Source organism: Aphis gossypii, chromosome 2, assembly GCF_020184175.1.
Source record: "Aphis gossypii isolate Hap1 chromosome 2, ASM2018417v2, whole genome shotgun sequence".
Taxonomy (NCBI): domain Eukaryota; kingdom Metazoa; phylum Arthropoda; class Insecta; order Hemiptera; family Aphididae; genus Aphis; species Aphis gossypii.
The window spans coordinates 74191315-74335493 of record NC_065531.1 but is presented as its reverse complement, the minus strand read 5'-3'; the positions used below and the strand labels follow the sequence as shown (position 1 = coordinate 74335493).

The 144179-nt window shown below is 26.5% G+C and overlaps 14 protein-coding genes, 1 long non-coding RNA gene and 1 other non-coding gene across 34 annotated transcripts in view; 8 read left to right on the top strand and 8 right to left on the bottom strand.

The window, feature by feature from the left end:
- Positions 1-376, top strand: part of LOC114121530 (probable peptidyl-tRNA hydrolase 2) — a 2539-nt gene extending 2163 nt beyond the window's left edge. For both annotated transcript variants that reach the window (XM_027983927.2, XM_050201931.1), the window contains one exon: positions 6-376. In XM_027983927.2, coding sequence (XP_027839728.1) covers positions 6-210 — 205 coding nt within the window. In that variant the 3' untranslated portion in view covers positions 211-376. The remainder of the gene's footprint in view (positions 1-5) is intronic.
- A 269-nt stretch (positions 377-645) lies between these two features.
- LOC114121517 (large proline-rich protein bag6-B) lies at positions 646-16484 on the bottom strand. 2 transcript variants are annotated; one of them, XM_027983906.2, is made up of 20 exons: positions 16278-16484; positions 14891-14987; positions 14696-14813; positions 12687-12890; positions 11645-11927; positions 11418-11572; positions 10093-10219; positions 9858-10023; positions 9438-9726; positions 9111-9356; positions 8851-9051; positions 7710-8102; positions 6995-7089; positions 4148-4504; positions 3980-4079; positions 3024-3148; positions 2799-2960; positions 2612-2719; positions 2392-2548; positions 646-1146 (listed from the first exon to the last, which is right to left on the bottom strand). In XM_027983906.2, exons 1-20 carry the CDS (start codon positions 16328-16330, stop codon positions 938-940), a joined length of 3645 nt encoding a protein of 1214 aa, XP_027839707.1. In that variant the 5' UTR covers positions 16331-16484; the 3' UTR covers positions 646-937. The 2 variants fall into 2 exon arrangements, with proteins under 2 accessions (XP_027839707.1, XP_027839715.1); XM_027983914.2 differs by lacking the exon at positions 16278-16484 and adding an exon at positions 15124-15434.
- A 357-nt stretch (positions 16485-16841) lies between these two features.
- LOC114121340 (putative uncharacterized protein DDB_G0282133) lies at positions 16842-23070 on the top strand. Of its 4 annotated transcripts, none has more exons than XM_027983621.2 (8): positions 16844-17033; positions 17167-17296; positions 18783-20103; positions 20170-20340; positions 20409-20531; positions 20603-20798; positions 20912-21162; positions 22249-23070. In XM_027983621.2, exons 2-8 carry the CDS (start codon positions 17212-17214, stop codon positions 22250-22252), a joined length of 2151 nt encoding a protein of 716 aa, XP_027839422.1. In that variant the 5' UTR covers positions 16844-17033; positions 17167-17211; the 3' UTR covers positions 22253-23070. The 4 variants fall into 4 exon arrangements, with proteins under 4 accessions (XP_050057885.1, XP_027839422.1, XP_050057887.1 ...); XM_050201930.1 differs by having other exon boundaries at positions 16844-17038; XM_050201929.1 differs by having other exon boundaries at positions 16845-17296.
- On the bottom strand, positions 22701-29722 carry LOC114121400 (alpha-tocopherol transfer protein-like). 2 transcript variants are annotated; one of them, XM_027983720.2, is made up of 8 exons: positions 29627-29722; positions 27751-27949; positions 26658-26820; positions 26500-26561; positions 23848-23939; positions 23259-23375; positions 23097-23190; positions 22701-23030 (listed from the first exon to the last, which is right to left on the bottom strand). In XM_027983720.2, the coding sequence occupies exons 2-8, from the start codon at positions 27887-27889 to the stop codon at positions 22858-22860; spliced, it is 840 nt and encodes a 279-aa protein (XP_027839521.1). In that variant the 5' UTR covers positions 27890-27949; positions 29627-29722; the 3' UTR covers positions 22701-22857. The 2 variants fall into 2 exon arrangements, with proteins under 2 accessions (XP_027839521.1, XP_027839512.1); XM_027983711.2 differs by having other exon boundaries at positions 23746-23939; positions 29627-29721.
- A 4707-nt stretch (positions 29723-34429) lies between these two features.
- Positions 34430-37834, bottom strand: LOC114121454 (uncharacterized). 2 transcript variants are annotated; one of them, XR_007603761.1, is made up of 3 exons: positions 37612-37767; positions 34681-36576; positions 34430-34444 (listed from the first exon to the last, which is right to left on the bottom strand). It is a non-coding gene; the product is annotated as an uncharacterized LOC114121454 (long non-coding RNA). The 2 variants fall into 2 exon arrangements; XR_003592198.2 differs by lacking the exon at positions 34430-34444 and having other exon boundaries at positions 35733-36576; positions 37612-37834.
- A 3232-nt stretch (positions 37835-41066) lies between these two features.
- Positions 41067-46246, bottom strand: LOC114121443 (actin, muscle-like). Of its 2 annotated transcripts, none has more exons than XM_027983789.2 (4): positions 46085-46246; positions 45316-45464; positions 41740-42226; positions 41067-41660 (listed from the first exon to the last, which is right to left on the bottom strand). In XM_027983789.2, the coding sequence occupies exons 2-4, from the start codon at positions 45439-45441 to the stop codon at positions 41143-41145; spliced, it is 1131 nt and encodes a 376-aa protein (XP_027839590.2). In that variant the 5' UTR covers positions 45442-45464; positions 46085-46246; the 3' UTR covers positions 41067-41142. The 2 variants fall into 2 exon arrangements, with proteins under 2 accessions (XP_027839590.2, XP_027839597.2); XM_027983796.2 differs by having other exon boundaries at positions 46045-46144.
- Positions 46247-51507: 5261 nt separating this feature from the next.
- LOC114121279 (uncharacterized) lies at positions 51508-53206 on the top strand. Of its 3 annotated transcripts, none has more exons than XR_007604239.1 (4): positions 51508-51522; positions 51840-51958; positions 52864-52968; positions 53064-53206. It is a non-coding gene; the product is annotated as an uncharacterized LOC114121279 (transcript). The 3 variants fall into 3 exon arrangements; XR_007604240.1 differs by lacking the exon at positions 51508-51522 and adding an exon at positions 51751-51765; XR_007604241.1 differs by lacking the exons at positions 51508-51522; positions 51840-51958 and adding an exon at positions 52505-52523.
- A 3386-nt stretch (positions 53207-56592) lies between these two features.
- On the top strand, positions 56593-64024 carry LOC114121380 (UDP-glycosyltransferase UGT5-like). Its single transcript, XM_027983690.2, has 4 exons — positions 56593-58203; positions 60728-60947; positions 61141-61360; positions 63494-64024. Exons 1-4 carry the CDS (start codon positions 57376-57378, stop codon positions 63771-63773), a joined length of 1548 nt encoding a protein of 515 aa, XP_027839491.1. The 5' UTR covers positions 56593-57375; the 3' UTR covers positions 63774-64024.
- Positions 64025-66914: 2890 nt separating this feature from the next.
- LOC114121498 (mediator of RNA polymerase II transcription subunit 27) lies at positions 66915-70798 on the top strand. Its single transcript, XM_027983882.2, has 6 exons — positions 66915-68120; positions 68202-68346; positions 68448-68572; positions 68651-68744; positions 69673-69900; positions 69977-70798. The coding sequence occupies exons 1-6, from the start codon at positions 67939-67941 to the stop codon at positions 70109-70111; spliced, it is 909 nt and encodes a 302-aa protein (XP_027839683.1). The 5' UTR covers positions 66915-67938; the 3' UTR covers positions 70112-70798.
- A 1421-nt stretch (positions 70799-72219) lies between these two features.
- LOC114121435 (tumor susceptibility gene 101 protein) lies at positions 72220-78610 on the top strand. Its single transcript, XM_027983776.2, has 10 exons — positions 72220-72408; positions 72812-72877; positions 74645-74729; positions 74838-74903; positions 74989-75152; positions 75224-75347; positions 75993-76312; positions 76912-77112; positions 77195-77328; positions 77385-78610. Exons 2-10 carry the CDS (start codon positions 72833-72835, stop codon positions 77569-77571), a joined length of 1326 nt encoding a protein of 441 aa, XP_027839577.2. The 5' UTR covers positions 72220-72408; positions 72812-72832; the 3' UTR covers positions 77572-78610.
- A 2633-nt stretch (positions 78611-81243) lies between these two features.
- Positions 81244-84281, bottom strand: LOC114121365 (transmembrane protein 258). 2 transcript variants are annotated; one of them, XM_027983675.2, is made up of 2 exons: positions 83833-84012; positions 81244-81783 (listed from the first exon to the last, which is right to left on the bottom strand). In XM_027983675.2, exon 2 carries the CDS (start codon positions 81777-81779, stop codon positions 81546-81548), a length of 234 nt encoding a protein of 77 aa, XP_027839476.1. In that variant the 5' UTR covers positions 81780-81783; positions 83833-84012; the 3' UTR covers positions 81244-81545. The 2 variants fall into 2 exon arrangements, with proteins under 2 accessions (XP_027839476.1, XP_027839468.1); XM_027983667.2 differs by lacking the exon at positions 81244-81783 and adding an exon at positions 82180-83729 and having other exon boundaries at positions 83833-84281.
- Positions 84282-84456: 175 nt separating this feature from the next.
- LOC114121345 (USP6 N-terminal-like protein) lies at positions 84457-90789 on the top strand. Its single transcript, XM_027983636.2, has 9 exons — positions 84457-84783; positions 84866-85101; positions 85168-85387; positions 85605-85884; positions 86114-86274; positions 86361-86507; positions 86855-87028; positions 87095-87182; positions 88511-90789. Exons 2-9 carry the CDS (start codon positions 84944-84946, stop codon positions 88843-88845), a joined length of 1563 nt encoding a protein of 520 aa, XP_027839437.1. The 5' UTR covers positions 84457-84783; positions 84866-84943; the 3' UTR covers positions 88846-90789.
- A 1658-nt stretch (positions 90790-92447) lies between these two features.
- On the bottom strand, positions 92448-98311 carry LOC114121255 (cleavage and polyadenylation specificity factor subunit 5). 3 transcript variants are annotated; one of them, XM_027983507.2, is made up of 6 exons: positions 97842-98308; positions 96775-96975; positions 96579-96642; positions 96357-96522; positions 93950-94064; positions 92448-93870 (listed from the first exon to the last, which is right to left on the bottom strand). In XM_027983507.2, the coding sequence occupies exons 1-6, from the start codon at positions 97970-97972 to the stop codon at positions 93849-93851; spliced, it is 699 nt and encodes a 232-aa protein (XP_027839308.1). In that variant the 5' UTR covers positions 97973-98308; the 3' UTR covers positions 92448-93848. The 3 variants fall into 3 exon arrangements, with proteins under 3 accessions (XP_027839308.1, XP_050057235.1, XP_027839317.1); XM_050201278.1 differs by lacking the exon at positions 92448-93870 and adding an exon at positions 96005-96079 and having other exon boundaries at positions 97842-98311; XM_027983516.2 differs by lacking the exons at positions 92448-93870; positions 93950-94064 and adding an exon at positions 94182-96079 and having other exon boundaries at positions 97842-98311.
- Positions 98312-102040: 3729 nt separating this feature from the next.
- Positions 102041-114355, bottom strand: LOC114121544 (uncharacterized). 5 transcript variants are annotated; one of them, XM_027983960.2, is made up of 11 exons: positions 113744-114355; positions 113468-113616; positions 113010-113166; positions 107672-107746; positions 105384-107479; positions 105025-105298; positions 104681-104769; positions 103792-104210; positions 103441-103699; positions 103218-103355; positions 102041-102367 (listed from the first exon to the last, which is right to left on the bottom strand). In XM_027983960.2, the coding sequence occupies exons 4-11, from the start codon at positions 107712-107714 to the stop codon at positions 102362-102364; spliced, it is 3324 nt and encodes a 1107-aa protein (XP_027839761.1). In that variant the 5' UTR covers positions 107715-107746; positions 113010-113166; positions 113468-113616; positions 113744-114355; the 3' UTR covers positions 102041-102361. The 5 variants fall into 5 exon arrangements, with proteins under 5 accessions (XP_027839761.1, XP_027839769.1, XP_027839784.1 ...); XM_027983968.2 differs by having other exon boundaries at positions 113010-113163; XM_027983983.2 differs by lacking the exons at positions 113010-113166; positions 113468-113616; positions 113744-114355 and adding an exon at positions 109172-110728 and having other exon boundaries at positions 102041-102328.
- Positions 114356-124731: 10376 nt separating this feature from the next.
- On the bottom strand, positions 124732-128595 carry LOC126550500 (E3 SUMO-protein ligase KIAA1586-like). 2 transcript variants are annotated; one of them, XM_050202255.1, is made up of 3 exons: positions 127832-128595; positions 127601-127717; positions 124732-127172 (listed from the first exon to the last, which is right to left on the bottom strand). In XM_050202255.1, exons 1-3 carry the CDS (start codon positions 127910-127912, stop codon positions 125169-125171), a joined length of 2202 nt encoding a protein of 733 aa, XP_050058212.1. In that variant the 5' UTR covers positions 127913-128595; the 3' UTR covers positions 124732-125168. The 2 variants fall into 2 exon arrangements, with proteins under 2 accessions (XP_050058212.1, XP_050058213.1); XM_050202256.1 differs by having other exon boundaries at positions 124733-127172; positions 127885-128595.
- Positions 128596-128943: 348 nt separating this feature from the next.
- LOC114121294 (catalase) lies at positions 128944-141032 on the top strand. Its single transcript, XM_027983556.2, has 9 exons — positions 128944-129553; positions 137698-137869; positions 137928-138069; positions 139245-139395; positions 139455-139634; positions 139728-140072; positions 140152-140384; positions 140477-140609; positions 140694-141032. The coding sequence occupies exons 1-9, from the start codon at positions 129494-129496 to the stop codon at positions 140790-140792; spliced, it is 1515 nt and encodes a 504-aa protein (XP_027839357.1). The 5' UTR covers positions 128944-129493; the 3' UTR covers positions 140793-141032.
- Positions 141033-144179: the final 3147 nt, after the last annotated feature.

The window sequence follows — 144179 nt, the reverse complement described above, 5'->3', positions numbered from 1 at the left end:
TTCAGAAGTCGTAAAATTGTTGTTGAAGCAAACAACACTAAGCAACTTATTGGAGTGTGTTCGGTGGGTAAAATACACAAGATTCCATTTTTCTGTGTACATGACGCAGGTCTGACTGAAGTGGAACCTAACTCATTCACTGCATTAGCTTTTTTTGGATCTGATCAAGAACTCAAGCCTGTAACCGGAAAACTTAGATTACTAAAATGAATAACTTTTATTTGTTTTAGAGAACATTTAAATCGTTTATTGGTTATATATATTTTATGACTTACAACTAACATTATTAGTTATACAACTATGAATGTGCTACATGAAAATATAATATTGTATTCTGTTAAAAGTGAATAAAATTGAAAGTTATCTGCTGATATAATAGTTGATTTAAAAAGTACATTATTAATTAATAATATTTAAAAACCAAAATAATTTACCTATTATCATTTAATCTAGGTAATTGGAAACTGTAAGGTTTCCTTTTTTAAATGAATAATTGAATATGTGATCTAACCTTAAAGTATTATATTATCTAGACAAATAATTAACTAGACAATAATCCAAACAAAATAGTAATATATAGCTTTATAATAGGTACATAATATTATATTATGTATATATACAGTGTTGTAAAAAGCATTAAAAATATCCATTGAATGACGTTATATTAATTGCCAACACCTTACAATACAATCTAACCAAACAAATTACATGCCATGGTCAGCCTAAAAGGGATATTTATTCGATTAAAATAAAGAGTACAAATTGCGTTCACACAGAACCTGAGAAATGAATAAATTTCAACATATAATAAAAACAGTAGCATCAGATTTTTTTTTTTTTTTTTTAACATGTCAGTCTATTATAGGGTTTTAAGAAAATATAAATAAATTAAAACAAAAATGTATTTGTAAATTATTTTTTGTTTGCATGAACTTGTTTAATTTGGATGATTATGATCATAAAAGAATTTTGAAGCATTTGGATAACGAGTTGGACAAAAATCAGGATGTGTATCTAATCCGGATCTTCCAAATGTCCTAATGCGTTCAGTGTACGCATTCTGCACAGCGGTGTCAGCTCCAGCACTTGTTATCACTTCTGTATTGATGGCTACGCCTGCTGCACCCATGGCAACTTCCAAATTTTCTAAATAATTTTAATAACAATAAAATCAGTATAATTTCAAATACTATGTTTTTAAGGTTGATTTTATTATATTTTTTTTATATAATTAACAATTATAATGATCAAATTACATAATGTAGACATGAGTTAAAACAGTAATCATACTTTTAATACTAAATATTTTTGTTAATTCCACGCCCAGTATTATTAGAAAACAAATAATTGACATCATTACTGGTCAGTTAGATTATGATTTTTATAATATATCATATTTTTGTTTTTAAGTTAACTAATGTTAATTTAACTTAATTCAAATTTTATGATTATAATTTATAAGTTTGTAATAAAGGTTCTAAAGTTATAAGAGCTAAAGAAAACAAAATATACAAAAACCAGAAAAAAATGTAGGCAATTATTAAAATATTATAATAGAAAATTGATAAGCATTCTGACGAAAAACATGATAGACGTCAACTACATACAACAAATTTATAAATTGTTAGTATTTCAGCATAATTGCACAATAGTGACTAAATAAATATTGTATCATTATTGTAAAATTAATATGAGATTACAATGATGGCAATAAATACCTGTTAAATATTGAGTTATTTAGGGATTTCAATATTTATTTAAATACAAAGGTTAAGAATAATAATTACACATGAAAAATTAATGATGTATTAAAATAGATTGGTATTTTAATACTTTTCATCTAAAGTTGAAGAAATGTGTAAAATATACATTTAAAATTCATTATCATACAGCTCAGTTTTACAAGGTAGGTTATTGTTTAATTTCTATCCCGCCTCTACCAAAAATATTTGTATGATTACGATAATGTTTCATATTTCTTTAAATGATACTACACCAGAATAACACAACAACCTTTTAAATCAAATATAAATTAATAAATAATAATATGTAAAATATTATTATAATATATTAATTTATTCTATACAAGTTAAGTTTACCACCCACATTTATACTGAGCTATAATATAAGTTGGAACTCCCTTATAAGAGCTGAGGCTCTGATTGATCGACACACTTTGAGTATTCTTAATAAGGTATGATAATACAGATTACTAAGTATATTATACATCAAGTGCTGTCAATAAGTCACAAAGTTTGATACTAGGGTTTGTAATCGATAACATTACAGGAGATGATGCTTAAATGCAAACAAGTTTTTTATGATTGAGTGGATACATTTAACTTGTATACAGTATATATTCATAATAAATGTGTAATATAATTAACTCACTAGCTATGATTTGGGATAAAGACCCTTGTGGTTTAGAACTCGTCACTATCTTCCTGCGTTTATTAGGCATACCAGACAAATAAGCATCGCTATAAGGTGGCTGTGTTCCTTGACGTCTTTGACGTTGTGAATCTCTTGTTATAACTGGTACCCACTCCTGTAAATCAAGAGTCGCTTTATATTTATTGTTTAGTACTTAAATATTTTTAATTTATCTCACTGAAGGAACATTGTGATGCCAGTCTTGAGATCCAATCACAACTTCGGGTAATGGTTCATTTATAATTTCAGAAGGTATAGAAGGATTGGAAGATTGTTCTCCATTACCCTACCAAATAAAAATTAAAAATGTATACTATTTCTATTTCCAAAATTGGTCAAATATACAAATAAAAATCAATACTGACCTCTCTTAATATTGGTGCATTTTCATCAAATGGTACAACATAGTCAACAACAGATAAACTCATCATATCAAAAGTGGTCATTCTTTCCCAGTAACGGTCAATATTTGCACGTATTTCATCCATTATCAAATGATGTAAATTAGGAGGAAGAGGCAAGTATTGCTAAAAGATTATTTTGAACATGATTGTATAGTATACTTTAAAATTAGAATATTTATTAATTACCACTACTGCTGAAACACATAGTCGAAATATTGGGCGGCTGTCACAGCAATAAACTATCAATGATAAGAATCCTTCAGCAAATATTGACAGTGTAGGTACAATATCATTAATGGCTCCAGATCGATCTGAAACATGTAAAATATTGAAACAACTAGATACAAAAGATTTGGAAACAATAGTGTATATTATATTTTATCTTTATTTCATATTAAGTAAAACCTTTTCTCCTATATTAATGTACAACATAGTAAATCATTTAAATTTTGTATTATAAGTTTTAACATTATATTCAGTACATTTTATCAAATATCAAGATAAAAACATCATATCATAGGTTTTTTCTATAATATTTAAATTTTTAAGCAAGTCACGACAAAGCAAAATATTACAATTTAAAAATTTAAAAATAGTAAAAACAAAATGGAAAATACATTTGATAATAAAATTAATACTCTTACCATTAAATTTTTAAATAGATCAATAATTTATTGCAAAAGTAATAACTTCACAAAATTCTTTGTTGTACATTAGTAAAATAAAAAAAAAATTGACAATTAGTCAACATTATTATTTTGATGTGTATATTACCAAAAATATAGATATTTAGAAAATATTTTAAATATTTAGTAATAAAGACATTAAATATTATTTTTTTTAAATATTTTAATTTAGTTTGTTTACTTCCTAGTGTTGTGTATAAGAAAATTCAGTGTTGAAATGAATTATTTATACTGTTTAGTTCAAAGATAAAGTTATATAAAATACATAGTTATATAATTGTATATCTAGTTGTTAAGTAATAATTAACTTAATCCTACATTTTGAAATAACCATGATTGAGGAACATTATAAACACTATTTAGTAATCATTAGTAAGCATTAACAAGAAAAAACAAATATTTACATAATTGAATTACAAAATAAATTATGAAGACTAAAATATCAAAAAATCTTACTTTCAGAACAATAGATAACAATTCCACGTAGGTTTTGAAGAATACATCGACGGAAAGATGCATTCACATTAATATTTGCACGTGTTGGCACAGTACAATGCTAATGAATTCATAAATAAAAATTAGTTATTAAATTAGTTTTAAAATTAATTTATACAATTTACTTACAACAATATTTATGTATGGCATCATTTCTAAATATATGCGATGTGCAGCATCCTCAATGTTTTGATTGTTGGGTGGTTGATTAAGCATAATTCTATTCAATATAAAATCTACTATCTGTTCAGAATGATTAGTAACAGGATTGTTTCTAAGAGTTGAATTTCTTGACACATGATTCACACTTAACATGTCACGTAGGGTCCAGTTACGAGCAACCATCAAAAATAAATCTACCAATACAGATTGACCCTCTAAACTGCTAAAGTATGGTATGTCGCCGATAGGGGTTAGAAGCAATTGATTTGGTAGACGTGCAGTTGATTGGGAAGTGGTAGATGTACTTACTGGATTCTCAAACCCCTATTCAAAATAAAATGTAGAGTCAACATTAAACATATAGTTTTAATCAAAAACAAAAAAAATTTATATTATTAAATGCTAAATAAAAAAAAATATTTTTTAAAAATAATATTATTTGAAATAAAACAAGAGATTAAAATTTTTATCTTTAAAAGTACTTTCAAATATTATGTACAATGGGATACTAAAAAAAAATTTGAAAATATATCTTATTATTTTTGTAGTAAACAAATAATAAATCAGTAAAGTTATAAAAATAATTCAGAAAATATGTAGCTTTTGTAGAAAAGGCATTTGGAAATATTTTTGGTCAGTAATATTTAGGATGCTATTTATCAAACTATATCAAAATAAAACAGTCGTTATATGAGAACAATCCAAAAATCAACTTCCGATGTATCACAATTTACTAGATACAAACATTTTTTTAATATGTTATATATCACAACATGTAAATTAAACTACCCATAATTAATTTACCTACTTTATAAGTATTTAGTAGGCAATTAAACCTAATAATAACGAAAATTGAAATCTAGTTATTTAAATATAAAAAAAAATTCTTATATTTATCTGTCTCTAACCACAGTAATTATATCTACAACCCCCCAAGACTCATCCTAGATATTTTATATTTAAATGATCAACCCCCTTGCATACAGTACATACTGGTTTGCTTATAATATAGCATAATTAGCAGCTGAAATGAAGAAGATAAAAAAGATTAAATTATAGAAGAAATTAATAAACTGAATGTGAATACAAGACTAAAATAATTAAGAGCAGTAGAAACACACTAGGACAAGAAAGTAATCTACAAGTAAATTTTAAAAGAATATACATACTTATTTTAAATTCAAATGGAAGAAGGAATGGTGCTGGTTCGGTATGTGCTCTACAAATTTTACTGTTCTATACTCGATCTACGTTTGGTACGGAAATATTGGACAACGGTAATCTGTCTCGTTTTTATGTATGATATGTTGGGTTTTTCTTTAGACTTTATTATCTTATCTTTGATCGTCTTTACCTTAAATTATATTACTTACTATAAGTTTTATTAGTCGTTTTCTAGTGTTCACGAGTATAATATTTTATTTTTATATAATTTATAATTTTATATTAATTGTTAATTGTGGTGACGTTTCGTGAGTTTTATACTACAATAGTGCCAAATAAGATGAATGTCATTGGTTTCTAGTAGAGAAAGAATTGTTGAAAAGTGCCGAAGACAACGACCCTTGTCATAATGCGACACAGAAATGCAAATAAAACAACGGAAATGCCGAAATGGGGAGTGGATGGCTATTTTTCGATGTCCAAAACGAGGCTGTCAGACAACAAGATCAGCAAGAGCTGGCAGCAGATTTTTTCATTTCACTGACTTAAACCAACGTTAGAATAGTGGGGTAACACTTTGTCAAATTATTGAACTTGTATTTATGTTTGTATTGGAATTGCCCACACAAATGGTAATAGATTGGACAGGAAGAAGTAAGGAGTGTGTTAAAGATTGATTTAATATGTGCCAAGAAGTATGCACAGCTGTTTTGAAGACTAAAAACAAATTGGTTGGAAATGCACAAAATCCAATTCAAATTGACGAAGCTCGTTTCACTGGCCGAAGGAAGTACATTAGGGGTAGATTATTAGCTGGAAATGCTCTTCCCACAACAGATATAAATGCTGAGGTTATTAATAACCGAAATTATGGTGCACGAATAGATGGCCCCTGGGTATTTGGTTTAAAAAATGGAAACGATTTCCATTATTTTTATGTTCATCGACGCGATCGACAAACACTTTTAACGATAATAAAATGTGAATGCGAAGCAGGATCAGGAATTCATTCTGATGAATGGGCTGAATATAGGTGTCTCACAAGCCGTGGATTAGTACACAAGACGGTAAATCACCAAACGTCTTATGTCGATGCAAATACAGGAGCTCACACTCAAAACATTGAGAGGTCATGGTTGGACACAAAAATTAAATTATTGTAGAAAATGAAGGGTGTTCCCTTACAACATTTGCAGTCCCATCTTGATCACTATTGCTGGCTTTACCGTTAAGACAGGCCGGATCTTTTTCTCGCCATGCTAGAAGACATCCTTAACGTGGATAAAAGCCAATAATAAAAAAAAAATAATAATGACGTATGTAGAGCGGAAAATAACTAATTTTTATATACCTATTTATATTTTATATTACTTTTATAATTATTTAACTAATTTGTATGTATTTATATTCTATAATACTTTTAGTATGACGTTTTTGAAAATTATAAAAATAAAATAATAACTAATTAAAAAATGACATGTAGAGCGCATACCAAACCAGCACCGAAGGAATAAGAAAATAATAAACTAAATAAAATGCTTAGACTATGCAAATAATATTCTATTTCAAATTATATGTAATTTTTTTGATCTCTAATAAAATGTTTAATGTATACCTTAACATTAAAACACATTATAAATGTTTACTTACTAGCACTGAACTGCTTGCAGGTGGTACATTTACTCTGGTTCTATCTAAATCTACTTCTCTTTCCAATGTGTCAAAAACATTTTCCATTCCAGCTCCTGAAATAATTCAAACTTGTAAAGGATAAATTGCATAGTTAAAACTACTAAGAAAAACTAACTTAAATTTAAATTGTTTACTTTTTTATAACACCAGTGATGGGAAAGTTCTTTATAAAAATGAACTTGTTCAAGTTTAAGACATTAAATATGAACTAATTATATATTATATATAAAACTGTTTATGTATGGTTTGTCGATAGTCGTTATAATAAGTAAAAAGTCTATGGGTTGCTTATGTTTGTGTGTTATTTATAGGCGACTGTAGGCTATAGTCATGATAATGATAAGAAGTACCTATTAAATATAATAAATATAAGTTTATAACTATGTTTCATGAAAATTAAATTGTCAATGAGCAAACCCAAAACTTTCAAGATCATAATAAATAAGAACTTAATTCATGTTCAAATTTATTTCTTGAAAATTGAACTCGTGCATGTGAAGTCCACACAATATGAACAAAATTCTTTCCCATCATTGTAAAACACAATACTTTAGTTTAAAACTATCACAAAAATAATTAATCCATGGAGAGTCCAAATTTATTTTTAATTGGTTTAATTAAATGCTTAGAAAAATATAATATATTTTATTTTAGTTCATTGATTAAAAATTACTTATTTGTCCTGCCAATGCATCAGTCAAACTACTACCCTGTGTAGTAGCCTGAGAATTATTGCTTGCAGATGTTGTAGCTGTGTTGTTACGATGTCTTCCCCAAGTCAGAATTGGATGTATACCAGATATAATTGCTTCAGGATCTGGCAGATAACGAGTTCTCGATCGACCTGGACGTCTACTGGGAAAAGATCTTCCTTCATTAGGAGAAGTTGGAGAAGAAGTATCTGTAGTTGAGTTCCCACTGGTGGCAGAAGATGTTGACCTATCAGTACCTTGAGTAGAACGCCTAGCTAAAACCATTGGTCTAAAATTTGATTCAAAATGATGTGAACTACATGGTAAAAATGGATCCATTCGAGGGGTAACATCCCAACGTCCACGTGATAAACCTATAACAAAATATGATATAATATTATAAAAATAATAATAAAAGGTTTTTATTTATTTTTCAACAGGTACTATATAATAAAGATAACAATTAAAAGTTTAAGTAAATAAAAATAAAGTTTGTTTTTTAAGTAATAATAATATTATAAATGTGTAAGTTATAACTTATAATATATACTAAAGCGTTAATTATTCACACTACAACATTTTTTAAATTAGTTATACTACTTAGTACTTAGTGGCAGTTTGACAATTTTATTTTACCAAGGCAAGCCTAAAATATAGCACCCACCCACTCACCACTGCACAAATTAGATACTTTACTAAATAAAAAATCAATTTGACTGAGTTATTAATACTTATACTTTAATAATAAAATATTTCAGGATAAATAATAAGTTAGGTTTAGCTATTTAAAACAATTTCATTATTATTAATGATAACCACCTGATCACCCACCCTAAATTTTGACCGGTTCTTATACAATATGTTCAAGCCGTCTCTGCTTATGTTTAACAATACAGACACACATATATACACTATCATATTATACTAATATATTTCATACTGTATGTACATTTGTCTTATTTTTAATAATTGTTTGATTATTCGTACTCCCTTTGGTCCCAATTAGTGTGAATAAAGGACGCTTCATTGTAATTACATATTTGGTCTTTTTAATTTTTTTTACTAAAAATAAATGTTTTTAACTAAATTACCTATTTAAAACAACTTAATTAAATGTACTACCTTGTGATGGAGAATTTGTTGTCGATGACGAATCAGTTGTTCTAGGAGTTACACGAGGAGTTCGTGTGGAAGTAGTAGGTATACTATTCCAGTCCAAAGATTGTTCAGACATAAAAGGACGTCGCACTCCACTAGAAATAACATCAATCATCTGATCCATCCAGTCAATAGGCATTGCAGGATTGGCAGATAGTATCGGTTCTAAAAAAATATATTTTATTATTATTCTTATAATGTAAATTAACAAACTGTATACGAACGAGAAACAGCTACAGGTGTGCCACCAGTTTCTGCAGGGGCAGTTGGGTTAATAAATGCAGCTTCTACAGAATCTATACGAATGGAACCTGGTGCAAGGTCAAACATAAGTTCTACTCCCTGAGGAGGAGCCTCAGACGGAAACTCTGATGTTGTATTATTACTTTCAGTACTAGGATCAACTGACATGTTTGTATTTGTTTCAGTAGGTTGTGGAATGGTTATATGAGTTCCTCTTCCAGTAGCATCTAAATTCAGAGCAATAGCTATAATACTTGACAAGTTGTCACATAGAATTACAACAAAATTTAAAATGAAATGTAACTTACAATCAACTCTATAAGCTTGTACACTAGGTATAGATTGACTTGTGGTGGTTGTTTGTGTAGAAGTAGGTTGCTGAGTAGATGGAGGCGCTGCTGTAGTAGTAGTAACTGAATGAGCAGCATGTAAAATAGTACCTTGTACCAAACACGGACGAGTTTGAAGAGCACGTGGTGGTGGTCTGTTAAATGCAACTCTTAAATCACTAATTGCATGATAAACATGTGATATTAAGTGTAACACTTCAGATACACCGTTGAAAATATGTTGTGCTCTAAGCATTCCATGTTCACCCTATAAATTAAACAAAAATCATATTTAAATAATTATAAAAGAAAATATTTTACTTTTTTAAAATGATTTTTAATATTAAAAACAAATAAAATATTAAATCTATAATAATTTAAAAATATTAATTATCATACTTCAGTAGTTTCAAATTGAGGATCATCATTAATATATTCACAATACATAGCATAAAATGGTTTAAGTCTTTCATTTAATTTATTCAATTGTTCAATAAGATCTTTCATACGTCGTCTGTCATTTGTAATAGTTGAAGGTCTCTGTTCCCAGGACTCGGTATTATTCCTTTTGATTTTTAATTAAAAACTTATATTAATTTCATTATTATACATCAGCATATTTAAATTGCCTAACCTTGAATTCTGTTCAGATGATGCAGAAGATGGTAATGTTCCAGTAGCCTGTTCAGATGAAGATTGGTTAGTTGATAATCCAACTGGAGTAGTGACAGGTGTAACATTTACAATGTCATCCTCCCCAGCTAAAAACATATTATAAAGATAAGGAAATACAATAATCTAACTTAAATAACCAAAATGTCAACTATTGTGTACATTTAGTTCAATCAATACAGAAAGAATACCTAAAATTTAATCTTCACAATTGAACAGTAATAAATAAATATATATATATATTTTTACTGTTAATAAGCACAAATAAATCTCGAATGAAACCAAACAATTTAGATAAAGCTTTAGGAAAAAAGCTGCTATCAAACTACTCTCACAAAAATCAAATCAAATGTATTCACTTATTAAATAAAAAACAATGCATTCTCAAAAAAAGGGGGCTTAGTAGATAACCACTCTACTGAACAATAGTGAAGTGTACTTTGTCATCAACAAAGTTTACTAGGTAAGTTAAATTTTAATTCAATGTTTATCATTGCACACTAAGAAACAATTCTGAACGGATAGTCTATGAGCCTATTATCAGTATTATCATATAAATATACTATTATTAATTTATTTTACTAATAATAATAAGGTGGTAGGCACCACTAATAAACAATAGTATAAAATTAGTCTAAATATTTAGAAAATGCCATTATATAAATAAAATATAGTTATTTACATGAGTTTCAAGTTTCAACTTCTCAAACAAAATATTTTTAAATTACAACAAAAAACTAAAATCATAATTCTGTTTACATATTTTTCAGTGTTAGTATCAACTACAAAATATGAGAAACCTTGTATTATATGTTAAAACTCTTGGATTATTCAAATTTTGTTTCAAGTTTTATAATGCATAAAACATTTTTTTTCCCACTAACCACTACTAATATTTAGTTAGATTTTTTTTAGGAATTTTTTTAAAATTAGTTAATGCACTTAATTTTTGTGGAAACCCAGGGGGGTTCTCCAAAATACAGTTTGAGAAACGTTGTTTTAGAGGAAAAAAATTAAACAAATTCAAGTTCGTCAAAAACTGATATTGCATATTCACATTTTTTAAATAATTTTCCAATGTAAAATACAAGGAATCTTCAAAGTAAAAAATTAAAGCATTTTTTCTATTACTTATCATGTAAACAGAAAAAAAAATCATAAGAGAATCGTTACATTCATTGCTTAACTCAGAATCTAAGATATATAAACAATATTTATTGCATTTTATATGGGAAAAAGTGTAATGGAAACCAAAATAAATAAAATACTATTTATAAGGTGTCTTACATAGCTCAGGAGCATTTTGAGAAGGTGGAAATAGATTGTTTGCCTGCATATGATTATGCACTTGACGCATTAATCCTGGAGGCATTCTCATGTGATGTGTGGCATCAATAGTAACAACAACAGTATTTGGGAATGTTTCATCTACTTCATAGCTCCTATCAAAATTATGTCTTATTATAGTAAATAAATGAAAGTATTATCAAATTTTTAAATAAATTATAACATACACATTCACAGAATCAGAATCTGTTTGTGATTGTGGTGCAGATGATTCTGCCTGGGATGATTCTGGTGTTCCTGCTGCTTCAGGTGGTACACTGGTAGAAGTAGTTTCTGCTTGTTGTGAACCTTCTGGAAATTGTCTTGCATTAGAAGAAGAGGATTGTCTATTACTTCTTGGATTTTCAAGTCTATTTAATACTTCGTTGCCTCTACGTATCATATCCAAAGCCAATTGCAATCTATTACCAGTTCCATGATATCTATTATGTATAACACCACGTGGGAATTCTAAAAGAAATTATAAATACAACAATAAGATCACCAAGATAAAATCATTTTTAACATCAGCTCAATACAATTTTTCAAAAATCATTCAATAAGATTTTAATAGTATTTTAAAATTTAACCTACAAAATCTAAAAAATTTATTTTTATTTTATATTTTTGTTAGTTAAGGAAACGCAAGCCCAAAAATCACATTAACTTGTTATTATAATAATAATTTTTGTAAAATTGTTAATAAATGTAATTTTAACTTAAACTTGAACAATAATAAACATTACTATATTCCATCTATAAGGAATTTCATTGTATTTATTTATTTTATTTATCTAAATTCTGAAATTTGTGAAAAAAATGATTCTTGATTATGAGAAAAATTAAGGTCTAAAATTATTGGTCATATTGAAAGTTCTCTTAGTGGTTCATAGTGTAAAAAAGGTTGGGAACCACTGATTTACACAAACATATTAAGAATTTCATAAATAAACATTAAAATATAAATATGTTTTTTGTAGCTTATTGGTTTATGCTTGACAAATAAATATACAAAACTACAAAAATTTGATAAGTAGTACATCTGTAAGACAACACATACAAGTATTCATCATTTATAATGAAATTGATACTATGAAACAAAATGACTACTAATTTATTGACTAGTATTCAAAATAATGTTGACTCAAAAATTATGAATAATTTTTAAGGAAAAAAATATAAAATCAAGTATTAGTATTAAAGTACTAGTAGATAAATATGTATTTATACCTCCATTATTCATCAACTCTGTAGGAATACCAATGGCACCAAATAGAACAGTGGGATCATGTGCATGCCATCCTCTAAATCCAGGTCCTGTATTTTGTCCTGAACGACTATTAGTACTTGTTGTTGTAGATGATGATGATCCAGATGTAGTAGTGGATAAACGAGGAACTTTCTGCACAAGATGCATAACTTTTCCATCAATACCTAATGGAAAATGATTTGTTATATATATCACAATAAAATAAAAACTAATATACTTATAATATAATCAAATTCGTGAACAAGAAAAACTTATAATATAATACATTAAAAATATATTAAATAACTTAATTCTTAAGTGATAAAAATAAATAATGTTTATTCTACAATAATATTAATTATCTGGTTTCTCTTAATAATTTTAAATTCTAACCAATTAATATCATACCCATCTCTAATTATTAATGAAATAATAAAATGGGAAATATAAACATACATCAACATTTTATCTAAATAATAATTTTAAATAGATTAGTTGTATTAAGAAGAAATAGGAGAAATATGACTTCCATTGTTTTGACAATGGAATACAAAAACTATTAAAGCAAATTATAATTTATGAATAAGAATATTCAAATAAATTATGATTATTAAATACCTATATGAAACCTTTATATTTCAATAAGATAAATGTATTTTAACTTATTTACTACCTATTTTCTGATTGTGCATTAACAAAAAAAAAATAATAAATAATAAACTGTGTACCTATAGGTACCTAATGAAATTTTTTTTCTAATAACGTGGTTTTTATTTTTGATATTTTTTCCATAAACAAGCAATTATCTGTTCTAAAATGATATTACTACAATGTTATGTTCTACAATAGTTGTTTTTGTAAATATTAAATAATATTCTCACAGAAATATACTAATATTAGGTAATCAATACACCAGTTTTTATAATCATAGATACGATTTAGCAAACCTAATAAGTGGAGTATATACACACAATATATAAAAGACGAGTTTTAAATGAGATAAGAAACAAAAAAAAAAAAGGAAGAATTTCCTCAATTCATATTTGGCAGAATTTAAATGTGAAAATAAACTAAATGGAAACAATTTATATACAATACTAAAACAACTACTAACCAACTAAAATACGATATCAACATTTTGGTAACGTACATGGTTTAATCTGTTTTATACCTGACAAAATACATTGTATATTTAAAGTTGTATTATTTTATATTTTAGGTAGGTACATTGCTTTACTTTTTCATATTTGTTTATTTATTAACTACGTAGTACATTGGAAATATAGTAAAATTAAATGGTAGGCATTAATTTAATATGAATTGTATGAAAATGCTTTTCCAGGCCAGTTTAATTTATTTGTAATTTAGCCAAATAATAATAATTCAGTCTGATTATAAAATATCAACATAATATTAATAATAGTTGCATAAGTGATATGATATAAATAATTGACATGACTAATAAAGATCTGGAATATATATTACTTTCTCAAGGGGATGAATAATATAGATTTATCAAAAGCTTAATTTTGTACAAGCATTAAGTGTCTTATTTATCAAGCCATTTTTTAGTAAGTATAATCAATGTAAGGTATACTCTTAGGGAGATTCTTATAATGTCTGATTAAATGCCGATTAAGACTAACTGGTAGAATTCTATCATATTTGTATTAACACAAAAAAAATTTTAACGGTTAGCGTGATTAGATACTAACCAGACATTGTAGTAATAGTCCTAAATAGAAGAATGTAATCAAATGTTTTTATAAAAAATAGTATTTCAGAATATAAACTTATATTACAATTTGAAAATTTAAATATTTGTATAGTTTATCTAAAGCTTATCAAATTCCTATAAAATCTTAAAAACATAAATAAATAACTTATTATACCTATAATGTCAGTTAACCATTTAATAATTATAATTTATAACTTAATAAGACAAAATATACCTTACAAAATCAATAATCAAAATAGATAGATATCTTACCGATATCAGCAAGTTTGGTTTCATTGCTCAAGACACGGCCACAAAATATCAATCGTTGTTGAACAACTGCAACATTCACTTGTGCCGCAATATACTCTTTGAGTTCTAGTATGGTGAACTATGAACAATAAAAGAATATTATAGAATGTCTAAAAAATAAAAATAAAAATAATTTCTTAGGGAGAAACAACTTACAGTGTCCGGAACGCGGAATTTATGATTCTGCGAATCTAACGTCTTGATTGTTAAATCAATCATTTTGTCGTTCGCTGGTGTACTACACTCGGTGGTCCTAAAATACGTAAAAGTTTTTATAAACCATTAATCGTGGAAAAACGTAAACGAGACGATGGCACAATATAATGAATAAGTAACATAAACCAATAGAGCACGGATCTCAGTAATTGTAAGGCGCACGGCGTAATCACCTAGATAGTAATAATATGTTTCGACGGTGTTTAATCAATACGATGATAATGCGCCTGCACAATGAAATCAAAGCAAGCAAATACTGCTCGCGATTTTTAGTGTCGTCTGTATGGCGGACGGTTGGTTCTGCGCTATTATCGTTGATTGATCATCATTCCGAAGAAGTTTTGTGAAACACACGGCTTGAAGACATCGATCATTCGAGAAACGAATTCATACGGACTCAGCAAAAATGTAAAGAAAAAAGGAGAAACAGAGCAAACCGTAGTGAAGTCACAGTAGTGAGTGTGGCACTATGATGATCTGGCGAGTGGAGGGGAGAGAGAAATAAAAAAGAGAATAATATAAAGAGAATACGAAATGACGAAATATATCCGTGATAAACCATGGAATAACAACGAACAGCACCATAGGAGAGAAACACTGTTACCAACCATCGAGAAAAATGTGGACTTTGGATGAGTATAACGCCGCGCAATATTATAATACAAATTACAAATTTAAACACACAATTCTATGTATAGACTATAATAGACTACCACCACGCATTGTACCCGGTTTTTGTATTAAAGCATGACTATTAAATTTGAAGCCAAAGCCAAATTATTAATAGATTGTAAATTATAGTTTATAGGTGCAAAAATTACACAATCAATTATTGTATAGAATCAATATAATATTAACCCTTTATAGCATAAACCACAGCTATAGATAATTTTTAATCGTGGTATGAACTAAAAATGTCATCGACATGGAATTTTGAATACGGCATTGTATAAACAATTAACATCTTTAAACAAACATAACTGACAAAACTGATACCATTTTAAACCACTACATAATTACATAATAATATAATCTAAGACCAACGAAACTGTTAGTTTAATATTAATTTCATTAAAATATAATACAATTGTCAATTACTAAACAGGTACGTTTTATCGTCTCGACAGTAAGTTCTCACACTTAAATTAAAAATTATTTTTATCATTCAGTTTCTATGCGAGGTAAAACTTTTGTCTCTTGACAAATCAATGACATGATTAGCCTAAAAGTATAAATTTACTATTTATTGAAGATAAAAATTAAGAATGCCATATCCTAACATTTAATATTTAGGTACAGTAAGAATGAGTAAGTGATAGTTACTTACGAATTATCTTCTGACTGACCCGAATGATCTGAACAAGTAGATGACAAACCCATTAATGTATTGCTACAATACTACAGTACAATAATTTGGATTTGTCGATACAATTTTAAATAGTTATTAGTTAATATCATTCACAAAGTGATCGCATATACAAACTACAAGGCACAAGGAGCAAAACTCCTAACTTATCACATAGTACGGCACCCAGCACAACTTTACTGACTCTCATAGTCCGTAGAGTAATAGGTAATAGGTATCAAGCAATAAGGTAGAACGTCAAAAATGCAGTGAGGCACTGAGGCCGTCTAGAATGAATCACGATCACGATTAAAAATATTATACTATTAATTGTCTATTATATTATGTAGCTGTATCGGAACAGGTTGCACATTGGAATATGATAAAGAAATAATAATCTTAGATTTCGAGATTATGACTAAATAATGTGCAAATTATATTTTATAATATTATATAATATAATATTTAACATTAGTATTAAAAAATATGTTTGTTCTAAATTTTAATGTTCAAATCACGAAGTACATCATCAGCAGCTCTACATCGTGTTTCATATACTTGATTCTATGTATTGGTAACAATACATCATATCATAGAATATGTAACAACATAAATGATAAAACTGCTGACAACAAATGACAAAACTCTTAACTCTAAATTCTTGTCTCCAACGAAGAATGATAAACCTTGAACGAAAAGTAGATTTCGTTTTATGATACGGCCCACGGGCCCACGGCTGTAAAGTATACTTCAAGTTTTGTAGTAGTAGTATTAGTTTTGATTTATTCAAATGTGAAATTAAAGTTTATTATGACTAATTAAAATCATTGCTCATTAGTCATTAATGATTAATATTTCTCTTTCTCTACAGTTGTGTTTTAATCCGATATTGTTCTGTTTACTATATTTATGATCAATGGAGTTGAATGATTTCTGCAGTACTCATAAAAGTAGTTCTAATGAAGAAGAAGCATTACTAAAGCGTTTAATTGCTCTAAAAAGTGAGTATTGAGTATTTGAACATAGGTTTTTTTCTTCTGTTATCTTATACTTTTTAAAATGTAGGTATTCACTTTCAATCATACATGTTATACTTATTGGGTACATATCAGTATGATACATGACAAATCAGCGTTATTGATTGGATTACACATTAAATTAATCAGAAATAACAGATTTTAAAATCATTAAATTGTATTAAAAACCCATTTATATCCATATTTTTTAATAAAATAGGTAGCTAATGTTTTAGAATTGGGTCGAGGACAATATTTTACCTAACTTTCAAAAAGTGCTCAATACTCTATTTTTTTTTTAGACAATATTGTTAAAATATATTGTATTAACGTCATAATCTCTCCATAACAAAAAAAAAGAAGTTTATCATTAATTTAATTTTCCAAAAAAAAAAAAAAGTTAAATTTAATCAATGTTGTTGTTTGTTAGGTTATTTTTGTTAAAAATATCAAAATTTCTAATATTTATTTAACCTTTAGTAACCTTACATAGTCATAGACCACATAGTTGTGTGCTGGCTAATTTTTTCTGTTCAAATAATATTTTTGAAAAAACATTTTATTCATTACCAACCATTTATTATTATTTTAGAAATTTTAAAACATTTTTTTTTACGCTACCCTGAAGTTGTTACATACAAATCAGTTAGTTTTTAATTTGTGTGTGTTTAACTAATATTTTTTGACATTTTTAAAAATGTATTAATTAAGTAATACATTATTTAAAATGGACTGGTATAATTAATTATCTCACTCATGTCATAAAAGGTTATGACAAAATTAGTCATAGTAGATACTCAATGAAATATTATCTTTATCAGTTCATATTATTGTATAACCCAGGGATCTCCAAACTACGGCCCGCGGGCCGGATACGGCCCTCAAACACATTTTAACCGGCCCGCGGCCCTCATAGGATAATAAATATACAAGATAATATATCTAGCATTTAAAAATTAAAAATGTATATGTTAATGTAGTATAATGTATGTGTAGGTATAAACTTTTGGCCCGCTAAGAGATGATGATATTTTTTGTGGCCCTTGAATAAAAACGTTTGGAGACCCCTGGTATAACCTGTTAAAATAGGTAATTACTATTAGATACCAATAGAAAAAGTTTATATTGTTTATTTTGTTCATTTTTCTGGGAATATCATCAACAAATTTGTTTAGTATTTTAGTATATTTTGTTTAGAGATTTAAATTTGAAAACTAAAAAAAAGCTTATCTATCGATTTTAAAATGTATATTATGTTCCTAATGAAAGAAATTGGTACGCTTTATGTTTTAATACTTAAATTTAGTTTTATGGGACTGAATATATGTTATTGTCTTTAAATTTTTACGATTTTTAACCTAAACTATATTTTACTATCTGTAGCTTATAGATTTATATTTTATATATATATAATATATATATTTGATAGTCAATAATTTATTTTAATTGAAATATGTTTTTGTTTATTTAGAGCAGCTAGATGATGATGATGATAATGACGATAAACCAAAATTACAGCGGAGTCTTAATAATATTAAAGAAAATATTGTTTCTAATAAGAATATTAAATCAACATCAAAATTTAAGTATTGCAAGGATAATAATCATACAACTAATAAATTCCTTTCTACCAAAATAGATAATCGCAATTTTACTAACCAACAAAGTAAAATTAAACAAAATAGTTTATTTGTTAAGACTAATAATTCTAAAGTGTATACCAAACAAAATGTGTTAAATTGTACACCTGTCAAAACTGTTATAAGCAAAAATTATCCTGAAGTATCAAATAATAGTCAAAATATCATAAAGTATAACTCAGAAATTAATGAAATTGTAAAAAACAGTTTTGTTAATAATTGTAAACTACCATCAAATGATAGTTGTTATGAAACTTCTGATGTTTCACAAATATTACGTAATGTAGATAAATATATGATTGATGTTCAAGATTACTTAACTTCATCAAAATATGTTGTTGATAAAGAAGGGAGCTCTTTGTCAACTAAGAAAACTAATCTATCAAAAAATGTTCATGTCAATAGAAAATTTCAAAACCAGTTAATTTCTAATAATTTGTTAAATTCAAATTTAAAAAGTGTACCGAATTCTTTAGTATCTATTAATAAGTCAACAAGTATAAATAAGAAAAAAATGATAAAGAAATTGTCTGGAAAAATAATTGGATCACCTAATCTTGTAAAGATAGGTAACACAAAATTAATACGCCAATCATTATTTAGAAATAAATGGAAAATCAACAATAAACTTAATTGTATTGAAAATAATACAATTCAACGTAAACCACTTTCAACTTTACAATGTCCTACATCAAATACACTAATATCACCTTACAAAAAAACAGAATGGACTAATGTTACTAACTCAATACCTGTACTTGAATCTAAATTATCCAACTCTAGTAATACCAATAAATTAAAATGGACGAGACCTAGTATATTATTGGTTAATAATGTAAACAATAATACCCAGCCTTCAGTACCAAAAGCTGATAAATTAATTTTATTTGGCAAGAATAAAATAATTAGACAATCATTGATAAATCCAATTCAGTCAAAAACCAAGTCATTTATGCTCAAACATCTTTCACATAGACTTGCACTAATGAGAAAATTACAGCAAAAACAAATTGTTGCTAGAATAAAAACTGTTACAAACAGAGATCAAGTTAAAAATATGTTAATGAAAAGTACTGTAATTAAGCCAACTGAGATTAAACGAAATGGAAAGAGGTCATATTCTACGTATTCATATGTAAATCCAAAATTGAGGTGAATTTTTTTAACCGAAAACTAATATGCTTTGATAATGATTTGACATTTATTTTTTATTTTTAGATCAAAAAAAAATAATGTTAAGTTGGAAAAAACAGGATCTTCGGATAATAAAATACGTTTGCTAAATATTTCTAATAATAAACCTCAACAAAATTTGAAAATTATAAATAATGAAAAAAATAAAATTCAAAATTTAAGTTTAACAAATAATAAAACCCTCCAACGGCTCAAGTTTGTTAAACTTTATTTAAAAAAAAAAAAAGTATTAATTATTTCTATTATAAAAATCTATTTTACAGAAGTAAAAAAACCCTCACCAAACAGCTTTGTCTAATATTTAATCGCTTTGGCGTTTGTTCAAAATTAGACCAAGGAGAATGTGATAAGCGGCATTACAAAAAATACATCACATTATGCACAAAGTTGGCTATTTTTAATATTCAAATGTATCACTAAACTAAATTTCTGTTTTATCTTTTTTTTTTTATTTTAGGTTTCTAACAGGAGAATGTTTTAAAGAGAATTGTACGTTATCGCATAATATTGTTGAGGAAAAAATTCCATTTTGTAAGCATTATTTAAATAGTGTTTGTGTTCAATTAAATTGTCCGTACTTACACGAATATAGAAGTAAAAACACCCCTATTTGTAAAAAATTTCTTGATGGTTCATGTAATTGGGGAAAAAAAGTAAGTTATATTCAAATTTTATTTTATTACATTTTTAAATATTTATTTTTAGTTTTAAAACTTGTGATTTGGCGGAAATATTCATAGTTATTTTTTTTTCACCATAATTTAAGTGCCCTAAAAAACACTTGAATCTATGTCCAATTTTTGAAACAAACAATGAGTGTCCGCATGGTCAAAAATGCTTATATCCTCACATTCAATGTGAAGAGAAAAATACTGTTGTTGAAATCAATGAACCTAGATACTTTGAGATATCAATACCTAATAGTAATGAATCAAATGAAAACGAGTCTATTCATATTGTTCCCAAACGCCGAGCACCTTTATTGGACTTACCATCTTATATACCATTGAAAAAACAGTAAGTTATTGTATTATGAATATGATCAATGATTGATCATATTCACTGTAATATGCATTTATAAATAAATAATGGAATGTCTATAGGATAATAGTAATGTTGGTATATTTTACTATCTTACTTATTAAAACTATTTAATTTGTTAGCTAAAGATGATTTAGTAAATTAGATACTTAATACAATTTATAAAATTTAATATACATATATCAGGGATGGCAAATCTATTACATGTGTGCTTGAAATGGCACGCAAAAAATGGAAATATTTTAATTACATAATTATACATATATATTGGCGCAGATGTTACTTACTCTCAGTTATGTTGCCACAACGCTGTGCTGAGCCTTATTTATATATTATTTTTATTAGATATAAATTTGTATACCCTTTTTTATATTAATACAATAATTTATTGCGAGCCACAAGTTGGACACTCCCTGTATATAATATATAAATAAAATTCATGACCCCTTCAAAAACAGAAAAGGTAATTTTTAGCACATAGCATTCAAATAATTTGCCACCCCTGACATAGATCAATATTGATGGAAAATATAATATTATACTTGTACTTTGATGCATAATAATTGTACTTGTTTATTAATAATTTTACTAATATATAATATATAGGAAATAAATTTTTAAGTTAAGTTTCTGAAAATAATAAATATACAATAACATAATTAATATATTTATTATTTTTTATTATATTCATAATTTTTGCATAAATTTAATATTACCTATTCATAAAATTTTAATTTTAAAAGTGAATGATATTGCTTTCTGTAATAATATTTATTTTAGATGTCAATACTAAATACTAAATATATAGTTCAAAGTTTATTCATTCAATTTTTAAATTATTTAATCATCACATCATAATGTTTATGTTTCTATGAAATCTCATAATAGTTATGTTTAACCTGAATTTTAGACAGTCATTAGGCACAATCATTCATGTTTTAAACATCATATTTTATTTTATAAACAATGTATTTTTATGATTTTATTAATGATCATATCTATTCTTATATCATAAAATTTATAATCATAATTTTAGGTATGAATTATAATATTTTGTTTCAGATAAATGGTCTACAATTATGTAGATTTACTTTTAGGAAAATATTCGATATCAAAAAGTCTGGTATGTAAAAAGTTATTTTTTTTAATTTGTACATGTGTTGTATGGACTGCATAATTAAATATCCAATTATAATAATTATTGGTAAACATGTTTTTGTACATATAATAAAAGAAGACTGGTATGTTTGTATCATAAAATGTTTGTTATTTTATTTTAAGAGAAAAATTTAATAGATAATTGCCAAAAATATTTTTCTCAACCAATATTTTTATTGTATGTTTTTTTTTGTTTTTATTTTTGTTTTTTTTTTTTAGAATTCATTATTATTATAATTGTCAACTTTGGTATTTATTATTTATTTTGTTTATTATCTCAATTATTGAATATATGATTTAATTCCTTAAGTTTAGTATACAATTAATTTAATGATTAAAATTTTTTCTTTTATAACTGTAGGTATTAAATTTAATGTATTTTTTATTACATTGAATAATACATGGAAATTTTTTTGTTTTCAGAGATTTTGCATTAAGATATAACATTTTAATGTTAAAATTTTGCATAAAATATAAGTTCAAATTATATAATGATGTTCAAAATTATGAAAACTAATCTACAGTTAGTTGACGAAAACTGCCAACCATATGATGGTGACTGTGGTTTGTCAGCGCTGATACTCGTCCTTGTCTTGCACCCTCACTAAACATATCCTCTCTTACCGACATTTTTTCATTTTTAAGTATTTGTTCTCGTTTTTCTAACAGTTCTTGTTTCCATAAACCTATCATAATTGTTTAAATAAATAAAATGTTGATAACAAAGTTATGTGTTTAAGAAATAAACTTACCTATCATTGTTGACATTTCCATTTCTCCACCGTATTCTTTAGGCAATAATGACTTATCAACATATGTATGGCTCTCCTCGATTGAACTAAATATCTGGGGAATGATTTGCAAGAGTTATACATAGTAATTATTTTTGTATATTAAATTTATTAGTTAATTACTTTTACACGACTTCTAATTTTTTCAGATATCAAGGTCATTCCAAAATCTAATGCAAATTTTAAACTCAATGGTACATTTACTCCATATATTTCTTTGTGTCGCATTGGAAGTGTTCGCTAAAAAAGAATTAATAAAATAAATATTTATTTTTATAACATAACAATTTTTATTATTATTATTTTAGGTATAGATTTTATTTAACAATATTATAGCTCAAAAAAAAAAAAAAATAAATAAAAAAATTCTTTAGTATATACAAGAAATTGATTATTAAAGCAAAATGGAGAAGATAAAGAATACAGATTAACAGTTTAAAACAAATTATGTCATTAAGATATTGTATCAATGTTTATAAGTTACCAAAAATATGACATTATTAATATGTATACCTTATTTATATAACTATAAAATGTAATTTATGTACAAGAATAAATTATATAATTTTAATTTTAAAATATTGTGTTTTTTAAAACAAATTTTTAGTACCTCTCCATTTTTAACAATTCTAACAGCTTCTCTCGGTGTAAATAATGTAAGTTGCTGTAAGCACATACCAGCTGCATCTGTATAGTGTACAAACCCACGTACTTGGTTTTCTTGGTCTTCCATCAGTGTTTCATATGTAACACCATGCATTCTACACATTTCTGCATTTGTCCATATTGAAGGATTGAAAACTCCTTAAAGTATTTTAAGTAGGTATTGATAACTAAATCCGTTTTGATCAATAAACATTGAGATATAACATAGATAGGTAAGATAGGTTTATTTTAGGAAGTGTTAAGTCTTTTAAAGTTTTAAAGTATTTCTGTATTTGAGTACAGGGCTAGTCTAAGGAAACTATGCATCCTGGGAAAGGAAAATTAATTCGCCCTCTCTAGTTTAGGTCAAGTATAAGTTAGGTCTGTAACAGCTATAGTTTTTCTCAAGGTAACTTTTAATTTTTTCTATGTACATATTATTGTTGATAATTTTATTCGAATTATCAAAAAAAAAAACTAATAACTGAACTCTTAACCCTTTGTCGACCGACGTTACTTTTGAGTACCACATAATAAATAAATGTATATTAAATAATATGATGCATTTATCTTTACTGTGACCTGTCGGTACTCATAAATACCTCTTTAGCTACAAGAAAAAAATAAAACTATGGTCCTATAGGTTAGGTATAACCTAACCTGATTTATGGGTAAAAGTCTCAAAAAGGTTGGGAACCGCTGCGCTAGAATTATTTGAAATTGTGTCTAGATTATAAATATTGTTAATTGTTATTGTATAAATATCGATGTATTAAAAGAGGGGAATAAATCTGATAATATGCAATGGATTCAAAAGTACCGTCGGGCCATTAGCTATTTCATATTTTCACGTTAGTCGTTAGTGTATGACGTATGTAGGTACCATAGCCATAACATAATTCTTTGATATATATTTTTTATAATTAAAAATAAAATAGTAATCATGTGTATAAGATTTTAAATATTTGTTATTATATCAAATGCATATGCATACTTTGATATATTTGTATTATTTAGAACCCAAACAAAATATTACAATTTTAAAAAATTATCTTGCAAAATAAATTTTTGATTTGTATGTATTGTATGTTAAAAAATTATGTGCTGAATGACCAACGGTACATTTTAGTACCACGATCAAAATGTTAAACTGACCAACGGTATTTCTAAGTACCAAGTACTTAACTCTAATGTGGGCTAAAAAATTTTTTTTTTAATGTGTACTTATTTATCAATAGGTCAATTATCATGTTTTTATGCAAAAAAAAAAATGGAAAAAAAAATTTTATTTCTTAGTCTGCTCAACAAAGGGTTAAGGCGCCCATGATACTTCAGTGCTCGGCGCCTTGAGTGGTCGGGCGATTGTAAACTCTCCTAATCTAACCTAACCTAGGCACCCGGCGGAAATATATAAATATTCCCGAGTCTTCATTTCTTTAGTACTACTTATTTAATTTAATATAAGTATATATAATATGATAAAATAAAAATGTTTAAATTTGATTTTTTTAATAGTAGGGACATACAGATTTAAAAAAAATTATGGTGTCAATTTTTTTGTCTTTATAATCTAATATTTTTTATGTTATAGTTTTTTCTTTATTTTTTGTAACACTGTTTTTACTTATTTTTTTTTTTTAGTTTATTGCAACTTTGAATGTTGAACAATTTTGACACGGGAGAATTTACTATTTTTAAAAATCGGGAGAGTACAACCGTTCGGGTGGTCACCTAATTCGCCTACCCCTTATACCGGCCCTGTTTAAGTATACTGGTACCTATTCTGCATATTTTTTTGAATAGTTTAAAAACTATCTATACCTATTAGCTATTATACAAAAACATAACTTAACGCTTAACAGTATATAGATTATAAACTGTATAGTTATGTAAGTACTTGTTGTTAGTTTTTTCAATGTGTATTAGCCATTAGGTATAGAAAGGTACCTATATTTTTTTTTTTATTTAAATTACTCGTATGTAAAATATAAAGATATTTAATACTTAACATTAACTACTTTAACTGGTAACTTTCTAAATATGAAATATTTTATAGGCCGTGAATGAAGTTGAAATTTAAAGAGAACTCATGATTTATAAATGTCTATAATATGTACCCTCCTATCGTTATTAATTATTAAGAAATTATAGAGGGGTGGCGGACACATGCAACTATGCACACATAATATATAATATTTACTTGACCTAGAGCTCCATGTATACTTATCCAAACTTACATATTATATGTTAATTAATATCCAAGGCCATTATATAGTGACATTAGGTACAAAAAAAAAACACCTAACAGTAACAGTATAATATGTAACTATTTATGGCCTTGCCATCTTGCAGGTCGCGTAGCTACCTATGTATAATTTATTTACAATAATCACTCAGCCATCCATTTATCACTTTTTTAAACAGTCTTTCATAGTGAAGTATAAAACTTGGTGATCCTAGGTCCTATAGGAACAGTAATACGTAGGGTTTTTGCCACCCTAGGCAACTTTAACATTTCTATATACGATTTTGTCCCTATAATAGGAATTAAGATATGGAGGACTCTAAATCACAGAAATTAAATTATTAATTAAGTATAGTGATACTAGAAAGAATTAAAAAATTTATATTAAAATATAATAAAATAAAATGTATTAATGTATTATTTTTTATTAAGAAGACTATTTAATTCCTTTATGATAATAATACAATAATTTACCTGGTCTTGTTATGATAATCCTACGTCCATTTTTGTCACGCTTAGGAACTACAAATATGTACCTGTATAGCAAAATACATTATAGTTACATTATAATGATTAATTATTTCTTTTAGGTACAACGTGATTTCAGAAATTTAATACTTTTATTTAATTACCCGAGTTCCAGAAGTTTTTCTAGTCGTGGACACGTGATATCAAGTTCATTAAAAAGTTGACGACCAAACGTTTGTCGCAATAATAAATATCGTTCCAATGCTTCTTGAGCTAACGGCAAACTAAATTTTTTAGCTCGAAGAAATCTCAACAAAAAGTTGTCATCTATTAAAACCGAAAAAAAATATATATATATAATATATATTATCATTTAATGGACATACTATTATGAACATCATTTTTAGTGAGTAATAATTATTTTGAAATCATCACCATATAAAATTTAAAATTTAAGTAAATCGCAATTCTATTAGTTTCTAGTCTTTAAGATTTTTTATTTTGTTAAATAGCAACTTATTTTTGATTTCAGAAATTAAAACAGAATATTTTTTTTAACTTTTTTTGTATTGAACATAAAAAATATGAGATATAATATGTTTAATATAATACAAGTATATTAAAAATTATATAATATAATATAAATTAATATAGCTTTGAAACTTAAGGGTTAGAAATTATAAACTTATGTCCTCATCTCACGGGGTCCGCAATCCACCACAGGTGGAATGCCTACATGACAATATACTGCTCACATAGTCACATAATCATAAGAGTCTCACGGCCCACGGGTAACGCCAGTTTTAATGGCTATAATGTAACGTAACCTGACTAACTCACTGACTGATAAACGTAGAGCCTGAACAATGATATATTAATATATATAAACATATATATATTACTATATAGGTATTGAAATTTGAAAGTATTGACTACACTATATGTCTAATGTCTATATGGGGCAAATCACCTTGTATATATTCTTAACTCTATAATATAATGTATACCTACTTTATTACTATAAAGTACTTTAGTAGGTATAGCGTATAGTCTTTATATTTTAAATACGTAAGTAATAACTACCTATATAAGATAGGTACCTATGATGATAAAATTGTTTAGATTTTCTTGAAATTTACTATAATTATGCGCACAAGATATATAATTTACTTTTAATAATTATAAAATATTTTTAAATAATTCAATAACAGATTAATCGTAATTCAATTCAAAATGAAATAATAAAATAATATTTACCACTACGAGAATGGATAATTTTTTTATTTTGCTTCAACCATAACCGCATTTGATTTAAAGCATTATTCCTTGTTTCTTCATCTTCTCTGAGTTCTTCTTTTGCGATTTTCAGTGTTTCGATGTTTAAACACTGTTCCATTTTAAATCAATACTCAAATTTCAGAATAAATAATATATTCCAAATTCTATTGAAAGAAAGCTAAAAGTAAATAAAATAAATTAAAAATATGTGTATATATATGATATATATTGTTAAAATTTTGAATATTAAGTTTAAAAATATTGGTTAACATTTCTTTTAATACATAGGAGTTCAGAATTTTAATCCTTTGATTTGGGGGCTTTATAAGATATAACCAAATGAAAAATATAAATTGCAGTAATTAATAATAACCAGACAATTTAATCAATCTGATTGAAGTTTTTGTGACTTGGCATGATTTTTAACTCTAATAACAGGTTCAATAATGATAATTTAATTCTGTAAAAAACCTTGTGGTGATGCGCAATTAAAGAATAGGTATAAAAGAATTTTTTTAAGAAAATTAAAATAAAAAAAATTTAAAAGTTCTTGTTCCAAGCCACTTTAGAATTTTGTTGACTTGGAACACCCAACTATTTAAACGCAGATTTTTTTTATTTAATTCTTTGTAGAGGGTCACTTGACTTCAAAAAAATGTTTTACTGTTTTTATAAATATAAACTGATTTAATAAGAACTTAAAAACCCCAGATGTCGGCAAATATACCTACCTATATTTATTCGGCATGTTCCACGATGCCACTCACTTTTATTTAATAGAAAATAAAATTGATTCTAAAAAATTCTTAAAATATTATTTTCAAATTCTACTTGAATACTTAGTTTAACATACAGATTGATTAAAAAATAACAATATCTTGAATTTGGACTTCAAACTAAGACTTAGCTCTTAAATTACGACTTTTGAAAACGATTTTTTTTTACATTTTGATTGAATTTTACGGTGTAATAATTAACACTGAAAAATATTTTATGAAGATAAAATTGCATTCCCCTTATTTAGCATTAAGTTATATGCTGTTATCAAAAAATAGTTCCAAGTCAGCTCTCAGAGCTCAGTTCCGAGTCACTCGGATAGAGGTATGTACAATATGTATTCAAACAAATACAAAATAGTATAATGAGAATAAAACTATACTAGGTATTCTTTTTGAAAAATAATGTAACTTACACAACTTATAATATTAAGTTATCTGACGAATAACATTTTTTTTTTTTTTTTTATTATTTTTACTATAAGTACTCTGCGGTGTGAACAAAAATATGAAAACTTCAAAGTATATATTTAATTATGTTATGTAAAAATACTAAAAAACATTGCTTATTATAACTACATGTATTTGAATAAAAATAATTGTTTTCGACTACTATATACTTACCTATTCAAAATTGGTTAGATTAAACAAATGATTAGGTAAGATATCTATATATAAATATTTTTTTTATTATATAATGGTATAAGAGTTATAATTTTAATTACATTAAGTATAATTTATGTTATGGCAAATAAAAATAATAATAATAATAATAATAATAATAATAATAATAATACAGAAACGTGTACTTAATTAAAAATGTTATAAATGACAGTTATAAGTTTAAAGAGGAGTTAATGTCTATTCATTATTTTTTATTATATATTAGATATTATATTTTATCCATGCTAATATTTAATTTAATTTTAAATTATTATTTATTAATATAGATACTTAGGTATTTCATTTATACTATTAAAAAGTTGAAAAAATATTTTTACACCGTCTATCATACCTACACGATTGTAGACTGTAGTATATCAATATGGTAATGTGAATATAGTATGTTTATTACTTACTAGGCGTCACGAATCCACGTCTAACTTAGTGAATGTCTACACCACTATTGAGATATTATAAGATTCAATTTGTTTAAATATATAGGTACCGTGTCTGTGTACGCATCTATTGTAAATATGTATCCCCCAAACAGATCACATCTATACCACAGTCCCACTAGGTATTAGTTATAACACTTATAACAAATATTATAGGTAAATTATTATTAATTTGTTAAACAATAATAAATAATATAAATTATAAATTATAAGTTAAATGTATAGTATAGAATAACTGTATAGTACTTACAACAGTACGATACAATATATTTACTTATCAGAAATGCAATGAAAGAGTAATGTTAAAATAATATTAAAAAAGGTAGACAAGTGGGTATCACTCTGCTGTACATTAAGTATAGAGTGAGTAAAATGATTTGTAATTTTTGAGATTCTGACAAAAATTGTCAAATTTCCAAGCATAAAAAAAATGTGACTATAAAATGTTCGATATTTTTTAATTGGGAAATGAACCACTTATTAGAAACCATGTATTAAATTAGATTTCATTTTGAAATTTCAACAAAATAAATAAACCGATTTAGTCAAAAACTTTTGGTGTAAAAATTCCCGTTTTGCTTAATTATTTGTTTGTGTTTCCTGCTGTTATAAAAAAAGTTTAACCTCTCTAAAATATACAAACTATATCTAATTTTGAATTTTCTATCCATAACCATCCTTTTATTGAAAATCGAAACATTTTAATGACTACTTATTAATTATTATATATACAAACACTCATAAAAAAACATATTAAAACCAATACACTCATGGCTTCACTCAAAATCTAATAAAAGTATTTATAAATGAAATTCTAAAAAAGACCTATAAAATTCGAATTGTTTTGACAAGCCCTATACAAGCCACAATGACAGTGCGATGTCTAAATCATTACTTAATGTATTTTACGTTATATATTTTAAATTAAATAAATAACTCAACTTAAAACATATAGATAGCTTATTAATAATTAATAATTATACATAAGTTATATTAACTATTTTAAACAAAGAGGGAAGGTATTGATTCGTATGCATATTATATTCGTAAATCGCAAACTAATAAGACTACCTTACCCCTAACATATTATTCTATTCTGTGATACCTATTTATTAGTTTGTATTTTTTTATGATTAAATAAATTATATTTAAAATGTGGTAGTCTTGGGAGGTAAGAAATATTTAAATAAAAATCGGTGAAAAATTATTATAAAGCAAGCAGTATAAACATTAATTAAAAACAAAATCATTCAATTTTTTCCTTTTGGTAACTTGAGCTTGACATTAGAAAGTTAGAACTTTTAATAAAAATACTTTCAGAAGTTATAGGCTTACAAGGTTTTACTTTGCGTTTGCTTATACCTACTTAGTACTTATTTATTATAATGTATCTACTAACTTCTTCATTAGACAATATTTTATCAATAAAATATAAAATATACTAAAATCGCTATTATTATTATTATTATTATATATATATCGCTTATTTATATATTAATATTTAATACCTATATTATTTCTATATTTTATAAGTTTCTAGTATACCAACCAAAGAAATTTCGATATTTTTTAGTGGGATATTGGCAATATTGCCATATTTTCGTTGCAGCAATTGAAAGATATGGTATAAGTATAATCATACTCCATAAAATAAAAGGTAAAGTATAGTACAAGGTCTATGGGTATAAATGTACGTTTAATCGTATACACTCACAGCCCACAAATTAGAAAATTACATATTCTTAAAAGGACGTGACACCCAAAGTGAAAAGCATAATATATAATAATAATAAAATATAATACATATAGTATAATATATGGTATATTATATTCCGCAGCACTATTCTAAGAGATATTGATAGTTAATATACAATGAATTACGGGTGGTTTATTAGGTGGATTTTACATTTATAAGTATATAATATATAAAGAAATACTTAATTATTAAAATTAACTGCATTAAACATGCATAAATAATAATCCTTAAATATTTTCTAGATTTTTAAAATGTATAGTAGGTAGTATAGATATAATACAGATTTGAAGTTCCCACACAGAGACTTGTCTCCCTATACCAGTTATACCTATAACAATTATTTTTATTTATTAGCAATTTCATAAATGGTTATTTATAATAGTTTAAAGTATATGATTTTAAGTTTTAGAATACTCATTAATGTCATTAGTCATTACCTCTTTAAATAAATCGTAAAACATTATTCACTGTTGGTACCTATACGTACCTAGTAACTGAAATTGGTATTTGGTATACGTAAATATTATTAATATTAATGAATTATGATCGATGGACGATAATTACACGTAGACAGTGCAACACGTTATTATTTATTATATTATAATACATTAATACGAAACACCTATTGCAATTATTACATATTTGTTCTGCATACACGCACATAAATGATATATGTAATATGACAATATATACCTAACTAATATCTATACAATACTCACGTAACTAGGCAACAACATGTTACATTATACAATTTATAGTGGTCATCTATACTCAATAGAATACGAATTCACTTGTATACATAGTTGGTTTAGTTTGACAGTGATTGAGTATACTGAAATGAAAGGGAAAAATAGAACCTAGTAGAACTGTATTATAATAATATTGTTAAGAAGATGTGTATTACGCAATCCGTCTTATCGGCGTATAGGTACTTCTGCAACCGTTCAATTTAATATACTTTTATTACGTGGTTGGTACCCATACAAATTTTAATAGTGAAATGAATAATATTATACTTATACATAAGTACCTACCTACCTAATACTGCAGTCTATAATAAGTTTAAAATGATTATGAATATAATAAATATTGAATCGTGTTAAAATAACAATGCATTTATTAGATATTTTTAGACTATAGATTTGAAATTTTCATTGTTATGTAGGTAGTAGGTACCTATAACTCGAATACACTACGTTACTTTCTATATGTATACTGCAGGTACCTATATAGTATAGCTTATTCAATACATCAATGGCTTAAATTTCATAATTTATATTAAAAGTGTATTTGGTAACGCATTTAACCTACAGCTACACATTATTATCTCGGTGTTATTATTTAATGCACATATTTTTTTTTCTAAGTAATATAACAGTCGTTGCTAGATAAATTGAGACGACGGCGGCTTTTTCAATAGGTGAACTAGATGTAGCCATAGACTACTAGACTAGTGGCGACAGTGTGTTATTAGACCGCGCGCCGTGCTCCAGTCGCTTTACCAATTTGTTTATTATAAAATGTATAATAAACATACATTTAATGTATAAAAATAAACAACTCGGCTAAAAATGACAATAATAATAATAGATTAATGTGATATGAAAATTATGGAAAAAACTAAAAAAAATCGATTAAGCGGATACCGCTCTGTTGTACATTAAGTGCCGTGTAGATCGCTATTATATATTTTAGGAGTGTTAAATTTGAATCCTTTGATAGGTGTCATTGTATACGAAAAACGATTCTGAACGAAGATGATTTGTCAGCCTAGAATACAATTTCCAGTAGTTGATGAAAAAGGAGGTTTATGTTTTAATGTTTTGAATACATCAACATTTAAGTTCTTTTACACTATTATTGTAAGCCAAACTTATGGAAAATCTTGTATTAAATTTTCAACACTTAGCTACTTATACAAACTTTTTTATGAATTATACCTACAAAATAGTTTATAAATATTCATGATTTTGACGAATTCTCGTCAATATTTGAACTCCAAATGCTAATAAAAAAAAAATTGTGTCTATGTATTCGAATAATTTTTGAACTATAAGAATAACTTATGAGGAACTTTGTATTCAAATTTCAAGTATTTTGACTCGGCCAAAAAATTTTTATCGATATTTATAAAAAAATTTCTCAGAAAAATAGAAAATTTCAGTTGTCTATAAATAGCTCAAAAAAAGTTAAAATATTTTGAAAATTAAATCATGTAAAGAAAATGCCAATCTAAATAACTGATGAAATTCTCAAGTATCTACGACTTATACTTTTTGGATTATAACAAATATTTAATTTCATTTGAAGATAAATCGTTATCGTTACGCGATTTCGTAATAATTTTAAATTCAAACGCATTTAAAATTTCTTCACTAAGTAATGATGACTGATGTTTCAAGTTTTCTCTACAGCTATTTGAAGGAAATCTTATAAAAACCAAGTGTTGAATTTTTTAACCTTAGATACAAACACAAACATTTTATGATTTTTCAACTACGAAATTGCTTGCAAATTTTCGTGATATTGACATATATCGTAAAAATTTGAACTATAAATGCTTATAAAAAAAAATTGTGACTAACAATTTTTGATTTTTTTTTAACTACAATAAGAAAAACTCATAAGGAACCTTGTATTATATTTTCAAGTTTTTTTTGGACACCCAAAATTATTTTATCGACACTTAAAAAAAATTTTCAGAAAAATCAAAAATTTCAGTCACCTATAAATAGCTCAAAAAATGTCAAAATATTTTGAAAATTTCATTATATATAGATAACACTAATAAAAACATTTGGTGAAAATTTCAAGTATTTACAGTGATTAGTTTTTAAGTTACAACCTTATAAAAAAAAATCGATTTGATCGGAAATTGGTTTTGCGTAAAAATTCCGGTCTGTCCGTCACTTTTTTTTCGTTTTTTTCAATTTTTTGAAAACTGTTGGAAAATCTTTACTCTTGACCTCTATAATGCACCAAGGATATTCACTTTTCCATCCGAAAGCACCCCCGAAGTTTACCTACATGATTTAAAAATAAAATAAATAAATGTTAACATCATTCAATTTTATCAAATATTTTAATTTATATATATTGCATATTTATTGTTGGTACACTTAGATAGAATTATGACCAAGGTCCAGGAATATCAATTCTAAGAAACTTTGAGTACCTATAGCATTTAGTACCTAGTAAGTAATATATAATTATAATTAGGTAATTATAAATATTATACAATATACTTGCTTATAGTTACCTAGGTAGTAGGTCAGACTGTCTCTTATTAGTTGTTAGAGATCAAAAATCGTGCATAAATGTCCAAGAGTAGTTTGTAGACAGTAGCTGGCTGGTGTACAATTAATATATAATTATATTGGTAGTTATAAAATGTAAATTATATTTCAAGTTCACATTAAAATAAACATTTTACTCATTTTAGTACCGGTTTGCTGTGTGCATATACTGCTAAGTAATATGATGTAGTGTGCACAGTATAGTGACAGGTGTACACATTATAGTCATTATACTGTACATTTATACAATAGGCACTAAAATGATCACTTACTACACGTTTACATTTATCCGTTAAGGTTTGTCATAGTTCAATTAAGTATACTATACTATCCGACCCACTGAATGTGTACTACATGTACCGATGAAAAGAGTAAAAAGTGAACAAAATACTATAGTCCAAAATCATAAATAAAGTTTTTAAACTATGTTTATTCTGACAGATTTAATTCCACAATCACACAATTACTATTAATTATTACCTATTTATTTAGAATTCCTTATCGAATTTTTCCTTGTAATTCTAATTATTGTGCTCATAAGTATTTTATTTTAATATTTCTTTTCTTTTAAATATATTTGTATATGTAAATGCAAAATATACAATTTTTAATTGCCATATTTCTACTAACTATATAATACTGGTATAATAATTAATAATTAATACGGTCAGCGAAACTTTTATAGTTTACTGCACATAGTTCTCAGCCAAGAGCGTAACCTTTGTCTAAAATTTTTTTAAATACTTTTGTTTTAAGTATTACTATCTTATAATATATATAATATATATTAAATATACTTATATTATTTGTATATCAAGTTTATTTGATTTCAACTTAACCTGTGTGTTTTCGAATACCAACAAGACCTACAACGAGACGTCGAACTTCATCATAAAATAAATTAAGAGTACAAATGTAGTAAGAAAGTAATATGCATACGTAATTTTTGGTTGTCAGGTGTGGGGTATAAGGATAAGGGTTAATTGAGGTATTGTAAATAAAACAAACCATTAAATCTGATTGTAACATATGTAATTTACGGTAATTATCATATAATAGATGCTGTATATTGACTTGATTTGTATAAGATTATATATTGACTTGATCTGTATATAATTTTGACAAAAAGTAGTGACATGATACTTCATTCGCGATTAATTGTCGTGGGATAGATGACAACAGATAATATTTAAAAGCAGTATACCTACGACGCGAGTAGCAACGATATGCATTAATGTTAATGCTGTGAGTTGCGATGATGTTTTACAATTGATTGTAAGTTGCAGTGTGCCCAGGGCCGTATTTACGCCTAGGCCGGCAAATTTTGTAAGAAATAGAACAAAAAAATCATATAAATATTTACCAAATTTTTTTTTCTTGGTGTAAGGGCGGCATATTTAAAAGGGCCTAAGGCGGCACTTGTTCTGAATTCGGCACTGAGTGTACCCACGACACGAATCGCTATCATGTTACACAGCATGTTGCTACCTGTGGTGTGACGAAATTGTACATTTGTGTAGTTATATGAATTTTAAAGTGACAAACTAGTGACACAGCACTGCTTTCGCGTTACAGTATCATGAAATAATATAGGTAGTATTTATGAAACAGTAATCTCAAGACGAGTCGCTAGCATATGCTATAATGATGTGTCTGGCGATAAGATGCGACGATGTTATAGTATGTACGTTTATATGTTCTCTATGTTCTCAGTGACAAAACATATGGTGACCAGGGTAGTTACCATTGCAATGATCTGGAATGGGAACTGCGATGACATAGTTACATACAATAACAAGTATGGAAACTGCAATGACAACGAGGGATCTCATTTTGTTTTCAATTTGCGTTTCCGATTTCTGAAACATAAAAATAAAAATAAAATAACTAGATTGTAATTTTTGCATGTTAACATAATTTATGAGAGACTATAGTGTTTTTAGTTATCGTTATTGACTATTTAATATTATCATCATCAATGTAAAAAAAGAAAAAAAGAAAAGGCGGAGCTGCTGTATAATTTTGTAAACCCAATATATTTTATGGTTTTAAGAGCATATTTTAAATTTTTAAATTTTATCATTTTTAGAGAATATTTGATGATTAATTATATGTTAATAATATAATTTGAAAATTTGGCAAAAGCAAAAAATGTCTGTATAATTTATAATTATTTTAGGAGTTTTCACTATAGCTATTATTGTATTGTGAATCATTATATTTATTAGTTGACACACGATTTCCCGTTTCTATTAATGAATATTAATTACAAATTATAAAATATAAGAATTAAGTAAATTATTAAAATATTTGTATTTATAAAACTGAGATTAAAAATAAAACACACAAAATGATATCTGTATTTACTAATATGGAGAAAAAGTGACGAAAAAAAAATTGGTCTGCTTAAATTTTGGCACTCCTTTTATTATATAAAACTCAAATGGCACCATTTTTGGGTCACATCATGCCGAGCTGTGAAAACACACGTCACTATGCTTTGATCTTACAGAAATCAATAGTCGGACCCGAAGAGAATAAAAAATCTATGGGAAATAAAAATATTTTATTTTAAAACCGAGAGAACGAATCAACGAAATACCACACGTATATTTTAATTTTTTTTTTGGAAAAAAAGAACATATAATATTTGCAACTTTGAACTGTTTTAAATATCGCAAGTAAGGTGTAAACTGTAAATGGTATAATAATTGAAAACGAACTTCACGTGATTATATTACTTATAATATTATACTTAAATTTTTTCGCATATTTTTTGATTAGTGATCACAAAAAAACGCCGTAGAACATTTATAGTTTTATAACTATTATAATTTCGATTTCGTATGTAGGTACCTATTGGTTAATAAAAAAAAAAATGATATTCTACTCACTGATCTACGATGAAAGAAATTTAAAATGCTGCTCTGGCTGACGTTGTGAATTTACTATAAACGTACTGCGTGAAGCTGACGGTTTTATAAACGGCATTTATCACATCAGCTTGTTTTGTAATATCACTTGATCTGTTATATCTATAATAGGGTCATAAGGTTACCAATATGGCAGTATATAAGGACTACCAAGTACATATATTTCTAAATTAGAGAAATTAGCTAATGATTTAAAATTAGCAGAAGAAAATATAACAGATAATATGTTAATTAGAAAAATGTTAATGACTACGAAACAGTTATCAGCATTTTTACAGCGCATGAGATTCAATGCAATCTGAGAATAAAACGGTTTATAACTTAACAGGTCGTTTGTTATTGGAAGAATCTCGTTAATTACAACAGGACAATACTTGCAATATTGATTTGGAAAAATTAAGTGCATTTTCTGCGAAATCTTGGAGTAAATTTGGTTGGAAAACTGGTAGCCATTAAAAGCGGGTAAATATAATTTCATTAATTCAAAAAAGGTTGGTCCTTGTTTTTATTGTGAAAATGTTGGTCAATGGTCATCATATTAAGAAGGAATGCCGGAACTATCTCAAAAAGCAAGAGGCTATGAATACAAAATCGTCGGACAAAGATAAAGGGCAAAGGCCAGAAAAACATGTTATTTCCGCTGATTTGGAATTTTTACCAAGCTCACATGTAAGATTTTTATAAACAGGTAGATTACTTATGAGATCACACGACCTTAAATCGCACTTGATTATTTTTTTAATAATACTAGTCCTCTATACGTCATTGAGGAGACTCATATAAATACGAGTAGAGGACCTAGTATTTATCAGAAAATAGGTAGTCACAGTTCTAAACTGGCTATTAACCCTACTTATAAGACTTTTGCTCGTCGTGATCTTCGTCACAGCCCCATTGCCGCGAGTGTAACGGTCATTCCTAGTTTTGTAACTATAGGATAGCAGTAAGCTATTTAATTTTGTATTTTGTTGTTTAACTTTATTAAGTAACTGTCTATATTTAAATTAAAACATCAAGTGTTCAACCAGGAACGTGTTACGTCCTTTAAATAATTAGGTTGTAAAGGTCGCAGTGTCCTGCACAGCGATCATTACAATAGACTCATAGTGGTATTTTTTGTAATAAGGTTAGATAGGAGTTTAAGTGATGTAAATATATTATATTTTTATAATAAGCAGTTTAAAACTGTATGAAAAAAATTATTTTTCACCCATCCAAACCCTAATAAGTAATAATGGATCTTATGGACCCCCTAAGTCATTTTCAAACCAATTAGAATAATATTTCAATTTGTACCTGAAGCTATAGCCTATATTACTGTTCGTTAAATTTGACCTAGATTTCAAATCAGCTGGAGAGTAAGTTGTCCAATTCCTTTTGGTGACTAAACGTTGTCCATTATATTGTTTTATAGCAAAATATTAAAATAAAGATTAGGCGAATAATACTAATTCAATAATAATAAGAAACTTAAAAGTTATAATTATAATTATAATTAAACTCATCACAAGTCGTTGATTCATTGACAGTATCAATGTCACTAAACATTAATGTTATGATGTCATTATCATCATCATTTGAAACACGTACAGATTTAATAACCGGATGTTCCATCATTTCAGTTTTCAATTGAGCATTAAAATGTTGCAGGTTAATAGTATACCTATCTGAATCATAGATAAAGATTTCATCTGTCAATCTTGTTTGTTGGATTTCACCAACTGTAGATACAATTGATGTTTCTTGAAACAATTTAGTTGTCTTGCCACTAGTACCTCGACTAAAAGTATTTAGATACCTATAGTTAAATAGTGTTTTAGACACTTAGATAGAATTGTTACCAAGGTCCAGAAATATCAATCCCAAGAAACTTTGAGTACCTAGACACCTAGTGCCTAGTAAGTAATATAATTATAATTATTACACAATATACTTGTTTATAGGTATAGACTATAGTTACCTAGATTGTTACCTAAGACTGACACTTTAGTTATTAGAGATCAAAAATCGTGCATAAATGTTCAAGAGTAGTTTGTACTTTGTAGACAGTAGCTGGTTGGTGTACAAATAATATATAATGATATTGGTAATTATAAAATGTAAATTATATTTCAAGTCTATATTAAAACAAACATTTTACTCGTTTTAGTACCTATCGGTTTGCTGTGTGCATGTACTGCTATAGTGCTATATGGTATTATGTACAGTGTACACAATACACATTATATTGTAGATTTGTACAATAGGCATTACAATGATCACTTATTACGCGTTTACGTTTAACAGTTAAGGTTTATCACAGTAAGTTCCATTAGGTACACCACACTATTAGACCCACTGAATGTGTACACATATACCTACCGATGAAAAGAGTAAAAACAAAACACTATATTCCAAAATAATAAATACCTAATGTTTTTAAAATTATGTTTATTCAGACAGATTTAATTCCGCAATCACACAATTAATATTAGGTATCTATTTTTTTATTTAAATTCTTTATCAAATTTTTCCTTATAGTTTAATTATTGTGCTCATAAGTATTTTATTTTAATATCTCTTTTCTTTTAAATATATTTTTATATTATGTAATTAATGTAAAATGTACAATTTTTAATTGCCATATTTTTACTAATTATTTACAAGTGTAATAATTAATAATAATTTAATTTATAATTAACAATAGCAAATATATTTACATAAATAATTTAACAAAAAAGTGTTATGAACTACGCTGTAGTAACACAGTATAACACACCCTCTGAGACTCAAAGAATCTATATTTATAATAATGTTATCGAAAACGACCGAGTAACTTTTGTGTCCTAACGAGGGAACTATGGAAGTTAAAGAAACATTAATTTATACATATTATATAGATGGATACAAATAAAAGTAACCCAAATGTCCTTTAACAGCCATAACACACTAAGATACTCCACTGAAAATCAATATTTTTTTAAATGTTTTAAACATTAAAACAATGACATTAATTTCATTTTGTTCAAAGTTTTAATCTAAAAAGGTATTTTTTTTTTTATATATATACATAGATATGAAATAATCTTAATTATTTATAAAAGATAAAATGTACGTATACATTTATAATTTTTGTATCTAGGTATAATAAAAATCAAAAATTTAAACAACTATATGACTAAACCAAACTTTACTAAAATTATGTCTCTTGCCTTTGACCATAATCTTATTATTTTTACCAGACCGTGTAACTATTAAATCTTCCGGATTCTCCTGAACAGTCAGCATCTGTGATGGTTAATTGAAATAAAAAATTCAATAGATAACACAATATTCTTATAGAAAAAAATTACTCAATTTACATTTTTTTTTTATTCAAAAATATCAAACTGTATTTTATCTTTGAGTAAAATGATACAAAAATAAAAACACCTTGATTTTTCAGTATAAATATAATTTATTTTAAAGTATAATTGTAATTTTGATTTTAGCTTGTGTATTACAAAGAGTGTCTTAGAAGCATTTACGGTGAACAATTCCTGGGCCGGATTCGTCGTATTCTTGTTTAGAGATCCACATTTGTTGGAAGGTGGACAGAGAAGCTAAGATGGAACCACCAATCCATACGGAGTATTTACGTTCTGGTGGGGCAATGATCTTAATTTTGATTGTACTTGGAGCCAATGCGGTAATTTCCTTTTGCATTCTGTCGGCAATACCTGGATACATAGTAGTACCTCCGGAGAGCACAGTGTTAGCATATAAGTCTTTTCTGATGTCAACGTCGCATTTCATGATGGAGTTATACACAGTTTCATGAATACCGCAAGATTCCATTCCCAAAAATGAAGGTTGGAACAAAGATTCTGGGCAACGGAAACGTTCGTTTCCAACGGTTATGACCTGTCCGTCAGGTAATTCATAAGATTTCTCCAAAGAGGTAGAAGCGGCGGCTGTGGCCATTTCCTGTTCGAAGTCTAAAGCAACATAGCATAATTTTTCTTTGATGTCACGGACGATTTCACGCTCAGCTGTAATCATAAAAATTATTATAGAGATAAGTAAAACTAGTTCAACTTTTGTGCATACGAATAGTAATTAAATACATACCAGTAGTGGTAAAGCTGTAACCTCTCTCGGTTAAGATTTTCATCAAGTAGTCGGTTAAGTCACGACCAGCCAAGTCCAGACGGAGGATGGCATGGGGTAAAGCATAACCTTCATAGATTGGTACTGTGTGTGAGACACCATCACCAGAGTCCAAAACGATACCAGTGGTACGGCCGGAAGCGTACAAAGATAATACAGCTTGGATGGCAACATACATGGCAGGTGTGTTGAAGGTTTCAAACATAATTTGGGTCATCTTTTCTCTGTTAGCCTTTGGGTTCAACGGGGCTTCGGTCAACAGAGTTGGATGCTCTTCTGGGGCAACACGAAGTTCGTTGTAGAAAGTATGATGCCATATTTTCTCCATATCATCCCAGTTAGTGATGATTCCATGTTCAATGGGATATTTCAAAGTAAGGATACCACGTTTGCTTTGGGCTTCATCTCCTACGTAACTGTCCTTTTGTCCCATACCGACCATGACACCCTAATAATAAACATAAATCCAGTAGTAAGAAATCGATGTGTGTGGTAAGTCCAAATTAATATAAATAACAACGATTAGCCAAATCAAATATTTCCAGACACTCAACATAATTAAAATAGCCATCTGTTCCAAATGAGAAAGAGTGGGAAATAGATAGAATATTTAATTCACCACTAAATTTGACCTACCTTAAAATTGAATTTACTAACATAGTTTTTCACAGCAAAATTTATATTTATAGTTACATACCTATATAGATATTATGTTAGTATTCATAGTATCCACCCAAGTACAGTAATCAAATCATAAATAAAATAATAATAGATAATAAAGTAGCAACTACAGATCAATAGTAGGTTATAAAACTGTAGTTAACGAAGGAAATGATAATTTAGAAATTATTGTCAATTCCTAGTTATTGTTTTAAAAGGTTTAACAATATTGAACATATCTTGATTATTATATCAAAATATCTGTATTATATTTGACAATATTATAAATATGTCTTTTACGATATGATAATTGAATATATTATAATATAAATATAATACCTAAACCTTAATTTATGATTTTTATTGATTATAATTAGCAATACGATTTTTGCATTTAATCCATGTTCTAATTTTTATAACTACATACAGTAAATATATTTTTTACCGATCACACGTAAACAAAGAAAATGATAATTTTTTGTTTTTACATGTATATTTAGAGTGTTTGTTGAGAACATATTTGTCAGAAAAATATTTGTTTCACTATATTCTACACCTCAAATTAATATCCATTCAAAACGTATAGATGTATTCAAAAACTTGAGACTTCGAGTTGGCTACATATACACATGCCTTAACAATTATTGAAAGAGTTGATCAACTAAAAAATGTTATGGTTAATTTTTTTTGAAAATAAATATAGCATAATAGATGAATTTCAAAAGAAAACAAATTAAGACATTTTAAATTTTTTTATGTCAATTAAAAATTATTCAGTGAATAAACCGTTTTGGAATTTAAAAACAAGATAGGTACTAAGAAAATAGTTTTTATATCTGTATAAAATATCAAAAATTCATTGACACATTTTTTTTTATTTTATGCATTTGAAGTTGGAATTTTGTTAGAATTTGTCTAAATAGCAAAAAATTGCAAACTATTTTGTTGTTGAAAATCCATAAAAACTTTTCTTTTTATATCTTGGTTTTGAACATTTAATACAAGATTTTTTTTATGAAAAGTTTATATTGGAACTATAAAATCTAAAATATGTAGTTAGTGGGAAGGCCAATTAATGTAGGTAACCCAAATATTTTCATTACTAAGGTTATAATTAAATATTATTCTTAAATTCTTAACACATAAATACATATTCTAGGCTCTAGCCAAGTATTGTAACCCACAAATAAGTATTTATGGCACAAAATTATATTTTTCTCTAACTCAAAGAACGTAACACTCATAAACAAAATAATGCCGATTAACATTAGCTATAACATTATATAATCAGAACAATTTTCATTTTATTCCAGTCACAAGTAATAATGTAAGCCTCAATGTAACCATTTTAGTGACTCATAAAATTTGGTTTTTGAGGGTTACCTTAGTTGGCATTTCTACCGATAATTACCAATATAAAAACAATTCATTTTTATAGATATTTTATGTTCCAATTCGGCCAAAATTACTTTTTTATAGACGATATGTTACTTATTGTATTATAATTAAAATATTTAAAAACATTACTTATGTTATACCTTTATGTATTTTATATGACTATGAATTTTCCTATAAATAATAACATTTTTAATTTATTTTAAAATATTATCTGTTTTAGGTTCTATATAGGTACTCAGGCACGTACACAAAAAAAAAATTCGGGGGGGGGGGGATCATAAAAAAAAATTTACAATAATCAATATTTAACGATTAATGATGATATGAATAAAACTACAAAACTACTAATTTTTGGGGGGGGGGGGTTGATCCCCCAATACCCCCCTTATATACGTTCCTGTAGGTACTATATAGTATATATGATGTACAGCTAAGCAATACCCACTTGTCCACCTTTTCAAATATGAATTGTAACATTTACATAAAAACTGTTTCAAAAAGGATTTAAATAAATATGTTATATTCTCATAAAATTTGACTTAAAAACTTTATTATTAATAGAAAATAACCATAATGATAACTCCTTTTTTTAGATAATAATAACCGATCGAAAAACTTATCAGTTATCAGTAATAACTAGTCATTGGTCTTAATTTATTCCTAACTAAATCAGGCATTATTCTTATTGTCTAGTCACTGTCGACATTAAAGAGTACAGACTAATTGTTATTTTTTTCCGGTAGGTAACATAACCATTTTAGAATCCATATTTTAGTATGTGTTTGACGTCAGAAACTATGTATTAACTTATAAACAACATAATAATGGTGTATTAATTAGGTTTTTTAACAGATATTTAAAATCTGTTAACTAAAGTCTAAAACAATAAATAAATTTGTACAAGGAAGAAAGCCAAAAAATGGAAGGTTCACATGAATAGCTAGGTATTGTAAAAGATTCAGTTCACTAACCCTTAGAAGATTAGGTTATATTATTATACATAGGTATTATATTATATATTTTATATTGTATAATTATTTACTAAAATATCTGTTAAAATACTTTTTTATATGGCATCTAGGTCAAATATAATAGTAGATCAGATGTTACTATATGTAACATTTATCCTAGTGGGTGAAATTTGAAAAGATAATTTGTTTAAAATTTGAGTAATTTTATGTAGGTAGTTATATAAAATGATATTCATTAAAAAATCCCATTGAAGAAGAATTGTATACAGGCCAGTGCTTAATTTAACTTCATTGAACAGGTTTGTGACAAATTCACATCATATTTTATATTTACAGATTTTGTGGGTGATATATAGTAGGTACCTAGTGGTTAATAGTTTTTGTAATATCAATTATTTTAAGAATAAAGTTTAAAAAAATGTAAATGTATATTTTTATTTGATGAATTTTAAAAATTTCGAGGAATACTATCATGGTAATATTTGGAATGATGGGTGTTAATACTAACTTGATGACGTGGTCTGCCGACAATAGATGGAAAGACGGCACGTGGTGCGTCATCACCAGCGAAACCAGCCTTGCACATACCGGAGCCGTTGTCGACAACCAAAGGCGCAACATCATCGTCACACATTTTGTTGATTTGGGTTTTTGAATCTGAAAAAAAACACATTAAATGATAAACTTACGATTACGATTGGGCACCGGTAAATACTGTTAACGAGGATACATCATGCCGAGTATAATACATTTCAGTATATTGTTATGAATAGTTTATACATAAATGTGTAAAAAAATAAGTCAAATAACCTATTAAAAACTACCACAGCGATTTTAAAAGTGATTGGGTGACATCATGCCGAAGTAAAAAAACACACGTCAAAATGCTTTGGTCGTACGAAATTCAAGCGTTGGAGCCTAAGAGAGTAAAAATCTTTAGGAAATAAAAATATTTTATTTTAAAACCGAGAGAACGAATCAATGAAATACCATACGTATATTTTCATTTTTTTTTTCGAAAAAAAAACATTCAATGTTTGAAACTTGGAACTATTTTAAGTAACAAGTACCATAGGTATAAATGGTATAATAATTATTGTAAATGAACTTCGCGTGATTATATTACTTATATTATACTTAAATTTTTTTTGCATATTTTTTTATAAGTGATAAAAAAAACGCCGTAGAACATTTATAGTTTTATAACTATTATAATTTCGATTTCGTATTTACTTACTAGTATAATAATAATAAAAAAAAAATGATATTCTACTCACTGATCTACGATGAAAGAAATCTAAAACACTGCTCTGCAGTCTGCTCTGGCTGACGTTGTGAATTTACTATAAACGTACTGCTGGGTGGTACCGACGGTTTTATAAACGGACTTGATCCAAAAATATAATATAATAAGTAATAACACTAATAACTTAATATATAGTTATATCAGTAGCGGCTCGTTGACTTTGGAAGTGGTGGGTGATAATAACTTATTTTAATATTTTGGCATAGTAATATAAAATTGTCTACCAATCTATAATTAAAATGTAGAATCATAAGCTCAACAATTATTTTACCATATATACCTATTTCAGTTTTAAATATTATTAAGAATGAACTATAAATATAATAACTAATAATTTTAGAAATAACAACAATCAGTATAATTAATTAAAACATTAAAATATGAATATCTATAATTTAAAAAATTGGTTTGAACTTAAAAAAGTTTTTCATGACTTTCTGTATCTAATAGAAAAACAAATTATATCTTATTAGATGTAGGTACTTATAGTTTAACCTATATTTAACATTAATATATTGTATTAAATGCAATAGAAATTATTGAATCTACTATACTACATTTACCACGTAATTTAGTTACGAAAAATGCATACTTTAATATAAATCGAATTACAAATATATGTTACTCGATTATTAAAAAATATGTATTACTATTGTATTTGACAATATTTTATTCGGGTACTTATTTCTTTTTTATCAATATTGGTTAAAAGGTTTCAGATTACGAATTTTTATGGGTTATTCGCGTGCAAAGCTCTAAAGTATGTAATATTAATTTAATATTATACTAGAGGCAAAAAATAAACTCACAGTATATGGTAGGAGATAGTGCGGCCGTATTATTAGCACAGTTCCCCTTACTTTTATTTTTATAATAATAGTGTTCAGTGGGTAATAGCTATATATGAACATATTTTTCAATATCTGCAGTTTCATCATTTACAAATATTAAGTAATATCCCTATTCATTATCTAAAAGTAAATATCAGCTTGTAGGTAAATAGCTATACATATTTTTACAGATATCTATGTAAATTAAATCTAAAAGTGATTTAATTATTTTTAAAAAACAAATCAAAGTGATAGGTACGTTATTATGAATTATTTGGAATTTATATATGATCTTCCAAAATTAAATTCTTATAATAATGATTAAAGTAAATAAAAGCCTAAAATATTTACTCAAGTATAAATATATATATATATACCTAGCTAATATGGTTGGTTGAAAATTAAAAATTTTAGATTCTTAAATTATATAATATAATGTATATACACACGACACATCCAAATAATATTATTTATACAATTAAAATCTTAAAATCAAAATACTAAGGTTAGTTTAAACCTAATGGCTTTTCATTAAATATTTAATTTAATAATGGTTATTTAACATTTGTAAATTATTAGGTATAATATGTGTATAATAAATTCAGGGTTAGGTTAAATATTTAATTGCACTCAAACCGCTTAATTACTATTTAGTAGAAATTAAAAATATTAATTTTAGTTGACAACTGCTTGTATGTGATAATCAATTTTGAATTAAGTATTAAAATAAATAAAATGATACAAGTAATTAATTTAGAAATAATTGTAAGTACATATATTTTACATAATATATTTTTTTAAATTTCAGCTAGGTACCATTTATTTATGTACATTATACGTAAGTATTATTATATACATATGTAATAATTATTATAGTAAAAATATTGTTATTAAGGTTTGTACCATAGATATAAAAAATATAAATTACTCCTTGATTGAAATTTATTCTAACATTACCATTTTTTAACTCATGAGTAATTCGAACATTTTGATTTAGGTAAGAAATGCATTTCTACGATTTAAACGTCGATTTATATTGTTCTTTAAAATGCAGTTGTTCAAAATTTGATTATTGGAATATTTAAATATACCTACTAGGTACCCGTTTTTTTTAATATTTAGAATTTTTCATATAACTTAAGTACTGTCCTTTGGCGATAACTTCTATAAAATAATCGGTATAATGATGCATTTTAGACTTTTGCAAGATTACCTTACTTAAATGTTACGTAATACGTTCGCATAATGCTGAAAACATTTTTAAATTGCCCTGAAATTTTTGAAGAGATGCAGCAGCCCCCTTCATTTCTATTAGCTACACTATTGTTAAGTCTAAATATTTTGAAAATATAATTGTCAATAGATCATGATTCATGACGAAAAATTAAGTAGTTTTTACAATTTATTTATTTTCAATTACAACATACGTCATATATGATATAGATTATAGGTAATGACTAATGAGTAAAATTCGTTTTTTTTCTTTAGAATATCCAATTTTGTTAAAATAGTGTACTTTTATTATAATTATTATGTTCAACTTATGAGTCATCTTCTATTACATTATTTATTTATTTGAATATTTAAATGGATGTACCCAGTTACGATTAAGTATACGAGTATACGTATACGTATTATAAACTTACGTCTATAGCTTACAATAATATACAATATTATACTTATTATATTTTCAAGATTTGGATGATTAAAAATTGTATGAATTTTTAATTACAATAAAAATTATGAACAATAAAAATTCGACTATAAACACGGTACAAAAAAAAAAATACAACTTTGTAGGAATCTACTAAGTAAAATGAAGAAAATTATACATTTGTATATGATCTTAACTTATTTTATTGAGTAGAACTAACTGTAAATCTCATCTCAACCATATTAAAAACAATGATGTAATAATTATATTATACTTTAATTTATATACTTAGTAAATCATCGCATGTATATACATAAATTGGTGTTATATTTACAATTCATAATATATACGATGTCTTAAATATTTCTTGATATATATACATGTTATACGTATATAGTATATTATGTAGTATTACTCATGCAGGTGGATGCATCGATTATGAAGAAATGCATATGTAACTCTATAATATAATATACAAACGAATCTTCTGTTAAATATAAATATTATATATTAACGATTTTATTAGTCATTATTTTTTTAATTAATGAACGTATAAATTTGTTGTTATGTCCTTGATAATATAAAAAATAAATAAATAATAATTTTTTGAATAAATAAATTTTATTAATATTTTTAACTAGGTAAACAAAAACATGAATAATTCAATGTGATACAAAATAAAAAAAAATAACAAAAATCATTTTTTTTAATATATTTGCCAAAGTGGCTTGAAACCAAAAACATATATAAAAAGTATATGAATGTTATATGTTTTATAATAATATGTTTTAATGTTGTATATGTTTTTGGTACATAATATTTGGTACATAAGTATTTGCCAAAGTGGCTCAATTAAGAAAACAAAAACATGGTTTTGAATAAAACATCATGTATATCATCTTTCATGTATATGAATAAAGAGAAAAATAAGTCGCCTGCAAAAAAAGGCTTTGAAAACAAATAATAAAAAAAGGACAAAAACTTCGGACGAGAGTACGAGACGATACAAAATACTGTAAGAGAGAGAATAGGAGATGGCGTATTCGGTGTAACGAGAAATAGCAAGTTCTGTGGGCCACTGGTCACTTTTACACATTTTCGCGATCGGTCCTGCGGGCGAACGAGTGTCGCGGGCGCGTTTACCAGGACACGCGACGCGTCCGACCGTCACGACGGAAGGCGAGGCTCGACTCCTCGGGCCGCGGGTCCAACGGTCGACGGCGATGGAGCTAGTGCGCGATGTCTTGCGCTTTGACAGAGTGTAGACGACGATTTTGGCGATGGAAAGCGGAAAAACGAAACACGGAACGAGCGAAGAATAACACTTTGGAGCTACGTAGGGAACCAAAGGCGGCCGATGCGGTCAAGACTCGGTCGGCGGGATTACCGCAGGACGAAAAAGAGAGCGTCGTTAACGAATGGAGGCACAACGCGCCGTAGTCCTGCAAAGCTCTCCGGAAATTCACCCCTTGTGGCATCTCGCCGGCACCGCCTTCACCCAAAGGCCGCCTGTGATGAAGTCACGAGCCGCCGAACCCTGAAACGTCGAGTTTCTGAGGGCCCGGCTGGCGCTGACTTCCGCGGTTCCTATAACTCCGTAGTATTATCGTATACGAACTCACCCCGTGTACCGATTTCCCACCGCCGCCGCCGCCGTCGTCATCTGCACTGCCTGTCATCGTCGGCTGGCGGAATCGTTTTGCCCGTGTCAGACGATTATAACTAGCTGCCGCGTCGTCGTCGTCGTCCGTCTTTCCGAGCGACCCGAGAAAACCGAGCACCCGCACTACCGCCGCGGAAGGTCAAGCGCGTCGGCGACCGAGCTCACGACAACCCGTCGAACTCGTCGCGCCACGCAGGATCGTCGCGGGAAAACGTGCGCCGGTGACTTACCGCCCCGACACCATCCGTGCACTTTCTCCTATCCTCTCTCTTGTCGCCGTAATCTCATCCGAAGGGAACCGGTCGTGTGTTCGACCCCGTGGACGCTATACGTCGGGTGGGGCGCAACAACACAATCCCCGGAACACGCGCCGGAAGCTCCGCCACGCTCGTTGGAGTCTTCTTCGTCGTGGCCAGGGAGCGCGTTCTTCTCGCATTGGTGTTGCGCCCGGATCATCCAACCATCCGACGAGGTCTCCGAGGCTGTTTCTCACCTCCGGTCCCTTGGCCGCCGGCGAGGTGGTCTGTGCGACGATATCACCGCCACCGCAGCTCAGTTCGTCGCCGATGACGACTGGAGAGTCGTCATCGGACGCGTCACTGCCCGCGAGCGACGGTGATTCGCACACCGACGACAAAAGCTGGTCCATTACGTCGTCGATTACGCGCTGGACCTCGGCGGTTTCGCTTTTCTCGTCTTCTTCGATAGACGTTATTATGTAGTCGATCGTTTCGATGATCGTTTGATCAGTAGTTGCTGCGTCGTCCGACGACGGCTCGTTGACGATGTTCGCGACGATGGCATCCATTTTTTGAAAGTTGTGTATGCGAATGCGATTAATGTGTAGTAGGTACACGCGTCTCGAATGTTGAAATGTGAGTCAAGTCAATGGGAAATATCGTCCGACACAGTGGATGATGATAAATTCTAAAATATCCTGGACAACGGGTACAGCGTTGTTATTATTACTAGCCAACAACAACGTTCGTCGATTCTGATCAGCTGACACGAGAATTCCGTGGGACCGTTTATTTTTCCAAACATTATTATTATTATTTGCCCAACAGTAGGTACATATTATTATAATAATTTAACGAGGGTTTCAAGTATTTTGATTCGTATTGTATAATATTATTGTGTAACTTTTAGATTTTATTTTAATATAATTAATATACTAATCATATTATATTATTCAATAACTCTATGGACAAATATTATATTTTCAACAAAATAATTTTACGATGACGAGCAAGTGCACATAGGTATTATTATTATGATTATGATGTCTATATAATACGTGTTACAAAAATTATTTCACAAATGCTTCTAAAATAGTCTTACAACATTTTGTCAGTAGGTATTGACAATATATATATTTCTTTTACTGATCGAATCAATAGAATACAATAGGAGTGTGTGAAAATAATTTAATTACATGATTGTTGATAATTTTCATGTATTTTATTACAGCGTGTATTGCTAACATTTCAGTGGTGTTTACAGATGTAAATTACTTTTTGTGTTAATTGAGAATAAGGTATGATTATTGCTAATACCTATAATAAGGTTCCTTTTTCAGGTTTTGAGGCAAAATATGGTACATAAGAAAAATATAACAAATTTATAACAAGACATAATGAGCATTTATCATATTAATTTATTATAATCATGGAAAAAAATTGAACTAATTATTTTAAGGTATAAAGTTAACAATATTTTGTAGTATTTAACAGACAACAAGTTTATATTATTTTTTTTTTTCTGAACGAGATCGGAGATAACCATAATTAGTAATTAAACTGTTATAATATAATATTCACTCGAATTGTAATCAATAATCTGCATATAAAGTGAGTTTTACATAGGTATAATAATTTAAGAATGAATTACTTCTGGAAGAATTCCATCTGGATTCTTAAGGAAGTTATTTTCTAGGATACACCTATATAATTTCAAATAAAACACCATAATTTACAAGAAACTATAAAAAATATATATATTTTATTGCAGTAAATAATTTATAACATTAACATTTATATGGTAACAATAATATTATTTTTATTTATTTAACTATTTAATGGCCTTATTTTTTAACTCAATATAAATGATGCTACATATTATTATTACTTAATTGATAAATCCTTTAAATTTTCAAGTGTATCAGTTAAAAAGTGTGGTACCATTTTCATAAACATTTGCTGATTTAATTCTCCGACGAAAATAAACCTTTCCACATAAAATTGAGTGATATAATATTCATTAGGTAGGTATATCAAGTTTTTTTTTTTTTTATTGTGTATGATCTTAACTTATTTTATTGAGTAGAACTAACTGTAAATTTCATCTAAACCATATTAAAAACAATGATGTAATAATTATATCATACTTTAATTTATTCTTCCAAAATACAGGCTTTAAATTATTTTTAATACTTAATATTGTATACCTAATGACTAATGAGATATTATTTATAATTATATGTTGGCGCGAAATATTTGAAAGTATGTAACATTTACCATGGTTACTAGTATTCTAATACCGTTTTACCAATGTTGGTAATAATCTATTATCACTATTATTACTGTTATCAATTTATGTACAAGCCCGATTGAAGGTCGACAGAATATCAGGACACCATACCACAAAATACTATTATACTAAGTTGCAAGATATTGTGCAAAATATATTCCACAATTGTATGTTTTTTTGTAAGTTATTTATGAACAAATACCTTAACGTTTTTCTAGTTCAGATAGTTCGATTTAAATAATTATTTTCACAATAAACGTTCAAAACTTTTCAGGTAAATGGCATTAAGTCGTGCATGGTACCACTTCAAACGCAATTTTATATCTGTAACATTTCCCATTATTTCGATTTCTTCAATCTACGCTGATTACAATCGGACATTAAATTGGAAAAAAACACAAAATCAAGAAGTTTAAAGTAAGAAAATAAAAGTCGAGGTTGTAAAATATTAATTAGTAATTACTAGGGCATAGATATTATAGTTCCTACTACTAAAATCTAGAAAAATTGATTCTATATAGTATTGTAATAAAATATACCAACAATTGCTTTTAAAAATAACAAAGTTAAGTAAGAAACTAAAATTCTTCCAATACCTATATATATATTTCAACTATATTATACACCATTTTTTAATCTTGTCATTACTATATCATTGCATTGCACCCTTGAATTCCATTACAATCGAACCCTCTTTGATTTGGAGCTAATAAGTTCTTACACCTCAAAAACTTCATTCCTCGTTGGTTCATGTAAGTGAAGCATATTTTAAATAAGCTAAATTGCTTACTGTCAAGTCTTCGATTAGGTTAAGTTAATTATCTTTATTTACAAGATAACATTATTAGATGTTATGACTGGCGGTATTCAAGTATAATCTTATCTATATTACGATGGTCAATGGTTGATTATAGTTAAAATACCTAGTTGTAAATAAATTCAATAAAAATCCAATAATTGTAAAAAAATTCCATTTAAAACTTAAATTTTATTTCATACTTACATAACACAAGAGTTTTGGCATTTTCATAATTTTTAAGCCATTTTATTAATAGTTAGATAAATTTAATAATAATAATTGGTAATTCAAAATGTTAGATCAAGAAATTTGGTTCCAACCATTTATCATTTGTCGATTAATGATTTTGTTACATCGATAATGCCTTTATACCTATCTACAAAGAGATTAATGGCTGTATTATGTTTGGTACTTAAATAAAAGCATAATTTAACATAATCTTAGTTACTACAAAGTTTGGTATAATTTAGTCTTAAAAATTATGTTTTTTGCTGATCAACACTTAAAAACATAATATCCATTCATTTTTTTTTATATTTTTTGTAATAAAATAAAAATTATGAATTAATATAATAATGAAAAAAATGTTCAAGTCATTGTTTTAAACATTATTGTAGTTAAAATTCAATTCTTAATAATATTTTATAATGACTGTTATAATAAAAATATTTATTATTATTTTCTATACGTGGTAATAAACATGTTGCAAGCATTTGATTTAATGTATGGAATATACACTGAAAATATATTTAATGCCACACGCAATATATATTAAAAATATTTTTATCATTAAATTATATATTATAGCTTACCTAAATATTTATTTATATCAAACTTTATTTACAAAAGAATAATGTATAATATATATATATTTTTTTTTTTAGAAATAACAATGGCAGCCAAGCATGCATTATTTGGATTAACTTGGGAATATTTTGCATTGGCTATCCCACTAACAACTGGAGCTTTATTTGGAAAATTCTTAGATGACAAAGAAACAGAAAGAATGACGCTTTTTAGAGATAGAAGTGCTTTATATGGAGGAATGGTGAAGAAAGGTGAAAAACCTTCTTGGCCATAAATGTATTAAACTTAAGATGGTACTAATAGTTTGAATTAACTTTAATATTGTTTTAAATTTAATAATAAATTAAACTATGTCAACAATTCTTTTTTTTTTAGTGTATTATAGCTATATAAAATAAACAGTGATGTATAACTTAATACAGTATGATAGTAATAATAAAAAAATTCATAACATACTTTTATTAAAATAATTACAAAATGTATTAAAAAGTTTTGTTTATTTCACTTATTAATAAAAAAAACATGTACCAACAATCATATTAGTTGTTTAGTTTTATTGAAACTCAAAATATATTATCTTTTAATTAATAAAATAATTATATTTATAAAATATTTACATAGGTAACTAAATTCAATTAAATTATTATTGATAATTTCCTACCACTGAGTATTTTAATTAATCAGTTATAATATTTGTAACAAAATAAAATATTTTTTTCCATTTTTATATTAAAATACAAATTAAAATCCATAAATATTATTAATGTTTTTATCACATTACAGAAAAACTTTTATATAGTTAAAAGGTATGTTTTTATAAATATTAAGACACACAGCCTAAAAAGAAACTATTGAAATTTATAGTTATTCTACACTTAACGTAAAATCTAAAAATGTTATTATAACACATCAACCAGCATATAAAAGTATGGTAATCTTTGTATATCATGTTATCATAATACAATTCTTAGAAAATGTATTTTTGAAAATGACATATTATCAATTTTATAAACTAAGGTAAAACTATAAATTATAAGAGTAAATATTTTAGATTCTGAACAAAGTATTGATTTTACAATGATGTGTGTTATTTTTTGTGTCTGTATACAACATAACTTATCGAAGTAATGCTTCAATTTCAAATTTGGGGGGTAATTTCCAATGCAAAGTGAATATCCTTGGTGCATTATAGAGGTCAACACAGTGAACATTTTCCAACATTAATGTAAATACTTGACATTTTCACCTAATGTTTATATTAGTGTTATCTCTAATCTCTATACAATTAAATTTTCAAAATATTTTGGCTTTTTTGAGTTATTTATAGACAACTGGAATTTTTGTTTTTTCTAAATATTTTTTTTTAAGTGTCTATAAAAAAAACTTGGCTACCCAAAAAAACCTGGAAATTTAATACAAGGTTCCTTATGACTTATGAGTTGTTCTTATTGTAGTTAAATTTTTTTATAAGCGTTTATAGTTTAAATTTTTACGAAATATGTCAAAATCACGAAAATTTGCAGCAATTTCGTAAGAAAAAAAATTATAAAAATATTTGTGTTTATATCTAACGTTAAAAAATTCAACACTTTGTTTTTCATAAGATTTCCTTCAAATAGCTATTAAGATAACTTGAAACATCATTATAGAAGAAATTTTAAGTACGTTTGAATTTAAAATTTTTGCGATTCCGCGTAACGATAACGATTTATCTGCAAACGAAATTAAATATTTGTTATAATCCAAAAAGTATAAGTCGTAGATACTTGAAAATTTTATGAGTTATTTAGATTGGCATTTTATTTACATGATTTAATTTTGAAAATATTTTGACCTTTTTGAGGTATTTATAGATCACTGAAATTTTCTTTCTGAGAATCTTTTTTTATAAATATCGATAAACATTTTGGTCGAGACAAAATACTTGAAATTTGAATACAAAGTTCCTCATAACTCATAAGTTATTCTTATAGTGATTCAAAAATTAAAAGAATACATAGACACAATTTCTTTTTATTAGCATTTGAAGTTAAAATATTGACAAAAATTCGTCAAAATCATGAATATTTGCAAATTATTTTGTAGGTATACGTATAATTCATAGCATTTTTAATATTATTAGTTCACCCAGACCAAGAGTTCTTATATAACTTAAGAAAGTTATAAAGTTATTATAAGTTTTTCTTATCCTATTTATATTGTATATAACCTACTAAGGAATAAGGATTATTTATTGAGTAGGTGCCTTTATATTTGAATTCGTGGTTATGGTTAAGCTTATAATCATCAATTAGAAATTAAACAGATAAAGTTAATAATTTTGAATCATAACAATTTATTAACATAAAAAAAAGTAGATGTGGACGCAAAATATCATTTAATAATAGGTAGAAATACTGGGTACATAAATACATAATATCGTTTAATATAAAATTTAGGTAATAATAAAATCAACTAAAATTGCTAAAATGTATTATCTAAGACGTATAGTAGGTATGAGGTATCGACAAGTGATAGGTATTATGTAACGTTTCAATTTTATCATTTAAATTCTGAAGATGTAATTTGATTGGTGAACTATCTCCTTGTTATAACTACTTTTTTTATAATATTCACATTAAAAATATTATGTTAAGTAATAAGTTCTACATTATAGTATTTAGTTGGCAACATGCCATAATAAAGTCGTGTTGTTTTTTTATTCTTATCTGGCCTCGTATATGATAAAACCAAGTATTTTAATTTTTAATATTCTTATGGTACACACTTTTGAAGTACCTATACATATTTTATTTAATGTTACCTATTTAGTTATTATTGATTAAAGTACATACATAAAAATAATGTAATTTATTTTTACATTTTATAATTTTAATTTATTAAATGTTTTATTTTTAAATAATAATTATACTAAATCAAGTGTGAAGCATTTATACGTCATATTATATCTTGTTAATAAGATAAATAATATATAACTATAATGGTTTTTTTATTAGTAACAGTTATTGTTACTATAACAGTGATTTATCCGGCGGACACCGCAAACATTTTAGCTGTGTTCCCTCATCAAGGTTTAAGTCATCATTTGGTTTACTTGCCATATATCCAAGAACTTGCAAACCGAGAACACAACATCACTTTTATCAGTAACTATCCAATAGAACATTCAAATATAAATAATTTATCAATCAGAGGATCAATACCTATTAGCAATAATAAAGAAAACATCAGTCGTTTTGAAAAGAATTCAAAGAATGATATAATACACTCCATAAATGTTATTCGGGTGTTTAATTATCGCGGAAAAACATATGAAGCTATGTTTACGGTAGACAGTGTTATGGCATTATTAAACAGTCCCTATAAATTTGATTTACTTGTCACAGAACATTTTAATAACGAATTGTTTATAGGTTTTGCATTTAAATTCAATATACCTTTTATACTTCTAAGCAGTTGCAACTTATTGCCCTGGAATCAGCATGCGATTGGACAGCCGTACTCGTTAGCCACCGTACCTACAACATTAACAACCAGCCTACCCATAAAAATGAACTTTTATGGCAGGGTTATGAATACAATTTCTCATACAGTACAGTTATTTGGTTTTAAATTGTTGTGTCGGGCTAGGGACGAAGCAATTATCAAACGAAATCTTGATATAGAAGTTTCATTGGACCAAGCTATTTTGAACGCTAGTTTGATTATGGTTAATACTCATTTCACAATGTTTTCATCTAAACCGCTAGTGCCAGCTGTTGTAGAAATTGGTGGGATACATATAACGCCAATAAAGCCTTTGCCTATAGTAAGTATTTTATTTATGTTATCGTATAACAATAGTTTTGATTACAAATTTCAATGAAATCGTGATGTAAAATTAGTCATGTCATTATCACAGGTGTGCGAACGGATGCAGGGTTGGACTGGCATCAAAAGGCCCAGTCTGCACTCTGCAATCTGATCAAAGGGTTCTTAATTCTTATAGGTTATACATGTTATACTCCGCTTTTTACATGTTAATTTTTGTGTTTATTAAGAGGATGACATACCCACATGTGTTGTCTCTGTCTTACTAACATACATCATAACAAATTTGCATTCAGCAATACATATTTAAATATTTTGCGATGTTAGCATTAATGTTAGATTTATTAATTAGGTAAATGTAAATGTACCTATTATCAAATTTAATGGTAAGAATATTATCTAAAAAATGACAAATTCTCAATAAATCTAGTATAATATATAAAAGCTTGTTATTTTTAAGTATTTGTAATAAAATTCAACTGTAAAGCGAATTGTTGTAATTCATAAGTTAGTGTATTTCTATCAATAGTTGTTAGAAGTGAAAATTCTCGTAATGCATTTGCAGGTAGATATTTCATTTTTTATAAAACTAAAATTTTTTGGATCCAATCAAATGCAATCACTAAGTAATTTTGAATTACTTATAAATTGTTTATCCAAGCTATTTGCACAAATATCATGTATATAATTAAAAGTTTCAACAATCTTCAAACGAAGATGCGTTAATACGTTATTTATAATTTTTATAATTTAAAATTTCGTATTAATCAGCTGCTGTGGCTTGTGGTATTATTATTTTTTTGTGTGGGTATATACCGTGGTTCCATTCAAGTTTTATAGATAAGGTTTATTATATTAATGATAAATAACAAATTGCAATGTTTTAAATAATTTTCGATTTTCAGTAATATAAATATTTTAATTTTCTAGGTGAATTGTAAAGGGGTGGCTAGTTAAAAATAATGTTATATAAGTCCATATTTAGTCATTATAAACTACTAATTAAATACTTACTACTTAATATAGTTTAATATGATTTATGAAGTAAAAATTGTAATTTATATATACTCATTACGGTAAACGGACGTTTCGCCCCCATCGTTTCGTCTCCGTCAAAAAAACCAATCCACGGTCGTTTCGTCCCCGGCAATTTTTTAGATAGGACATTAGGACGTTTCGTCCCGGAGAGTTATAAGACATAGGACTTAAGTCCCCGGCATATTTTGATTAAAGGACATTCGGTTCTCAGGTTTCTTATTAATTTTTAAGTAGTTTTATAATCTTTAAGTATTTAAAAAATATGTAGGAATGTCACTATTATCTAATTATTTTAAATCATTGGAAGGATTAGACGATATCTTGGTGTATTTTGATTCAACTTACGTCAACGGAACTTACAAATCCACAATAACGGAGTACGGTACAACTCGCTTTCTACGACATCCACCAATATTTTTACCACACATGTGGAACGTTTACAATGCCACAAAAGAAGGCTATGGTCGGATCAACAACGTGTCAGAAGGGTTCATCAAAAAATTAAAAAATATTGTAAGAATTAAACATCCTAATCTATATATATTTATCGAATCAATACAGATGTGCAATGCGTCTGCGACGACTGCATTGATACAAAAACAAAATTAAATAATAAATGTACCAAAAATATTTAGTTTTAAAGGAATGAAACTACAGTAATTTTGTACAACATTTAAATATAATAACCATAATGACATTTTATATTATTTAAAAAATAAGTCAGTTGACCTAAAAATGTATTAATTTATTCATTTTTACGAAATTTAATATGACTTAATATAATTGTGATTTGTTTAAATTTTGATTATTTGTAATTATATTGTGTGAATATTGAGTATGTATTTGTAATTTTGTAATATTGTCATTTAAAAATTAAATTGTTCATTTAAAATTAAAGTACTTATCAAAATATGCTGGCCGCTGGGGAGCAAACGTCCTATGTCTAATAACTCTCCGGGATGAAACGTCCTATCTTAAAAATTGCCGGGGACAAAACGTCCGGGGACTGGTTTTTTTGACGGGGACGAAACGGCGGGGGTGAAACGTCCGCGATTCACTAATTACTAAGTAGGTTAATTTATTATTGTGTATTATTTAAAATCACTCAAAAATTTAATTTTAAATTTGATAGGGGATTGCAAGTTGTTTCAAGTAAATCGTTTAAATTCATATGAAGATTCATCCATTTCATCACATTTGGCTTAGTTAGGTAGCATTGATGAGTGATGACTAGTATTGCTTATTTGTTTATGAACATTTACCGCACATCGAGCGGCAGTCTTCAGTCATCACTATAGAAGTTTTCGAAGTAGATTATCTGCATGCAAAACCATTATAACCTCAATAAACAAAATATAAATAAAATGAAAAAAAACACCTATATAATATTGTTCAATTGTTTTACGAGTAATTACTAATTGTTATCTAGGTACCTAATTTTAATTTTCCAATACAATTACTTTTAGATTTATATCTATGTATAGGACATCCAGAAATTCATTGACGAAGCTGAGAATGGAGTCATTTATTTCTGTATGGGCAGCTTATTGCGAGGTGAAACTTTTTCTGCTGAAAAAAGACAGATGTTCTTAAATGTTTTCAATAAAATTCCACAACGGATTCTGTGGAAATGGGAAGGAGAACTAACAGGAAAACCGTCTAATGTAATGACTCACAAATGGATGCCTCAAAGAGATATTTTAGGTACCTACGTAACTTATTTTATGTTAATTATATTATTTAAATTGTATGTACATGTTTGCAAGTATACGCAACAATTTTAACTTTGTTTAATTATATTGCATTTAAAATGTTGGCTATAAATAGGTACGTATCGGTTAATTGTTATTAATTAATATATTATGTAAGTATTGTTTTTGCTTTTATTTGTGTACAGGCCATCCTAATGTTAAGCTATTTATATCTCATGGTGGCTTATTGGGAACTACCGAAGCTGTGTATGAAGGCGTTCCAATTTTAATAATTCCTATTTCGGGTGATCAAATGAGTAACGCTGAAGCTCTTATAAACAAAGGAGCTGCAGAGAAGATGAATTTCGGTGATTTGAATGAAGATGACATTTTTATAAAAATTACATCCATGCTAACAAATCCTAAGTAAGAGCATTATTATTTATTATTATGTTTAATACTGTGGATCATAATCCACCAGCATTAACCAAGAAGATTATATAGTTTCTTAGTTAATTGTTATTACTTATTAGTTATGAGTTCAGACGTTCAGTGGCGTATTTTGACACTTTTTCTTGGGTAATGGGTAGGCCCTATATTTTGATGTAATAGGATTATCAATGAATATTTTTATTAAATAAAAAATGTGATATAAAACATTCATTTATGGAGAAAAGTGGGTATAGGCCTGGGCTTACCGGGTCTATGCCACTGTATGAGTTATGACTATTATCAATTAGTAGGTACTTATACAATAATATTAAATCTAGAACAAATGGACGTAGTCGTTTGGACATAGCCATTTCAACGTGGGGACAATTGGAAAAAAAAATATAAACATAAATCAGTATATAAGATTAATAAGCTATATATGTTTATTATAATACGTTAAAAATTAATATAAAATATTTATATACTTATACAAATTATTTTTCATTATATAAAATATTAAAATTAAAAATATACCTATCTAAAACATACAACATCAAAAAAGAGTGATCAAGTGAGTAACGCTCATCTGTATTAATGAATGTATTAGATTTGAATCCAATGATAGACATCATTATTTTTTTTTTTTTGAAATTGCCCAAAAAAACTAGAAAATTTAAAATAAGGTTTTCAATAAGTTGTTCTTAATGTAGTTAAAAAAAACGTATTAAGTTCAAATTTTTTACGAAATATCTCAAAATTTGCTAGTAATTTTGTAGCTGAAAATTCATAGAATATTTAGTACTTAGCTACCCTTGTCAACTGTGTGTTAAATTCGTTGTATTTCTGTCTGTCTTTTAATTTGTCCTTTATGTATTCCTAAACGGCTGGACTAATTGTGACGAAATTAGGTACAAAGATATATTAGACCTATGGGCAAAAGATAGGCATGATTGTTTCCATGGCAACAAACAAAGGACAGACAGATAGATTATTATTATTGAAACTAATGAAACTAATAGCAACCGTCTATAAAAAAATTTCCATTGTAAATTTTAAAATGTCTATCGATTTTATGCTCTTTTTACCCTTTATAATGCGAATTTCGAAAAATCATTTTTTACTGCGCCTATACTTAGTAATAAGAACTTACATTTACTGAAAATTTAAAATAAATCGGTTCTGTAGTTTTGGCTGCACATTGATTCCACCCTTCATTTATGTATAAAGATTGATATCTAAGATTAAAAAATTTAACACTAAGTTTTCCATAAGTTTTTCTTTAACTCTAGAAAAAACTCGAAGTGTCATTATAAGAAAAAATATTATGAGCGTCTGAGCTTAAAATGTTTACGAAATAAAATATTTATGTGTAAAATAATTATTATTTACAGTTAAACATTTCTAGTCATAGAAACTTGAAACAATCTGTTAGACCCCAGTTGTTTAAATTGGCATTTTCTGTACATGATTTAATTTTGGGGTATCCTGATCATTAAAACATAAACCACCTTTTCACCACCCACTGGTAAATATATCCTAGGCTGACAAATCATTTCCGCCCAGAATCGTTTTTCGTGTATACAATGATATCTATCATTGAACTCAAATCTAACACTTTCATTATAGTGACTCTATGTTCTAGGTCCACTCGATACCTACAACTGTACAGCAAAGCGTTACCCACTTGATTTTTTAATATACTTTGACGATGATTTATTATAACATTATTTATTTGCTTTATATATATTTTTTTTTCATTCAATTGTCCTCACGTCCAAATGGCTACCTACGTTCATTCGTACAATATGGGATTATAGGAGGACTGACACAAGGGCGTATTTTAAACTGTCGAAGGGGGCATTCACCCCCCCCCCCCATCACTCGTATTTTTTCTATATAATACATTGATTTAATAATTAAATGTGGTACTCATATTTTCATTTATTTATGCAAAAAAAGAAAAATTAGTTTCCCCCCATGGTCTCGACTAAAATACGCCCTTGGACTGACATAGTGACATACACTATTCATAGATATACAATATTAAAAATATTAATATAAAAATATATATTAAAATATTTGAATATGTTATATATTTATGATCTTTACTTATTTTTTAAATAATAGATATAAACAAAAGGCTAAAGAGTTATCAGAAGCTTTCCGTGACCGACCTATGTCTCCTTTAGAAACTGCAGTGTATTGGACAGAGTATGTAATTCGACACAAAGGGGCATCTCATCTTCGGTATGCAGCTGTTGGTATGCCGTGGTACCAATATTACTTAATCGATGTACTGATTGTAATTTTCTTATCTATAACAACATCCTTTGTATTACTTTATTGCTTAATTTTCAAAGTTCTATTTAGATTGTTAAATAGAAAATCTAAAGAGAAACAATCTTAATAATAAAGTAAATTTGTCTTGAACTTAAAAAAAAATACTAAATTAGTGATTGCCTTTTTATTTTAAGTGCTAAGTATATATACGTAGAAGTAGAATGTAAATACCTATTTTGGATTCAGATTTCTGATAGTAGGACGTATTATGACTGTTCATGTTATCCATCTGAATCCCGGTAAACGTGTTGGCATGTTTATCAAAAAACAATAAATAAGTAAATAAATAAACATTCATTTGGTTTCTATTTTTAATAATTGTTAATTTATCTATATTTTTGTAAAACGATTTTTTTTCACGTATTATTCAATAATATTCTTTAATCATTATAAATATTATTCCGTATGAATTTAAAATGACCGATCTTATACTACTTTGAAATAGTCTTGTAAAAATTAAAATTATTTTATCGTCTTATTGATAATTAAAACGAGAATGAAAGTTTAACCATAATATACTTACTTAATAATATTATATATATTACAAACATATAATATATAAGTCTAACACTCTCGAACACTCTAGACTTTTGAAATCGTGTGCCTGAATAGCAACTGCGAACTTTAAAATAGCCTTAGACAAAATAGTATTATTTTCCATCTGACCACGATAATGAGTACTGGTACTGAAATAGTATTAATGTATTATAATGTCGAACTATTTTTATTAGTAGCTCGTTCTCGTACTCGTAGGCACTGTTAACTTGTTAGGTACGATGGTGTTCAGTAAACTTACTTCACCTTACCTCCGTAATATAGTTAATGACACTCTCTAAAATTAACTATAATGAAACTGTTAACTTGTGAGGTACGATGGTACCTATGCGCTTGTCGATTCTACGCTCCTATCCGGTGGAAATGATTTCAGCATATACACGTGGTACGTACCTATATCCCGGCGTTGTTTCCTATGTATTAAGAACGTAAAATGAATAAAATAATATTTAACTCAGGTATTCTGATCGGAAACACTTTTATTAACTTAAAAACAGACATGAAAACAAACTTATTTTATCACTACATATAGGTTACTGTCTCAGCAAATTTGCGTCGTCGGCTACAAAATTATGCTTAACTATTAATTCAATCCTGTTAATAATTAATTATTTAATACGTGCCTATAATAAAAATTAATGAATCTAATGTTATAACTATCTATTGATTGGTCTTCGTCTGTGATGGAAATCAATCGGTTTAAAGTATAATATTTTTATTTTGACAAATAGCAGTAGCCACTAGCCAGTAAATTGTTGTTCTTCCTTTTTAGATAACGTGTTTACTGTGTTATATGTTTATTTATTGGTTTACTAGTGGTTTATTCTGCTTCCTATTGTTTTTATTTTTATTTTATATGGTACCTGAGTATCCAGAATATCCATTCGTATTTCGTTTCTTGTTTGTTTTTGTTTTCTTGAATTTTTATTTTATAATTTTTATTCTTATATATTATGTATATTGTATATACTAATATACCTGTATTGGATCTTCAAATTTATTTTTGTATGCTATCTTTTTCTTCTTCGTATGTAAATTTTTTTTTGCTGTTTATTTTTATAATTATTAGTTTAATGCTGATTATCTACTTTGAAAATATAAAATTCGGCCCTTGTCTCGGATGGTTGTTGTGTTTCGCCGTTTTGATGACTCGTAAATTGTTGATTATGCTGAAAATACATTCTTTTTTTTTTGAGGCTCATTATAATAATGCATTGATATTTATTTTTCTATTGCGTAAATTATAATATGATACAAATATTTTGATTTTACATTATATTTTATTAATCTACTTACAGATTATTTTTTATATACAATATACATAATAGTATAATATTACAGTAGTTAGTTAGTATTTTAAACTATAGTCTTATCTATTGGTTATCTAGTGGTTTTGCTGAAATGATGCTAAGTTACTTATTTATTTAAAAATTTTTTTATAAAATATGAAATATTGGAGACAAGTTACATTGGACAATTACATTAAATTTGTGCGTTGAAAGGGAGGGGAGAATGATAATAATACGATTATATTTTTGTATGCAAATGTAATGTACTTAATTCTACTTATGAATAGATTTTCTTATGGATATTTATTATGTAGTTTTAGATTCTGAACGAAGTGATGAATGTATTGATTTTACAATGGTGTGTGTTTTTTTTTGTTTTTGTGTCTGTGTACAGCATAACTAGTCGAAATAATGCTCCAATTTCAAACAATGGGGGTGGTTTCCGATGTAAAAGTGAATATCCTTGGTGCATTATAGAGGTAAAAAGTTAACATTTTCCAACAGTTTTCAAAAAAATCGAGAAAAACAAAAAAAAAATGACGGAAAAACGGCAATTTTTACGCAAAACCAGTTTTCGACCAAATCGATTTTTTTTTATGGTTGTAATTCAAAAACTAATCACTGAAAATACTTGAAATTTTCACCAAATGTTAATGTCAGTGGTATCCGTATATAGTTAAATTTTCAAAAAATTTTGACTTTTTTTGAGTTATTTATAGACCACTGAAATTTTCGATTTTTTTTTTTTTTTTTTTTATTGTTTTTTTTTTTTGTCTCACGTTGTGCTAATATTACTATTCTAGAGACTCGATGAAATTTACAAAGTTTTTGAAACCCTCTTAGATTTTTTCATCATTTTTTTTGTATTCTTATTCTGTTTTCGTTGTTAGTGCCTGTTTTCGGGATTGATCCCATTTTCAATTTTTTTTTTTTATATGTTTCCTTTCACTCTTTTTATTGCGTTTTGTAATTTTTGTATTTTTTTTTTTTTTGAGCGAATCTTTCGATGTCGTTCATCTGTAAATATTTATGTATATTATGTGTGTGGTGCGTGTGTGTATTATTGTTGTAGCTTATTTTTTTTAATTTTGTTTAAAGTCTTGCTGAAGGCGTTTATTTTTGAAATAATAAAATGTAAATATAAGAAAGTGATTTATTATTTATTTATTTTTTGATAATTAATGTTAATAGTTACGATAGTTGGTTATGTTTTCTCTTTTCTCTCTCTCTCTCTCTCTTTTTTTTTAAATTAATAGTATCATCATCCAAAAACATAAATTTTTATTTTTGGTTTTGATTAGTTAGTTGTATATTTCTGAATGATTAATATCATATTATTATTATTCTATAATTTTGCCCTTATGCTTAGTAATAGTTATTGTATATTTTTATCGTCTCGTTTTTATATATATATATATTAAGATGCTGTAGTGTTTTGCCTAGTTTGTCATCCGTGTATTATTTGTCTCTTGACTCTTGTTTATGTTCCCAATGTCCCCATGATCGTTTGTCGTGTGTTTTTTCTTTTTTTATTATTGTCATTATTCCTGAAATTTGCAAATTGTTACTAATATTTGTCGTTGGTTATCCATCTTATTTTATGGTTCTTTTGTTTATGTGTAAGTCTAGATTTTATTTTATAGTTTTATACGTTGGTTCAGAGTTGAGATTAGTATTGTGGTACTGTCGTGGCAGAAGAATTCTGGTAACTATTTTTTTTCTTTAACAGAGTAATCTCCTCTTTTTTTACAATTCCCCGTGGATCCAAGCACTCCGAACGCGAACAGTCGCCTGACTCGTCTCTATGTGTTACGCAATTGTACGTGTTTTTTTTTGTTTTAAGTAAAAAATTTTATTAATCCAAAAAAAAATAATTAGTACATTTATTTTTATTTATAAATGATAGGTAATTTCACTAACAACGATTGGTAGTACTTATTCGGTTTAGGACCTTAATCATTTCTCGGGTCCTTATCATTTTTCGGATTAATGCTAGCCACCGGAGAATATAGTAAATAATTATTCGTGATTAAACTTTATTTTGTGATTAAAAAATATTATAAATTAAACATTAAACGTTATATTCTGTTTTTTAATTATTATTTATTAATACAAAATTCAAAATTATTATAAATTTGTTTACATAGTATACGATGCTGTTAGTAGCTTATATCCATATTTTAGTTATTAGTTAATTCGTGGTAAATATTATTAATACCTATTTGTCATACACATTTTGATTTTTAATAATAAATTCGGTGTATCGCTTATAGTTTTCTATACATAATTACAAACTGTTAAATTGTCCTACACCTAAAGAAACTATTTACCAAACTTACTTTTTTCTTTCACATTTACTTCTTTTATACATACGTGAATACAAATAATATGGAGTTGAATCCTATGCAAGTTGCCTTAAATACCGTTAGAACATTAAGGTTGGAGTTAATGCAGCTTATTATTGAAATTGGTGAAGGAGTTAAAGAAGATGGTTCACAAACAGACACAAAAGATAATCGCTATATGTATTCTATGAATGAAATGGTTGGAAAACTTGGACTTCATATGAGGTTTAGTTATAGAACATTTTAATAACTGTTAAAATTAAATTAACCAAAATTTAATGGTTGTTTGTAAATTTTAATTTTTAGAGATCTTGAGCAAGTTGTTGGGTCCTTATCAAGTCCTCCAGGTGCTATGTTATTGTACAATACATCATTTTTAACGCAAGAAAGTACATCTGATCGACAAGCATTATACACTCCTCTTGTGTCTTCTCATAAATGGCTTGATAAAGTACCTATTATAAATGATAAATAATTATTGTTTAATTATACTTTGATTTTTATAACACATACATAATTTTGTATTTAACTAACAAAGTAATATGATTTTAGGTGCATAAATTTAGTTCAAATGCTGTACAAATTTTAAGCCATAATTCATTAAAAAAATCATACTACAATTCCAGTACTAATAAAAAAAAGCGACAGCAGTCAAGTTTACATAATATATCACCACAGTAAATATCTTATTATAATATTATAATGATTTATAATAACTTATGTTTAAATATTAATTTTCTTACAAATATTTTTAGAGCTGTTGATGTACTTTTAACTAATATTGATCGTATGTTTCCTGATATGAGTATTACAATAACAAGACCCTGTGCATCAAATGTTGTCCTATTGGTAATTTTATTTTAATATTTATTTTCTATTTCACAGTTTAAGTAAATTCAAAAAATTATATTATTTTACTAAAATTGTTGATAACATTATAGAAAAAATGCAATTTAATACCTTTACTCATTTTTCATTTTTTTTTCAAAATGTGTATTTTAAGGTACTAAAACTTGTCATTGAAACATTTTTTACAATAGAAATTATAAAAAAAAATATTGTAGCCTTAATACAAATTTTTAAAAACTGTTAAAAAAATCTTTATAAGGGGTGAATAACTATGTACTATTATTTATGTATTGATGGTACTTTTTAACTTTAAAAAATTAAATTATATAAGTTAGTATTTCTATATTTTTTATTATTATTATTAATATTAATATTAAGTTTTCCTGATGTAGTCAACTAAGTTTAATTTTATTAAGATGCATTATTTTTTTTTAAAACTATAATAATATAATATATAACAATAATTATTTTAATGACTTATAATGATTGGAATACTCAAAAATAATATTGTTAAGATATTAATTACTTTAATAAATAAAATGATACAATGATGTGAATGATGCTAAAAGTTTAATTTTTCAATCATATTTAGTGTATATAATAAAAAAGCAGTGTTTTAAAATTTTTATTGAGACTACTTCAAGGTTTGATATTTTTTTTTTAGAATTATTCCCTATGTAAAAAATAGTTGCAAACTTTTTAATATACATTTTAAAATAAAAAATTGGAAAATAAGCATGATGAATAAATTGCATTTATTCCATATTAAGTTTTATTTATGAAATAGATACCAATTTTTACAAAAAAAAAAAAAACCTAGAAGAGAGATAAATAATTAAATACAATATTGTTTATTAATAAGTTTTTATCTCAAGAAGTGAAATATATTCTTTATTAAAAAATATTTTGAATTTTGTTTATGTATTAGGTTGGATTAAGTAGAGTTTTACAAGCCATTATATCATTTAAAGGAGTTATGATTGAATGGGTTATTGTTAAAGGATTTAATGAACCTATTAACCCTAATAGTTTACAACAAGAGCTTTGGCAAGAATCAAGATACCATGTTTTTCGTAAGATAACTGATCATGCTAATGCAGCTATGTTACATTTCTCTTCACCAACATTGCCAGATCTTTCAGTTCGATCATTCATGGTAGTCATCTTTAAAAACTTTTTTGTTTAAATTAAAAATATCCAAAACATTAATTTTATCTTTGTTTCGTTTGCAGACATGGCTCAATAGTTATTTGATATTATTCAATTCAGTATGTAAAGCATGTGGAAATCGATTGCTTAATGCATATCCTCCAACTTGGAGAGATCTAAGATCATTAGATACATACCATTATGAATGTAAACCATAATATTACATTCAAAATATATTTTAAGTTATTTAATAACTTATGATTAATATTAATTTAACCTTAAACAGTTATAATTTTATAATAAAAATAAATGTAGTTTTTGATATTTAATATTAAGTAACATAAGCAAACTATTTTATAAACAATTTAATAATCACATATTTTTTATTGTTTTGTGATCTTGTATTAAATTAAATACCATAATTTAATTTTTATTTGATTCTAATTGTGACTTTTTTTGTAGTTCATAATTTAATGTTTTGATTTTATTATGTCTGTAGTTCTTAAATATCAAGTTATAGTTTTCAATTATTTTATGGTGCATATAACTATTAAGTACTAGTAAATACTAAGCAGTAACTAGTGAACTGTGAAGATTGTAAGGTACTTTTCAGTTATCACACTCCAGTAGTCAATATGCAGGATAATGGAAATTTCAATTCTATTTTCGTACTTATAACTATTTAGTATTTATTTGTGGGATTATATTTGTTTTTTTTTTTTTTTAAAGATACAAAATATGATGATAATAATAAGTTAATTATTATTAGTTCAATATCATTGATTAAATATGGTTAAGTATATTTAATCAATGTTAATACTTATAATACAGTAATTAAACTTCTTTAATTTTTAAAATAATGAATACGTCATGTTGAAAATGAAAATAAAATGTAAACAATTGAATGCATAAATTTATTATTATAGTGAATTGACCAAGGTAATACCTTTGATTTATCAACTCCAAAAAAATGTTTTTAAGTAAGTATGAAGATCTAACATAAACTGATGTGTTCTCTAGTATTTTTTATTCTATTCTTTAGCCAGTTGCTATAAATGATAAATTATTAATATTTTGAAAGTGTGCTCCATTAATTGGATTTAAAAAATTATATCTGTGGTTACTTGAAATTTGCATATTATGTCAAAATAAATATCTAAAAGTTTATTCTTTAAGATGCAATAACCAAAATATATTTGTGTAATTTTTATGATTTTTAATTTATGAATTAGGTTTATTAAAACAATTTTTAACACCTTAAATTGGATCAGGGATATCCACATAAAAGTAGTTCACTGGGTACAAAATACTTATAGTGTCAATTTGTATTGTGGGGAGCTTTGCCCCTCCCTCCTCCCAAATTTATATGAAATCTTGACATATCATTAAGATGTACACTCATGGCTCATATGTGGGACTTGTCACAGAAACTGCCAATTATGGGACTTAACATAATATTCATTTACTGGTATAATATTTAAGGCACATTAATTAAATATACAAAATTCAGTTGGCAATTTAATAGGTAGTTTTGTTAAAAAATAAATAAATATATTTTAATATATTTCTAAATGTTTTCTTTATTTCCATTTGTGTATCTCACTTACGCTAGGATACCTTTAAGGAGACATACATAATAATTATTATTTATTAAAAAGTTAAAAAAATTTTACTTTTTGTTTAGTAAACAGCGGACCGAAGCCCATAGCCTGCAGCTGTGATATACCTGGCTAGTCATTGCCAAACAATAATTTATAATTAATAAAGTAATTTACAAACATAGCATAACTTTGTTGAAATTTCAAGTTTAAATTTTATTTAATAGGTATATGCCAGTTTCTTTTGAGTCCCACTTGTATCAACTCTTTATGTAACTATAAATTTCAATTTTATTTTAATTGGATTCTAATAAAAATAACATTAACTAAGAAATTCTATAATTCTATTTAGTTTGTGATATGAATTATAGCTCATGGATGGGCCCCTTCCAAAAATCGCAGACTATGGAGCGTAGCAGCAATGCGGCATACCCTGCATATTTCGTACGCACGTCTATGACTAAGTATGATTGTAATTTAAATTTTTTTCAAATATCGACGGTAATCCTATTGAAAATTATTGAAAAATTTCTAGTTTTACATTGTTATTTGTTATTTATTCTACATATTTTCTTATCTCTGTTTTTGTTTTCTTATCTGTCAACAACATTCAGTATTTATTATCATTTGATTTATTTGTATTTTGTTCTTACTTTTGTACTCAACATCATATGGTTCACAGATCTCGATCTTGATAGTAAAAACTAAATAGTAATTAATAACAATATGGTATATTCTCTATAATAGTAATGTGTATATATGTAATAAATGTAAGTTTTCATTTTTAATATTTTACTCCTCAATTTTATTTTCATATTGAATATTGATTGATAATTATTACGTGTTTCTTAAAATACATCCTAAAAGTACAATAAAACCACAACTCGATTTCAGTGAAGCTCTTTAATTATATAGAAGTAAGTTTTATTGTTCATTAAAAGTGTTCAATAACTCAATATTGCGATACGTTGTTAAGAATTTAGTACGAAATTATTATTTATTTAATCGTTTTAATATTGCTTACATCGGTAATATAACCAACTTTTTGAATTACATATAGTTTTATTTTTACAGTAATTTTCATCTCTACTCAATAAATTATTCTAGTTATTGTAACAAATCAATATATAGTATATATGAATTTCCATAAATTTATCCGATGTTTATTAGTAGTCGTACATTTGTGATTTAAAACATTTCCATGTCTTTTATTAGGTATTTAGTTATGTATTTATTAGTTGCTTATAGTTAAATTATCAGATGACTGAGATTAGTCGATGCTTACATTTTAATTAATAATGTTATTTTAATATGTTTTAGGAAGATAAATATTAACTCAAAATGATACGAGTAGAAGATAGTCTTTTAAAATCATATTTAACTATGGTAAGTTTTAAAATAATGTTTTAATTACAATGATATACCTTTTTTTTTTTTTTTAACAAAATTTTATATTACGCAATCTGTTACAATTAATGAACAATAAGCTTAAGTGATAAAATAGAACAGTAGACAGAGAAAGACAGAGGGAAGAGACCACCCATCGGAGGTACTTCAGCATGATATAAATTTAAAGTTTTAATCCTAAAATAATAATAAGAGTAACGATATTACAATGATTACATAGTAGTTATAACTTATAAGTAGCCTGAATGATATACCTAATATAGTACATTTTGAATATCTAGAAATCTTACTCTGTTATAACTATTAAGTATTTTTCTTTCTCAAAAGGCAAAGTATGAAGATTATGAACAGTACCGTAATTACCTTCCATGTGCCCTTGGCGAATTTTATTTTGGCGCTTATTTTTGTTTCATTTCATAGGTACCTATCTATAATTTTTATTTAACTCAAATGTGCCCCTTAAATTACTGCGCCCATGTCTCCAACCTCTAGTTACGGCACTGATTATGAAGTTAAAAAAGATTTAAAACATCTAAATATTACTGGTAATGTGTAATACTGTAATGTGATTTTAATTATTTATAAAAAACAAAAGTAATTAATTTCTGAATCATTAACACCTGGAGGGGGACAGAACCGGCTTTAAAACTTTTAGAGCCCAATGTAAAAATTATTTTGCCATACTTCCCCTGATCAAATTTTGATTTTGATACATCTCTCATATCCTTCTAATTTTGGCATTTACCTGATTGTAAAGTGTTAATCGTTAATGTAATAATTTGATATAAAATACCATTTGTGATAATACTATTTAATATTTCATAATAATATTACCATTAATTTTAGAATCAATTTTCTTTATGATTACATCTGGTCATCAATTATTAGGAAAAAATTACTTTTAATTTCTTTTTTTTTTCTGATACCTACCAATTTTGTTTAAAAATGTGCTCAGCCTATTGAAAATTACATGTTATGTAGTTTTTACAGGAAGCAACATTTCAAGGGTGGATTTAGAGATATACTTCTTTGTCAAATTTTTTAGAATTAAATATTATCTATTTTCAGAGTGTATCGCAATAATCTGACACATCCAAATGTATTTTAATGTAAAATTGTCATATCATTATTATATACAGTGTATATTGAATAAAATAGTTATCGATGTGGATACACTACAATGAATATATTTTTTTTATATATTTTATAAATTAAAAATTTGTTACCAGAGGTTATTTTGTATTTATAATATAAAATACAGGGTACTTGTGCGTTATCGCTACTACAGCGGGCTACATATGTGTTATCGCGACTACCACATATTATGGGTTATAGTGACGCCGTGTTCCACTTTAATCTTGTATTTTGCTAGTGAATTCTATTTCTAATTCTATTATGGAAAATTAGGGGCCAGCATTGCCACTTGCTCGCTGTGCTCGCTCTGACATTTAAAACATAAATATCCCTCGATTAGCTATGCAACACCACCTAAGGTATGTCACAGGGTTAAAAAAACTATGCCCATAGCCTTTAATTTTGCCAACAACATTATCAATAGATACATTGACATTAGCTTTGGATAGTTTTATAAATGTATTAAAAAGACGTGCATTGCACACCATGCGTTTGAATCAAGGTAGTCTCAATGAGGTGATGGTAGTCGCCATAACGCACAAGTACTAAATATAGAATTAAATGCATTGTATAATTTTATATTTTTAATACTTGATATCAATTTTATTTCAGTATAAATTTCCTGAAAATACAAAAAAAGAAATTATAAAAACATTAAATTATTATCATGGACTCATTTGTAATTTTGAGACATTTTGTAAGTTATTTTTATCATTCATATTTTTATTAATACTAAATTTGTTAGTACTAAAGTTCTCATTTACAATTTAAAAATAAATTATAATAAATAATTTTTGTTTTTCAGTGTTTTCAAATAGGATTGAAAAGAAATTAGTTAATCTGAGTGGTACTATTCCCGTTACATTTAAAGGTAATTACTTACTAATTTAAGTTTATAATTTTGTATTTGTAATATTGTTATAATAATAATGAATTATTTAATTTTACTTTAAAAGGCACTACTTATCACATTCCAATTAGTATCTGGCTAATGGATACACATCCAAATAATGCACCAATCTGTTATGTGAAACCTACAATGGATATGCGAATTAAAATGTCAATGTATGTTGATCATAATGGTAAAATTTATTTGCCATATTTACATAACTGGACTCCGGTAATACATTAAATTATAATTATATTCAATTTTTGCTATTTTTAAATTATATTTGTTATACACCTTTTTAGACTACGTCCAATCTTCTCGATTTAATTGGAGTAATGACGGCAACTTTTTCAGAAACACCACCTGTATATTCAGTTGTTAGAACTGAACCATCTGTAAATCCTGTTACTTATCCTACTCAAATACGTAAGTTTAATACAATTTATAAGTTGTATACTTATTAGTTTTGGTTGAAAATTTGGAAATATTGTTATCATATTTTATCAATGTTAATAGTTAATATCATTAATATTCTGTGTATGAGTGACTAGTCCACACTTATCCAGATTTATATATTTTTTAAATATTAAAATAATTAACAAACTATTAAAATAAAAATTATATTAAGTATAATGTCTTCGTAATTTCTTTATGAATACATGATTAGATTATAATTATAATCATTATTTATTTGCAAAAGAAGTATTGACTCATCAATTGTTTTTACTAATTAGGCTAGGATAATCAAGTATTTTCTAATCATGTTATTTTTATTTTTTATGACTGTGATTTTTGACAACTTTGAAAAATTAATTTTATTTTATCTTGTTAAAAACCAAAAATATATATTATGATCACCCTAAAGATACAACATTTATATAATTCATTATACTCAATTAACATTAAGAAGGAAACTAGACAGCTGACTTGTATTATAATATTGTAATTTGATCAGATATTTGACTTTGTATGGATTATTACTTAACATAAACTGGTCGTTGCCTCGGTCCCTTCTTAATGAAATTGGAGTATAGTTTTAATTATTATTAATTTTCTCATTTGTATATTTAGCATACGGCGGCACTGGTTCTAATGTGATGTTGCCATATCCTTCAATACCAACATCGTCTACTGCTACTTCTAATCCTTCCACAACATACCATGGCAATTCTAATACTCCTTATCCTTTGTATAATAATCAGTTTCCTACACCTTCGCCTTATCCAACAGGTTCCACAAATACTTCAAATTTTCTACCTTATACTCCATCATATACAACACAAAATTCTTCACAGAACTGTCCATATCCACAGCAACCTTCATCAGCTAGGCCAGAATATCCTCCTTACCCACCAACTGCTAGTAATTTACCAAATACTTCTACCACAGGGGTAAGTTTTTTTTTAATTTAAATTAATACATTTATTAGAAATCCTAAAGTATAAATAAAAAATTCTTAAAATAATTGTTATTTGTATTAATTCTTCATATACAAAACAATAATTATTTTTATAAACTTAATAATTCTTATAAATTATTTATCACTTGTAACTTTTCAATTTATATGACAATTAGTAATTAAGTTGAAATACTAGGCAATATAAATATCAATATGCAAATTAAAGTTGTATACGATTAAATATAAAATAAAACGTTTTATTATGCCCTTGTTGATACAGTAAAACCATTTATTTATTGTATGAAAAGTTAAGAGATAAACTAGTTGTGATAGTAAGTCCCTTAATATAAGTTAGATTTGAAAAAAAAAGGACTATTTTGTCTTGTTCACAATCACTATTAAGAGTGTGTCTATATTTTAGAAGTATTTATTAATGTAGGTTTCATTGCTTATGTTGATTTTATTGAATGTCTGCAACGTACTATATTATATAGTATAAATAATATAGATTTGTAGATTTTTTTCTCTTTATTTATTTTCCTCTATTTATAACTTACAACAAATAAATATTTGTGCATTTACTACCTATAGTTGAATGATGGTGGTACTATTACTGAAGAACATATCAAAGCTTCTTTATTATCTGCTATTGAAGATAAAGTACGAAGGCGCTTTAATGAACAAATGGCCCAGAATAAAGCCGAATTAGATATATTGCAACATTCTCATCGAGAATTATCACTTGGAAAAAATAAATTAGACTCTATTTTGACAAGTCTCAATAAAGAAAAGGTACACAAAATTTCATCTTATCAAAATTCTTTAGTTTTGTTTATATTTTGATTTGCTAATAAATTAAAATGTATTGTTTTAGTCTGAATTAGAACAAAACATTCAAGTATTGCGTGATAAAGAATTAGAACTTGAAATGGCTATTTCCAAGTTATCTAAAGAAGATAATATTGATATTGATGATGCTGTAACTACAACTGCACCTCTTTATAAACAGTAATTAAATATACGTTTGTATTATATGAGTTACTAATTATGTTTATGATTATTAGAATATTGAATGCATTTGCTGAGGAAGCTGCGACTGAAGATGCAATTTATTATATGGGAGAAGCATTAAGAAGAGGTGTGATTGATCTTGATGTATTTCTGAAACAAGTACGTTCTTTGTCTCGTAAACAATTTATGTTGCGAGCTTTGATGCAACGATGCAGGCACAAGGCTGGTTTAGTGGCTTAATTCAAAGAAAATAAACTAATAAGATTCAAGATAAAATTTACAAAATAAGATGTTTAATTTCTACAGATAAATAAAATGAGGTAAAACATTTTCAGTATATATAATGATATATTATAACACTACTTCTGTTATTTGTTTTGTAACAGTATATTTTCTTCTGTTAACTATTGCAAGTAGTAGATACTAGATATCAACAATTTGCTGAATTTTGTTAGTCTCAAATAACATTTTATCAACCAAATCATTTTAATTTTAATGTTTTATTATTACTGTGCACAGAGTTGATATTTTAATCATTATATCTTTTGAATAATTATCATTTCATTTTAAATTCTATTTTACTCCTTAAGTTTTAATATATAACATACTATCAATTTTACGTTTTGTCATGATACTTTGTTGTAAGAAAAGAAAGTATTTCTTATATTATATGAAACAACATTAAAGCTAAAAATACAATTATATTGAAGTATAAGATATTAAATTATTATTATTAATTGTATACAGATCAAATCCACAAAATATATTTAATTTTAAAATTGATATATATGTATTATATTATTTTTCCACATGTATAAATTCAATAATTTTTTTTTATACAATTTTTTAATATTTTGATACTGTTATACTAAACTAATACAGCTAAAAATATACAATAGGTAATAGGTGTACCTTATTTTATCAACCAATAAAATAATGGACTTATACATGTGTGAGTATGGCCCAAAGAAATGATTAGTTGTATTAAATGTTTAAAATTTATTTTAGAGATATGTTAACTAAATTATTTTATATAAGTATTTCAACTCATAAAGATTTAATCATCTAAGGAATGATACTACTTTATTCATATTAATTAACCTATTATATTTTTAGTTCAGTTAATAATATTGAATTGGCCATTTATAAATTATTATTAAAATATTCTTATATTATTGTTTTAGATTATTATGCTTATATTAAAATATAATATAACTTATACAATTATGTGTAATATAAAGAAATTATAAACCAATATATATAAATATTTTTATTTTAATGTTTTTGAATATTTTTTGAAAATTCTATTTCTTAATTCTAACTACTGTTCTTCAGTAGCGTAGCCAGGAATTGCCCGAGGGAGGGAATTTAATGACCTTTTTATTTGCTCTCCTCTAAAATATATTTTCCAGGAGTGATACAATGGGTATGGTCAAATTTAACTTATTTCAAATTGCACTTGAGTTGAAAAAAAGTAATGGTCGAACTGCACTTGAGCTCAAAAAAAGTATTACCACAAAAATATCATGCATTTTATGGGGTTAAATCATAGAAAACACTAATTTCTTTTCCCACTTAGAGGCTTAGAACTGACAACGATTTTAATCATTGGCATGGTTAAAAATGATGGTTTTCTACATACATCATGTTATAATATAATATTATAAATATAATTTTTAAATTTTTAATTTAAATTGTCAAATATAATTATTGTCATTTTTACATTTTTTTGTAGTTATAAACTAATAACAAACATCAATTAAAAATTTTAGCTTAGTAATTCGCTTTGAGCATAAAAGTTAATATATTTTTCAATATCATTTATTTTTTCTAGTACTGTGTAATTCAAGATCTTGTATCAGTATTCTGCATCAAAATATAAGTATCTATTTTTAATTATGTTAAAACATCATTTTCCAGTTTATTTTTTAGATTTGTAATCAGTTGCAAATTTTGTATTTTACAATATCCCAATTGCGATTAATGGAATCTACATCTTCTAACCATGCTAATGATTAAAATCATTGTCAGTCCTAACTCCTAAACCTGTAGTAAGCGGGAAGGAAGTGAGTATTTTCTAAACGTTTAACTCCTTCAAATGCATGATTGTTTTGTGGAAATACTTTTTTTTAACCCAATTGCAGTTTGACCATAATACCATTTTTCAACTCAAGTGCAATTCGACTATCCCGGTTGTAAATTTGCTAAAATAAACAAAACTATAAATTTATATATATATTATAATAACAATTTTTTTTAAGGCCAGGGGGGGGGGTTGACACCACCGCTGTTCTTCATCATCAGTATATAAAATAAATAAAATCTGAAATAGATGGGGTCAATAAATTGCAAATTTTTTATTTTTAAATGCTAGAGAAATTTTATTCAATTATATCTAAATATCTGAAACTTGTTTATTTATATTCTATAGACTATCATCGTCTACCTGGCACTGTGTACCTAAATTGGATATTGTATCCACGATACTTTAACAGTGATACTACTCATACTACTAATCACCTTATAACCTCAATTAATTTTCATAATTGGTACTGGTATTAGTAATTAATGATTGCTGCTTATGTTCTATACAATATACATCATCCAAGAGTAACCTTTATATTATGAGAATTAAGTAGAATACTGGGTAATGCTAATTACTATTTTTCGTACAGACAATGATTATTCATTAAGATTAAACTAGTTGTACGTATATTCAATAGATTTAAACCTGAAACTTGATTTATAAAAAATGTAAAGTACATTTTTTAAATTTAAAATATATTATGTTGTAATTAAAAAATGAATAAGTTGAATAATTTAATAAGTAAAGTACTTTAATATTGTTTTTTGGTAGAGAAAAAAATGGCTCACAGAATGAAATGAATATAGAACTCTCAAAATGAGTAAAGTGTTGCTAAACAAACAATATCTAGTCAGTATTTTTAAGTTTTTACAATTGAAGTACTTAGCTCAGCATTAGGATAGAATATTTCCTAGAGTATATACATGTTCTATTCCATACGTAATAAATATTTTATTCTGGCAATTTTGCTATTAGGGTTATACTGATGTAGATAATACATATAATTTTGTAACTTTACAAAAAAAAAAAAACTGGTAGTCTGGACTATCCACCTATATGGTTTTGATCTGATTAATAATTGAACCAAATTGTTAGTCTGGATAGGACATAGACTAATTTATATGTTCAGAAATAAAAATTTGAATTTAGTTTGTTTATAATTTATTAATTAATACAATCTCAGGTTTAGATTTTATTCATTTTTGGAATATTTTAGTGAGATAGTATTCACAGTAGCTTTGTAAGTGCTGATATAGATAGTTATTTTCTGTGTAATGTAAACATTTAATACATTTACAATTACCTATTATTGATTTAAATTTCTTACTAATATAATAACAAGTTAACTCATGTAGAATTCATTTATCATAATTTATGTCCATAAAATAAATATATTTTTTGTCTAATCTTGGAATTAATAAACGTAAAAAATGTGACCTTCAAATTTTATCTTTATTTTAAATTTGAGTAATTTTGATTTTGTTTGACAATGCATAATTTATTCTATACATTTGATCAATTTATTATTTGTTTTAACGTTATACTTCTTAAGTTAAATTTAAAAGGCCCAAAATGACATAAATTGTATTGTATTAATAATATTGCCTTGCATTTTTAAATGTGAAGTACTAAATCACAACTTATGTATTACATAATATGTAGAAATTAAAAATCAATATTTTATATTTTTTGATATTGTTGTTTGAAACAAATTTTACACATCACTTAAACAAGTTAAATTAAAAATACTCGTGAACATAAGGGATATCCATGACATATTATTTCTTTTAGGAAATAACAGTATAAACTTATAATAAGTCAATATAGTTGGTAAATATAACATTATGAATACATTTATTATATTTTTAAAAATGAAAACAAAAATAATTTATAAAGAAAGTAGTTTCAATTGATGACAGATATAAATAGGGATTCCAATTAATATTATACAATATTTACATATAAATGTTAAATAACAAGATACATTTATCCATATTTGGCATACTCAATAGTATAGATTATATGTATAAATATTGTTTTATTGCATATCATAACTCAAAATAGTGTCTTTAAATTGTGTTGGAAAAAATATAATAATAATAATAATAATAATAATAATAATAATTCATTACACATATATTCCAACCCATAGTAATAAAAATAAAAGACCAAAGCCAGTAAATAAGGCAGCTACAAAAGATATGGTCAGTTCTTTTTTCAAATTTCTAGTATACTTTGTACCAGTCACTTCATAGACGAAAAACCATGCCGTGAAAAACACACCAATGCTGAGCAATAACAAGGTGAGATGTGGATAAACTGCTGGGCTAACTGGAGACACATACCGCTTGTACAGTGTCATTGTGCTAAACAAAAATAATAAAATTCAATATAATTTCAGTGTTGTATAAAAAAAAACACTATTAATTTATAGTAACATATATCCTGAGATATAAGATAGAGTATTATTGCTAAATTTTATAAAAAGTTGTTGAAGTATACATTTTAGGTTCAGATTTATGGTTTATGACAGCCAAGAAGTTAAACTAAATCATTTTTGAAAAATATAAATCTTGGTTTAGACGACCTATTAATATTACTAAGCCAGGTCAAATTCATTTACTTCATCGTCACATTTATAATTTTTAGTTCTTGATCTACATATAAGTTCATACATAATGTACTTACATTTGAAAAAATGCAGGCATTTTTTATAATTATTAATACTATAAATAAAGGTAAGAAAACAAAATAAAAGTAAATAAATAATAAACAAGATTTTATTTTTTTTAAAAAATACAATTATTCTAAGATGTTTAAAAATCGAGTGAACAATGATGGTACAAAACAAAATTTCCTAAATAATATATTAACTAAAATTAAATAAAAATAATGCATTTTCTATAGGTAATGCTTTATTATAAATGTAAAAACAGTTTAAATAACTGCTACAAATGTTTTAAGTTAGAAAAAAAGAAAAAAGACAGGTACTTTGATTTAGAAAAAATTAAATTAATAGTGATTTATCATTTAAGACGTCGACCAAAAGCTGTTTATCATGTAGTACATCATCAATCTCATTTTTATCCCAAAGTAACAATACTTTAGATAATCTATTTATATTCTGTCCTAAGATCTTGATTATACCTCTTGTTTCTAGTAATGAACACATGGTTATAAATTCGCTCAGATCCCTTACTTGAATGTTGCGTTTTTTACAAATAGTTTTGAACACATCAAATACTTTTCCTATGGTAATTACTTGACTTTTTTTAGAAGAAGACAATAATAATAACAATGCGCATACCACTAATTCTTGCTGTAATGGTAATTTTTCAGAATTTTCATCATTATTATCAAGTGCACCAGATGTGGAATAAACATTATTTAACACAGCTATCACGTCATTTAATTCGATTTTTTTGTCAATTTTTTCATCTGCTAATTCAATAACTCTTCTCGTTACATCCAATGCATAACGTATATCACCACGAAAAGAAGCAATTTTTGCAGATAAAAGCTGAATTGCATTGACAGGAAATAGTTCTGCCACTCCTGCATTTTCTAATCTATGAGATATAATATTAGCTAACTCTGTTTTAGTATATGGTGGAAAATTCAATAGTTCTGGTTGTAAAGAAACTTTAGTCTTTAACATAGGCAACAATCGATCAGTAAGATCCAAAGAGTTTGCAATACCTATAACGACCATATTTGATTGAGGAATGATAGGCCACTCAAATATTTGATACAATATCGATTGATTTTTAGATGACAGTTGATCGATTTCATCGAGTACCATGAGAATAGATTTGTGTTTAGTTTTCAAGTACTGTTCAATGATTGATATGCATTCCCTTTGTGTACCTGATCCGATTTTTAACGTTTCAGCAATTTTAGCATACACACGGTTAGCTGATTTAATCATACTACAGTTGACATACACTGTGGTGAAGTTGTCAGTAACCAGATTGCTGGCAAACAATGATTGAAGCGACACTGTTTTACCAGTGCCCGGCGGTCCTGATATATACATAGAAACTGAGCAGTGGTCTTCAAGGTGTTTTTTTAGGAACGATTTTAAACATCCTATGTGCTTCTCTCTCCCCGGCAGTGAATCCGTGTAACCGCTGTGCAAATTCAACAGCGCTGTGCCAAAACTCGATTTCTTGTGATCGCCAGTCATTTCACGGAATAAACAGTATCGCGGTAATACGATTAAAAATGACACGACCAAATCCGCCAAACTGAGAGTACTAAAAATGAACTGTAATCCGATGTCGGAGGCAATAAGTAACAAAGCGTGGAAAAGCTAAGAGGCCAAAAAAAAAAAAAAACGCCGGTCACGAGAACAAAATGAAAAACTTTAAATAATTTACGATTAAAGTAGGAGATTATAAAAAAAAACAATTTACCTCGTCGATTGTCGAATTGTATTCCGTTATATTTTCTTCGGGAGGGTGAACGGTGAACCGCCAATATTCAGTTATTGTCGTTTGTCGGCTCTTCACAATGGTAATCCCCTGATATTATAGAATAAATATAAAAAATTAAAATAACAATTTATTGCGCGTGTACAACCAGTAACCACTGACTGTGTTTACAGTATACCGTATACGTATCAATAAATGAAAGTTGGCAACGATATCCATCGTTTTCCGTGCATAGTTGTACGTGTATGAACTTAGCACCGGCCACGGTGTTTTAGTGTTTTTTTTTTTTTTTGTAAACAATATAAATTGAATGGAAATCGCGTACACACTTCACATAATATCTTATACCTATCAGCTACTGACGATAATATTAATAATATTACATATTATTATGTCGATAATATGACAAACGACAATAAATGACACAGAGCAGATAGAATTCTGCTGGAATTTGATTTTTTGCATTTGAATTTCGTCTATTATGTGATGATATTATTACTAATACATATTACTATTAATATAATAGGTATATTTTCTACAACTAACAATAACAACAATAATATTATAAGAATCGGAATAATTGTTGAAATGGCGGAGAAGTCGGGGGGGGGGGACGAAATATGTAATTAGTGAAGTTCATATCGCGTCCGAGTGTAGCTTGTGTGTGTGTGTGTGTGTGTTTGGGTACCGTGGTCTGTGATATCACTATATCAGCGCCGACGGACGACGACCTAATACCCTATGCGGTTGTGTTGTTGAATTTCAGGACGGTTTATTTATTTTTTTTTTTGTAACGTTCACTCGTTGTCTTCCGTCGTTTATCTATTCACAGACGACTTAGTTAACATGGCCTACATAGAAAAATGCTGCTGACATCTGAGATTCGTCGACGTCTCATTTGGCATGACACGATATTACACCGCAGCATAAGATGTACGTACTCAATCCCGATTTTGGTGACAAGTGTTTTTTCTTCTGTAACTTGACCAAGCAACGTTTTTGTCGCGTCTAGCAGAAGACCCAACGACTACAACGTTACACCACAGTCGTGACGGACAGTGCGCGACGGCCATGAGAAACATTTGTCGGTGTGATGAATGAGGACGAGATAGCCGATAAAGTATACGAGGAGAGAGAGAGAATTGTCGATCTATATAGGAATGGACCCGGTGACGGAACGATCATAGATCCTGTTGATGATCCCGCTTTCAATGATTATTACAAACTTGACAGGTTTGGATTCATAATAGGGTATGTATCTACTTTTGCAATAATACCTTTTATAGACTTGGTTCAAATTATGTATTTATTTTCCAGTGATGAGTCAAAGTTTAAAAAAGAAGAACCTCAAGATATAAAAATCGAAGTAACCCGTGAACAAAAATGGCTGAAAATGATCTCCAATTGGGATGGTCTGTCCCGAGACAAACTCAAAAGACGCGTTTACAAAGGCATTCCAAATTCATTACGAGGTAAAGTGTGGGCCAAACTATTGGGTGTTGATCAACTCACAGATGATCAGAAAAACAAATACAAAGTAATTATCTATTTAGCTATCAGTGCGTATAAAATATTTAGTTATTATTGTTTTACATAATCTACTTAACATTTTATAAAATTATTTAGATAGATTTATCAGTTAATTTTTATGTAAGAATATTAAAATTTATGATTAACTCATTTTTAAATTTCTATTGTTTTAATCTTTATAAAATATTATAAATGCATTCTTAATAAATATTTGTTTTACATAGCATATGCGTGAGCTGGCATGGGAACATTCACCAGATGTAAGACAAATTGATCTAGACGTGAATCGGACATATCGAGAACATATCAACTTTCGAAAACGTTACAATTCCAAGCAACAAGAGTTATTTAATATACTGTCCGCTTATAGTATTTATAATTTAGATATTGGTTATACTCAGGGAATGTCACAAATTGCAGCATTACTATTGATGTATTTAAGTGAAGACGAAGCTTTCTGGGCATTGTCTACTCTTATTTCTAATAGCAAGTATCATATGCATGGTAAGTTTAATATATTAATAAACAGTAAACTTTCCAAAAGTCAAAATGTTTATTAGGTAAAATTGATTTATCTCTATATAACACAAATAATATTTCAATTGTTAATTTGATATATCTAGTTTTATTTTTTATTTATGTTAAAATTATGGTTATTGATAATCTATTGACTGTTTAAATAATATAAATGAATTTATGCTTGAATAATAACTTTTGGATTGAAATATTCTAGGTTTTTTTATACCTGGATTTCCTAAGTTAATAAGGTTTCAAGATCATCATGATAAAATAATGAATAAGTTATTACCTAAGTTAAAAAAACATTTGGATAAAAATGGAGTTGAAACTGGGTTATATACTTTAAAATGGTTCTTCCAATGTTTTTTGGACAGAGTATGTAGATAAATTGATTTATCTTTATTAGATATTAATTATAGCTTAATATTGATATTTATAATTTGTTTATATTCAATGTTTAGATACCATTTAAATTGACTTTAAGAGTGTGGGATATATTTTTACTTGAAGGCGATAAAATATTATCAGCTATGGCGTATTGCTTATTAAAATTACACCGTCACCAGCTATATGCTTTAGGAATGGATGATATACTTAATTTTTTGCAAGTAAGTTACAAAAATTATATTGTTTAAATTTAAAGTATGATATTATAAGATGTTTTAAAATTTAAGTACATGCTGTATGTATTAATTTTACTATACAGTTTTTATCTTAATTTATTATTTACATTTCTAATGTTGTGATTAATTTTCAATCTATTTAATTAAAATTTTCTTTGATTGCTTGATAGTTTATTATAATAAATTAAAATAAAATGCTTCTTTACAGAATAAATATTCATTATATTTTATTGTTTGATTTGATAGCATTTATAACAAATTGGTTTTATCATTTATTTATTTTGTTTTATAATATTCATGTATACATTTAATGAGCATTTATTTTTGATAAGGTAAAATTGGAACAAAATTATCAACATTCAGCAGATTATACCATTGAAAAACTTCAAGAATGCCTTACTGAACTAAAAAAAATTAAACTTGACAATGCTGGCCCGCCGTCTCAAAATGAAAAGTTAAAAAGAGAGCTCGGAATATTTAATCCTGATGATATTCCTGTTAAGAAGGTAAAACTTGTTTATAATCAATAATTATTTCTCAATAAAGTACTAATTATTTAAATGTTTGTTTAGCCTCAAATCAATGGAGTAGATAAAAAAAGAAAACCCATTAATGCAGACCAAATTCATAGTTCACCTGAACAGGATTCACAACGCCAAGGTGAGTGGACTAGATTGTGAACACTTGCCTGATGATAAAATTAAACCTATGGTGTCTATAAAAACTAGTCTTCCATTTAATATTAATGCACAAATCATACTATTATTTTCATTTATTTAGGATATTTTAAGAATAAATCGCTTTCATTTTTTTAGTTTAACATTTTATATAATACAGTATCAACATGGCGTGATAGTTTTTTATTTATAGAAATTTTAAAGTTATTTTTTATGATTATTATTTTTTAATTAAGCTTATTATGTTTTGTAAAATAACTATAATATTTTTGTTATTTTTAGTTTAAAATTATTATTTATTATACCTTTTATTGAAACAAATACTGTAAACAGATGTGTTGTTAGCTTTGTTAAAATGTGTATTAAACTGTTAAAATATAATTCAATTCACATATCCAGTAAACTGAATACTAATTGAAATTAGTATTGTTCCTTTGAAAAACTATGGCTGTTCAACAACAATGTTTACCAATAGTCTTAACTTGCTTATATAATGCATATACATTTTTAGTCAAAAATTTATTTTAGCTGTGTAATGCATTCATTTTTATTTGGTAACACAAAATTGTTGTTAATATTTAACTATTTTTGAGTACAACTCTACAACAAAACTTTTTTCATTATTATTCTGTTGGCTTATTGAGGTTTTTTATTTTATTGTAAATTTATACATAAAATATTTTACAACTATTGCATTTATTATTTATTTTTTATCTGTTTTATAAATAAAAAAGTATTTTTCAATTATATATTGTGTTTTTAAATGTAAATTATATGTAATGATATCCCTAAGTTAATTATATTTAAAATATTGGGAATTTAGTATTTTAAAGTCATTGTGAATTAAATAATTTAATGCAACAAAACAAAATGTTAATACATATTGTTTCATTGGAAGATATTCTACAACACATTTGTATTATGAAATTGTAAGAAAATTCAACTGCAATATCATTTTGTAATAGCATTTTTTTTTCTTTTTTAATTAGTAGATATGTTTGGCAGATTTTATCTGTGAAAAAATTTCTTTGTTGCATGTAAAAATTTGTATGTAAAAATTGGTTTGTTTATTTTGATAATCCTTCTTCGTTTTACTTATTCAAGGTGAGTAAGACTCAATTTAAAAATATGTTTTTCATATCCAACTAATCTTATAAATTGTATATTACTTTCTTAGTAATGAACAAAAGAAAATCTAATCCTAATTAACACATAAAAATTAAATTTTACTGATTATTTTGAATTTAATCTATATTTAAAATATATTGCAAATAAGTATTTATATATATTATATATATGAATTTTTTTCAGGTTCAATTATTACAAATGGTAAAAACAGTTTAGACGATGTTAGCTCAATTGTTGGAGATAGTTCTAGACGCTCATTGCTGGACACTAGTGTAACTTCTGCTGCTACGACTACAATGTCTCCTCAAAGTATACAAAATGATGATGCTGGATCGGATGTTACATGTGTGAGCCCACAACCCGATGTGCTTCGCATATATGTGCCATACGATACTCCAACAAAGAAATCTCCTACTTCTGTTTCAAACAAAATCACAACAATACAGGTGATAGATGATATGGCCACTCCTACTGTGGAAACAGATGGTATATTTAAAGCGGTGTCTACTATAAACTAATCATTTGTTGAATTAGTGATGTACTAAATTGGCTGTGATTGAATATATAGTTGGTGACTACTTTATGACTAAGCAGTGCTACTTTCCATGTAAATTGGTTATACCTTTTTTGTATTTTTGTGTATAGTACATAATTTGTTCTTGGCAAGATTCTTAGTTGTAGCTTAAGTTCAGAAGTTGAAAATTCAATATTCATACAATTTATTCTTCAAAAAGTCATTAATTTAAATTATTTAATAACAAAATGGTGCAGAATTTGTAAAAATAGATATAATTCCGTATAAATTTTCCCTAACATTACTTCTAAACTTCAATAATCTATATTTATTTTATTTTCAATTTAACTTTAAATACCTTGTGCCTATTGTTCGATTTTACTTTAATTTCATAATTACATTTAATGAAATTAATATATTAATGTTCAAGAAAACAATAGCTATATTTGATATACTTAATTTATTTGCATGGTATTTAAAATTTTGAGTTGCATGAAAATTACAAATAACATTAATAAACTATTTCGACTCCATATAAAAGTTTAAATATTTTAACTATAAAATAGTTAATTTATAAAACTTAATGCTATTTATTTATACAATTTTTTTATTTCTATGATTAAATTAGATCTCTTACAATTATTATATTTATATATATTATTATACTTGTAGGTGTTTTAGGATAAATTTAATTAATAAACAATTATAGTTAATGCAATTGACACATAATACCTAAAACATTAACTAATTTTTATTTCAGTTGAATACGATTAAGATAATTTACCTCAAATTTATTATAGTACATAACTATTGCCTTCTTTTCAGATTAAATTAATTTCCTAATGTTAATAATTAAAATAAGTATTAGAACAATATTTTATCACATGACGATATTATTACAGTTTCTTATTAGGAATATGTTCACTATCTTACTATCAGTATTAAATTTTAAAAATATAAGTATCAAAGTAATAAAAATGTTAACTAATTAATTTATGTTGTAATTGGATGATTTATTATCATTTTGGTTAACTGTAAAAAAAAAAAATGGTTTATTATTAATTTTAAATGTTGGTTTTGAGAAAAAAAAACTTTTTGACGCCATCATTATGTAACTGAATGCTCTCTTTCAATATAAGACTAAATTCATTATTCATTCCATACTTTTTATATTTTGCACAAATAAACGATATGTTTGTATTAAATTAGTTAAGATTGCTAGTAGACTGTTCAAATATGAATGTTTTAAAGAGAGATAATAATTATAAACAACAATTTATTTTATGAAAGAAATGTGATGTGTATTTTGACATAGAAATATAATTGTTTTTAACAAACACCTTAGATTGTCTTATAAGTTAATATATTATATATTTTTAATAATTCTATATGGTAATTACTACTTCTACATTATTATTAAGTTGTATTTTATGTCATTAGATGTTAACTTGGTGTTCAAAAGACGTATAGATGTTACAACTTATTATACTTAGATAGAATTGTTAAAACTTGTTTTGTAATTTTAACATTCTGTATAGATCATGAATTTTAAATTGAAATGTTTTTGTTATAAATGGGAAAGATGCAACTTGAACAAATGGTTATGTTTATAATTTACCGATTGTATACAAACCGAATGATTAATTACAGTGAAAACATTATATTTTTTCATTGTATAAAAAATATTCTTCTAAATAAGTACGAGACTGTGAACATTAAAAAACAAGGACAATAGTTTCTTGAGCGTTCAATCTTTATAATTTATATACATTTTAATTATTAACTTATTGTTATTGATAAACATTGTATTGTAGCTATTTAATATTATTAAAGTTTGTCAACAACAATATTATTGTATTTTATTATAATTATTAATATATTATTATATAATATATATAAATATAATTATGTATTATACCTAAATATATATTTACAATTATTTGTTTTATTTTTTGGATATAATTTTATCAAATTGCAAGACTACTAATATTATTAATACCATTATTAGAAGTCAACAGAAATTAGATTTACTTTATAATAATGTTAAGTAACACATCAGTCTAATTTATTCTTTATGATGAATTTAGTTTTTGTGTATGTTTGTTATCCACAGTTGTTTGTGTAATAAAAAATTCTGTATTAATATACATTTTGTTAAATATTTGTTACGGGTAATATTAACATTTGGATAATAAATTAGCCAAGAACTTTTGGATAATGTCTTAATTACCATAAAAATGTATCATACATGAGATAAAATCATTTTATATTATTAACAATACTAAATATATTTAAGAAATTAAGATACAATTAGTAATTACCATAAAATACATGATATTAATATGAGTTTATTTCTCATTTTTAATAACCTTACCTACTATAATGATACAATATTTAATTTTATTTTATATTTTAAATTATTTCTTGAAATATTATTTCAAGTATAGAATTAAAGTGTCCTTTATTATTATATGGTATCTTCCATGACATTTTAAATTGTACAAAATGATTGATTTTTCACATTTACATAGATTGATGTCACATTTCCCCTTACATTAATGATTAATATTATTTATATCTTGACCACCAGTATCTAATATTACTCGCAATTTTCCTCAATGATTATTCCAACAGAATTGAATAGGCTTCCAAATATAGTTACTCAATAAGTATTAAGTATCTTAGAATTGGTTTCTAATAAAGAATTTACCATATAATTGGCTCCCTATCAATTCGTTATTAATAATTTAAAGATGTATATTTTGCAGCGTTACATTGACTTAAAATTATTTAATAAATATAGTACCAAAATCTCGTCATAAAAAGCTAATCAATAATTTAAAAATAAATATATTATAATATAAAAAAAATTATAGCTGAATGCGTCGTTATAAAATTTATGTATTATGTATATATAAATAAAAATAGTATATTAAACTATTTTTATGTATTAAAACCATGAATTTACACTAGTGTTATATTTTCAAGTTTTATCTTTTAGAAATGTTGTATTATCTCTAATTTCTTTACAGTGTGATTTAATTATATTGGAACTTTGAACTTCTTATAAATCGGATTGAATACATGTATTTAAAAAGTGCAAAATGACAATGGCGTCGTAAAACTAAAACTGTACAATATGAGAAATCCTTGTTAACTAATATTTTATAGTTTTGACCAGTCAGATTAAATATTTGTAACAGGTAACTACACATTTCATTTTAAGTCATCAGTATTTATTATTTGTAATTAACAACTTGTGAACCGGCAATATTCTGATCACATTTAAAGGATTAATAAAAAATTTCAATTTGGGAATAATAACTATTACCATAGTATCATATTCATTATCATTATTGTGCAAAAATGAAAAATACATTTTTTTGAAACTTATTCTTTAATACGTTGACTTAACGATAAATAATTTAATTTTTATTATATTGCGTTTTTAATATGCAGATGTTAGATTAGGTTAAAAACCTAACTACCTACCCTTTAACCAAGTTCAACTTAACCTATCAGAACAGTATAGGGACAAATTATAGAAGGCCAAGCAGAAATGAGATTTTAGCACTCAACCAAAATAAAAAACAATAACACAATTAATATGGGCTAATTATGACAATTTTTTTTTTGACTTAATAAATAAATTGTTCATGTTATTTCTGTTTGATAAAATAAAACATACACAGCATTATGTACAGAAGTATAAAAAAATAATAGATTACAGGAAAATCAACAATACATGTCAACACACACTAATCATAATACGGCACAAGTAAAAATATAATAAGACATTTACAATAAAGGTCAATTTTGAGAATAACCTATACGGTGATTCACCAAGTATGTTTACTTCCATTTAATTGTAAACCTACTAGTATTAAGGAAAATAATCTTAAGTATAAATATTTGAAACATTGTCATAACTAACAAACTACTGGTTTGAATTTTGAATCAGGTACACATCAATAATTAAAAAAAAACCTATTAACTAAACACAATCACATCTTATTTGAAAACAGAAGTTTTTAACTTCACTGAACACTTCTAAGGTAGTACAAAAAAAGTAAACTTAAATATGGCAAAAATCAGGTATTGAATGACTAAATTATTGAAGAAAAAAAGGAGTTATCATGCTTGGTGAATCTCATCTATAAAATATAAATTAGTATCCTATACAACATGAAGGGCCAGTAGGTAGTATCTTAAAATATAAATACAAGTAGGTTAAAGGTAATCAGAGTATAAAACATAGTAGTAAATATTGTTAATTACATATATTTGTGTACTTATAATGGACAATCAATTATTTCGTTTTAAATTAAATTATGAAACATGACCAAATTATTATGTTTAAAGTGGGGTCAGGGTTTTTCTTAAGTAGAAAATACTAATACAATGTTGAAAATAATAAATAAATTTGTCAAGGGATTTAATTATATAAAATTAATTACAAAATTGAAAACTATAAGATTAAAGAATATTTAATCAATTGCATTGAATTAGTATAAAAAACGAAAAAAAAAACAGTTTTTCTATTAAAATACCAGCACAGCAATTTTGGTGTAATACTAATTTTATTATAGTAAAAAAATAACCAGGAAATCTGTAACATAAACTATTATAATACAGTACAGAGAATTTGGTTTGATGTATCAACCAACACACGATAATGAAAATAAAATTAAGATAGATATTTAAAGTTCTAATACAGTATCAAACTGTAATTAATGAGTAATTGAGTAATTTACAAAAATCAATCGCTATAAATCACTTACAAACCCACAACAATAATTTAAGACATTAGGTGTTTATATGTAAATTATAATACTTCATAAAATGGTGACGTTAGTATGTAATAGTTTAAAATGGTCAGACAATTTCTCAATTTATTACAATTTACTGATAATAAATCTACTTCACAATTACATTAAATCGTAGAAAAATCTGTTCAACGATTGATGGGCAGCAAATGTTTAAAATATCCTACAGCTAAGTTCTAAATTACATATAAATGAAGTTGAATCTGAAAAATAAAATAAAATTGTTAATGGTAATATATATTGTTAATGGTAATATATGTATGGTACAATCAATAATGTTACCTTCCAAGTGCTTGAGGCAATGAGGAAATAATAGATCCATATCCTTGAGCGTTATCAAACAGCTCAAACAAAGGGGCTGCCACCAATTTGTAATTTTTCGGCACAGCAAACAATGCTAAAGAACAATCAAATTACCACATAATTTATAAACAGAAATTTTAGCTATATAATCTTATTGAATTTACAAACAAATCAATAAATTTAATACATAAAATAATATATTTCAATTAAAAAGAGTAACAAATTACACCTAAATATAGTTTTACAATTGATTTTAATGTTCATTTAAAAACATCTGTACAGAACAAATGTACATGATAAAATTTAAGAATCAGATGTTGAATGACAACTGTACAATAGGTCTTAATTTGTATTTTTAAAATTTAAATGGAAATTTTGAAATGATTACAATTAGAACATTGGAATTAATACAACATTATTTTAACTGCAGATAGAATTACTATATTTATATAATCACTTGACATTATTTTTAACAAACATATATGCCAACAATGGCTAAGTATAAATGTTTATAAATAAATATTTTTTTTTTTTTATTATTTAAATACTCTAAGAACAATTTTAATTTTCAATGGCCTCAATATTTAAATTGAAAATAGTTTATTTAGATAAATAATCTTAAATGTAATAATTTTATTTAAAACATTACAAATCTTGTACATATAATTAGATATTTTAAAATAATTTACTGACAAAATAAACCCCCAATCAATTATTACTATACTGATATCAATTAATATACATATTAATTTTGGTTTTAATAATTAATACAAATTATTACACTACTCTTTATTTATTAATTATTAACCATTTTAACATATAGCTCATAAAGGGAAATTAGAACATAATATAAATAGTTTAATAATTGCAACAAAAATAATAATTTAACTACTAAAACAAAACGAGATACACAGTAAACAATAAACATAGTTGTTAGTTTTGCTTTCCGTCAGAATCTAATAACATGCATTCTTAATATTCTAAATTGAATATTATAACTGTACATTCAAAAAAAGACATGACATTCTTGTTGTTTAAGAATAAGTGTAAATCATATCAATTTTAATGTTTTGTTTTATCAAATCTATAGGGTTTAGATTAATATCATAATAAAGCGATCTTATATGTTGCAGCTTTTTAATTTTTATATATATATTATAGTTAAAAACACAATATAAATAAAAAACTAAGTTTTAAACACAAATATCATAGTTTAAAATTAAGATGTTACAAAAAACAAAAATATTGGGATAGAACATAACGATATTTGTACTTAAAATAGATATGTAGTATATAATTTTGTCAACTATTAACCTAAACCCTAAAGTTTTCTTTTATGCAAAGTGTAAATTTGTTGTTTTACATATGATACAATAACAAATTGGTCTATCGCATTCTCATAATAAAATTTCAGAAAATGGAAATAGATATCACTTAAATATTTTAATTTACACAACCTATAAACAGAGAGCTGTTAACAAAACTCAAATAAAGTCACCCCATCAATAGTTTCATTTGTATACAAAAAAAAAATTATTACAGAGTGTCAACATTGTGTTTAATTTAAGAATTATACTAGATTATTATAAACCTCATTAGACCTTAAAATTTTAAGAATATTCAATGTTCCTCAAACATGGAATAAAATTGGTTACTTAAACTTTGTTCATAAAAAAAAAAAACTTGGAAGTTGATAGTAGATAAAGAGATATGTTTGAAAAAGTATTCATATTTTATGAAATTTGATAAAGGATTTATGACTGACACCCTGTATTTCAAAAAATAAAAATTTAAGATCCGAGAAAAGATGTTTAATTAATTATAATAGAAAATACATTTACAATGCACTTAATCCCATTCAAAAACGCTTATGTTTTTTTATAATGATCTTAAAATTAATTTAAGCCCCTTTTTATGGTATTGAGTTTCAACCGATTTAAAATCAGATGTAAACTACACAACAGTGGTTAGAACAATAATCTTAAGGAACCCCTAATATGAATTTTCCTAGACAATTTTCATAAAAAAAAATACATTTCTTGTATGTGATGTTTTACAATCAACCAGGATGATCCTTTTTGAACCAGCAAATCATGTTGCCATTGCAAACTGTGAAATATAAAATAATATAATGTAATTTAACACAGGTCTTAGGTGATGTAATATACACGTAAGTTAAAAATAGATAATACTCAAATTTAACTTCAGAACATGTCAACTATGACCCAAAACATAAAATAATAAATTTAAAAATTAAACCTTAGGAAAAAAAAGAATAAACCTCATGATAATTGTAATCTTAGAAATTACTAATTGATAAAATTATAACTCATTATGCTTATACTCACAAATTTTGGAGTTTTGAATCACTAATAATTTATCTTACCTTTATCAGGTAGCTGAACTAAGAAAAGTCTTTTATGTTCCTTGGGTTTAGTTATGTGTGGTGGTATATACGGATAAGTTGGAGGTTCAAAGTTGGGTCGCCACCAATTGCCAATGGTATCTTCAACAGTCCATTCTGGCTGAACACCGTCTTGTCTGCCTAAAGTCTAACAAAATAAAATTAAATACAAATATTTTGATATATAAACAAATGTTAAGTTACTTCAGTTAGTAATCGTTTAAGTCCTTCAACCTCATCTTCTGCTGGGTTAAGTTCTCCACCTGGCCTAAAAAAAGATTATTTAAAAATATTATACATTAAGAGTGTTAAAATCTTAATAATATATATATGTATTATGCTTTCTAGTGATTAGGCTAAGTCATAATTGTAATATATTTGATTATTCATTTAATCTTACAATTTAAAAAATGTTGTGCCTAATTGCAATAATAAAACATGAGGCAACCCGTGCTTATGAACTATTAGAACGCCTTCAACACTACGGCGCATGCCAATTTTTTCAAATTCATCACGCATTCGTTGAAATCTAGCTGGTACAGATGGGTCTTTTTCAAATAAAGGTTCTTTAGTACCAAATTTATAATTTGATAGAGGATACCTAAAACAGAAGAAATAATTACTTAACATTAGCTTATACTATAAAAATCTATTATTTATCATATTATAAATAGTAAGAGCTCAAAATAAAATGTCACAATTATGAATTAATATCCAATTGATACAAATAGTTATTTTAATTTTCAATTTAAGAGGATGTCAGCGCACTATTTGTTTTTTCTCTCTGGCCCACACGCAACATAGACAAATCGCATTTACGCAGAATCATTTTTCTATGTTTTTAAGTAATTTTAGAGTAAAATCACCCATTACAAAAAAGATAGATAATAATATTTATGAGGGAATGACATATTGATTTTATATTTTATTGTTATTTGACTTTCAAATTAACAAAATAATGTTATAAATTTAAACGATGTTTAAATTGTTTTGAGACCACATTTTGACAAATCGATACATCATTCCTTCAAATTTATTATTCTTTATTTTTTTTTGTAATGGTTGTTTTTACTCTAAGATTACTTAAAATCATAGAAAAATGATTTTGAGTAAATGCGTTTTCTATGTTACGTGTGGACCAGAGAGAAAAAACAAATGGTGCGCTGACATCCTCTTAATACAAATATGATCTATTATTTGTGTTTAAAAATAAATATCTATCACCAAACAAATCAAGAAACAACCGTTATATCCAAACTTGTTCTTTTTATTTATTAATAAGTTCACTTAATTGCAATCAAATTAAATCCAATAATTATAACTACAAAACTAGTGTAACACACAATAGTTTTCAAACATTTAATTGATTATCCATATCAAAAATAAAAACATCAAAATGCCTAGAAACACTGGGAAGATATCCTAATATTAGCACAGCTAACTATTATGTTAATATGTTATACTAACAAATTTATGTGTCTGTTGAGCGACGGGCATGTAGACGATTTCACTGGTACTGTGCGCCTTGGCCACCCGGTTCCTGGTGATGATTGGACATTATTCTGTACTGGTTGACTGGTCGTTGTGCTCAACGCCATTTCTGAAACCGCGTTAGTCGACAGTTTGACGGTTTTCGATAACGACTGCGACGAAATAATATAAAAAAAATGGTACAACGATGTCTCGCACGTCTCTAAGTTAACACATAGTCCCCGTGAAATATACCGTTGTCATACAGCTACACGATCAATAGGGTCTACGCACTTTTTCGATGACGATCAACTTAATGTTGTGTAGCACAAAAATACACAACACTATAATTAATGCTATATAATATATATAAAAATAATAATTTAAAATTGACTATTGTCGACGGGAGACCAAACGTACAACAAAACGCCGCCTCGTTCTCAATGTTCTCATATGAAGCGCACAAAATGGCGGAACGCGTTTGTTTTTGTTTGACGAGCATGACTATAGCGACGGTTTAGCCGGCCGTGGTTACCACGGTCTCGACTCTTGCGATTATCAGGCTTTGTATTTTGTAACGAAACCGAACTGACCGAACAGAATATCATTCCAATAATCCACTTTTCCAGTTTTACCCGCTGTGTCGCAAATTCACAACCACTAGGTATTTAAGAATTAAGATAGAGCATGGCTTAAGATCTAAAGCCGTGTGATTGAGTCTATTTTAACCACGATTATTAAGAATTATAATCGTAATCTTATTTATTACTTATTATAATTATTGTAAGCCAAACTTATAGAAAACCTTGTATTAAACTTTCTGTTCTTAGCTACTTGCTCAATTTTCTTATACATTTTAACTACCAAATAATTTGCAAATATTCATGATTTTGACGAATTGTTATCAATATTTGAACTTCAAACTCTAATAAAAAAAAAAAACTGTATCTATGTATTTTTATAATTTTTGTATCACTATATGACTAATTCATGTGGAATTATATAATACATTTTCAAGTATTTTGACTTGGCCAAAAAAATGTGATCGTCATTTAAAAAAAAGAATATTTCTAATTCCTATAGTTTGAAAATAAGCGAAATATTTTGAAAATTAAATTATGTTAAGAAAAAGTCAATCCAAACAACTGGTAAAAGTTTCAAGCAGTTATAATTATTAATAATAACAATTTTTTAAAATCGTTATCGTTATGGGATTTTGTAAAAATTTATAACTCAAACGCTCTTAAGTCCGAAAATTTTTTCCTATAATTATGCTCGAGTATTCTTTATAGTTATTTGAAGAAAAGCTTAGTGTTGAATTTTTTAACCTTGGATCTATTAATATTTAAAAAAAAAGTACTTTTGAAAATTGAAAATTAGTTTTCTAAAAGTGAAAATTTAATCGTGTAAAGATAACGAGGTAATCGGTTAAAAAGTCTTTGTTGAAAAAAACAAAAAGTCCGAAAATTTTATTAAATTTGCATCTATTTTGTTTTTGTATAATTACTTATATTATACATAGGTATTCCGGTATTCGTATTTTATACTACACAAAACAGATAATTCAATAATTTCAATACAAACATCGATACCTTATAATAATAATTTTAAATAATAGAAATGTCGACCATTATTACAATATTAATAATTTAAATTACTTAAGTCAATAAAAACATGTTTTAAAGAATTGTTAGATGACTATATTCGATTAAATGCGCAAACCTATTGTTCCAGCATCCAGCTTTCAACAAATATCATTTGTCGGTGTCTGGAGTATAATGTAGCCTCGTGTACGTTCCATGTTTCAGGTAGATACAAATGATACAATGGTTTATTTCGTCTGAATTTTATAACCTCGACTTTTCTGTATGTTCCAGTAACATTTACATATGTCGCATCCATGCTTTCAATTAGATTATGTACCGGTAAAAAAGCTAAGCCATCGACCATACTATACTACAATTAGTACAATAAATAATAATGACTCAAGTCGTTATCATTATTATATTTATTTTTTAATCCTAACTCTTTTAGTTTCCTATGTGAGTTTTGGCACAAATGATAAAAACAACCTTGTATTATTAAATGGTCACCAATGAGGGTTTTTGCTACTTTTGAACAACTTGTTGTTGAATTCCATGTTCATTATCTTGGGGTAGGGTTAAACATTATTTTCTGAATGCTATCATCTACCATCACTGTTCCCTTGGATTTTTGATGAAAATTTAATAAAATATTTTAATTACCTAAATTTTCGGACTTTTTGTTCGGGGTTCAGATAACGTTAATATAAAGACTTGGTGAAAATTTTAAGTATTTACAGTGATTCGTTTTTGAGTTATAAAAAAAAATAAAAAAACTGGTTTTGCATAAAAATTCCAGTTTTTCCGTCACGTTTTTGAAAATTGCTGTAAACTTTTTATTTTTGACCATTCAATTTGCTACCACCCCTGAAGTTTTAAATAGAAGTATTATTGTGATAAAATGGTGTACACACAAAACACATTGTAAAATGTAAATCAAATACATTCATTACTCCGTTCAGAATCTAAAACATGATACTGTAATAATTAGTATTAGTATTAATAATTTAATACTTTAAATTTAAATTATTAGTATTAATAATTTAATACTAATTATTACAGTATCATGTTTTAGATTCTGAACGGAGTAATGAATGTATTTGATTTACATTTTACAATGTGTTTTGTGTGTACACCAATTTATCACAATAATTTAAGTTAAATATAAATTACCAATGTTAGGCATAGGTCAAAGATGGATAATAATAATAATAATAATATTAAAAATAATGCTTTGAAATTTCTTAGTATAGTTATTATATTATTAACAACATAATATTACATTTTGTAAATTATAAATCATACTTACTAAAATATTTATTTTTTTTATTTTAGTGATTTGAAAAATTGCTTAGAAGTAAAAAATACTGTAAAAACCAATGAAATATCACAAATAATGTTCTTACCTTTAAGTTTCTTCATAGGTCAATCCAATCTTATATTATACAAAATTTGTTTTACCAAATGCATGTAAATTTTACACATTATATATTTATTTATAACAAAACATGCAGATTTGGTGTTCTTTTAATAGTGATTTATAGTACATTATAGTGCAATCCATAGATGTAGTGTAATCTGGGCGAGTCAGTGTCGAGTTTTTTAAATTAACATTTAATACCCATCTAACCCAAATGGAACAATTTTACTTTTAATTTTTTTCCAATTATTAAACCGAGAAGTACATCTTTATGATCAATTTATAATACTCAAAGTGACTCTCATCAACTATTTTTTGTTATAGAATATCTCACATTTATTCAAAAATTAGAAAACAAGAAAATGGAAACAACTAAGGAAAGGTTGATAGTTGATAGTTTATAAACTCATAAAATACCTACTCAATTTTACCCAGAATGGAGTAATATAATGTTATTCATTTATTTGTATGTTTGACATCATCTTGAATCCTAGTAAAATGCACAGGTTTTCTACTACTTACCATAACTACTACTCTATAGGTTTGTAATTTCAATTAAAAGTAACATAAACAGACATAAAATTCAAAGAGAGTATAATCTGTTAATTGTTAAAAAATATAAACATCATTTTCACACCATTTCAGACATTTATTATTTGGAGATATAATATAAAAAAAATTTAATCTCCTAAGTATAATAATTTAATTATTTTAAAGTTATAACTAACTTTAATAATTTGTTATTTATCAGTCTGATTAGTCTGAATAAAAGAAACAATTAAAAATAAAATTTCAGAGTACAGAAATATAGGCTTATTCTATATTATTAATGTACATCCAATATGGTACAATTATAGCATTGGCATATTATACACTGATTTAAACTAGAATTAAATTGTTAGAATAAATTGTTTAATACAGTTATATATATATATATATATAAAGCTATATATATATATAAACAGTACAAGTGCTTTCAGATAAGTAAAAAAAAAAAAATTAATAATAATAAAATAAATAAAGGATGGGAACAACTTAAATAAAGTGTGTAATTGATTGTTTGATATACAAAAATAATAGATACACCTCCACTGAGAAAATAAACATACTGTTATTTACAGTCATGGATAGATGATACATAATATACATAATATTCTGGGGAATAACGTTAATATAAAATTATTTCTAATTAGTAATATTTATAACAAATTGTATATTCATAAATTACATTACAGTAAAATATAATTAAATATAGGTCTACACACTGTTTGTCGTAGTCAAAAACAGAATACAATTTTGAAATCAACAATAATAATATTCATTATATTTATAAAAATTATAATTGGCGAATTATTTAATTCGAATATAATTATTTATGTTACCTGTCATTATTTAAACCTGATAATATGTTAACAAATTAAAAATAACTCGAGTAAACTGGATAAGCAAACAACCTTTGATATCTTCCATGTTCTTCAAAACTAAAAATCAAATATCTTCATATTATTTTTCATTTACACCTAAAAATATTCATATATTAAGATTAAAATGAGCTAATAGGTATATTACATATAAAGTGAAACCTTCCTTAATGGACACCTTTAAATAGTGGACGTCTTCAAATAAAAAAGTTTTTTGGGAAGGGGGATATTTTTAATAATTATTAATAGGAAAACCTCTAAATACAGGACACTTTTATGGCTAGATCTTGATTATTTTATTGTTACCATTTAACAAACATATTTTTTGCAATGTTCATATCATAAAATGATCAAAATACTCTACAGATAGAGATGTGATTTTTGTCAAAAGTAAAGGGCATATGCAAATAAATTGCTTCTATTGCGATATATAATACATAATTGTTCTTTAGCACAGTGGAATAAAACAATGACTGACTTGATATACTATTAAAGACTACATGTCAAATCCTTAAAATAAACTTAAGTAGCTGATATTAGTTTTTTACTTTTAATTATTTTTTTATAATTTAAATAATAAATACTAATGTATACATTATGAAGCAATTAAATAATTTTAAATTTTAATATACATATAAATACTATAAAAATATTACATATTATGTATAGTCTTTTTATTCTTTTACTCCCCTTCCCACACTAAATAGCGGACAAAATGTTGGTCACAGAGAGTGTTTAGTGTTTAGAAGTTTTACTATATATATCCATATTTAGTTTCATTGAAATAAATTAAAAATATATCATGAAAATTATAACTGAATTTTTAATAAAAATTTATTTCATTATTAGATTATTTATAACATATACCAAATTTCAAAAATAAGATTGGTAACCAACTCTTTTAAGATATTGTTAAATAAGTAGATTTAAATATTTTAAATTTTCATACCTTGGCTTTTGCTGTTGGAGTTGAACTTTGTTTTCCAGTTGATGTAACTGGTTTATTACTATTACTACTCTTAACAGACAAATTTTGAACCTTTGGTGGTTGTGGTATTATGGTAATTTCATCATTTATTTTTAATGGCTAATCAAAGAAAAATAACATATTTTTAATAAACCATATGAACATCAAATATCAAAATATATATTTAAAATCTTTAATTATTTACCTTTGGTGTAGATGTTATAGAAGTTGATGATGTAGATGAAGAAGCTATAGGTTGATTACCAAGTGGTTTCTTGTTCGAGTTTTTAGCTACATTACTGTGTGCCGAATATACATGGTTTTCAAACTGTTTATACATGCCAAATGTTGCAGTGCAAACAGTACATTTGTAAGATAAATGTGCCGGCTTTAATGATATAGAATGGTCGCGGCTTACATGGTTTAATAACTTCCATTGATAAACTCTACCACATACTGGACATCTAATTAAAAAAAATATATATATACATATAAATACATAACATCATTGACGACATTAATCTACATATAATTATAAAAAAACAAATAATAATACCTTCCACCATCTTTGCCTTTGTTAGCAGCTTCTTGCATACTAGATGTGACCAAACCATGTGATCCTAGTAAATGTCTCTCAAGACCTTGATCAGTAAAAAATCTAAACTGACACTTTTGACAGTTAAGCGGTGGTCGATTATAAATCATCTTTGGATGAATTTTAACTTTATGTATCCACTGCATATGGTTACGCAATTGTTCTAAGTCTTTTATGTAGCCATCACATATTTCACATATTACAAAAGTTGGTTTGTTGCTACTATTAGTTGAAGTGGATGACGACTGAGTTTGTTGGGGTTTGGATTTAGATAAGGTAGACACAAAAGCTGACTGTGTGCTATTTGATGGAAATGATCGAGGCAGAGGTGTTATAGATATACTTGGCTGTTGAACGGATTTACTACTATTTGAATTTTGCTAAAAAAAATAAATAAATAAAAAATAGTTTTCTTAATTAATCAGAAATTATATTTTTATACAAATATTACTAATTTATTAAGTTTATACTTGTAAAAATTACTTTTAATTTAAATGTATATAAATCCATTTATTTCATATAAAATAATTTATTATTGCAATGTGAAATTTTGATGCAATTTAAGGTTTAAATTAGATTAAATAAGTAACTCAGTTCTGGAGAAAACACAAATATATAATTACGAGCAATAAAATAATGTTTGAAATAATTTAAATAAAATTTTAGGACATTAAAATTTCACCTTAAACTATAATGAAATTCAATTTTTAATACTTTATTATTATTTATTTATTTTTTTTTTTTTTGAAGAATGGAATATAATTAAGTAGTATAGTAAGATGAAATACTTGAAAACTTATTTATTTTAAAGTCTCCATTTATAACACTTAAAACATAATACAATAATTACCTGATATGTGTGATTGTTCATTGAATAAGGTGTAGGGACAATAATTGGTTGATTGATTGGTTTAATACTAGTATTCTTAAGTAAAATTCCTGTGAACAAATAATACACGATAAATTCTGATAAAACATATAATTAAGTTTCGTCAATTTCAATATAATAAAAAAAGTAACTATAGTTCTTAGTTTACCAAAAAAATATTCCAAATACTTGGTAATTTTTTCTTAACTTTTAAACAATACATTTATTTTAAGCAGCTTTTGACTTAAATAAATATAGTAAGCATTAATTGTTATAATATATGGCTACTTTTTTGTTTAATTGAATTAATTTAGTAAATAACAAACCTCCAGAAGTTTGATTTGGCAGTGTAGTTGGAAAAGAAGGCACCATTCCTGGAAATCGCTGTCCTGGTAAAACAGTACGACCACGAGCTCTAACACCAGATGCAAGAACCATTTTATTATATTGTTGTTGTTGTAATTGTAACATATTAGGATTTGGAAATTGTTTAAATCCAGACATAGCTGCTTGATAAACAGCATTACCAGGACTCATTGAAGGTTTATTTCGTAACACCCTTGGTATTTTTGCAGGAGGCTCCCAGTCTAATGGAGGTGCCTGTAAGTAAATAATTAATAAACATAAATTAAATATTCTTCATATTATATATAATTTAATACATAAAAATGTTAACTATATTTACCTGATTGATTTCTGGTCGATATTTTTTCGAACAAGAAATCAAATGCCTGGTTAATTTACCCTTATAACTATCTTCAAATGGACAACTTGGACACTGATGTAAAGCTGGACCTCTTTCTAAACGCCCTCTAATATTATGTGTATCCATGTGTTGTAATATTTCATGAGGACTACGTACTTGAAAAGTACAAAAATTACATCTATAGCAGTAATTAGCTGTCATATGTGGAGTCTCTAAATGATGAGCCATTACTAAACTTGATTCAGATTTAAAATTACACAGTTCACATTTTTTTAAGCCAAATTGGAATGGATCATTATTTTCTTTACTAAACTCTAAAGTTTTAATTAAAGAACTAATAGCCATATGAACTTCTTCGGGACATTTATCACCTTCACGATCTCTTTTTCTTCTTTGAGTACGTAATAGATCGAGTTGAACATGCTCTTGAACAAGGTTCACACCTATTTGCATGAAAAACTTGCCTAACGGATTTTCAAAGTAATTGGGACTTTGAATCTTTGGTTTAACAACATCAGCTTTCTTTTCATCAGAGTCAACAGTGAGATCGGTAATGCTATCGCTTTTTTTTAAATCTGTTGATTCAGATAAATTTTTGGATTTAGAATCGTCTTTTTTAGTACTTTCTGATTCTTCTACTAACATTTGTACATCACCATTTTCATTATTTTTAGAACCAATATCTTTACCACCATCCGATTTTTTCTCACTACCAGATACTTCATTCTCTGATTCCTCAACATTCATCTTTTCATTAGTGTCTAATTTTTTACTACACTTTTCTATCTGGTTTTCATTTTTTTTATCAGAGGATTCTTCACATTGATTTTCGTCTTCATCTCCTTTATTAACTTTTATTTTTACAATTTTTTCAACAAATTCTTTTAATGGTTTTTTGGGTGGCTTTTCATAAACATAAGGCACAATAAAAGATGGAGCTTCAACAACAAACATATCATCAGTTAGAGTTGGTAATATAATCGGAGGTTTGGGAACATTGGTAGGAGCTGTAATAGGGGTTGGTGTAGTAGTTAATATAAAGGGCTTGATAGTAGTCTGTGAGTTTTGCACTCGATTATAGGAATTTTGAATCGTTTTACTAACTGACTGTGTAACATTCATGGCATTACTTGAAGTGTTTGATTGCACAGATACCGCTATAGGTAAGTTACTTCGCCCTGTTAACATGTTAGTATCAATGATAACTAAGGTAGGTTCTTTTTTATTACTTTTTTGTTTTGTTCCAGCAGCAATTTCTACCAATTTTTTAGTATCATTAACAACAATTGGTTTACTAAGAATTGGTGATTTTTGAGGTGAAATTTTAATGCTATCATCTGTTATTATACTATCTTTTTTCTCTTCGTCTTTATCACTAAAACTTTTAAGTTTGTTAATATTTCGTGTACTTCTACGAGGAGTTAGGGTTATATCAGGTAAACTTTTCATTTTTTTTTTACTACTACTACCTGAATTTTGCTTTGGATCTGGAACTTTAACAATAGTCACAGATTTATCAAGATTTATTCTTGAATCTTCTAATGATTTTTTTATCTCGTTTGACCTACTTTCAGTATCATTTTGATCAATTATTCTATCTTCATCTTCGTCTTCGTCTTCCTCTTCATCATCTATTTGTTCATCATCTTCTGTTTTTTGTTCTTCGACTGAATCATCAACTTCCATTTGTTCTTCATTTTCATTGCTATTAATTTCTTTGGTACCATTATAACTGTTTTCTGCACCACACAAATCATCACTATTCATGGTTGCATTTTCACTGTCCAGAGTCTGATCATCTTCGATAATGCTATTATCCGATTTACAGTCTGTATCATTAATTTGATGTTCATTTTCACTATCATTATCTTCATCATTTATTTCACAGTAATCATCTTCAACATCATTACTACAATTAGATAAAGATTTACTGCTTTCTATACAACTTTTATCTGAATTTAAACTAGAACCACGATTCTGATCATTCTTATCAATCATTTTATTGGTTTTTCGTGATTCAATTGATTGTTTAAGTTGTTCAGTATTGGCACGAATACTACCATTTAATTTAACACCTATGATAAAACATAAAATAAAAAAATAATTATTTTAATCTTAAAAACTACATGCTTGGAATACTTTAATGGTGTTAATTAAATGGTTATAATTAAAATATTTAGTTAGATGTGCATAACAAAAATTAAATTACCTACAAGTACCTGTAAGAAATAAAAAAATAAGTTTTTTTAAGATTGAAAATAACTTACTTAAATCAGTTTCATTTATCTGTTCAATTTTCGTGTCTGCCATTGCATCGAGTAGTTAACGTAGTGAAAATGAATCTGAAAATAAATAGCAATATTAAAATTTTTAAATAATAAACAGTAGACAACTAGATCCTTTCAATATAATAAATATTAACCCCCACAACCTAAAAAATTTAATATTAAAAGTTTGTGATAAAATTAAAAAATGTTATTTATGAAAATACTCAATAATAATATATTTTGTAATTGAACCACAGCAATATTAGATATTAACTATAGGTAATTAAAACATTTTAAATTTAAATATTATTTTAAGTACAAAATTAAAAAAAAAATACGTTTAAATTGTATAACATAAAAGAATAAGTACACATATTTTCAATTTCAGCTATTCAGAAGCTAACAATTTAGTCATTTTTTCAACATTTTCAACTATAATATAAATCATTTGTAAGATTTATTTTATTACAAGTTATGATAAATATAAATTAATATCTATAAGCCTAATTTTAACTATGGACAAGGAAACCTTGTATCCATATAATAGGTATTATTAGTAAAAAAAACAAGTTTGATATTTAAAACTAAATATTTTGAATATAGGTACTTATAAAAAAATTGTTTAGATATCTATGTCTTACACTGAATTTCGTTTGTTTAATGTTATTGTTTCAATTTATTTCCATTAAAATATTATTTGCTAAAAATCCGAAAAAAATTATTCGTACCCATAAATAATATTAATAAACGAATAATAACAAATTCGACACCCGAGAAAATGTTCTACTAATATCTATTGAGTGAGTGTATTTGATAAATATTATTGACCTAAATTGTTTATCGTCGAATCGGTTGGAAAAATCGCTATCGAAACTCTTAACTCATCCAATTCGCGTAGAGGCCTCGAGTATAAAATAAGTAATAACATTCCAACACACTATTGAAACAATTTTGGACATAATAATTGCGTAATCGACTGCCGAGTTGACATTTGAATAACGTACTATACCTATTATTATTAATTGTATTCCGTCGAGAATAGCCGTGTTGTCCACGGCGCGTTGATAAGATTCTTTTGATTATAAATAAAAATAATGATCATTGTATATGGATGAACGGAAGCTGAAAACCTAACCTAACACCACCGCTTTAGAAAACGAACGATTTGACGCCAACGAACACAGAATTATTCAGTACGACTCACCACTACTTTGAACCTATATTATTGTTATACAAGGTACGTAGTATCGATGTTTTGGACCGATGTCGTCGGTAGACGGCGGTATTTCTTAATCATTATCTTCATTGTCACGAATTCACGATAATGCGCGAGACCTATAGACGAAAACGTTAAGTTCGGTAAGTACGGACGTAATGAAATTCTTGAAATGCGCAAGTCGAATTCAAAAAGAAACGACGGCGAACAGACAACGAAACGCGTACCTATGTTGTAAATTAGTAATTACAACTTGTAATATTATGTACACCGACTACACTCACGTTTTTATGCGATCGCTGATCGATCGATGGAGGAGAGGTGTATTAAATATCAAAACGACGAAGGGGTAAAGCGGCCCTCCGTGTGGCGGTTGTTATCCGGCGGAGTTGTTTACGCGCCGCACGAACGAGGCCGCAGCGTCGAGAGGACCGATGACGACGCACTGCTGTTCGCTTCATGTACTGTTCATAACTCGGATCACATTTTTGTTTTCGAATTAACGCGCGCATACGGATTGACGGTCGCGGAAATCATTTTCACGAACGTCTGTTAATAACAACAAGCACTATCTCGGAAACGGCAAAAAAAAAAAAAATTAAAAAAAAAAAAAAACAATTTACCGCTTAAAGGTACTTCTATACAATATTATGAATAATAAAAAAAACTTTAAACTTCACGACGGCGGATTAATGGCAATGCGTCTGTCTTAATGGGCGCAAGACGTTATTACAAGTACATACGCACACAAACACAAAGCCACACGTCACGTAAACTGGGGGAAAGCCTTTTTGGTAGTTGTAGTAGTAATACACTGGTGTATGATATAGATATAATATGTAGCGTAGCCCGCCGTATAAAATAGTGAGTAGTTGAGTCGAGCGATCTGAGCATTACCAACAGGGAGCCAACAAAAATACCAAAATCAAGCAAGATGGCGCTGCCGGTCACGTGATCACGAAATTCTATGACGTAGTGCAGGAAAAAGGAAGTGGCGGAGAACCGATCGGGAACGTACTGCTGAGCGAACGGGGCAGCGGGCAGAGAGCTGCAGCAAATGCGGCGTATGTCGGAACGGAAGGAAAAACCCGCGGATCGGAAATATTGAAAATGATTTCCGCCGCGAACGACCGAAACCGTCGTAACGCCACTAGTCACTAAACACCCGGTAGTCGGTATCGGTACCCAGCTGGGAGGGTTACGGAGGTCCTTTTTTGCGACACGCGTGCCTTTGCCTTTGATTGACCGTACAAAATCGACTCGTCATAATCCCACACTTTACCTATAAAGTATGATATCGATTGTAACTATTATACTGTTGAACAGAAATAGTTTAGGAAAATGTTGCCCCCAAAAATAAAACAAAATACATAATAGAAGAAAATTCCATTAAAAAAAATCATAAAAACCGTGAATATAGCAAAAAAGCTTAAAGCAATTGAATCATCAATTTTCTTATGAAAACAAAATTAATATCTAGAGTAGTAGTGTGAAACAAAAATTACGATAAACGGCCTCGTTAGTCGTTATAATGATGGCGGAACGTTCTAGACCACATTATAATTATTATTATTATTATTATATAGTACGTAAAGCAAGATTGGGAGGGGAGAAGGGAGAAGTCTATGTTCTCAAGTCATACGCTTAGGTTGGCCAACCTGATTTATGTATGGTACTTGGCCCCTGTATTTTATGTATGCGTAGAAAAGCGATGGCGCGCCCAGAAATGTTTAGGTGGGGGGTGAATATATTTTTGTGCTGCACCGAGACCCACAGCCAGGGAAGGTAGTTAAGAGGTATGGGGAAGAGAGCGGGACAAATTTTAAAAATTTGACATTTTTTTCATGTTCATTCTAAAAGTTCAAGCTAAAATGAGATCCAAAGTTAGCTTAAAAATATCTATTGCAAATCGTTTCCTATATTTTTTATTTAAGCATTTAGCTTGATTCTCGATGTTTATGAAAAAAAATTAAAAAATAATTGTTCATTACTAAAAACATAAAATTAAATATGTATACATAAATCCGAGCATAAATCGTAAAAATTACAACTATGATAATGGAAAATCAAAATTAATAATTTGTTTGTATGGTTATGGACCATACTTGTTGAAAATTAGGTACCTTGCGAGAATTATATCACTTATATAAAACAAAAAGTTTTAAATGTTACATAACTCTTGATTTATGTGCAATTAAATGTTATCAAATGGAAGAGCATAGTGCAAACAAAATAAATTTAGATCATTTTATAAAAATAAAATGTTAGCAATGAAATTTTTAAACTGACTTTTCCTCAAAAAACAACTAATTCTAAATATTCAAACTTATTTTATGGCATTACTAATAAATTATTGATTTCGACAATTCAATAGTATTTTTTCAAGTTATAAAAATAGAACAATTAATAGTTTCAATTATATAATGTCATAATTATGTATTTCATACTTAATAGATTAGACTCAAATAGGTTATTTTGCATTAAAATTTAGAAAAATATTAAATATAGTATGTACAATGTACATATTTATTTCATAAATATAAATTATAGTTTTATGTAGGGACAATTCATATAAAATAAAAATGTATAATATACTAATTTTTTATATGAATAATTAAAAAAAAATTATATTTTTACAAGGCTACTAATTACACATTATTTATAAATTCAAATTAAATAGCATGTGTAATGAATAACCTTAACCTGTGTGGTTTTGTTAGATTTTATATAATAAATTAACTTCTTATTATTATTTTTAATTTAAAATTTGAAATTTAGTTTAATTAAACTAAACTAATGTTTTGATAGATAATTGAACTTTTAGTATAATTTTATATTTTCATGATTTATCTTATTTTAAATACATTGATATACAAACAGTTATCATTAAAACTATGTATATTTGAAGAATGTGAAAATGGTTTATTAATCTTATGAAACACGAGAAGAGCTAATAATTAAATAACACACTCATAAACAAAATTATTAAATACTATACTATGTAATCAACAAATAATATATTTAAATTAAATCAATTTTGAAAACGGTACAATATAATCTACTATTTATAATTAATAGTCTTAAATTTTAACTGATAAACCAAAAACATTTTTTTTTTTATTGATGAATTCAAAATGTAATATGTAGCTGTAATACTTATACTAAGGTCAAACTAAATTTTTAAATTCTAGGGATTAATAATTTTATTTGCTGTTATTGAACAATGATCATAAAAAAAAATATATAGTTAAAAAACTGGATTCTGAAATAATGAGAACCTAAGGGAAAAATAATTAACCCAAAATTTATTTTTAAATACAGCAAGATTTTTAAAAATGTTATTAATAACAATTTTGTGTGGATAATTTAAAAATCAATAGATATTAGATACCACCATTTGAGTCATTAAATTTGGAAGTCCTTTGTATAATGCCACAATGAAATATTGTAAATCATCTACTATTTCTATTTATTTAATTTTATTGCTTAATGATCAGCTTAATGTTAAGCTTATATTTAGTTAACTTTATCATTTATATTGTTTATGTAAAAATAACCTATTAGTTTAAAATTGTCATCAAATACTCGGGCGCATGTTTAAAAATTCTAGTATATACACGCAATTAGTTGTTTAAATTAATCAATTACCAAAATTTCCTTTTGCACTATTTTCTAATATAATTTATGTAAATATTGTGTTTATTTAAATAATTAAAAGAAAATTACTATGTATTATCCAATGAGTTTTTAATAAATTATGTACAAAATAAAATAATACTACTGTGGTTTTATTCAATAAACAAGTTTAGAAGCAATTAATATAAATACAGTATTTAAATTTAACACTGTTAAATTTAATACAAAAACATATTTGATTTAAACCACTTTATAATATTAATAAATTACATCTTTAACAAACAAATTGTAAAAGATAAAACATAAAATATTTATTTTTTTAATTTTGTGAAATCTGGTAATTTAATTTACAGTTTTGTACAAAATATATTGCCATTTAATACATACTACTTTATTTTAATAATTTAAATCAATGATATCACAAATAATCAATATTTAAAATAGTAAATCAATTGAAACCAATTATTAATAAATAAAATAACAAACCTGATAAATTTTCCTATCATCAAATGGCGTCAACCAATTTTTAAGAAAATTTTTTACTCTACAACTTTCTTCATACCGTGGTAGCTGGTTGATAGATATTTAGCTGAACAATGACACTTGCACAAATCAGTTTGAATATTAGTTTCTTCTTCTTCTTCTTAGAAAAAAAAAATATCTTATTAAATTAAAATAATTTCAAGTACTAACATTATTTATTACATATTTAATATCTATGGTTACCTAAATTATATGCAAAGAAAAAAAATACCAATAAAACGGATAAATCTGGTAAAATTATTGAAAAATTTATAAATTTAATAAGAACATCTTAAATTCATAGGATTAAGATAATAACAATTTAGTAAAATTATTATTAACTGTAAGTGAGCTATCATAGTCTAGGGTGTTAATAATTCTAACTTATCTTACACTAAATGAATAATTTAAGAATTGCATACCTTGTTTAATAGCAATTAGTTCTTAATGCTTCTTTATGAAGTCAATTTTCTTCAGCACAAACAATAATTGTAGTTAATTAGATTGTAAACATTATAACATTATAATATAATTTGTGTTCTTTCAAAATATGAAGTACTAAAGAAGTTATCTAAAAAAAAAAAAAATTGTACTTAGTAATTCTATTAACAAATTTATTATTCAAACTTCAGGCAAGTACTAACTTCTATCAAAATATTTTATAGTTTTAATTGTTAAAAATATACTAATAAACTCACATTAACTGTTGGAATTATGTCCTTCCTTGAAATTTGATTCTTGTTTTGATCTTCTCATGAAAAATGGTAAGTTGTATATGTATGTAATTATATTTTTCTTTGACATTTCAAAGAGGATTATTTAACATATTTAATTCCATTCCAAAAACAAACATAGATTACGATTATGTGAAATATAACACTTTTTACTTATTGTAATGTTATTGATATTATTATTAGACATGAAGCATAACAATTATTTAAACTCATCAAAGTAATACACAGTAGCAATTGAATTGTGTAACTATGATCTTTAGTTTAAGATGTACTTAAAAATACAAAATGATTAATGAATAAAATATCGTAATGTTTACATATGTCATAAAACATTGAATATCATACTTTAATTATTAACACTGGGAAGTTGTAAGTACTAACTACCGAGTTATAAGACAGTATCGACTAAAGTACTAAAGTAATCTAGTGGTGATTGTTATCTATTAAGTGACGAGTAGTTAGTGAATTAATGGTGATGATGAACGATGATTGCCAATTGGTGATGATTAGTGAGTGCCGAGTGGCCGAGTGGTGAGTGGTAAATGGTCTAGTAGTCTGAGTCTAAATAGTATAGTACTATTGTCTAGATTATTTTGAATTATAATCAATTTATCAAATCAAAATAATTTTTTAATGATAAGTATGAAGTTCGAAACAATATAAAATACTATGGAATAAAAAGACGTGACAAGATAACAAAAATATGATTATTGGTGGGACATTTAATTGGTTTTTTCGTTATAGAAGTCCAGTGAAAAAAATCTTTTTCAAATCTTTATGTTTATATTATATTTAAAATATAGCAGTTTAACAAAAAAATAAAAAAACTATTTATTAAAATAAATTTAAATTAAAAAAAAAATGCAATATTCGGTAAACAATAATACTAAGTAATAATGCGAAAAATTGCACATCTTTCCTTAGTCAGTTTTTTGAAATCACGAACTGGTGGAGAACAACTATAATGCGCAATGTGTCCTCATAAGGTGAGAGCCTGTTAATTTTACATCTATAAAACCGTAATAAAACCGATTATTACCTGCTCAATAAAATATTTGCAATGAATTATGATATACCTAACTATAATATAATCTGAGAGTATAAGACTACTTTACCGGGCGACTTAATTTTTTCAAATTTTTTTTTTTTTTTTTGAAAGAGATGTTTTCATTTTTTGCATTTTTTTTTTTTTTACTGTTCTTTATGTTTTGAATTGTAAAATTAGTACCCTAAAATGTTTTTAACCCAATGCCTACTTGAGGTTGCGTTGCATAGCAAGTCGAGGAATATTTTCGATTTGTGGAGTGTAGCAACGAATGCCGATACACACGCATAACATAAAAACGTCATACGTCATAACTTATAAACTAAATATTTCCGCCAATTTTTTTTAGCACCATCATTCTTAACTCGTTAAAACACCCTTTTTCAAAAAAAAAAAAATTTGAAAAAATAAGGTCGCCCGGTAAAGTAGTATTGTTCCCAATATACTATTAGAGTAAATAATATAATCAAGTGCAATGTCTTGATGAGGTCCACAGTTTTGGCTTACGGGGTCCACAGTTTTGGTTTTCGAGGTCCGGATTCGGACCGTGATCCGCCAATTTTATTTATCGTCGACCCTTGGGCTGTATGCCTATACCATTATAATTCATAGAATATATAGGGAAATACGAGATTTTTTTTTTATAAAAGTAGATACTTTGGCAGTTAGCCCATTCGGCTCCCATTTTCTTAAACAGCTCTCGTTTTACAAAAAGATCAATTTCCAAACGGCTTCCGTCAAAAAATGTTTTACGAACAGGTAAATTTCCAAACGGCTCCGGTTTCTTACATCACAATTCTCAAGTTCATTTTCATTTTATACAGGCTTAAAACTGTCTCAAAAAAGGTGTGGTTAAATTTTTGTTGGTGTAAACTAGTAAATTATAAAACTTATGCTGAAAAATCATATATTGTACATTTTTTATTAAAATAATATTAAATTTTAGTGTTAAAAAAAAATCATACATTAGGCATAATTTTTTTTATATAATCCATACGTGTTATTTCACTAGATGAAAATTTGACTCCTAAATAACTCTAGTTCTTTTAAAAAATTAAAATAACTGACATGACTGAGCTTTAATTTAATTTTTTTTTCTACGGAAACATTGAAGTATTAACCTGTTTATTAGACCTTTTTTGACGGGAGTCGTTTGGAAATAAGCAAACAATAGACGGAAGCCATTGCTACAATTTTAAGGTACCTACTTACTGTCTGAAAACTCAAAACATTATAATGTCTGTAATACCTACATAATTATATTATCTATACAAATAATTGTACACAAAATGATTTATTTTTATTTTTTTATTTTATAAATACAATAATATTATGTTAGATAAAAATAATATTAGATAGGTAATACCGGAAACAGCACAATCTAAAAGATGAATGATGTATCACTAACATTTACATAAGTTATTTTAAACCAAGTAGTAATAACTAAAAACTAATTATCTAATAATAGTAATATATTATACATATATATACATACATGCATATAATAAAGATAGTCGTTGTCAGTATAATTCTATTTTTCTTGTTAATTATAAAATATATTATATTAATTTATGTTATATATTTATGCATAATAGTTTTTTGTTGAGTTCTACCTAATTACCCTACTATTTCTACTTTCATGATTAGATATATAGCGGTTATGGTCGATATGGCTTTGTAATACATATATCATAGTTTAAATTAGTTGTTCACCGATACAGCGATATCTTAATTAGTTTTATTACATGCGGAGTTTTGGTGTTAACATTTTTTTTAGAATGTGGAGCTGCGGTGCGTTCATTTTTTTAATCATGCGTAAACACGGTACATACAGCTAGAGCTATGGATTCACAAAATATGCTATGGTGCGTTGATGCGTATGATAATTTATATTATAATATACAGTGTGTTCACCAATTTAGGGAACACTGAATTTCTCGGCCGGATTATATTGGAATAAATCGATTTTTTACAAGCTGGTGGTGTATAAATACACATTTATATAGATACATTTCAAAATTGTTATCATGTCGGTCTTCGCATGCGCAGTAAAAATATTTTTTTTTGTTTTTTTTTTTTTTAATTGCAACTTATTTTGAAAACTCCATATTCGGATAAGCCTATTTTTTTTAAGTAATTTTGATGAATCAACTATGGTTCCAAGTTCAAAATTGACTGAATTAGAGTCACTTCAATTTTAAATTTTTTAATAAATACCTAATACGTTTTTTTACTATTCTTAAAAATGCATAAAACTATTTATAATTATTTATTATTGGTTACTTTTTGAATATTTTACATATTTTTTTTTATTTTAAGTATTATAAATACGACGACATAATATGGGTAGCTGGGTAGGTACCTACCTACTAGGTATACAAATATACAATCATTTATTAAAAAATTATCCTCGGAAGTGTCTGTCGTTGGTTGCCGACTAGCCGAGTGCGGCACTGATAAGTGATAACTGATAACAGTGATAACCGACGCACGACTGCACGAGACAGTCGTGATTGAAATTTACTTTTTACTTGACGTAGTGAGGGAAATCGCAGTCGCCGTCACAACACCCACCAGGTAGCAGCACATGACGGCAATAAAAATTAAATCTAACGACATAAACATGTTTACGCAAGACAAACAGAAAACCATTAAAAAGTAGTTAAGAATAAAAACACCTATTATACATTTTATAAAGAACAATATTTTGGATGGAACCTCATTGGGATTTTGTACTAATCTAAATACACACAGCTCGTAATTATAAGGATAAAAAACCTTTTATTTTACATTTTAAAACAACTAACTTTTTAATACTTTTTCAAAAAAGAAACTAATGAAGTTTCCTCCTAAGTATTGTTCTCTATAAATGTTATAATATGTAATTTTACTCTAAAACCACTTTTTGATGCCGTTTTGTTTGTTATCCGTGGACAAATTTTTTACCGCTGAAAATAACCAGTGTAGGCGTGTAGCGTCCTCTTACATGTCTATGAACCATAAGTGGAACTTTGATGAAATTACTGAGGGGCTGTCGCCTGTCGGGCTGAGCAATATATATATAATAACCGACGATAATCAATTACCGATAATATTGGTACTGGTAGTTGCCTGCAGTTGGTACAGACTATAGATACTAGATAAATAGGCAGTAGAGTAAGTCTATTAATGTACAACAATTCGACATTTGCACATGATTAAAAGAATATTATATTATTATTTATGTCAGCATAGGCGCCCGCAGAAATTTTTCTAGGGGGCAATGTTATGATTTGTTGTATAATAAATAGTAATTTATCTTAAAACATTCAATTTAAAACATATTTTTGAAAAGCCAGGGGGGGAGCAAATGCCCCAGCTTTCTCCCCTTTCGAGCGCCTATGTCTGTCAGGTATATTGTATTTAATCGTGTTTTTAATACCTAGTAGAAACATGAACATTGGAGGATAATAGAATAATTCTCTTAATGTTTATTGGTTTAACATAAGTTAAAATTATTTTTTGGATGGAATAAATTACTGAAGTCTATAACCTATTACCTAGAGAGCCTATATAATATTATATAGGCTCTCTACTATTACCTAGGTCGGATAGCAAGTAATCTTAATCTGAAATTAATTTCAAAATCCATAACAGTATATACAATATAGTAATAACTAATAATATTATTAAATAAATATAACTATATATTATATAAGATATAACTAAATTGTACAGTTCCTTTCAAAAATGTATTGTATTATCAAAGTTTCTGTATCATGTTTTTACTTTATAATTGAATTTTCTAAAAAGAAAATAGGAAATCTACTCTACTGCTATACTGTATGTATAGTTGTAGCTGCGTTTGTAGCCTGCTGGCTGCTGCAGGTTTCGAGTGTAATACCGTCATTGAGTAGATCACACATTACTTGTCAGTAGTCACTAATAATGGTTGTGTTAAATTTAAATTTGATAATAAATAATTGAATACAAAATACAATAAATAGCTAACTGAGCTAAGGAAATGAAAAAATATATTATAAGAGTCATTTTCTAAATATATTTATTGATATTATGTTAGGTACTTCGGTAATATAGGTATATTTTATTTATATATTGTTATTATTAATTATTATCTCGATTCAAATTATTGAAGTATTGAACTAATTTTTGTAAAAAATATCACACATAACTTTTAAATTATTACAAATCCGTAGAATAATGTAAAAAAAAATATGTAAATATAAGTTTCAAATTTCAATAAATAATAAATACCTACATACAAGCCTATATGATATTATATAATATATATATGTATATAGGTATAAATGTATAATGATACATTTTTCATATGTTTATGTTTTATACATATTTCAAGATCGAATTCCGAAAAAAATATTCAAAATCATGAACACTCCAATTATTTTGTTGTTTAAAAATGTATTACATATAGGTATTTAGTTAATTTAAAAGCTTAGGCAGGAAAATGTGATACAAGGTTTTTCACAAGTGTTGTTCGTATAGCTAAAAAAATATATTGATAGAAATACAGAATATTATATTATTAAAAAATCCCTAGATTATCATCTGTATACTTGCAATTTGCATGCACTATATAGTAATATTTTAGTAATAAGTGGCATTGAAGTATTCAAGTATATAATGGTGGTGAAAGTAATTTTATATTGATAATTGACTGTGGCAATGAATTATTAATAATTAATGAACTATAAAATATAATACTCGTAAATCTGGTAAATTGCAATGAGACACCGTATGCCTACCTCCTACACATTTGTTCGTAAACAGTTACTAAGTAAATATAAAATATTATAAGATGTTTATCAATATTATATTCATAATAATAAACAATATTAGGTATATATAATATTATATTTATGAACTCTGAGTAATGATGTTTATAGCGGATTCGCCCTATATATACGTTTTTTCTTGTTGTGTTTATTATATAGTATTCTGATGAGCTGTTGTAAATTTGTAAATATTTCTTAAAATGCTCGTCTTTAATACAATTAAAAAATATTAAATATAGTTGCAATTTTTTTTATAAACAACATTGTTATGATATTCTGATATTCATCAAGATCACGAAAATATGCTAATTATTCCGTAGCTATAAATTTATAAAATATTTATAACTATTTAATATTTATACAATAAGACTTGAACATGAAATACAAGATTCTTCTTATGTTTATTTTATTGGAATTAAAAAAAAATTAATTTAGAGTAAATAACCACCATCACTGAAAAATAGCGATTTATCTTCAAACAAATTTTCATATCTTATATAATAAAGCGTGAACAATAGTTCGTTTCACTATGAAAAGAGTGCGCCTCGGTCGCCGTTTTTTCTTCCATGGCCCGCCGCCGTCGTTATCGCGAAAACGGGCGGTTCTCCAACGCCGCCGTCTCGATAACGCGTTTTTCTTAGGTTAGGTTCGATTATTACGCGGGTTTTCGACGATTTTATTATTTTTTCGATTTTTTTTTTTTATTTTTTTTTTTTATCGGCTGTTTGTTATATTAAAATATGTTGTTGTATTTTCAAGTGTACGTTGCTTTGGGAAACGTTATATTAAATAGACAATTAATATTAATATAAGCTTTATTACACACGAACTATATGGAATTATTATACAGGTATATATGATGGCATACTCTTCATTTACATATAAAATTGATATGTCTCATAATATAAAAGCCCCTGAAAGAGTTGAGTACAGGTATAGTTAGGTAAGTCAAAGTTGTAATTGCAAATATTCTTAATCATACCTAAGAGTTTCTGTAGGAAATGTTTATGACACTTTTGTTATAGTATTTTATACGTATTTAACGCGTTTTTGATTTTCGCTCGATTATTATGCGGTTTTTCGAAAAATGTTCGCTTTTTTTACGATTTTCATACTTTTCCGAACGTTTTCCGTTCCGTTCCGTGCGTTTTGGGGTCTTCCGAGTACGACGACGTTTTCCTTCGATTTTTTGTTTTTATTCGACTGTTTTTTCCGATCTGTCTGATAATTTGTATATTATAATACAAAATGATGTTGTTTTATATTCAACCGTTGGTTGTTTTTTTTGCTGTGTGTTTCTAGACGACATTTCACCAAACAATACAATGTTCGTGTAGGTACATGATTATAATATGTTATAAAAATACCTATAGATATGAGTATTTCAACTGTACGTTGCTTTGAGAAACGTTAACGGTTTATTTTGTAGATTTATTATTAAATACGTTAAATAGATGTATGATTAAGGTATTTAAGTAGGTAGTGTTACAGATATACATTAAATAGATAATTAATAAGAATAATTAAGCTTTATTACACACGAATTATACGAATTAAAACTGAGCTGAACGAAAAATTCGTCGCAACACAGAAACGGTTTAAGTGCTCGAGATTCGGCATCAGTATCCAGCTTAAACTGTAGTCGATAGGATAAGGCGTAAGTTCCCCGTGGTTAGGTAATAGGAGGTAGAGCGGGTTCGATTCCCTCTCTGGCTGTGCCTTTGGCGCATTTTTACGGCGACGCTCTAATTAACGTCTCTTCCGCCCGTATCCAACAATTTTTTGCATTTTTTTTCGAGTTAGTTTTTGATTTTTTAATTTGAATTTTGAAAATTAAAGCTATTGCTTTCTCTTATACGATAAATACATACGTCTACGATTTTTTTCAATACCATATTATTACGATTATTATAAGTATATATACATATAAAGTGTAGACGTGTAGTACGCTACAACGCGTTTAAGGAGTACGTAATTTTGAATTGATATGTTTTATAAATTAAAAATATTTATCTTTTACTTAATACTTAAAAAAATAATATATGTTTTATAGTTTCTTACACTTACATATCAAAAACAATATCTGAACTTTGACATTAGGAAGTATGACAATTATGGATTTAACTTTCGGACATCGATTTACATCATATTATGATGACTGATAGCTAGACATTCAATTACCATTTTCACTAAATACATTTTATAATATAAAAAAAAAGAACCAGGCATGCGACGGGACACGGTATGAGATTGTTCATATACATATATATTATATATATTGGTATCATAACCTACTATTCACACATTGTCAGCGATCCGACGCAGTAGGATTGCCTACGTGGTGGGTGGGTTTAATGGCGTTTAATTCGATTTTTCCCAATGATAACTGACAACTCGACTCGAATGCTCAAAATATGTTATTCGACTTTATACTTTTTATCCTATAATACAACATTAGACTTTCGACGTCGGAGGCGCAGGTGGATTGTATTGTCAGATATAGATTTAGGATACAGATTTAGTTACGTGATGTGATGATTAATAATAGCTAGACACTCAACTACCATTTTCGCTAAATACATTTTTTTATATACAAAAAGACAGGGCATGCAATGGGAAACAGTATTACGCCAGTTTAGGACTGATAGCTAGACACTTAATTCTTTTCTAGACACCCGATTACAATTTTCCATCGAATTCCTGATAACACGATTTTCACCCGACCCCCTCGAAGGCGCCAAGGCGGCTTCCACCAGCCCAGAAATCGAGGCACACCGACCCCCTCGAAGGTTAGGTTAGGACCCCATCGGCTCCTCCCAAACCACCGGAGGTTAGGTTAACTAAAATTGTGACTACTAGACTTTTTACGATATTTTCTTTACAGTCCCGTCTCCGACCTAGGGTACTCACTTAGAGCGAATATCACTTAGACCGAATATCATTTAGATCGAATTTCACTTAGACCGAATTTCACAGCAGAGCGAGGCACATCTAGTCTTGTCATAATTCAAAAAATATTAATCGTAGAAAGTTAAAACATTTCACTATTATTTAAATTATCATTTTCTATACATAATGCATATTTTTAAATGTTATCATTATTGTATCTATTTATAAATTAAACACTTACATTAAAGTGACCTATATATTCAACGACAAAGTTCATTTGACACCTACTGCTACTGCAAGTATTCATACTACACAGCATAGTTAAATCCTCGTTTCTTTTTTCTATCTTAAGGTTTGTTTCGCAATCTTCAATAATTCTCTGTTACCGAATACTGATTTTTGTTGATAAAATATAAAAAAAATTTTAAATTAAATAAAATCTGTTATTTTTTTTAAACTGTTGAATAATCAGTTTTATTCCAATAATCTCATTTAATCTTACCCATGCTTTTATAGTCCTAGATTTAATTTCCATGATATTCTTTTCAACTTGGTTAATTGCTAACAATTATATTGATCACAAGATAATCGGTAAAAACTAATTAAAGTTATAGAAAAATGTAATATTTTATTATTAACAATTTAAATTATATATTATATAAATATAATAGATACCTGTTTTCGACTTATCGATTTTGTTATAAAATTGTAATTCAAAAACAAATAATCTTAGGTACTTGAAATATTAATAAAATTATTACGATCGAGTGTATTAAAATTCTCAAAACATGAACAATTTTAAAAATGTTGACAAGTTAGTTTCGCTCTACTATTCGTATCATGTCAAGAATCGGTCACTTTAATGTAGGTACCAGATACCTACATAATAAATTTGAATTTAATAATATAAATATATAATATATTATAATAGGTACATTAATATCATTGTATGTACGAAAAACGATTCTAAGCGGTGACAGTCTAACAGCCTACAAAATTTAGTATATTTATTTTATGATATATTTATAGATATGTATTGCTATTAAAGTAATTATTTTTACTATTGGTATTACGGAAAATGTATTTATTGTTTTCAATAATATTGTGTTTGTTATATTATTAGTTTAAATCATAATAATATAATATATTTATACCATATTTTATTATTTTATTAACTTTTGAACTTGAAATAATAAATTTTTACAAAAAAATTGTAAATTTTCGTTAGAATTAGGTAACGATTATGGTGAATTTTATAAAAATTGTAGCCAATTAGCCATACATTTTTATTTTTTATTTACAAATATAAGAAAAACTTATGTAGGATTACCCGATTACTAACTAGACGACTAGTATTCAATTTTTAAAAATGTTGAAATCAATCATTTTTTTATAGTCATTTTTAAAAAAAAAAATAAACTGAAAAGTTCTCATACCTATCAGTGGCGTATTTGAGGGGGGGGGGGGCAACAGGGGCATTTGCCCCCCTCGAGACTTTTTTTATGCAAAATACGTTAGCACTGAGCTATTATTAAAACCTTCCTGATATTGTAACAGTGAGAGATTTTTGCATTTTGCCTCCCCCCCCTGAAAAATTATCCCAAATACGCCACTGATACCTATAAATAGCTCAAAAAGAATAAAAATAAAAGATTATATATGTAAAAACTGCTATATAAAATACAAAATTTAAGCAAATTTTACACAGTTATTTTGAATAACTACTAAAAACATTTGAGGAGAAGTATAGTAGGTTAGTAGTACCTATTAGTTATTAATTAATTATTTATAATATCCAATGTCATAAAAATTTTAACTTTAAATTGTCAACCAATTTATGTGACTTCCCGATTAAAATTATAGTGTTTTATAGATAGAAAACCAAAAAGAAATTTTGTATCAAATTTTCAAATCTTAAGTATAAAAAACAAATATTTTATGAATTACTGTCTAAACCTAAATCTAAAGACTAAAATTGTTCTAATCCTATATATATTTCCAGGTGTTTTCTTTCAACTAGCCTAACCCTATATGGCTATATAATATAGTACCTATATAGACATATAGTCTATAAAAATACAAATATAGACTATAGTGCATATTGTATAACTACGTTTACATTAAATAGTGATCAGAATTTAACAATTATAATTAATAATAATATAATATGTACAGTGATGTAGTCGTAATATTTTTAGTGAGTATACGCTTAAATGTGATTGAAATATAAACGTGGGGGGCTTCGCCCCCCCCCCCCCGTTACCTTAATGCTTCATTGATTTTGTTTTATATTTATCATAATATTACATAGGTACACTATATTACTACCCTGCTGCAATTAAGACTTTACAGTCTACAATATATATATTATATATTATTAAATATTTTAATTTTTTCTTTTTTATGATTACCTACATGGGCTATATTGAGTTAATGACACACAGATAGTAAGTATTCAAGTAATATTAAGTTTTAATCAAATAGGATTTTTAAGTTTAAATTATACACATATATATTATATTATTAATTAATAAAAATAAGAAACAGAATTATATGAAAATATTAAAATACAAAATAAAATATATAAATAATTTTATGTATAAATACAATATAAATTATAATATTTATATTTCATAAATCTAATTATAAACAAAAAAATAAATTATAAAATTTTCCATAGACTAGCCTTTTCTTCATTTAATTTTATCTGTGCAACTTTTCGAGATCTGTTATCATGTGTAGATCTATGTTTGATCAGCCAACTTTTTACATAATTTGTTGGATTCCATATTGCAACTGGTGGTCCATTAATATTTATAAACATTAGACTAGAAATGTTAGTAACGGATAATCTAGACCTGAGATCTGAACATATTAAATTCATTTGGCTAAATCCCCTTTCACATTCAGCCGTTGAAACTGGAAATGTTTTTATTAAAATGTCCAATTCTTTTAACTCGTCATTGATAATTTTATTGTTAATATATTTTCGAAAGCCTTGAATTGCATTATCTGTATTTAATAGAAATCTATTCGTCAATCTCTTTATTTCATCTTCGCCAAATCTTATATTTTCAACTGTACAAGTCCATGTATGTTCATTTAAAATTTGCATATCATTTAAAATACAAGATTCCTCTTCATTTGTTTCAAGTAAACGTGAGTTAAGGTTAGTACATAAACTTGTCAAAAATTGTTTATGGTTTAAATAACATACTTTTTTATTACTAGATAAAACTATGGTTTTGAATATCATAGTTTTTTGTGCAGTTAAAGCTTCTAACATGAAATCTCCATTTTTGGTTTTAAAAGAATCAATCACTCTGATTGTTCTTTTAATTGATTCATCAGCACGCGACAATGTAATTGAATGACTTTGTAATTCACGAGATAAATATGACAATTCTTTAAGTACGTCACACATTAGTGCTAAGTCTAAGACAAATTCTGGACTTCCTAACCGCTTACATAATCCAAGATATTTAGATCTAGATTTTTGATCTCTTAGGTTATCATATGAAGAATTTTGTAAGTGGTTGTATAACGCTGGATATGTTTTCCATACAATTTCTACTGCTCTGAAGCTACTGGCTACCCAACGAACATCAAGAACTCGTCCTGCCTTTAAGAATAAAATGTCTAATTCTATACATGATTTTCTTAGTTCATTTTGATTTTTAGGTGATCTATTATACAATACATATAAACTATCAATAAAATTTTTAAAATGGTTAGTTGCAGAAACGTCTTTCATACAATCATTTACAGCCAGTTCTAATCTGTGGTTCATGCAGTGCCATGAAAATATTAATGGATATTTATCTTTTAAAAGTTTGGTCACTCCATTTTTTTTCCCTACTAAAACACTGGCTCCATCGCTAACAAAAGACACCCAGTTATGTTGAAGATAAGAATCTTGAAAGCCAAAAGTAAACAGACAATTTAAAAGTTGGTTAACTATGTTTTCAGCAGTTTGTTTTTCCAATTTCACTAAGTCCAAGAAAATAAATATTGGATCCTCATGAGAAATTGATGCTTTAATGAATACTGCCATACACGATTTTGAGCTAACTGTTGTCGACTCATCAATTAAAACAGAAATCTTTGATTCAGAATTGATTATATTTTTTACAATAGATTCTCTCATTTTGCATGCAATATGATTTATAATAGAAGTACATGAGTACCTAGAATGCAAAATTGAACCTAAGTGCACACCGTTAGATTTTTGCAATTCTACAAGCTTTGAATGGTCATCAAAAGGTCTATTATGATTTGCTATAAAGTATGCAGTACGGAAAATATATTCATTTGAATCTTGATTTTTACTTAGTTGACCTTCAAAGCTCTTAGTTAATGTTTCAGACACTTTGTCTTTCTTAATATTGCAAGCAAAAAGATGAGCACTGGATTCAGCATGTTTCTTTATCTTATTTCGAAGACTGGCTAATTGTGTTTTCTTATTTAAGTGTTTACCACTATCAATCAAACAAGAAATCCATTCTTTTGAAAGTTCTACACCTTGTTTTTTAAAAGTTTTCAAACAACCAACCTCTTGACAAAAAATGCAACCTAATTTTTGATCCAAACAAATTAACCAAGGATGTTTTGACTTCCTTTCAAGCCACTGATCAAGTGACCACACAGAAGGCCATTGTTCTTGTTTCTGAAATGATTTATTAAATATAAAAGTATCCCCTTTGTAAACAAAATATTAAAACATTAAAACCCAAATGATTTGCTTATACTTTAAATTTATAAATTTATTTCAAAAATAATTTAAAACATTAACAGTATAAGGTACATAATAATTTAACATTTAACTCGTTACTTTTTTTTTCAAATTAACTTTTAACTTAATAAGTTACTTATTATAACTAATTTTAAATAAATACCAAAAACAATTATTCTACAAATGTCATATATGGCATACTGACATGTCTATGTTTATTATTTAAAAATGTTCTAAAAAAATAAAATATCACTTTACACTTCAATCTATGATATATGTTTTAAATAGTAAATACAAAATTAAAATAATATTTTCTTGTTGCTTACAATTTACTATTTAATTAAGTAAATATATGTACTTACATGATCAGGATTTTTTTCTACAAGACTATTACAACTTGAATTTGGGTCATCAACAAATTCTTCATTTAAAGTATTTAATGTGTCAGTAACTGTTACAGAACTTGTCATAGGTATGTCCTAAATAACAAATAATTTTAAATATTTGATAGTCAAAACATTATTAACTATTTAGATAAATTAGAAACAAATTGGAAAATATTATTATAGTTTTAAGACGCGAAAATTAAATACTTGAGTAATAATTATTTGATTTATTCTTGAAAAATATGAAAATAAAGTTTTACTTCCACGCTTATTTTTCTCTGGTTCCATGTTTAACGTTTATTACAATTGTTAAATGCTTAAAATATGTTAATATAAGTTAGAAAAACAACAGACAGCAGTTCCTACAATGACGAATGACGATTATGGTGGTTATACACATTATTATTTATTAATTGTATTATTATTGGTAGACGAAGCCGGGCGTTGCTGGTGTTTTGTAGCGTCTTATCAGTTAGGTACATATAATACGTTTTCCCACAATATTTATAAATAACTCTATGGTCAGTATATCCATGGCTAAGTATTGGGTATTATTTAGCCATGGGTAATCATACGCTGTGCAATAGATAATCTGATAATATTAATATCCAATTACAGTCTTATACTTTCGTAATTTGCACTGTTTGTAGAATAACTGAATAAATGCATTCCAATATGCGTATACCCGCGTATCATGTGTTATTCTATAGGTATACGCACTTACGAAAAATCAGAGAAGTGGGTATACGCCGTATACCCGCGTATACCCTCCACTACACCACTGAATATGTATATATAGGTACCTACATATCATCATCAATTTACCGTTTAGCCTTTAAAAGAAAAACCTTGAAACCTCAAAAGAACAGCTATAATTCAAAATTTATAATCGTTTTATTTAGGTAACGATTTTTGGCCGAAGGTCTCGTGCCGAATTTAACATTGAAGCGATTAAACTATATTATCTAGTGATAGGTACATTGTACGATCGCCAACAACTATCCATCTATAGATTTTATTATCTATTTTTTTTTTTTTTTTATAGGTATGAGATGATGACGCTACGCTTGGGGCTCGGAAGTACAACCATCACAGAAACATAATAATATTATCACAGAATTTAACAATATTATGAAGTGATTACTGCCTACTGATCAGTATGTTTTGTTATGATATAATATTTTGATGTTGTTTTTATTCATAGTTATATTGTTATCACTCTTCACTTATCAGAGGTCGGTGTTCAGTGTTGGTCCAAACACATCGTCTTCATAATTCGTATTCGATACTTTGATAGTTTCATTTAGTTTCATACGTAGTCGATTGTGTAATACTAGGATGTGGGAATTGGAATGCGCATTGCACAGTCTTAGTTAATTGTTTATGAAAATGGAATGCGCATTGCACAGTCTTAGTTAATATAATATAGTAAATAGTTTATGAAAATGGAATACGGGGGCGTGTGGCTGTTATTGTTGAGCGTGTCATGTGTATGATTGACTCGATTGAGTGCGTGCGTCTCACGCACGCAAAACAACATTCACACGGAGTCGGAGTGACATTGTAACATCGATTATTACCTATTTAGCGTTTAGTACATTTTAATATACAAACTACACGTATTGTGTGCTGAATGCGTGGAATATAGATGGGTAGGTCGTAGGTTGCAACACGCCAGCCCAGTGTTGTAGATTGTTGACTACAGACTTGTCTTGTGCATTGTGCAGTTGTACTTAGTAGTTGCCGGTGTGCGGTCTATGGTTGAAGGAGTGTTACGTGTGTCTGTAACGATATTTTTCCAATAGAAGTCAAACATCGCATTTAAAAATATAGTTATAAATTTAATAGAAAAAACAAGATACAATAATAATGTCAAACAATAAAGAGCCGGCTGATAACCAACTCGAAGATTTTAAAAAATCTGTTGAGGTAATAACTTATTATATGATTTTCTTCAATACTTAGTAAATTGTTTATTATTAGTAAATTATAAGTGTTAAGTACCAATTAATTATTTCATTTTTTTGCTGTTACACTTGTGAACGTAGAAATAAATTTAATAGAAAAAAGTAGGTATAAATAATAATAATGTCTTACAATAAATATCTGGCTGATAACCAACTCTGAACTCAGTGATTCAAAAAAATCTTTTGAAGTAATTAATTATTATATCTATAATTTATTAAATATTTTTATACTATTCAATTATTTATTATTAATGAACTACCTATAAACACCAATTAAATATTTAATTTTTTTAAAATTATACCAGTAAACCTAAAACAAATAAAGTGTTATAAATGTATTTTACCTTCATTTATCGTATATTTTAGTATACCTAGACCTCTACATGAGTTTAAACTCAGCGGTGCCTAGTAATCTTTTATGATATTGAATAAAAATAAAATAAAAAATAAAAAATATGCAAATAGGAATTTAAAAAAAATCTTAAAATTTGTTAAATTAAAATATCAAAGTACATACATATGGAGTAATATTTGTAGGAGACACTAACAAAAAACTAATAATTTAATCTCAACACTGATAAAATTGTAATGCACTTAATAACAATTATCCTAATGGACACCATTTACAGTCATCCACAGTGAATGAGTTAATTATATTTATAAATTTTAAATAATTATCATGGAATTAATCACTGAACTTATTTATTAGTACATACAATAACATTTTAGTAAATATATTAGTATTTTGTAATTACACTTTGGATCATGTACGATATTTTTAGCGAATTATTTAACTTATTTTTTCATTCAAATATTTATACAATTTAAAACAACAAAATCTAAAAGATTCAAAGGTATAGTGCACACGTTTCTATGATATTGTTTAATTTTTGTAGTAATAAGATAATTAATTATTATTTTATTATCATCAACGATTGTTTTCTAAATTATTTTTTGAAATATTTTTTTGTAAGTTGTTATTATAAAATGAGATGATTATCTATTTTATTATTTTAATGTTTCGAGATAAGTGCATTGATAGTTTCTGGGTATGATGTAATAATAAAGTTTATTTTTATTAATATTATTATAAAAAAAAAAACTGTCATGATATTATACAACTTATCTTAAATTTTTAAGTAATACAAAAATTGCCATGTAGGTATTATAATTTACTATACATTTTTTTTTTATCATAGGTCAACAATTAACAAATTAATATTAATATGTTTGTTGTAGAGTTGTAATTCATAGTCATAAATATTAAAATATTATATATTTAATTTGCTATTTTTTAACTTCAAAACATTTATATTCTCACAAATATAAGTATAAAAAATATATTTAATTTAATTTTGTTATGTTTATTAATGTTTATATTAATACATAAAAATGTATGTTAAACTATAAATTAATAATTACCTATAATTATTAAGTATAATAATATTGTCTAAAATTTAAAAATATCTTATTTATGATATAAAACGATTCATCAAATTTGCTCTTCTTCCCCTTTTATCTTTAAATTATGTATTTAAATATTTGAATTCTAATTTTTGGAACTTTTGAGTAAAAAAAAACTTATTAGATTTAAATTTGATCTTATTCAAACCTAAAATTCTACAAAAAAAAATAAAATTACCTATTATGTTAGTAAAACTAATGAAATATTTCCAGTCCAAAAATGGTAAAATTATTTTGAAAATATTTATGTAAATATGGCTATATTAATATAAATATTTAGGAAAAACGTCAAGTATCAATGTTCAATCTATTTCAAATTATATAAAAACAATTTTGTGCAGTACAAAAAAAGACAAGTTTAATAGTCAATATAGACAATATATTAATATTCTTACTATTTTTGACTTCGCTTATGAAGTTATAAGTTATGACCAAGAGCAATTACATCACTGTTAATTACTATTATAATATCCTCTTGATGACTATTTTGTACTTAACACCGTCAATAATCATTTTTCATATTGTTACTTATTTGTTACACTATTATTTAATTTGCATACAATAAGTATCCAGGTACTATAAGTACTAGACAGGTTACTACCAATGCAATAAACTATTAACAATGCACTTAGGTTATGTATACTCAATTGTACTATTGGTACCTAAGCATGTCCCATATAGCTAAATAATTAAATATGATTTAAATATCTATTGACAATAAGTAAAATATATCAAAATTAAATTTGTGTGACAGTAAGTTGAATTTTGCTATTCATTTACTTCTTTTATTTAAGTTGTTTTTATAATATTTTTGTGACACAAAACAAATTTTATTTTTATATTTTTTGATCCAAAAGGTAGACTTGTCATGAACACAATTTTTTGAATTTATTCATGTATAATATAATGAATAATTATAAATATTATATATATTGTCATTTATATTTTAAACCTACAAAAAATAATTGTTCAAAACACAGACTAGATCCTAGTCTATAATTTTATGCTAGCTACTTAGACTAGGTTATATTGTTTTAATTTCACTAATAGGCAAAGGCAAATAGCCATAACAGTTTACATTGTTTAAATATATTATTATTTAAAATTGTTTCAAGTTAAATAATTATACTCTTATTTATCATTAATAATAATTAAAGAACATGAATATTAAAATATTTCTACTTGCACTGTCCTATTTTAAAACCATACTAAATCAATGACTTAATGACCTTTTTAAAATTCATTTAGTATTTTACTTTTGTATGTATTAGTTTCCATATTAAATGTTAATGGACAATGAATAGAACTGATATATATATTAACCTTGGAAACGCCTATATTATATTTCATCCAAACAAGTTATTGAAACTAAAAATAAAAAACTTGCTTATCTTACTTTAAATATTAGTTAAGTATACTTAAAATATTGTTAAATGATAAAATCTCTAGAAATCAACCAACTTGTTTTTGTATAAACTATTTATTGGTCAAAGTTATTTTTAATTGTTTAAATAGTGATTTAATTTATTTTGAATAATATTGATTACTTGTGACAAATAATACGTCAGAAATCAACCTTGATTTTTTTTAAATTATCGTTGGAGTAAAAGTATTTCTAGCAAATCAAGTTTTGTAGATACTTGACCTATAGCCTTAGGACTTAAGGATTCAGGACAAACATGTCGTCCCACACCCGATATGATTTAGTTTTTTCAAAATGTTTGAAACTACAATTTAATATTGTGTAAAAATAATACATTTAAATACAATCGAAATTTTAATATCGTAATTCTTAATGATTTTATACTTTTATTATATTACTTATTTTTGTAGCAATATACTTATGCCTCGACTTATGCTTAAATAATAATAAATTTATGCACATTTTAAAATATTAAATTACTTGAATAAACACTTAATACCTATTAGAAAAATTAAAAATAGATTTCAGAAAATTATAGCCTTCATAGCTGATTTTAGTTAGGAATATATTTTAATTGTATAAATATGAAATATAATAGCTTAATAAATATCGTGTATACGGTATACCCAGTATAAATTACGTAATAGTTATTTTAAATCTAATATTGATTTTTTTGGAATACTTGGTTTGTTTTTTATATGTTTAATACCGTAATAATTATTCAAATCATTGATCGTTTAAGTATTTCTTACCCAATCATTATGAAAATAACTATTTATTTTAATATTATACCTATTATAAATTAACCATATGTATACTCGAATATAAAAAATGAAATGAAAAGAGTTATTGACGTTATTACGTTAATGGTGCATTATTTATAGACTACCTATCTATTTAGTTAAATATGTGTTAATGTATATTATCATAGATTAAATATACTACATTTAATCTATGATATTATTTTGTTTTATGAATGATAATTAATGCGAAGTAAAAACTTTAAAGTAAGAGTACCTATCAAAAGTTTATTTTAAATTGTCTTACCCATTGTACATCAAACTATAAATAACTATTAATTTAATTGATTTTTTTTTGTTGAGTTTTTGTCTACAACAAACAGTATTAAAAGTGAATGAAGTTGACGATATTTCATATTCATAGGTACTTAAAATAATGATTTCTCCTCAAACCATTTTTGTTATCATTTTTGTTGTTATTCAAAAATATATTAATTGAAGAAATATAAGTTATAACATAGTCTATTTTTACTCTAAGGGACCCGATGCCAGATTTTCAAATTTTCCGCAATTCTATAAAATTTGAAAATTAAATTTTGTATTTTAGTTACCACCTTAATTATAATACCTTTCTACTAATTTACTATCCGATACATACCTATTTAAGGGGGGTTGATAGGGTGTATTATATCGAAAAAAATGACTTCACGAGATGAATTCTTAGGCCTTGTAGTCTGTAGAATTGTCGGATTTTGGTAACTATATTTTTATTTGAAAGAAGAAGACTTCCAACAAGCTGCATCGAACTTCGATTTTTATTTCATCAAAATAATAGTAAAATATAATTTATACAAAATTGCTTAAAATTGTATTATTTTTGAAGACAAATAATAACGTTTGAGATTAAAATATTGAAAAACGGAGATCAATGCGGCCTGTAGAATATTACCCTCTATTTGTAATTTGTACATATTTTTAATAATTATACGAAATACAATTTTCAAAATATGTGGAAGCTATTAATATAATAATATTAAAGCTTTTTATAGGAAACGGCACAAATCTATTCATATCGTTCTATGTATTACGTATACGATACTTCAGTATTGACTATAGTTAATTACCCAATATTATAATACTATCAGAAAATAAAAGCGATTATTTTTAATAAAAGTTAGCTCTATCAATGGAATTGTTAATTAAAAAAATATATTTACTAATAATAATACGTATATTTATACATTATACCCATCATCCTTGCTCAGTCGTTTTGTCGTATATAATAATTCAACAATTATCATTGAATTCAGATTTCACACAATTATTGCAGTGGCCTAGGCCCATTGTATTTTAAAATAGAATATTAATAATAAATTCCGTTGATATTTGTTTTTTTCACTATAAAGGTTAGTTAAATACTTAAATATACACCTATGCAGTATTTATATTATCCCTAATTTATTATATTACTCTAAAATAAGTATTTAAACTAGCAATATTTTTTATTGTATTAGCTATTAGGTATTAAAATTACACTACAAACTGTTATAATTAATGTGAATAATTAGTGATAATTATTATTTAATGTTAACAAAACAAAACCATAAAGAATAAAAGAACCGTCAACTGCAATGTTATTATCTATAATTATTTATAGCCTTATAGTCATAATATACTTAAAAATCATTAGTCATTCCTATACGTACAACACATTTTATCATTTTAATTTTGTTTATGAACAAATTAATAATTGTTTATTGTAATAGGTATACAAGGCGATTTATCGAGTATTTTGATTTTTGGAATACTAAATATTAAATAATAGGAGAGTAAATTAACTTATTATCAAAGTTAAAGGTAAGAACATTATACCTTTGCATAAATGTTGACTTTTTTCGATGTTTTAATTTTAAAGCAAGATATAGGTATTATAAATTATACATTTTAAAGATTCTCATTTTTAGTTTAAAAATTAAAATAACGAAAAAGGCAATGTTTAAGTATAAATAATATTTTTACCTTTAACTTTGATTATAAATCAATTAACATTGAAATTTCATATTAAATCTAGTATTAAAGCGTGCTAATCACACATAATATAGGTACTCTAAAAATCGTTAACGAATTATAAATTGTTGTTAAATTAATATTAATTACCTAATATAATTTTCAAATCATCTTAACTCCACATTTACCGAGCCTATATTGTCATAGATCAATTATTTGAGTGTACAGCAACTAAGTTCAAGCAGAATATACTATGTATTTTTACATGCAAATCAATTTACTTACACCTTTAATTTGCTTCCTGACTACTTTGGTTTTTGTAATTTTTAACATCAACTAAGCCAAAATCTTTAGGTAATATTAATAAATAAGTAACATTAAGCAGTTTTAATATTGGAGACATTCAAATTTAAAATTTTTGTTTTTGACTCACTCGCTCATCATAAAAATTATAAGGTAATTCCTGTATAGTTAAAAACATGTAATTTGGCAGTATATAAAAAAATCGTAAATTTGCTATTTTTTAAAAATTAATGTCGGTTTAGGGAACTATCCGTTCTAAATGCCTGTAATAATAATAATAATTTACTATAACAACCAAAAAATAAGCAAATAATAAGTAGTAGGCAATTTATACAGCGAAGTGATAGCGGAAAGTAATGAACTAGCTTATTAATGAATGAGTTTATCTGAATGTGCCTTTTTGCTGTTGATAACTTTCAAGAAGCAGATCACTTATCTCTATAGCAATACATCAAATGCCTAAAAGATAAAAACTGAGAAAGCCGAGATATGCATAATCGATAATCCTTGTACAAAATAAAGATAACGTCAGTGATATTAAAGTACAGTTTAAGATCCTATAAATCGTGTATTGAAGTCAACCAAAAGTAATGATATTTTTAACAAAAACCTATAATCATTAAAAAAAGACCAAATTTAAAACCGCTTAACAAAAAAAGGTCAGTCGGATTAGTGAGATATACATTGTGGTTCAAGACTTTTTTATTTAGTTTATTACTGTACTATACCATTCGTTCAAAAAATAAGAAACATTGTTAAATAGACATTTTTGTACTTCTTCAGTATTACCTAGCATTTTTTAAATTATAAGCGGATCGATGAATCTATTGGTCTTATAATGATTTGAATGATATTTTTATTTTTGTTTGTCATCACGCTTTGGAGAGTAGAAAAAATGGTTCAATCTGAAACTTTGAGGCTAGTTCATGGTAGAAAAATAGAAAATAGGATCCTTTTTGTACTTAAAATAAAAAAACGATTCCCGGTTATTTAGATTAAGAATAACTTATGTGGGATCTTGTATTAAATTTTTAAGAATTTTGACCCAGCGAAACATTTTGTTCTCCAAAAAACACAAAATCTATTTTTTCAACAATTAGATTTGCTTAAAAATTCCCTTTTCCTTAAGTTTTTTATTACTTGTCACAATTATTATTTTTAAAATACATCTATCGAAAAAATATCATGAAATACACTAATACACACAGAGCCGTGTTAATGGGGGAGGGCAACAAAATATTGTTTGGTATTTTTATGTATTTTATGTATTATGTTATCGATTAATTTATTACCTATTATTTTTAATTAAAATAAATGAATAATGATACATAATAAATATTATACCTATACTATATTATAGTTGGTATTCGTGATGTGTGTTTATATGGTATTCCATGGAGATTTATATAATAAGAAAACAATTAGTAGATAAATCGTAAGGCGTGAAAAAATTTTGCCCCGGGGCGCTGAATTGCTTGATACGGTTCTGAGTATGCACTAGTATACATATTTAATGATATAGGGGCAAATTGAAGCATTATTTCGACTAATTATGCTGTAGGTACATAGACACAAAAAAAACATCATTGTAGAATACAATCATCACTCCGTTCAGAATCTAAAAATAATAATATGTGAATATAAAAACTTTGTGCAGTCCGAGGCGTTATTTACTTATTTGCACAAAATACTGTTACAACATAAACGAAAAAATAAATGTAGTGTAACGATACAATCTTAATTAATATAGAATATAGATTATATATTATTTATTAACTGATAATTTTAAAATATAGATATTTCTATAATAAATAGGTCAACGACAAAAATATTGTTTCCATTTCCACGTTAGACAAGTTTCATCTTTCTTAGGGCATGATGTGTTAAAAAATGTATTGAAGTCGTCGGGACTGAATAATTTTTTCAGAAATTACAGATTTCCATATTATTCAGGTTTCATATTCGACAGGTTTTACTGTATATACTAAATAGTTTAAGTTTTGTATATTGCAAAAGATAATTTGATTTCTGTTAATGCATTATTTATTAGCTTTTTTTATTTTATATTTCAATTTGAAATTAAGATTTTTCTATAAAATAATAATAAATTTAAATTAATATACCTATTAATACTTAACAAAAATAATTATTGATTTTATTACATTTCAGAATACTCGTGTTATTAGGACAGGGAATGGTGCGCCAGTTGATGATCATACTAATACAATTCAAGCTGGAGTAAATGGACCACTGGTGTTACAAGATCATACTTTTTTAGATGAAATATCGCATTTTGACCGTGAACGAATTCCAGAACGAGTAGTACATGCTAAAGGAGGAGGTTATTTTAACTTTCAATAATATTTTATTTACATTAAAAAAAATGAAATGTATTTTAGGTGCATTTGGTTATTTTGAAGTAACACATGATATTACAAAATATTGTAAGGCTGATATATTTTCAAGCATTGGAAAACAAACTCCTGTTGCTGTAAGATTTTCTACTGTTGGTGGAGAGAGTGGATCAGCTGACACTGTTAGGTATATATTTATTTTATGTGTCTTATGATACATCGTAGGTGTGCGCAGACTTAAATTTCCGGTCAAACCTGAAACAATTAGTGCCTCAATACTTGGACAGTGTTCCTATTTTTTTTTTAACACTAACATACATTCTTATTGTAAAATAAAGACTGAGTAATATTTATTTATATAAATAGAATCAAGTATGTATGTGCAAACAACATAAATGTGCTAATTTTTAAACATATATTTTTACTTTTTGGAGTTAAAAATAAAATTTGAATTTTTTAAAATGAAATTATATACTCGTAAATATAAAAAGCATAAAAATAAAGAAACATACCTACCTATCTACCTAAAATTTAAAAAAAAAGCTTGGTTGAATAAATACAAATTGTGTACCTACACAAATTATATTAATACATAATGCATATATTATGTGTCTATAACCTAAATATAAACTTAGTAAGGTATTAATGTGTAATCATGTAATAATTTAAATTAAAGAGGAATTATAAATTAACTCTCCTTTTTCCCATACCTAGTCTATAGTCATAGTACATATTTTGTTCACAATGTTTTTGTTAGATGAATAAATCAATAAAACTTATGAAGTGGTATACTTATATTTTTTAAATTTTATTTCATTATTACAATAAATACAATTTTTATGATATCCAGAAATATATTGTTATAGAAAAATTAAAAATATAATATACATAAATTTGAAATTTTATTTTTCCCCTAAAACTATTCTGGTCGAGCCTACCAGCTCTCCCCTATGCTTGCCTTTATATATATATATTAATTATAATTATACATAAAACTTCTTAAATTATCGTAAAAACTATATTATATTGTGCTTAATAGTATACATTATGTAATCTAAAAGCTACAGTTATTTATTCTTACTATTTCTTAGTGTTTACATACCTTATAAGTGTAAAATTATGCTTTTGATATTATTTAATACCTACACTAGTATAACTATATATTATGACATTTTTGATAATTTAAGAAATTATAGGTATTCATTAAAATTAAAATTAAATTAAATTTGTCAATAGATTAGTTTTATAGTTTTATAAAAGTTTGATTATTAAAAAATTGATAAATAATAATCTATAATAATGTACCTACTTATCTATGTATACGCCATGTATAATTATGATATATATTTGTATTATTATTAGAGACCCAAGAGGTTTTGCTATAAAGTTTTATACTGAAGATGGAGTTTGGGATTTAGTTGGAAACAACACACCAATATTTTTTATAAGAGACCCAATTTTATTTCCAAGTTTTATTCATACCCAAAAGAGAAATCCAGTTACCCATTTAAAGGTAATACAATATAATAAATAATATGATTAGTACCAGAGCTATATTAAAATTGTATTTAGGATGCTAATATGTTTTGGGACTTTTTGACTCTTCGTCCTGAATCATTACACCAAGTGATGATACTGTTCTCAGATCGTGGAATTCCAGACGGATATCGTCATATGAACGGTTATGGATCTCATACATTTAAAATGGTCAATTCTTGTGATAATGCAGTTTATGTTAAATTTCATTTCAAGGTATTACAAATAATAGCTTATTAATGAATACTAAGTTCCTTCGATGCTATCAAATAATAAATTTAATAAAAGCTGTGTACCAACTATTTTTAGACCGATCAAGGTATAAAAAATTTGGATGTTAAAAGAGCTCGAGATCTTGCAGCTGATGACCCAGATTATTCAAACCGTGATTTATTCAATGCTATTGCTAATGGTAACCATCCAACTTGGACTCTCTATATACAAGTGATGACATTTGAAGAAGCTGCTGCTAATAAATTCAATCCTTTTGATATTACAAAAGTTTGGTCACATGCTGATTATCCATTAATACCAGTTGGCAAACTAGTATTGAATCGTAACCCCACCAACTATTTTGCTGATATCGAACAAATTGCTTTTAGCCCAGCACATATGGTGCCTGGTATTGAACCTAGTCCTGATAAACTTCTCCAGGTTTTTATTATTTTATATTTTTCATAAGTATTATTTTTTAGAGTTATATTATATAATTGTTTTAATTTTTTGATTTTAGGGACGATTATTTTCTTATAGTGATACACATCGTCATCGTTTAGGAGCTAACTATTTGCAGTTGCCTGTAAATTGTCCATATCGTTCAAAAGTCACCAATTATCAACGCGATGGGCCTCAAGCTTATGATAATCAAGGGTCTGCACCAAATTACTATCCTAATAGTTTTTCTGGACCAGAACAACAACCCGCGTATCGCATGTCTTCATTTGATGTTTCTGGTGCTGTCGCCAAGTATGAAAATAAAATTATTTACATCATTAATATTATAAACATAATTTTTTATGCATTTAGCTTAAACATTTTTTCAACATTTTATTTTACAGGTATGACTTAAGTAATGATGATAACTATACCCAGGCAGGTTTACTTTATAGAAACGTTTTACCTAAAGATGAACAAAATAGATTGGTAGAAAATATAGTAGACAACTTAAAACATGCTGCTGACTTTTTACAAGTATGAACATATTTTATTACTTTAATTTTACACATAAATTTTCATCATTTTAGTATTGTTTATTTTTTATTTTATTATTTTTAGGAAAAGGCAATTTATCATTTCACTCAAATTGACGATGGTTTAGGTAAAGAACTTAGAGAACATTTGAAGTTGGCCAAGTGTTCAAAAGCAAATCTTTAATAATTTTAATAAACCGAATAATTATTTAAAATAAATAAAAATCACAAATTATATATCTATTTTTTTTTTAGTTTATTAATTCTTAAAATGCTGTGTATAAGGCAAACTGTAATTATTCAAGTGACTTAATAATTTTATAAGTTTATTCATTTTAACTTTAAAATCACATTTATGTATTTCATATTATATTGAATAGTTTAAAATCAAAACATTTTTTTAAATATATTACCTATTATATTACATTTTTATTTTTTATATCATGACTCACTTTATCTTTTATTTCTATTAAATTAATCAATTTAAAATAAAAGTTGATGAACACGTTAAGCTGTTAGACTTTTCCTTACCATTAAATGAGATTAGAATCTAATAAATGTACTCTGAATGTATCTGAGTACTATGAAAATGTTACATAATTGGATCTTGCCTAGGAATCTTGTACAATTTATATTTACCTAGGTATTATTTAAAATAACTAAGTATCTATTATGGTTATGAAGACCTGATATAAAAATTTTAAAAAAAGTACATTTTAAAACTTAGCTTCTCCTCTATTGTAATTGTTTAATGCTTGTTCTATCCATTTTTTGCTCATATCACAGAGCATACATCATATTCTTCTAAAAAATATTTTTTTAATCTAATTAGCCTATTTTTTTAATTATTATTTTTATTTACTTTAAAAACTAATTAGTTTTAATTATAATGTTAACTCATTTGGTATGTTTTTATAATGAAATTTTTTTGAAATTTAAGTAAAAATATTTAAATTATTTTTTAAAGGTAAAAATACCAAGTGTAAAGTTTAAATAAATAAATAGAAAACTGTATTAATATGTTTCTTACATACTAACAGATAACAGATTAAATTTACTATGCTACTAACCAATCAGAATGCATTAAGTTGAACCATTAAAATATAAATTAATAACTAAATTATGAAATCATTAACATGTATTAGCCCATAATATATATTTTTTAAAGAGCATAATTTCATGTACTTACCTAACACTATTGTTAACAGCACTAGGACATGCATAAAAAGTACTATCCTACAAAAAAGGGTGCATCTAGTACTCTAGTCATAGGTTTTATTCACATTGATTACAACCGGTCTATATTATATACCACTCTGTATAATTATCTAGGTAAATATTATCCATAAAACTTAACTTATATTGTGATATGCTGGTTAAATATTATGAGGTTACCTACAACATAAATTAACATTACCTACAGCTTTAATTCTTTGAACATATAAAATTACATAGGCAAATTGCTTTTAATTGAGGAATTGCATTTTACTTTGTACAATGTATACATGTATCGAAAATGATCTAGTTTATACTAAATGGGTGTTATCCTAGGACCTAGGCCTTAGAGTGATTATACGTCTTGTTTTATGCAGGATTGTCTTTTATTTCAACTTTGTGTCCGAGGCGTCATTTTTTTTATTATAAGTTATAACTTATAACGGTTCATTCCAAAAAAATATACACAGGTATAAATAACAATCTTTGAAAATATAATATATAATATAATATATATATAATATATAATATATAATATAATATAATCAAAAATCATTTTCTATACAAAGTATACATTATATGTTTTCAGCTGTTATACGCGCTCCCCATAACTTGTCGAAATAAAGCTTCAATTTTGAATTTTGAGCGTGGTTTCCGATGGAAAAGTGAATATCATTGGTGCATTAAAAAGGTCAAAAGTAAACATTTTCCAACAGTTTTTAAAAAAATTGAAAAAAAAAACAAAATAAAAAGTGACGAAAAAACGGGAAATTTTACGCAAAACAAATCATCGATCAAATAGATTTTTTATATGGTTGTAATTCAAAAACTAATCACTGTAAATACTTGATATTTTCACCAAATATTTATAATAGTATTATTTATATACAGTTAAATGTTCAAAATATTTTGATATTTTTTAAGCTATTTATAGACAACTGAAATTTTCGATTTTTCTGAGAAATTTATTTTGAAGTGTCAATAAAATTGTTTGGATAATGCTATTTATAGGTATTTGAAATATTCGTTTTTTTTATTTTTTTTTTTATAAATATCGATAAAATGTTTTTGGCTGAGTTAAAATACTTAAAAATTTAATACAAAGTTCCTCATTAGTTATTCTTATAGTGATTAAAAAATTATAAGAATAAGTACATAGGCACAGTTTTTTTTTATTAGCATTTGAAGTTCAAATATTGACAAAAAATTATCTAAATCATGAATATTTGTAAATTATTTTGTAGGTATAATTCATAAAAATGTTTGTATAAGTAGGCAAGTAGCTAAGAGTTGAACATTTGATACAAGATTTTCCATAAGTTTGGCTTACGATAATTATAAAATAACTTACATTTTGGTGTATTTATACATTAAAACATAAACCACCTTTTTCCCCAACCACTGGAAATTATATCCTAGGCTGACAAATTATCTTCGTTCAGAATAGTTTTTTGTTAACAATGATACCTCTCGTACTCATTGGATTCAAATTGAATACATCAATTATTGTGACCTACTATACAGCAGAGCGTTACTCACTTGACCGACTATTTATAATTTATTATGGCTTGAAAATGAAATAGAAAGCTCTTCATAAGTGGTTCATATTGAAATCAAAAAGTCTAAAGCATATGTAAAAATAAATTTGTTTTATAGACATTTTAAGTTTAAATTTATACGAAATTACATTGCATTTAAATTTTAAACTATGATTAACCAATAACCATCGTCATTATTTTAATATTATTTATACAGATTATTAGTGAATATATAGAATATTTACGTAATATTAATAGATATTTAAGAAATGTTTTATAGGGGGGGGGGGGCACAAATAAAAAGTTCAAATTAGCGTAGGTATATGGTTAGGTTAGTACAGTTATGGGGAGTACAGAGAATCTAAACTCTAAGAGGTTAGTACTCTCAATATTAAAATACGGTTAATAAGGGGCGGCAGTGGTGACTATCACATATCTAAAACGGTGCTCAAGCATCCCTTTCATGGATAATTAAATATATTCACACATATTTAGATTTAGTACATAGTATGTGTGAAGTGAATACATTTTAAAATTCAAGTTTTTATAAAGCCCAATTCTAGAAAAATCAAAAATCACATTAAAATAAACTTTAAATATTGGTAGGGGAACCGTCTGTCTGTACTTGGTTTTTTAAGTGAGCACCTGTACAATTTATCGAGAAAGCTGCTACTATCCATTATGGTCGTCGAGCGCCCGCGACCCTATATTTTATACAACACAGCACTCTATCTATCATGGAACCGGCTGCAACAAACGTGAATATAGATTACCAGTGACTATAATAGTTCGATTCTCACGAATGCCATCAGTTCTCT

Bases quoted from the DNA above. Each gene is read 5' to 3' on its own strand.
- LOC114121294 (XM_027983556.2), top strand. From the start codon at position 129,494: ATGTCAAACAATAAAGAGCCGGCTGATAACCAACTCGAAGATTTTAAA. The intron at 139,396-139,454 runs GTAATACAATAT...AATTGTATTTAG, and splicing joins ATCCAGTTACCCATTTAAAG to GATGCTAATATGTTTTGGGA. The intron at 140,385-140,476 runs GTATGAAAATAA...TTTATTTTACAG, and splicing joins GTTTCTGGTGCTGTCGCCAA to GTATGACTTAAGTAATGATG.
- LOC114121443 (XM_027983789.2), bottom strand. From the start codon at position 45,441: ATGTGTGACGATGATGTTGCGCCTTTGGTTGTCGACAACGGCTCCGGT. The intron at 42,227-45,315 runs GTTAGTATTAAC...GTTTATTATTAG, and splicing joins TCGGCAGACCACGTCATCAA to GGTGTCATGGTCGGTATGGG. The intron at 41,661-41,739 runs GTATGTATTTAA...TTATGATTACAG, and splicing joins TTACAGCTTTACCACTACTG to CTGAGCGTGAAATCGTCCGT.
- LOC114121365 (XM_027983667.2), bottom strand. From the start codon at position 83,603: ATGACTGGCGATCACAAGAAATCGAGTTTTGGCACAGCGCTGTTGAAT.
- LOC114121345 (XM_027983636.2), top strand. From the start codon at position 84,944: ATGAATGAGGACGAGATAGCCGATAAAGTATACGAGGAGAGAGAGAGA. The intron at 85,102-85,167 runs GTATGTATCTAC...TTTATTTTCCAG, and splicing joins AGGTTTGGATTCATAATAGG to TGATGAGTCAAAGTTTAAAA. The intron at 86,275-86,360 runs GTATGTAGATAA...TTCAATGTTTAG, and splicing joins TCCAATGTTTTTTGGACAGA to ATACCATTTAAATTGACTTT.
- LOC114121255 (XM_027983507.2), bottom strand. From the start codon at position 97,972: ATGGCGTTGAGCACAACGACCAGTCAACCAGTACAGAATAATGTCCAA. The intron at 96,643-96,774 runs GTAAGATTAAAT...ATCTTTTTTTAG, and splicing joins GGCACAACATTTTTTAAATT to GCCAGGTGGAGAACTTAACC. The intron at 96,523-96,578 runs GTAACTTAACAT...TTATTTTGTTAG, and splicing joins TTAAACGATTACTAACTGAA to ACTTTAGGCAGACAAGACGG.
- LOC114121400 (XM_027983711.2), bottom strand. From the start codon at position 27,889: ATGGAACAGTGTTTAAACATCGAAACACTGAAAATCGCAAAAGAAGAA. The intron at 23,940-26,499 runs GTAAATTATTGT...AAATACTTTAAG, and splicing joins GATTATCATAACAAGACCAG to GAGTTTTCAATCCTTCAATA. The intron at 23,191-23,258 runs GTAATTAACTAA...ATCATTCCCCAG, and splicing joins AAATTAGAAGTCGTGTAAAA to ATATTTAGTTCAATCGAGGA.
- LOC114121435 (XM_027983776.2), top strand. From the start codon at position 72,833: ATGATACGAGTAGAAGATAGTCTTTTAAAATCATATTTAACTATG. The intron at 74,904-74,988 runs GTAATTACTTAC...TTACTTTAAAAG, and splicing joins TATTCCCGTTACATTTAAAG to GCACTACTTATCACATTCCA. The intron at 75,348-75,992 runs GTAAGTTTAATA...TTGTATATTTAG, and splicing joins TACTTATCCTACTCAAATAC to CATACGGCGGCACTGGTTCT.
- LOC114121340 (XM_027983621.2), top strand. From the start codon at position 17,212: ATGGAGTTGAATGATTTCTGCAGTACTCATAAAAGTAGTTCTAATGAA. The intron at 20,341-20,408 runs GTTTGTTAAACT...TCTATTTTACAG, and splicing joins AAAACCCTCCAACGGCTCAA to AAGTAAAAAAACCCTCACCA. The intron at 20,532-20,602 runs GTTGGCTATTTT...TTTTTATTTTAG, and splicing joins TACATCACATTATGCACAAA to GTTTCTAACAGGAGAATGTT.
- LOC114121380 (XM_027983690.2), top strand. From the start codon at position 57,376: ATGGTTTTTTTATTAGTAACAGTTATTGTTACTATAACAGTGATTTAT. The intron at 60,948-61,140 runs GTACCTACGTAA...ATTTGTGTACAG, and splicing joins GCCTCAAAGAGATATTTTAG to GCCATCCTAATGTTAAGCTA. The intron at 61,361-63,493 runs GTAAGAGCATTA...TTTAAATAATAG, and splicing joins TCCATGCTAACAAATCCTAA to ATATAAACAAAAGGCTAAAG.
- LOC114121544 (XM_027983960.2), bottom strand. From the start codon at position 107,714: ATGGCAGACACGAAAATTGAACAGATAAATGAAACTGATTTAA. The intron at 104,211-104,680 runs GTAATTATTGTA...TATTTTTTTTAG, and splicing joins TGAACAATCACACATATCAG to CAAAATTCAAATAGTAGTAA. The intron at 103,700-103,791 runs GTATTATTATTT...TTTTTTAATTAG, and splicing joins AAAGGCAAAGATGGTGGAAG to ATGTCCAGTATGTGGTAGAG.
- LOC126550500 (XM_050202255.1), bottom strand. From the start codon at position 127,912: ATGGAACCAGAGAAAAATAAGCGTGGAAGTAAAACTTTATTTTCATAT. The intron at 127,718-127,831 runs GTATTTAATTTT...TTTGTTATTTAG, and splicing joins ATCAAATAATTATTACTCAA to GACATACCTATGACAAGTTC. The intron at 127,173-127,600 runs GTAAGTACATAT...AAATCATTTCAG, and splicing joins TAGAAAAAAATCCTGATCAT to AAACAAGAACAATGGCCTTC.
- LOC114121498 (XM_027983882.2), top strand. From the start codon at position 67,939: ATGGAGTTGAATCCTATGCAAGTTGCCTTAAATACCGTTAGAACATTA. The intron at 68,121-68,201 runs GTTTAGTTATAG...TTTAATTTTTAG, and splicing joins AAACTTGGACTTCATATGAG to AGATCTTGAGCAAGTTGTTG. The intron at 68,573-68,650 runs GTAAATATCTTA...AAATATTTTTAG, and splicing joins TTACATAATATATCACCACA to AGCTGTTGATGTACTTTTAA.
- LOC114121517 (XM_027983906.2), bottom strand. From the start codon at position 16,330: ATGGGTTTGTCATCTACTTGTTCAGATCATTCGGGTCAGTCAGAAGAT. The intron at 14,814-14,890 runs GTAAGTTGTTTC...TATTGTTCATAG, and splicing joins AATTCCGCGTTCCGGACACT to TTCACCATACTAGAACTCAA. The intron at 12,891-14,695 runs GTAAGATATCTA...ATTTTCCATTAG, and splicing joins AACCAAACTTGCTGATATCG to GTATTGATGGAAAAGTTATG.